This window comes from Pieris rapae, chromosome 6 (genome assembly GCF_905147795.1).
Source record: "Pieris rapae chromosome 6, ilPieRapa1.1, whole genome shotgun sequence".
NCBI lineage: Eukaryota > Metazoa > Arthropoda > Insecta > Lepidoptera > Pieridae > Pieris > Pieris rapae.
In genome coordinates, this window is record NC_059514.1 from 2,146,258 (window position 1) to 2,270,463 (window position 124,206).

Consider the following 124,206-nt stretch of genomic DNA (forward strand, 5'->3'; position numbering starts at 1 on the left):
ATTCAATAGCTAGAATGATCGATATGACACAGTGGCCTACAGGTTTGATTTTAATAACAAAATACATTACAAAGAGTTGTAGGCATAATAATCGAGTGGCGCTAGGGTCTGTGCAGAAAGAGATTCGAAGTGGCAGTAATTCAAACTAGGGTCGGGACAGAATATTATTTCTTCCAAGCGTTTTTACTTCAGAAAAAAACACAGTACCTGCCCTGTGGTTCAACGCCAGATGTCAAAACAGTATACTAAATACTATTCGTATTACTTCGACATCCGTCGTTCGACGGCGGTATCAGTTAACATCAAATAAGCCTCATACTCGTTAGCCTCTTATTACAAAAATAAATAGAAGGATCTCATATATGGAAGGAATAAATAAGAAGCTAAATTACCTTTAACATAAACTTCATAGTATATTTTGACATCGTCATTGCTGTTCTGCGCTGTGCAAATGTAATGACCCGATTGGTTGACTAATATGTGATCCATTGCATATGTATTATTATCAAAGGTTGCGCTAAAATCATAAATAAATTTATTTATTTATTTATTAACACTTCGTTGCATTACATAAAAGGAAAACATTAAACATAATTTAATGACAAGCAACTGGCGGCCTTATCGCTTTAGAGCGATTTCTTCCAGACAACCCCTTTATCTTTTTTCCAATTTATCTTTAATATCCGATTATTTCTTACTTATAAATAGCTCATACTCTATTAGAGTAATAAAAGTGGCGCCGTTTATGTCTGGGCTTAAGATTTCTGTATCTGTTTCATTCTGATCATTAGATTTTTTCTAATAGGCAAGCTATAGAAAGCATTTTGGATCAAAGGTATAAAGGGTGCAATTATAAGTTTCCGCACGATATTTTCCTTCACTTTAATGTGCATAGCAAACTTCCTGTTTATTCTATCAGAAGCGGGGTTAAAGCCCACAATCTCGGGGACGAAATTCACCCGTTAGAGACAATTAGCCAACACTTCCAATGGAGTAATAACTCTTATTCTTTGTTGATTATTATATGAAGACTGCAACGACATGGTGTAATGTAGTTAACCATGTTTTAACTAACGATAGTTACTTAAAACATATAGTTTAAATAGTTAGTTAGTTGTGACGGCGGGTTGACTGAAATGTTTCTCGATTTCTCAATAAGATGCACTTTATAAATCAGAATCTTTTACATGCTCTAACAAAAGTGAATATAAATATTATTCGCGTTTATACGAGTACCGTATCTGTATAAAAGTTTATTTTCAGTACCTTATTATTTTCTCACAGCAACCAAGGAAAGGCTTATACAACCATTTGACTGTTGGTTTTGGTGTTCCTTCGGCGACACAGTCCAAACGAACGCTACTGCCGACACCCAATTCATACACGCGTCTAAGTGGTGGCTTTATTGATGCTGGAACTGCGGAAAGTCAGATGTTAACTCATTCATTAGTAAAATACCACTGTTAATTAACTTTATAATAATATGTATATAAATAACGGGTAAATAGAAAACTAAAGAATTTAGAATGTTTGATACATTTAGTATCAGCATTTTCTCGTTAGACTAAGTATTTTTGTTTCTCTTATGTATGAACATAAGAGAAACAAAAATACTTCACTATGAATCGTTAAATTAATTTAATTGTTTCGGTAATACAAGACAATTCAATAGAAATATAAGATTGTTAAGTAATAACTAATTACTCTTTTAAAATGTGGAACTTTTAAGTTTAAAGTATTTAAGGAGACGCAATAATTATTTTATTCTTGAACGGTTTAATAGCAATCGATTTTTTATCACTTCTCCTCATGCCACATATTGTCATAACGTAAAATTTGTGAAGAGATAACATACTCAATTAGTAATAATCTGCGACTTTCGTTGCTTTAAAGTAAGTTGAACACGCTTAAATTCGGTGAGGGCCTTAAAACTATACGTAACAGAAACTATTAAAATACTTACTAAAAACATTGACATCTACATGAACCTCTTTAATGGCGTCGCCAAGGCGATTAGATGCTTCACACTTGTACACACCCGTGTCGCTAACAGTTGCAATGAAACTAGAACAATAAGATTGTGCAAAATATATATTCACACCTAAAATTAATAACAATTTATGTACATCTTATATATCGTTACTTCTGGAGATGTACAAATTTTTGTAAGCTGTAATTATTTTGTAAAAATACTACAAAAGTTTTAGATTCGATCACAAAATCGTAGATGAGAATTTAATTCTTGTCTGTTTGTAAATATTTTGTTACGATAATGCTGTTACGATTGGTGATAGATGCGCACGAGATCTCTCCATCTAAATGGGCCTTTAGCGTCCTTCGTAGAGCGTACCACAACGCACTCACGAGCCCTCAGGCAAGAGTGTACATGAGCGGCGGTATCACTCACAACACTCTCCGAAAAAGAAATAGATAAATAATGCAAATTAAGTTCACCTTAACGTATAATTTCTGTAAATGTTGTATCGCCCACCGCTAGTGATTTCCCTCCCTTCGTGAAACCATCGCACACTTGGTAAAGGTAAGCCACTGACGTCACAGTCTATACTAACAAGTTCTCCGACTATGACAGAAACTTTTTCTGAACCCGTACCTATGTATGGAGGATCTGAAAGGTAATCGAAACATTATAAAAAAAACATAAAACTGTGGCGATACAACCTTTTTAGGTGTGGTGCTCAGAGTGCTGTATCGGTTTACATGCTCATTTGTCAATCTAATGGGCAACTGGGTGATTAGCCTCCCGTGCCTGACATAAGCCGTCGACTTTTTGGTTCTAAGGCAAGCCGGCTTTCCTTTTTACGATGTTTTCCTTAATCCTTCTAGCGAATGTTAAATGATCACATATAAAGAAAGTCAGTTATATATATATTATTTTAGTTAGAAATATACGAATAAAATGTTATATAACCATATCAACAATACAATTAGTAATACGTAGACATCAATCACTTGGAGGTGTCCCAAGTGCATTGATAGCGATCAATTATATAAATTAGCCACATAAACATAGGCATGCAAATGTTATATTAATTTTCATTAAGTCATATAACAAGCACATCAGCGCTATGCCATAATAATAAAATAAGGTTTTTATAATTGTTGCCAAACGTACGGTCCAAATACTCGCCCCTACTATAAAGGCACCTTGACTTTGGAAATTAAACCAAATTCCCCTTGAAAGCATTATACACGGCAGTGATCTATAACTTATGCTTAATGCTAAACCTATGTTTTTGCTTGGTTGACCGTTTCGAGTCTGTTGTGTCTACCTGCATTTTTGTTACTGTATTTGTTTTGTGAATTTTTGTATAAGTACCTTCTGTGCGTTCTAGTAATAATTATTTAGTCTTGTAATGTTTTTCTCAGTAAGCGAATTTTTTAATTCATATGAGAAATAAAGTTATTCTAACCGTAACTTTTGGGAAGGTAGGCAATTCATTTAGGATTTCCGCCATTAGGCTGTGGAATAAGCTGCCTGAGTCTATACGATTGGCTTCCTCCCTATCGTCTTTTAAAACTCTTCTTTATAAATATTTCCTAACCTTATCATATCCTGATCAATCGTGACCTGTGTAATTCTTGTATCTCCTGTTCGTTTTGTAAATGTAATTCTCCATTTGCTATTCTTGAATTTGTAAGATTAGCTTTTTAGTTTTAGTTAGTTATTATAATATATATAGTTATTAATAGATTAAGGTTCTATATATTAAAAAAAAGTATTTTGTTTTTTATATAACTTCTGGTTATGCACTTCTTGCACCATTCATTTTTTATTTATTTCTTTTCTTACTAGGGTTGCCTGGAAGAGATCGCTTGTTAGCGATAAGGCCGCCCGTTGCATCCCTTGTAATTTATATATATTGTGTTATTTGTGTTTCTTTAGCAACGAAGTGTAAATAAATAAGGTTATTAAATAGTTTTAGGCGTATATGATATGAAGCTGCCAAACCCTGCGAACGACCGCAAATAAAAGTCTGCCACCATCGTAGCGCTGCGTTTTTATTCAGAGCAATTCATAAGGTGATAACCGAAATGAAATAAAATAAAACTTACATAAAACGTCAACGTCAAATGTCTCACTTGCATTTCCAAACTTGTTTGTCGCTTTGCAGATCAGACTACCCGCATCACCAATATCTATGTCTCTTATTATTAATGTTCCATTTTCGACGAAATACTTTGTACCTGTATTTAAAAACAATATGTCATTTTTCGAACTGTTGAAAGCTAGAACTACTAGAACCTGTCAGAATTTCTTGTTATCATTGTTTCAGTATTTTTATCGTATTCTAAATTAGCATAGTATGTACGAATATAAAATACTAACATAAAGGTTTTAAAATTGTTTGGATTTATTTAATATATATGTATATAATATATATCCACGCATACTTTAAGCTTTATTCATTTATTTCAGGTTTTGATAAAATTCATTAATCGCTGAACCCTGTGTTATGAGTGTATATAAAGATTATACCGTGGTCAATGTTACATATGTAAACAGATTTTTTTTGAGAAAAAATTGTTTAAGTGTTACAACTAATCGAACACAACGTAAATGATATTAATTATGGGTGAATGTGTGAGTATTTGAATGGGTGTGTGTGTATGTACTCTATATAATATATTATATAGTATAAAGTTGTGTCGAGTTATAGGCTGTTTATTTACTTTCATACAATTTTTAACAAATTAATATTACCTAGAGTAAGAGGTAATCCATCTTTCATCCATAAAATGTCTGGTTTCGGATTTCCGGTGGCGTGACAGTGTATTTCCAAAGATCTATCTCCAACAACAGCCGTTAATTTTCTCGAAGTTAAATCATTCACAATCGATGGAGCATCTGTGGTATTATAAAAATTGTTGATGGTATTTAACCATATCAACAATATATAATATATTGTAATACGTAGACATCCTTTACTTAATTGTAATATTTTAAAATCGTAATTCAAACTTACATAATACAAATACTTGAAAATCCGCTGAGTCGAAGCCTTTCGTATTATTAGCCTCACATTTGTATGCACCAGCATCGCCTACACCCAACTTGTCTATATGTAACGTTTTCCCGTTAATAGGCAATTTCGAAAATTCATTCGATGATGGATGTTTGTAGAACCATTTAATTGAGGGCTTTGGTTTTCCTTTTGTAACCCTGTAATGTAAAAAAAGGTTATATCTTAACTAAAATTTGAATTACGAACGTAAAACTATTCTACATGTACTATAATGTACACAGATAAAAAATAAAGAAAAAGGTTGAATCACCAAAATGTTTCCGTTTCTGATTCAACCTTTTTACCCAATTTATTTGTTCACCATTATATACCATTTATAGTTGTCATGTCACTCGAAACACTCATAATTAGGTGGAGGCAAAAGGATGTGGAAACCGCTGGTGCGGTGGCAAGTCACGATTCTCACGCGTCTGCCGACCGTTATACCGACCGAATGAAGTGGAGAGATTTAGTAGGGCAGCCACCTTACAGAGAACGAGACAGTGAAAGGGAAGAATACTACTGATAAGAGAAGAAACACTGGTGTTAAAGGGAAAAGTTTTCAGTTTTTAGAAACGAACTTATACTACCCTCATGCAGCAGGAACTCTGCTATCATCAAACTAACTATATGCATCTATATATGATGTTTATACCTATATATAATTCTACTGTACGTGCGTATGTTCACAATAAATCGCATATTTTAATATTCATTTTCGAGTGGCGAAATGTCAATAACATTTACAATGGGGTTATGATGAAATAAGATACGAAAAGTGTGAATTCTATTTTCGCAAAGTTTAACGCAAAAGTGGTATTATACACCCTCTATGGTAGAGTTAAACGTTTAACGCAACCTTGGAAGTCGCAATACAAGTTTCACTTCAAAAATAAATTAAATCAAAATAGAAGACACATAAAAGACATCTAAACCAAAACTGTCATTGTCAAGTGTCCTTTTTTTCTTTTTCTGCGTGTGTACAGCTTGCTAGTCAGTGGACTGTGAAATATGTGTTTAAACTTTATATGTATCGAATTTAAGGAGTAACTGTATAGTATATGTAATGTATGTTTGAGCAAGCTGAAGGAGTCTTCGCCACTTTGAGAGGAACCGAGAAATGAATAAGACAAATCTGAACAGCGTGTTTTACTGAAAATTAAAATACCTGCAAAATATGTGAAGGCTTTGCCCCATCTCTTTGAAATACTCATTTACAGATGCATCGATCTTCGGAGCTTCTGCCAAAGATTTGAAATCAATCGATTTTTCATCAAATCCCATCGAATTATTGGTTTTACAAATGAAAATATTGTCTAGATCATCCGTTGTTTCAAATATACTGACGTATGATGATACATCGATTGATATTTTCTGTAACAATAAGTACTTAAATTATATCGCCGGGAGTCGCAAACTCGCCATGGAGTATAGACATAAAAATATGTTTAAAATTACATATTTGGATTATACAGATATTGTTAAAGTAAGTCTAAATACTTGTATTTAATTAAGTTTTTAAAAATCTGATTTTACAATATACCAAAATCAGTAAACTTGCCTTGCCAATATAAAATATGCCCGCAGCATCAGTCAAATGAATATCGGGTTCAGGAAAACCTTTAACATTGCAGGTTATTTGAATTTTTGAGGTTTTCTCATCGTTTTTGATTTTCAGTTCATCTATTATTGGCTTCACAGCATTTTCACGGTCAGGTTCTAAAAGCCATTAAATAAAACTTTTTAAAATTTCTTTCTTTCTTCAAGTTAATGTCATTGTCATCTGCGAAAGTGACTAACTTTGTGAATATTGTGACTGTTCTTTGTCTACTAATCATTTTTTATTTTATTGTTCGGACACTTCAGGTGCACCGTATTATATTTAAAAAAATCTGTGTATAATGTCCCGCCCATCTGCTCATTATCAATTTAAAATACCTAAATGCGTAAAGATACCTTAAAACCATTAAAATATCTAATCAATGTTAACTAACAAAAAATTCATTTATAGTTTATGTAAACGAACCAGATTTTTTATTCCAAGGGTCAACAGCTGATGTCGCATCTCTTCTTATGTTTTCTTTTGTCGATGTGACGATGCCATTAACCTTTAAAATTAGTTACAGTTATTATATAACAATTATACGACGTGACGCAACGCACGCTAAAATTTCAATAAGATTGCGATTTTCAGATAATACGAGTACCTTGTACACTTGCGCATCATGTTGCAGCGTTCTTTTTCGATACGTCTATTTGTAGCAAATAACTCTTGCGCAATAACGAATCAAGAGCGAACGGCAACGTGTAAAGTGTACTAGCACTATCCGAACAGCTCTTTTTTACAAATTAATGTTTTATTCAAAGGGTATTGTGAAAATAATTCCTATTGAATATATAAATGCCTCAGAATATTTAATACATTTACTCACTCAGTACTCACTATTAGATACTAACAAGAATAATAAATACGTATCAATAAATTAATCAGATTTACCGGGGTTTAACTATAATTTGCCTATAAAAGGCATCAAACACACTTACAGAGATTTTAAATATGTCACTTGGTGAAATAAACTCGTCTGTCACATAAAAGTTGTCTCCCTTTTTAATTATGCGAAGTGGATATTTTTCTAATAAATTTCCTTTCAAGTCCAGTATTTCGGCAGATTGTAGTTCCACATCATGTCCATTGTAAGATAACTCTATAGTTAGATGTGTTTTTTCACCTAAAAAATATTATAATTAATTTAATAAATCTAAAGTATTGCACCCTAGATCTAGATTAAGGCTTTTAATCGTCTAAGTATAGGTGCAAAATCCAAGGAACACAATTTAAAACAAAAGACTATACGATGGCATGTCATCGTGTCGTATAGCTGAATTTTGATTTGACATTCTTACCCAGGCTTTTTAATAATAATAATAATATCAATTAAGTATTCATATTGAGCAGAAAACAAAACTATAGGTGTATCATTGATTGAAAGAACGATATATGATACGAAACCAACAACATATAAAATAAAGAATGTATCATTATGAAGAACCTTCTTTCTTCGTATGTAGCAGATGTCACAATAAAAATAAATAAACTTAAGGAACGGAGAAGTGGAACAAGAAAATATTAAACCGGTGCATATGGTACAAAAAAACGCCAAAACGGAAGTCGGTTTAGTGGGATAGACCATATTGAGGAAACAGCAGGTGGTGAATCGCATTAGATTATCGAGTGGCACGTTTCGGACAGAAATGGTGTAATTTGTTGCAAAACCTTTGCCAAAGGATGATAGAAATATGATTATTTTATATAAATGTAAAGTACTTTAAATAAAAGGTACGTATGTGGGAGTGTGAAGTCATCAAATTACCTGCTACGGGCCTTGGAACAGCCTTCTTGCAATCTTCAACAGTTGTCGGCGGTATTACTAAAAATCCATATTGAAATGATACGTCAGTAGATGCCTTAATATCTAGATTTGATTCGCCGTAGCTTTTTATTGCAGCTTTAAAATCACCGGCCACTGCTGGATCTATTTTAATTATCTAAAATTTGATTATACTTTAAACTTTTGATAGCTATCAATCGACGTATAGGTTTTATTCAACGGCCTGACCTCAAGTCTTGCTAGTCAAAGAAAATTTGGTTCTTTAAGGAAACTAATTCATAGCGAAAATTGCTATCAGTGATCAGACATTCCCTCTGAATCCTTTTTTTTTGTGCTTTTGACAAATGTTCTTTATTTGTTTCCAATTAATCACAGTTAATCTTTTCCGTCATTTCCGCAGGTATTATTCGTAACTAATTTTCAAATGTTTGAAGTTACATTAAAAATAATAATATTTATGATTTCTTCATATAGATAACATCCTAAACACATACTCCTACTGCCTTTATACTAATATTATATAACGGGGATATTTTATTACCATTATTTTTTTGTTTTTAAACTGTTGCATTAAGTTTATCAATGGAAAATTTAAATTGGAAAACAACTAGCAATTACAGAATCTTGAGCAGAGTTGGCCTAGTGGCTTCAGCCTCCTTGGGTAGAATGCCTAGCGAACCCCGAGGGCCCATCTTAAGGACGTGCGATGGGCTGAGGTGTTTTTAGTGGGTGGGGTCTCGCTACCGCTCAGAGGGATTTGAGTGTAGATACAGCCCCAAAGTCCCCGCGTCAAGTTCGATATTCTTGATGCGGGCCTGCATTAGTGCATTTCCACCTCATTAAAAAAAATGTGGCTTCAACCTTTGATTCTCATCCCTGAGGTCGTAGGTTCGATCCTCGGCTGTGCACCAATGGACTTTCTTTCTATGTGCGCTTTACTCATTCGCTCGAACGGTGAATGAGAACATAACGAAGAAACCAGCTTGCTCCAGACCAAAAAAGTCGACAGCGTGGTCAGGCTGATCTCATACTTGCCTTTTAGATTAACAAACGATCATTAAACAGATACATCAATCTGAAGCCCAGAACAAAAAAAGGCAGCGCCACTAATCTTGAATCTTGAAATGTCAATTTATCTATTTTTGTTTAACTTACGTAACTTTCCTTTGACTTCAGAATTGTTTCGGTTTTTATTTTATTACCTTTGGAATCTTTCACAACAATATGAGGTTTTTTACCCACAAGAGACAGCATAAGAGACTGCACTTTGGTATCAACTGAAAACTAAATAAAATATTATTTTATTAAAAAAATACCGTGTTTTTGTTAACAACTTATAATGAAAGATAAATTTTAATAGTAAGATGATATAAGTGGTATATAAAGGACTGATCACCTACTTGTAAATAGTTAAGTTTATATTTATATATTATTATATAATTTGATTCATTCATGATTTATAATACGCAAAAAGCGTATAATAAATCATGAATAAATCAAATTATATACGTTACAATGATCTTTTATTTATTAATAAAACATGTAAAAATTCGTCTTATCCATACCCCTTTAACGGGATCTTATAAATAGGACATTGACCCATAAATTAAATTGTTTTACTAAATTTGTTTTGGGGGGTAGAGAGCATACGGAACGCCCAAATTTTGTGTGTTACCGGCCCTTGAGGGAGAAATATACTCTTTCTCTTTGCCTCTGAAGTTGAGCGATATAATGTCTCCCCCAGAATTAACGGGACATTTCAAATATAGTGTTTTTACTTACAGGAATTTCTTTTGTTATTTTTTCATTGATATGAGCTGGAAAGTGTCGATTGTAAATTTTCTCACTCTTATATTTAATTGTATGAATTATATAATCCATTATCTGAAACCCAATTCATTTCCAATTTTAAATCAAATGGTTTTAAGACTAACTCATAAAAGACTTTTTAGAATATTATTGCTCATGGCGGATCAGTAGAACATTTTACATATCCATTGCACTTCTTCTATCCCGCAAAACCAATACTTGGACCGCTCTTTCGCAACACCGTTATAAAAGGAAATGGACAACAGATACCAACGTTGATCGGATACCTAACATCGGACCGGTCAATTCTCAATTAGGAATAAGTCTATAATATTGATCATTGATCGTGTATCTCATATCGGGCCGATCAGTTTTCTTATTTAGTTAAGTATTCATTACTGTAGTAATTTAAATACATTTTGTTTTTTTTGGAGATACCGCTGACCCTAACTTAATTTATTACGTTATTGTTAATATTATTTTCGACTTTCTGATACTTTACACCAAAAAATGGCAACTTTTATGTTTAATCCTCAAAAATTGTGTGACTTATTAGTTGACCGCTCCTTAAGCAGAAGGAATATGAAATACTCGAAAAACATGGCTGGTATTGTCATGGAAACAAGGTGAATAGACTTCATGACACGTGGGTAACACTGAAATACTTAGAACTGGCCAGTTAGAAACATTGCTAATGAAAACTTTGGTCGAATTTCAATTTTAGAACTCATTGGTAATTTAATGTAGTATATTACATTCATTTTTCATATATTTTTGTAAAATACTTTAAGGGCAATTTTAAGCAGAAGCAATCTCAATGATGATCCGCGTGACGTTCGTCATTACACAGCGACTACTGAAGATAACATCAATGCTGGGCCACGCATAATAGGAGAAGATAAGTGAGTGACCTATCAGCAGATACGGGCAAGCCTAAGCCTATTAGTATAAGTCAACTTCAAAAAATAACACACGAACATTTAGCCGTCAGGAAGTTCTGTACCGACATATTTAAACCGACGACGACTGGTGTCAGGTTTAGATAAGTTCAACGGCGTTGACTCAAATGCTTTTGTTCATATCGTCACAGGTTATGAAAGCTGCATATATTGCTACGAACCCAAAACCAAAAGACAATCAGCTCAGTGGGTGTTTCCTGTCGAGGATCGGCCAACTAAGGTAAAGAAAGGTCCGGGAAAAAAGATGATTGCCTCATTCTTTGGTCTAAAAGGTCATTTCGCGACAGTTGTGCTGGAAGATGGAAGGACAGTTACTGTAGACCGATATGTCAATCGCTCTTTGCATCGAAGTAGCCTCCTCGAAGCAGGATCCTTCTTCACCACGACAATGCTTCAGCGCACTCCACAAAACGGATTGTTAAATATTTGACTATGGTAGGTGTCAAGACAATGAGTCATTCGCCATATAGTCCTGACCTGGCGCCTTGCGAATTTCATTTAATCCCAAGAACTAAGGATAAAATTCGAGATATTCACTTTACGGTCCCTGAAGATAAAGTGAAAGCGTTTGAAAATGCCATAGGAGACTCCTAAGGAAGAATGGGCCCACTACTTTTCTCAGTGGTTCCATCGATTTTGACGATGTGTAGAGAGGAACGGAGATTACTTTGAAAAGTCATAAAAGTATTTGTATAAGTATTGGCGACTGTACTTCATACCAACTTTTCGATTTCGAAATACATGAAATGTTTTTAGTTGTTGTTCTTATAGTAAAAATCAATATTATTTCTCTATTTCTATTCCTAAATAATTAACAAAAACATTCATATACATATAAACTTCCTAGTGATACTTCAAAGTCCTACTTTAGAGCCACATGTATAGATCATAATTATTATAACATAATAAATAGAAAACCAAGTCGTATAAGTTACACCACATATAACTCATGATCGGCTGGACCGATGTTAGTTTAACTCATTTTTGGTGGATTCTTCTCCGCTTTGAATAGCAGAATCAGCAATAAAATGTCGCATTACAATACATCGATTTCGTGTTAGTTCAAGAAATTCCTATCTGGAGGTGGATGAGACGATACATAACTAGGCTTTGATCTGTTGCTTGCAGTATAGCAACATTGGCACCAGAGAGTAGAGGAGAACATAAGAATGTTAAAATTTTCTTTCGCAATGCCAAGCAATTAAACATTTCTTTTTTTGCAAAAATGTTGCAATCATTATTACCACAATGAAATCCTAAATCAAGTTTAACTAAAGTTACACCATAATACTACTCATGTTAGACTGTTAGGCGGAACGAAGTTAGCCGGGTCAGCTAGTAATAATACTGAGTCAAACAGTCTCTAATTACCGAACGACTTCCTTATTAGTTTGTAATTAGTAAGGTATATACATACCGTTTTTACTTCGTCCGTTTCGATATTAAACACCTCACCCCCTGTAACTTTAGCGAGTTTCTTGTATACTTTGTAATTAGGACTATCCCTTTGACCACAATCATTCGTCAGTAGGAATGTTACCTATTGATTAAATAAGAACGTTAGGAGGTAAGAAAAATACTAGTATCAAGGCAGAAAAAGAAACTTAAGTAGTAAATAGACAACATTTTATGTTTAGGTTTATGCCATCCACATGTTTTATAAAGTTGTATTCATTCAACAAATTACTACATAATTACTTAATACATATTTAATAATCTAAAACTGAATTTCCATAACTTGTCCAATCATGACGTCGGAAAAATCCCGTTAGAATAGAAAATGAACTGAGAAAGCCAAAAAATTGGATATTACGTGGGGGGCGGCTAGAAAAGCTTAAGTTCAAATTTTCGACCAAAATAACCTTGTGCAATTTCCACCATCCTGAAAAAAGGGTTAAATTCAGGTTTTTCATAATAACTTGGTTCCCCGTTGAGATACGAAATTTTTTGAAGAATACTTTTTTGTTGCTCTTTGCCCGTTCTACATCTATACGCCACGTAATATGCAAAATTTGGCTTTCTCGGTTCATTTTCTCTTCTAAATGTATATAATGACTGGAGTAAACTGAAACTAATGACTATGAAAGTTAAACTTATGGTTATTACTGTCACCTTGCTTTTATATGAGGATAATTGATTTGAGATAAATAGAGAATTCTTAAAGCGGCATGATTGAGGGAAGAGAGGCTTTAAATATGAACAACGTGTATTACTTAAAATATTGTTATACTGTACCTGTATGAATTTATTTAGGGCGTTTCTTTTAACCTCTTCATACAAATATGTGTCTTCCGCGGTAGCATCAGTGAAAACGTAAAACAATGAGTATGGCCTGCTCTCTTTAATTCCTAAGTTTATTCCTGTCAATGACATCTCAGGGCAAAATCCGCCCCCATGAACAGAAATATCATTTAGACTTTCTAAGAATTCTTTTTCCTTTTTTGTATTTATTCGTAGTTTAACATCTATGGAGTAATAAAAGTAATGAGTAATCAAACACGGACGAAAGCACTGGGGACATACTTAACTCTGGCCGAGTAGGTATTCTTACAGTGACGAAACTCTAATACGTATAGGATTGGGGTCGACTTAATGTAGTCCAATTGAATTATAATTTAAGACACAAATTTGCACGTCTTCCGTTAAAAGAAACATTCTTTGTTCGCGACTTCTACCTTTGACGACACGCTCCTTAAACCCTCAGCCAGCATCTGAATACCAGCCAGAAATGAAATGATTTTCATTTTCGCGGTCATTTGAAAGGGAAGGCTTAATAAGCTACTAATGAGCTTGGTGTTCTCAGAAACGCAAGACAGTACTTAATTTAGGGCCACCGTTTGCAACTCTGTAAAGCATAAATGCGGCCCCAGATGGAGTACAGTTCTCACGTTTGAGTGGAAGTACCCAGGACCGAATCATTCACTTGACCATATTCAAAGAAGAGCAATTCTAGTCGTCGACGACCACTCACTTTCCGATTGACGTGATTCCTTGACGCTGCTGAGAGATGTGGTGACTCTGCATATTCTTCCGCATTTACTTCAGAAAGTTCAGAAGAGTTGAGTTCCATCATCGGACGTCGAGGCAGAATACGAAATTCAACCCGTATCATTTCAACGTCCGATCTTCCACAACTGAGCGTTATTCAAGGCAGTTTTTGCCCCGCATCACTACTATATGGAATCACTTTGGGTCCTTTGGGTCAAGAAAAGACGGTACCAATTCTCAAAAAGCCGGCAATGCACTCGTGAGCCTTCTGGCAGTGTAAGTGTTCATGGGCGGCAGTATCACTTAACATCAGATGAGTCGTGAACGGGGATGAGCCGTTTGCCTGAAGCATATAATAAAAAGTATTTATTAATCTTATTTATTTTAATCACAAAGACTAACCTGGATCGTTGAAAGTGACCAAAACAAAGTCCTCAATTTCTGATGCGTTCGAATTCAGCACTGCATGAAAAACCTCAGTAGTTTTCAATTTAACTTGATTTATTTCATTATGCATGGAATCAGTATCGTCAATCACAAATGTTAAGCTTCTTTTCAAGTCCTCACTGAACACATTGTGGAATACAAAAAATAAGGTAAATTTTGCTAAGTAATTTTTAAATACCATTTTGGTGATTTCAGCTGAAAAGTGTTGATGGTACTGACTATATATTCCGGTTGCGACACACTTATATAATATGAGTATTTTTTGCACATATTATTTTATATGGTTTATCGGTGGGTAAAATTACGTTTGCGCCGTTATCTTTATTTGACGTTTTTTCCGTATGGGAATTTCCCTGTTACGATAATTTCTCGAAATACTATTTAAATACCTTCAATTTTTGTATGTTAAGCCAGAAAGTGACTGTGACAATAAACGTCAAAAAAAGAAATACACAATAAATGATTCTAATTTAAGATTTACTGTCAATTCTCAAATCAGGCGCCTAAACTCTCCGACACTCTTTTTAATATTCAAGTTTTTTATTTTACAAAGCGTTTCAAAGGAGTTGCAACCATCACAGCATGTTGCACATGACATTCTAATATTTAATTAATAATAAAAAATAAAAGAAACAAAAATTTGTCCATTACCTATAATAGGCAGTAGGAATTGTAAAATAGGAATTAAATTAATATTGAGAAACTTTTGCTTTTTGTTGATACATAATAAGACGCAATATTATTTATCTTATTAGTTTTCTGATATAGTGAGATGCAATTTATATCGTTGAATTGATTTCCGTTCGTTGAAAGAATTGGAAAAATCGTTGCCAGCTCTGATTTGGCCGCAACGTTGGGGTTGGATTTTGTGTAAATAGGTATTTATTTGCATTGTATTTATTATTATTGAGTTATGTGCCAACCCTGCACCTAACGATATACGATTTCTGCTGACGAAGGAAGCCACCGGCGACGCTTCGATATCGTACTTACTTTTAAGAATTGCATTCTTGTAAGCATCGCGCTTCAGAACACTATGTTAATTTATAATTTTATAATAAATTAGTTTGTATTAATTGGTTTATTTTCGGAATGCACTGGCGGGTAAAATATAATTAATGATTACTAAGATCTGTTTTTTTTAATTGTAGCAGACAGTTAAAGATTTACATTTCCTGTATACGACAATCCATGGTTGCCAATTAAAATTGGCTGCAAGAAAATAAACTATTTTTTTTTAAATGTAAAATCAGAATCATTTCAATAAAAGGTTCAATTTAAAATGTTGCATAATATATTTTAAATAAGCCAAATAAAGATTTATTTATTTATAAGCTCAATAGTAAACAGTACACATACCACCTTTAACAACATTAAATTGGCGTGATATCTCTCCGCAATGTGACGTCATATTCTGGGCAGTCAGTCAGTCAGGCATATTCTGTGTATTAAAAACTATCAGTCAAATAAATTTCATTTGGTTATCAAAAGGATGAAGGTGATGAAAAAAAATCGATAAAAGTTAATTTAATTAAAAATAGCCAGTACCACTTTTCGATAGGCATATTTGTTTATAAAAAATATTTAATAAAAAATACGTCTCATCTGTTTATCAGATCGGTGAAGGACGACCTCCCACGGGCTCTCCTACTACCAGTGCATAACCCGGGTTGCTTGGCAAACAACATCGGTTCACTTACTTTATTGAAAATATACATTACTTTGTGAAACATTATATAACACTAATAACGATTTCAATTATAATGTACGAAACCTAACCCTCCGGGCGGCCTAGTTCCTACGTTTTTTTGAAATTTCAATACTGTAATTGTAAGCATGCCGTCTGAGTGGAGCTCACAAAGTGTCCTCTACTAGCAGTGACTAAATAATGTTATCGCTATTTAATAAGTTCTGCATCAGGTTTGAACAGACTGAAAGATACTTTTTTGAAATAGTAATAATATATATATTTTTTTGCACATATTATTCTTTATCACTGGGTAAAATTACGTTAGCACCGTTATCTTTATTGGGCGTATTTTCCTTACGGGATTATCCCTTTTATTAAAATATCTCGGATTGAAATACTGTTTAAAAACCTTTAACTCCTGATATTTACATGTAAAGCTAGAAAGCGATTGTGACTATGAACGTCAAAAAAAGAAATATACATTAAATGCTTCCAATTTTACATTTACTGCCAGTTCTCAAATCAGGGGCCTTACACTTTAGATGCCTTGTGTCAGCCAGCCAGCCATATAATATATTTTAAATAAGCCAAATAAAGATTTATTTATTTATAAGGCATAAGAACACTAACATTAACATAAAAACACATATTTCTATACTACGTCGTCTATGTGCGATGCATGCAACTGCAACAGACAGTTTCTAGAAGTCTCTATCTCTACATGCTGCCAGTTTAGTTTAATGCTATTAACGTAATAGGAAAGCAAAAGTTAGGCGTAACAGTAAAAAGTACACATACCACCTTTAACAAAATTAAATTGGCGTGATATCTTTCCGCTGTGACGTCACTTCACAAGTGCATAACCCGGGCTACTTGGCAAACAACATCGGTTCACTTACTTTATTGAAAAAAAAACATTACTTTGTATATAACACTTATAACGATTTCAATTATAATGTACGAAACCTCACCGTCCTGGCGGCCTAGTTCCTACGTTTTTTTTTTAAATTGCACAACCCTAACCAATCAACTTATGATTTCGTTATTTAATCAATTCTGCATCAGGTGACTGGAGACTGAGACATTTTTTTTAAATAATTAGAATAGTTTTTACTTTCGCTGTATTAGACGTTTTTTTCATACAACAGGAGCAACACAGGCTGGAGAAGGCCACTATAACTAAGTGATACTATCGCCCATGGACGCTCACATTGCCAGAATGCAATATATTGGCAATAGCTAGATAGCAATATTTAAAATAGGCTCGTAAGCTGAGTTTTATTGCGAATTTTTTTTTACATCATGTCCAGTTTTAGAAACATTAATTATATATTCTAATTACAAAAGCACACACATTTTGGTCCAACTAGTGAGGTCAATAATGTTTTTTAGATTCCTCACTTGGGGACGTTCGAAAAAACCCCAAGTATGTTCCGCAATTTTTTGTAGTTTTCGAGTTATAATATTTTTTGTGTTTTTTGAATGGTTTCCCATGAACTGCCAGCGAGGTTTCAAAAATTCACATATTTTTTTATTGCAGGTATTTTGCAGTTTTTTTCTGTGGAATTATTGTCTTAAATGTTGTACAAATAAAAAAATAATCTCAGCTTCCTAAAATTAGTTAAACCAACTACATACGCCCAGCCCTAGGTGTGAGGAATCTATAAATAATTTATTGACGTCAATAGTTGGACCATCCTGTATATATATCTCAACATTCTCACGATCCGTAATAGTTAGGTGACAAGGAGACGTGCCAAAAATTAAGTAACACTTTGTATTCACAGTAGAACGTGATAATCTATCGATTGTAATGACGATCTACGAAGGCTGACTTATGACCCGAGTTTTTGGTAACCTGCAAAGACGAAATCGTAATTGTTGTTGTAATGTTAGACATGTCTGGAAAATAATTATAATGATCACTAAGGCTACGTCCGCACGGACAGGCGATTTGCTTAGCGCCAAGAGCTTAGCGAGTCACCAAGCGAGTAGCTTAGTAAAACGAACGTTCTAGAATATTCGCGACCGGCCGCACTGCGCGCTTGGCGCCTATTTAGTCGCTTAGCGTGTATCCAAGTTAATAAACGTGTTGGTTTTTTGTCACTAGGCGCGAGGCATTTGAACAGAATAAAATGAATGAATTATTAATTTAATTATCCAAATGAGTTAATTTTCCTTTAACTTTACTGAGAAGTAGATCAAATGTTTCTATTGCCATACGCAAATATTCGTAAAATTTATCGTCAAAATTACGCAACTGTTTATACAGAACATTAAACTCCCCATGACTTGACCGTGACTTATTTATGTAATGAAACCAACATGGATAAAGCCATGAAATTGTATATTTCAAATGTGAATTTTCTGTAAGTAGCAGTTTTAGAGCTGACCTGAAATTACCAAGGCACAGCGACGCACCTAGCAAACCATCGGTAGTGCGGCCACCGTGTATCTTAGTAAGTAGCCAGAGCGCAAGCTACTAGGTTCTAGTCGCTAAGCAAGGCGCCGCGGTACGTAGCCTAATGGTGCATGTGAAAACTTGTATCTCCGTGACTTTGAATTTTTTTGTTAATGTACGCTATTTATTTGCATGTACATAACTTATACACTTGGAGCAATATTGGCCTAGAGGCTTCAGGCTTTATGTCCAGATGTGTACAAATGGATTGTCTATTTGCACATTTACCAGTCTCTCGAACGGTAAAGGAAAACATCTTCCGGAAAGCATGTCTTAGACCAAAAACTTCAACTTCAACGGCGTATATCAGGTCCAGGAAGTGGCGGTAACCACCGACTCGCTAGAAATCTGAGGTCCAGACCGAAAAAGGTAGTAGTGTCTCTAATTTGTTTTTTTATAACTTGTATCCAGGTAATCCAGTACTAAAATAGGTGGTTAAACGCATGTAATAAGATGACAAAGCGTCAACGTGTGTTAGACTAGACATGCTGTTAAACAGAACGTACACCATTATCTTTTGTTTTAAATTATCACCCTTATGGACGTTTACGGCTTGGCAAAGTACCAAAAGTCTCAAATGTTTGTAAGACTAATTATGTATTGTCTTGTATTATACTAATAATGTAAAACAACATCTTCACAACCTTATGCTGAAACAGAAAATACTGTTATTGCGCAACAATAGCTAAATGTAAGAATGTGTTATCTAGAAATATTTATCGAATCACATCGAATACAAGGAATCTCAGGTTCTACGTCCCTAGTAATTTCCCTACGTAATTTGAGAACTGGCAGTAAATGTAAAATTAGAAGCATTTTATGTATATTTCTTTTGTTGGCGTTCATAGTCCCAGTCGCTTTCTAGCTTTACATGCAAATATCAGGACTTAAAGGTTTTTAAACAGTATTTCAATCCGAGTTATTTATTTATTTATTTATTTATTCACCCTTCGTTGCTAGAAAGAAACACAAATAACACAATATATATAAATTACAAGGGATGCAACGGGCGGCCTTATCGCTAACAAGCGATCTCTTCCAGGCAACCCTAGTAAGAAAAGAAAACAATAAATAAAAAATGATGAGTGCAAGAAGTGCATAACCAGAAGTTATATAAAAAACATAATATATTTATATTAATCTATAGAACCTGAATGTATAGAAAATAAAAAAAAAACAATATTAATAACTAACTAAAACTAAAAAGCTAATCTTACAGATTCAAGAATAGCAAATAGTGAATTACACAGGTCACGATTAATCAGGATATGATAAGGTTAGGAAATATTTATAAAGAAGAGTTTTAAAAGACGATAGGGAGGAAGCCAAACGTATATTATATATTTATTAGCTATTTTAATAAAAGGGATAATCCCATAAGGAAAATACGCCCAATAAAGATAACGGTGCTAACGTAATTTTACCCAGTGATAAAGAATAATATGTGCAAAAAAAAAATATATATTATTACTATTTCAAAAAAGTATCTTTCAGTCTCCTCAAACCTGATGCAGAACTTATTAAATAGCGATATCATTATTTAGTCACTGCTAGTAGAGGACACTTTGTGAGCTCCACTCAGACGGCATGCTTACAATTACAGTATTGAAATCAAAAAAACGTAGGAACTAGGCCGCCCGGAGGGTTAGGTTTCGTACATTATAATTGAAATCGTTATTAGTGTTATATAATGTTTCACAAAGTAATGTATATTTTCAATAAAGTAAGTGAACCGATGTTGTTTGCCAAGGAGCCCGGGTTATGTGACGTCACTTGTGAAGTGACGTCACATTGCGGAGAGCTATCACGCCAATTTAATGTTGTTAAAGGTGGTATGTGTACTGTTTACTGTTGAGCTTATAAATAAATAAATCTTTATTTGGCTTATTTAAAATATATTATATAGCATTTTAAATTGAACCTTTTAATGCATTGATTCTGATTTTACATTAAAAAAAAAACAGTTTATTTTCTTGCAGCCAATTTTAATTGGCAACCATGGATTGTCGTATACAGGAAATGTAAATCATTAACTGTCTGCTACAATTAAAAAAAACAGATCTTAGTAATCATTAATTATATTTTACCCGCCAGTGCATTCCGAAAAAAAACAATTAATACAAACTAATTTATTATAAAATATAAATTAACATAGTGTTCTGAAGCGCGATGCTTACAAGAATGCAGTTATTAAAACTAAGTACGATATCGAAGCGTCGCCGGTGGCTTCCTTCGTCAGCAGAAATTGTATAACGTTAGGTGCAGGGTTGGCACATAACTCAATTATAAGAAATACAATGCAAATAAATACCTATTTACACAAAAACCAACCCCAGGGTTGCGGCCACATCAGAGCTGGCCACGATTTTTCCAATTCTTTACATCATTTAAGGAAATCAATTCAACGATATAAATTGTATCTCACCATATCAGAAAACTAATTAGAAAAAATAATAATGCGTCTTAATATGTATCAATAAAAAGCAATAGCTATAAAAAAGGCATTGCATACACCCTCAATATTAATTTAATTCCGACTGCCTCCTTTAGGTAGAGGATAAATTATTGATTTCTTTTACTATTAATTAAATATTAGAATGTCATGTGCAACATGCTGTGATGGTTGCAACTCCTTTCAAACGCTTTGTAAAATAAAAAACTTGACGAATACAAAGTGTGTCGGAGAGTTTATTGCCAGGTCTTTCCAGATTTGAGAACTGGCAGTAATTGTTAAATAAGAAGCATTTAATGTATATTTCTCAGTCACATGCAAATATGAGGAGTTGAATGTATTTAGACAGTATTTTTATCCGAGAAGTTTTAAAAACAGGAAAAATCCCTTAAGGAAAATACGCCCAATATAGCGTTCTTAACGGAATTTTATCCACTGATAAAGCACATAAAATAATATGTACAAAAATTATTATTTTGAGTGTTTCGCACGCGGATTACGACAGTATCATAGACACTTTTGAGCTGAAATCACCAAAATGGTATTTAAAAATTACTTAGCAAAATTTACCTTATTTTTTGTATTCCACAATGTGTTGAGTGAGAACTTGAAAAGAAGCTTAACATTTGTGATTGACAATACTCATTCTATGTTTGATGACATAGATCAATTTATATTGGAAACTGAGATTTATAATGCAGTTCTGAATTCGAACGCGTCAGAAATAATTGAGGACTTTGTTTTGGTCACTTTCAACGATCCAGGTTAGTCTTTGCGATTAAAACAAATAAGATTTATAAATACTCTTTATTATATGCTTCAGGCAAACGGCTCATCTCCGTTTACGACTCATCTGATGTTAAGTGATACTGCCGCCCATGAACACTTACACTGCCAGAAGGCTCACAAGTGCATTGCCGGCCTTTCGAGAATTGGTACGGTCTTTTCTTGACCCAAAGGACCCTAAGTGATTCCATATAGTAGCGATGCGGGGCAAAAACTGCCTTGAATAACGCTCAGTTGTGGAACATCGGACGTTGAAATGATACGGGTTGAATTTCGTATTCTGCCTCGATGTCCGATGATGGAACTCAACTCATCTGAACTTTCTGAGGTAAGTGCGGAATAAGATGCGGAGTCACCTCATCTCTCAGCAGCTTCAAGGAATCACGTCAATCGGAAAGTGAGTGGTCGTCGACGACTAGAATTGCTCTTCTTTGAATATGGTCAAGTGACTGATTCGGTTCTGGGTACTTCCGCCTAGACGTGAGAACTGTACTCCATCTGGGGCCGCATTTATGCTTTATAGAGTTGCAAGCGGTGGCCATAAATTAAGTACTGTCTTGCGTTACTGCGCCACCAAGCTCATTAGTGGCTAAAGCCTACCCTTCCAAATGACCGCGAAAATGAAAATCATTTCACGTCTGGCTAGTATTCTGCTGCTGGCTGAGGGTTTAAGAAGCGTGTCGTCGAAGGTAGAAGTCGCTAACAAAGAGTGTTCCTTTTAACTGAAGACATGCAAACTAGTGTCTTTAAATTGTAATTAAATAAGACTAGATTACATCGACCCCAATCCTAGACGTATTAGAGTTTCAACTTCTGACACAAGTTTGTCACGGTAAGAATACCTGCTCGGTCAGAGTTAATAATGTTCTCAATGCTTTCGTCCACATTTATTACTCATTACTATTATTACTCCATAGATGTTGGACGAACAAATGCAACAGAAGAAGCAGTATTCTTAGCAAGACCAAATGAAATTGAACTTCGTGGGAACTATGATTGCCCTGAGATGTTATTGACAGGAATAAACTTAGAAATTGAAAAGAGCAGACCATACTCATTGTTTTACGTTTTAACTGATGCTACCGCGAAAGACACATATTTGTATGAAGAGGTTCAAAGAAAGGCCCTAAGTAAATTTATACAGGTACAGTATTACAATATTATTTGGTTTATAACTACAAATTCAAACTCTCTATTCTTTCAATCATGACGCTTTAAAAATTCTTTATTTATCAAATCATTTATCACATATTATAGTTACCAGTATTGTTCTTACCTCCTAACGTTGTTATTTAATGAATAGGTAACATTCTTACTGACGGGAGATTGTAATCAAAGGGATAGTCTTAATTACAATGTATACAAGAAACTCGCTAAGGTTACAGGGGGTGAGGTGCTTAATATCGAAAAGGACGAAGTAAAAAAGGTACGTATACACCTTACTAATTATAAACTATTAAGGAAGTCATTCGGTAATTAGAGACTGTTTGACTGAGTATTATAGCTGACCCTGCTAACTTCGTTCCGCCTAACAGTGTTCCGCCTAACTATCTAGTACGAGTAATATAATATTAGGTCCTTACATATGAAATTGGCGTTTTGTATGGGAGGAACAAAAAGTCGAATATTTTTAAATATAATACATTTAATTAATCAAAGTATGAACCATTGTTTTCTATACACTTTTGCCATCTCATAGGTAGTTCATTGATCCCTTTACTAAAAAAAAAACAGTCGGACGGGAATCAATAAAATCTGTGAAGGCGATTTGGACTGCCCCATCAGAGTTAAAATTTTTTCCCTTGCAAGAAGTTGTCCAAATTTCGAAAAAAAATGGTAATCTGTTGGAGCAAGGTTCGGGGAGTACGAAGGATGTCTTAGACATTTCAATTGAAGCTCTTCTAATTTGGTAGCCGTTTGTTGTGCAGTGTGTGGTCTAGCGTTGTCGTGAAGTAGCAGTAGCTTGGAGCGATTGACCAGCCTAGGTTGTTTAGCCTCTAGCTTTTCCATCATGGTTTGCAATTGCTGACAATAGACATCAGCAGTAATAGGCTGGCCAGATTTGAGAAAACTGCAATGAACAATTCTTTCTTCATTATGGTAATTATTACAACATTTTTGCAAATACATAAATCTTTTATTGCTTGCCATTGCGAGCATTATTATTATATTGCATATTGCTTAACATTAGGCCTCTTTTCTCTGGCGCCAAAATTGCGATACTGCATTTTTTCATGTCTTCGATTTAGATCAAAGCCTAGTTATGCATCGCCTCATTCACCTCCAGATATGAATTTCTGGAACTGACACGAAATCGTTGTAAAATGTTTTGTCAACAGATGGTATTCGTAAAATTAATGTATTTATGTATAATTGTTATCCGACATTTTATTGCTGATTCTGCTATTCGGAACCGAGTAGAATGCAACAAAAATCAGTTTAACATCGATTTATCGCTTGAGGTTCATTTTCACGTGTAACAAAAATCTAGATTTGCCGCCAATTCGCAAAAACAAATGAAAAATGAATGTAATATAAAACATTAGATAACCAATGAATTCTATTTTCTATTAAACATTTTCAGTGATACACGTGTCATGAAGTCTATTCACCTTACATCCATGACAATACTAACCAAGGTTTTCGAGTATTTTATATTCCTTCTGCTTAAGGACCGGTCAATTATTACGTCACACCATATTTGGAGATACTTGGACCCCCAAGTAACGTGACCATTAAACGACCATAAAACGGTGTAAAGTAACGGAAAGTCGAAAATAATATTAAAAATAACGTAATAAATAAAATGAGTGCAATGGATATGTAACTATCTATATATATATATATATATAACAATCTACTGATCCGCCTTGAGCAATAATATTCTAAAAAGTCTGACTGTTTTTTATGAGTTAGTCTTAAAACCATGTGATTTAAAATTGGAAATGAATTTGGTTTCAGATAATGGATTATATAATTCATACAATTAAATATAAGAGTGAGAAAATTTACAATCGACACTTTCCAGCTCATTTCAATGAAAAAATAACAAAAGAAATTCCTGTAAGTAAAAACACTATATTTGAAATGTAAAAAATGCGACTGTCCCGTTAATTCTGACATACCGCTCAACTTCAGAGGCAAAGATAAACAGTATATTTCTTCCTCAAGGGCCGGTAACACACAAAATTTGAGTGTTCCGTATGCTCTCTACCCCCCAAAACAAATTCAGTAAAACCATTTAATTTATGGGTCAATGTCCCATTTATATAATCCCGTTAAAGGGGTATGGATAAGACGTATTATAAATCATGAATGAATCAAATTATATAATAATATATAAATATAAACTTAACTATTTACAAGTAGGTGATCAGTCCTTTATATACCACTTATATCATCTTACTATTAAAACTAACATTATCTAAAGAAAAACACTTTTTTAACGGATTATAGATATGTATTATTATATTATAATTAAAATTATGTACAAATAATTATAAGTTTAAATATAATAATACATATCTATAATCCGTTAAAAAAGTGTTTTTCTTTAAATGTGTAAAAGTTATGTAAATAAAAGACAATACTACTAACATTATCTTTCAATATAAGTTATTAACTATGAACATAAACACGTTATTTTGTTAACAAAATAATATTTTATTTAGTTTTCAGTTGATACCAAAGTGCAGTCTCTTATGCTGTCTCTTGTGGGTAAAAAACCTCATATTGTTGTGAAAGATTCCAAAGGTAATAAAATAAAAACCGAAACAATTCTGAAGTCAAAGGAAAGTTACGTAAGTTAAACAAAAATAGATAAATTGACATTTCAAGATTCAAGATTAGTGGCGCTGCCTTTTTTTGGTCTGGGCTTCAGATTGATGTATCTGTTTAATGATCGTTTGTTAATCTAAAAGGCAAGTATGAGATCAGCCTGACCACGCTGTCGAATTTTTCGGTCTGGAGCAAGCTGGTTTCTTCGTTATGTTCTCATTCACCGTTCGAGCGAATGAGTAAAGCGCACATAGAAAGAAAGTCCATTGGTGCACGAGGATCGAACCTGCGACCTCAGGGATGAGAATCAAAGGCTGAAGCCACTAGGCCAACTCTGCTCAAATTTCTTTAATTGCTAGTTGTTTTCCAATTCAAATTTTCCATTGATAAACTTAATGCAACAGTTTAAAAACAAAAAAAATAATGGTAATAAAATATCCCCGTTGCACCAAGGTCAAAATATTTCCGCGAAAAGAGCCGCGTCACAATATCCGATTACTGTACCGTCCGTAATAATGTTTAAACAGTGAAATAATCGTAAACGATTTTGCTCTTCAGTCTGATTAGATGAATTACTGTAAGGTATAATTCGTTTTTTTTTATTTGATCGAAATTTGTTTATTTTTTTGGGGTTTTGGAGAAGTTGAGTGGCGCCATTGCATTGATTGCTGTTTTGTTTCTGGATTGACGTAAGATATCCACGTCTCATCACCGGTAATAATGTGTCCTTTCGCACACAAAAATCTTATTACAGCGCGAACTTCACAGCTGGCGGGAGAAACGATTATCGCGGACATCTCGTAGTCTACTTTACGCAAACTACTAGCAAAATTACTACTGAATCAAAACAACGCCTGAAATAACTGCACGAGTAGTGCACGTACAGATATGTGCAAGTTTAAACGTGTTATGACTTGTCGATTCCGAAATATAAGCGAACTGCCCTTATTTTTTGAATATGCCTCGAAATTACGAACCAATTTGACCGAATTAAAAATTCTGGCTATATATAATATAATATCATTATAAAACCAATAGGAGTATTTGTTTAGGATATATATGAAGAAATTATAAATACTATTATTTTTAATGTAATTTTAAACACTTGATGGTTATTTACGAATAATATCTGCGAAAATGATGGAAAAGATTAACTGTGATTAATTGGAAACGGATAACATCAATTTTTAAATACCACGTTTTTGTTCAAAAAGCTAATAATTGAGGTTTGTCAAAAGCACAAAAAAAGAGGGAATGTCTGTCACTGACAGCAATTTTCGCTATGAATTAGTTTCCTTAAAGAACCAAATTTCCTTTGACTAGCAAGACTTGAGGTCAGGTCGTTGAATAAAACCTATACGTCGATTGATAGCTACCAAAAGTTTAAAGTATAATCAAATTTTAGATAATTAAAATAGATCCAGCAGTGGCCGGTGATTTTACAGCTGCAATAGAAAGCTACGGCGAATCAAATCTAGATATTAAGGCATCTACTGACGTATCATTTCAATATGGATTTTTAGTTATAGCACCGACAACTGTTGAGGATTGCAAGAAGGCTGTTTCAAGGCCCGTAGCAGGTAATTTGATGACTTCACACTCCCACATACCTTCTATTTTAAATACTTTACATTTTAATACATTAGGTTATAATATTTCCATCATCTTTTGGTAAAGATTTCCAACAAATCCCAACAGTCCGCAACGTGCCACTCTCTGCGATATACCACTTGCTGTTTCCTCAATCTCGTTATCCCACTACAGCAACTTCCGTTTTGGCGTTTTTTGTACCTTAGGCACCAGTTTAATATTTTCTTTTTCCACTTCTCTAATCCTCGTATGAGATCCGTCCATTTCCACTTAAGTTTATTTATTTTTATTGTGACATCTACTACTTACTAAGGAAGAAGGTTCTTTATAATGATGCATTCTTTATTTCATATGTGATTGGTTTCAAATAATTTTATCAGAAGAATTTTGTTTGAAATAAAATATTATTAAAATATAATAATAAAGCCCATTTATTTACAACAATCTTAAATAACATTTTTATCTTAATCTTATCTTAACTATTCATCTAAATTTATGGTATTGGAACCCCATGTAAAGGCCTCCTCTAGTTCAAAATTATCATGTTCTTCAATATTGCATCCCATTTTCCTTACTTCCGCTATACCAAGTTTATCTATGTATCTCTGACCCTAATGATCTGTTATTAAATGCACCAATTTTTAGAGTTTCATTTTTTTGTTTTTATATTGCCTAGAGGGTTACGGTCTCTTTCCCCCACGGAGACGAGCCGGTTTGGGGGAGTTTCTATTCGGTTTAGTTTGTACGTTGTTTGTGCAGTGGTTATCGTTTTTTCGGTTGTTGGGAGGTTTAAGTTGCTAATTACTAGACTTTTCTTTTAGTGAGTTGCTTCTAGGACGGGGCATAAACTAAAATGCGTTCTTTGCAGCTATTTTCTTATAGCCTGATAAGGATGGAAGTTCGCTCATTGATCTGGACTCCTGCTTGGTGAGAAGATTCTCTGTTCCTCTTTTCACTCTCCGCGCAGGTGGACTATATTACCCTTGTTCCTTTCTTCTTCAAGTTTCAAATAAATTTTCTTACTTCCAACGTTTCCTTCGATTCGAAGAAGATTCTTTCTTCTTTAATGTATGTTCCTTGGGGAAGTTTATTTTATTTTTAAGGATTATATTTCGCCTTCAGTTGGAAGTGAAGGAAATAAGTAAAGGACGAAGTCCGTTGCCTTTTTTGTGACCGATTCAATAAGCTTTACATGATCCTGAATTTCCTGTGACATGTGAGTGTTTATTAAATCTTTTATGAACTTTATGATATTACATACTATTTCACTGCTTTCTTTTACACAAAAAAATAGTAGATTTTTCTTTTTCTTTTGGGTCTCTAAGCTTTTAATTTTATCTCTTAATTCCAGGGCTTGCAGATGCTGATTTAGTTCTTCTATCATTTTGAATTTTTCATCCAATTGTTGTGTCATATTTCGAGTAACAGCCTTTTCAGTAATAATTCCACCTAGCCTCCATAAACTTAATTTGAAATTTAAAATTTAACAATAGAATTTCAAAAATTGGTGCGCTTTTATTTTTGGCGTTCTTTAAATGGAAACACTATCTGTCAAATTTGTTTGGTAAAGTTGTGTTTTGTATTTGCTCACGATAGTATTTGGAGGTTATATTAAATTTTGGAATGTATTTACAGCAACTTTTAACTTCCTGGGAGATACTTCGTGCTTGATTTATTCAGTTGGTGCACTTTTCTCTACAAAATGTTTTTTTGTAACTATTTCAGACACTGTTTTAACTAATTGTTTATGCACTGTTTTATGATTTTTTTACTAAGAGTAATTTTCCAGAACCGGAAAAAAATATTATTAAAGTATAAATACTAAATTTAAATTATTATTATTATTAAAATTCCTGATTAAGAATGTCAAATCAAACTTTAGCTATACGACACGATGACATGCCATCGCATAGTCCGTTGTTTTAAATAATCTTCCTTGGATTATGCACCTTTACGTAGACCATTAAATGCTTTAATCTAAATCTAGGGTGCAATATCTTAGATTTATTAAATTAATTATAATATTTTTAGGTGAAAAAACACATCTAACTATAGAGTTATCTTATAATGGAAATGATGTGGAACTACAATCTGCCGAAATACTGGACTTGAAAGGAAATTTATTAGAAACATATCCACTTCGCATAATTAAAAAGGGAGACAACTTTTATGTGACAGACGAGTTTATTTCACCAAGTGACATGTTTAAAACCTCTGTAAGTGTATGTTTGATGCATTATATAGAGAAATTATAGTATAGCCCTGGTAAATCTGCTTAATTTATTGATACGTATTTATTATTTTTGTATTTATCTAATAGTAAGTACTGACTGAGTAAATGTATTAAATATTCTGAGGCATTTATATATTCAATAGGAATTATTTTCACAATACCCTTTGAATATAATATTAATTTGTAAAAAAGAGCTGTTCGGATAGTGCTAGTACACTTTACACGTTGCTGTTCGCTCTTGATTCGTTATTGCGCAAGAGTTGTTTGCTACAAATAGACGTATCGAAAAAGAACGCTGCAACATGATGCGCAAGTGTACAGGGTACTCGTATTATCTGAAAATCGCGCGTGCGTTGAGTCGCACATAAAATTGTTATATAATAACTGTAACTAATTTTAAAGGTTAATGGCATCGTCACATCGACAAAAGAAAACATAAGAAGAGATGCTACATCAGCTGTTGACCCTTGGAATAAAAAATCTGGTTCGTTTACATAAAGTATAAATGAATTTGTTAGGTAACATTAGAATCTCTCTGTTAGCCTTAAGGGCCTTTACAGCTCAGCACGTGCTGTTTTGGCGAGCTTAGCTCGGGACTTGCGTACCAAAGTACAGGTGTTTTAGTCTTGCATAATGCCTGTGCTTTGTTACAGCGGGTGGGGGCCGCTCTTCCTCCGCGCTTCCGATTTTTTATTTACACTGGATTATTATGCCTACAACTTTTTGTAATGTATATAATTTTTTTTTTAAATCAAACCTGTAGGCCACTGTTCTTTGATCATCTAGGTATTTAATGGTTCATGTTATGTATTACTAGCAATGATCAAACATAATAGTCCGTTTTTTTAATCATTTTCAGCATCACCAGAGTTTGACGTCGTGACGAGCGAACTGTGTATACATAAAGACAAAATAAGTGACATCGAGTGTAAATTGCCACACAGTAAATTGGACTTAGTGCGATGGTATAAGGTACGTAATTAATATGATAAATTGGGGTGTGGCCCTAAACCCCTAGCTAACTAAAACAATAATATCCTTGACTTGTGATTAAGGAACTCTGGTTTAGTAAACCAATTATTATTATTTTTACTTTTACAGGGTAAAAGTTTACTACCTGACACCACTTTGACTTTGTTTGGAAGACCAACCGATTCAGACGTATACACATGCAGAGTTAGCAATATTTCGGAGTCTAAGAATTATCAAATTAAGATCTCTATTTGCTTAGCTCCAGAGTTTGTTGCGAACGAGCTTACAATGATCGATTATGTGGAAGACAATGATCTTCTTAGTTGTGAGACGTCAGGCTACCCTACCCCACAGGTAAATTTAAAAGGCCCGTAAGGCACTCGTGAGCCTTTTTGATTGAGAGTGTTCGTGGGCGGTATCACTTAACATCACGTGAGACCACCTCTTAGGTGCAAAATATGACCATATTATGTCAAATTATTGAATCTAACTGTCATTTGATAAAAGCCTTAGTTATATTTTGTATTAATTTCTTAAATCAGAGTATATAGACCAAAAAACTCATTGCGAAAGTTATAATAAATAATTGACTGAAATTTTGCTAGCTATAGGTTTATTTTAACGTGTTACAAGAGTTTTAGATATGCCGCCAATTTACAAAAATAAATCTAATATTCGGGTACCGAAGAGTTTAAAATATGAATTCAAAAAAGTTTTCACTTACACTGATTCTAACTGGCCAGTTCGAAACATTTTCAAAAATGAAGCATTTAAAATAAAATTAATTAAATTTTGAACCAATTCGTGTATAATCTACAGTAAAAAATGTTAACCTATGCGTCGATTGACGGCTACAAAAAGTTTAAAGTATAATGAAATTTTAGATAATTAAAAAATATCCAGCAGTGGCCGGTGATTTCACAGAAACAGCAGAAAGCAACAGCGAATCAAATCAAGATATTAAGGCATCTACTGACATATCATTTCAATATGGATTTTTACTAATACCGCCGACATTATATAGAGAAATTATAGTAAAGTCCAGCCCAGCCCAAATTATAGTAAATCTGATTAATTTATTCAAGAATTTATTAATTTATAAAAAAGAGCTATTCAGATAGCGCTAGTACACTTTACACAAGTGGACATATAAAAAAAAAAATTCTTCAGGATTATAATATTTACGATGTTTTTATCAAGGAGGTGTAATAAGAATTGCGTAAAAAAACTACTGAACTGTCCAACGTTGCGACATGATGCGTGAGTGTACAGGGTACTCGAATTATCTGAAAATCGCCTATCTTATTGAAATTTCAGCGTGCATTGCGTCACGTGGTATAATTGTTATATAATAACTGTAACTAATTTTAAAGGTTAATGGCATCGTCACATCGACAAAAGAAAATATAAGAAGAGATGCGACATCAGCTGTTGACCCTTGGAATAAAAAATCTGGTTCGTTTACATAAACTATAAATGAATTTTTTGTTAGTAATTGATTAGATATTTTAATGGTTTTAAGGTATCTTTACGCATTTAGGTATTTTAAATTGATAGTGAGCAGATGAGCGGGACATTATACACAGTTTTTTTAAATATACCTAATACGGTACACTTGATGTGTCCGAACGTTAAATTAAAAATTGATTAGTAGACAAAGTACAGTCACAATATCCACAAAGTTAGTCACTTTCGCAGATCACAATGACATCAACTTAAAGAAATTTTAAAAATGGCTTTTAGGAACCTACAGTGAAAAAGAAGTGAAGCCAATAATAGAGGAACTGAAAATCAAAAACGATAAGAAAAACTCAAAAATTCAAATAACCTGCAATGTTAAAGGTTTTCCTGAACCGGAGATTACTTTGTTTGACGCTGCTGGGGTATTTTATACTGGCCATGTAAGTTGAATGATTTTGGTATACAATACAAATATTTAGACTTACTTTACTCATATATGTATAATCCAAATAATATTAAACATATTTTTATGTCTATACTCCATGGCGAGTCTTCGACTCCCAGCGATATAATTTAAGTACTTATTGTTACAGAAAATATCAAACAACGTATCATCGTACGTCAGTATATTTGAAACAATGAACGATCTAGACAATATTTTTATTTGTAAAGCAACTAATTTGATGGGATTTGATGAAAAATCGATTGCTTTCAAACCTTTGTCAGAAGCTCCGGAGATCGATGCATCTGTAAATGAGTATTTCAAAGAGATGGGGCAAAGTCTAGACATATTTTGCAGGTATTTTAATGTTTAGTAAAACACGCAGGAAAAGACAAAAGGACACTTGACATTGACAGTTTTGGTTACATGTTTCGATGCCTTTATGTATCTAATTTATTTTTGAAATGAAATTTCTTTTCCGATTTCCAATAAGGTTGCGTTAAACGTTTAACGCTACCATGGAGGGGTTTGAAAGCACTCGTGCGTTAAACGCTAAAAAAAAGAAATTCAAACTTTTCGTAACTCACTTTAGCTATCATAATCCCATTGTAAATGTTATACTAGAGTAGGATATTTCTCCACTCGAAAATGATTATTAAAATTAACGATAAATTCAGAATTTGAAGCAATTTTGATAAAGTTCTTCTTAAAACAATAGGATTTCACTAAAAATAAATTTCTACCGCTTCCTATTTTCATTTCTAAATAACGAAGTTTCACTCCTTCCGCGTGTTTTCTTTTTAAGATTATAGCAACGGTATGCTGTAACAAATTGAAAGTAAATTTGTAAATAGATTTTTTTTTAAATATATATGGACACTAGCGGATCCGACAGATGTTTTCATGTACATACTTCTTACATACAGACTACACTCGAACACACTAAAAAATTTCATCAAAACCTGCCCAGCCGTATAGCTGTATAGCCGTAGTAGGAGTTTAGAGATCACATGCACAGAAGATTTACATAAAAACCAACTGTTTGTTTGCTGTACAGAAATAAAAAAAGACGAGCTGATAAGAGGAGTTCAGTTAGCTTCTTAAAACTGAACCTATTCCCTTTAACACCAGTGTTTCTTCTCTTATCAGTCGTATTCTTCATTTCTCGGGTCTGTTAAGGCTGCCCTACTACTGATATCTCTCCACTTTATTCGGTCGGTAGCTACCTACAGCGCAGCTGCAGATGCGTGAGAATCGTGACTTGACACCGCACCAGCGGGTTGGAGATCTGTTCCACGTTCTTTTGCTTCCACCTATTTTTGAGTGTTCAATTTATTATAAATAAAAGTCATTCAAGCTTTTTCTTTATAATTTTACAAAGTCTGTTTACATCAACGTTCTTGTATAGTGTAAAATGGTTTTACGTTCGTTATTCAAATATAGAGTTTAGATATAACCGTTTTGTATATTACAGGGTTACAAAAGGAAAACCAAAGCCTTCAATCAAATGGTTCTACAAACATCCATCATCGAATGAATTTTCAAAATTGCCTATTAACGGGAAAACGTTACGTATAGACAAGTTGGGTGTAGGCGATGCTGGTGCATACAAATGTGAGGCTAATAATACGAAAGGCTTCGACTCAGCGGATTTTCAAGTATTTGTCTTATGTAAGTTTGAATTACGATTTTAAAATATTACAAACTGTAAATAATGTCTACGTATTACTAATAGTATATATCAGTGGCGAAGGGTGAAATTTTGGCAAAGGGAAGCCGGTCCAAAAAAATGTTGAACAGCACTCTATATGAATTAAAGCCATAATAACAAACAAAATCCACAGTATTTAACCAAATCTGCGATTAAATTACCTTACAGAATCAGTCACAGTTTAAATAACACAAATATTAAAATATAACAAACGAAATTATCACGCACCAGTGGTATAGGAACACAATATGTCACATACTAAAAATAATCTATTTTCAACCAAACGAAATGGAACGCGAAAATATGCCAAAATAAAAAGAATATGACTTGCGAAGGATTTCATTATAACGCTAATTCTTTTTAATTTTGTCGTGTTTTCTTTCTACCGTGCCGTGGTTCAATAACAATAATTACTTTGTCTCTTTCTAATAGAGGAGAGGAGAGAACTGCAAGCCGGTCGCGATCAGCCTTATCTTTCTTTAAATTTTACGTACAGTTAGCGAGCATTAGAAAGAGATGGTTTGACACGCTCTGTCTCTTTTCGCCTCATAGTAAAACGTTGGCCGAGATAAGCTGTAATTCGTCGAGTTACCTTTAATGTAATTTAGGTACGAAAAATTGACGCGCTGATTAATTTACGACTATAAAATGAAATGTGATACTTAGGGTATTGCTAAGAATTACTATTGCTATTGTAAATCGCGCAGGCATTTAATTAATAATACTTTGTTAATGAAATAGAATGTAAATACTTTTGTATGAATATGGAACTGATTTTTGAAAGGTAACCCGGTGGGAATCGGCTTGTATGGACTCTTCGCCACTGGTATATATATATAATACATCATGTCAACATACTAAAATACCTAATATAACGCGACTTTCTTAATATGTGCTCATTTAACATTCGCTAGAAGGATTAAGTAAAACATCGGCTAATGTCAGGCACGAGAGGCTGATCACCAAGTTGCCTATTAGATTGACAAATTAGCATGAAACCGATACAGAATTTTGAGCCCCACACCTAAAAGATTGTATCGCCACAGATGTATGTTTTTTATAAAGTTTCAATACCTTTTAGATCCTCCATACATAAGTACGGGTTTAGAAAAAGCTTCTGTCATAGTCGGGAACCCTGTTACTATAGACTGTGACGTCAGCGGCTTACCTTCACCAAGTGTGCGATGGTTTCACGAAGGGCGGGAAATCACAAGCGGTGGGCGATACAAAATTTACAGAAATCATAAGTTAAGGTGAACTTAAATTGCATTATTAATCGATTTCATTATCCTATAATGAGTGGGCAAACGCTAAAGCTAATATGTTGTTAAGTGATACCGCCGCTCATACACACTGAGTGCGTTGTGGTACGCTCTACGAAGGACGCTGAAAGCCTACTTAGATGGAGAGAAATCGCACGCGACTATCACAAATAATCGCAATAGCATTATCGTAACAAAACGATTACATACAGATAAGAACTAAATTCACCTACGATTATGTCATACGAGATTTGCCAGTGATTAATAGTTAGTCGATAAATACCTGCATCTATACATAAAAATTATAGTAAGAAGATTCTTACTTAAGCTTTGGTCTGGTGATCAGGACACACAACGCTGCGGTATGCACCGCAACGCAGCGTCACGACGCCGCATTTAGCGTCCCTGCGGAGAGGTGGTCAGTTGATTTTGCCGCAGCTACCAAGGTAGACGTGAACATGAACAATTTCACCCGTGACGCACACCGCACACCGCAGTTTTCATATGACTGAGTGTCCGACAACGCATACAGCATACCGTAGCGTTGTGCGTCATGATCACCAGACCAAAGCTTTACGAGAATCTCGACTAGTATAAACACGATCACATATGACATTTTTTTATGTTGATACGAGTATCGTACTAATGGACCGGTTTTAACGGTTTTTAGTGCGAGATTTTTTATTCGAATTTTGTGATCACTAGGGTATTGTTCTAAATAATAACACAAACATCCTTTGAATTTGGTAATGCCGATAATATTAAGTTCATCTAACTTTATCGAAGTTACGAGTGTTTGTGGAACATGAAAATTATAAAAACCGTGATGCGAGAAAAGCAGCTCTTAATGCATTTATGAGAGAATTGTGTGTTGAGGGATTGGGATAGAAATTAGTACAAAAATTCAAAATATGACATACTGACTGTATTTACAAGAAAGAAAGAAAATAAAATCATCTTTGGAAATTTGAGATGGGGCTAAAAATATTTACATACCTGACATACATTCTTTGGACTAAATTTAAGGAAGTCCTCAGAATTTTGTGCAACGATCTAAAATCTTATTTATGGTATATTATACATATATGTGTTTGCTAAAGACTGCGTACGGAAACCTATATAATGTATCAAAGCGCACAAATACATATTTATCAAAAGTATAATTAATTAATTAATAAAAATTATACATCTCCAAAAGTAAAGATAATATATTTACATAAATTGTTATTAATTTTAGGTGTGAATATATATTTTGCACAATCTTATTGTTCTAGTTTCATTGCAACTGTTAGCGACACGGGTGTGTACAAATGTGTAGCATCTAATCGCCTTGGCGACGCCATTAAAGAGGTTCATGTAGATGTTACTGTTTTTAGTAAGTATTTTAATAGTTTCGGTTACGTATAGTTTTAAGGCCCTCACCTAATTTAAGCGTGTTCAACTTACTCTAGAGCAACGAAAGTCGCAGATTATTACTAATTGAGTATCTCATCTCTTCACAAATTTTACGTTATGACAATATGTGGCATGAGGAGAAGTGATAAAAAATCGATTGCTATTAAAACCGTTCAAGAAGAAAATAATTATTATTGTGTCTCCTTAAATACTTTAAAAGTTTCACTTTTTAAAAGAGTAATTAATTATCACTTAACAATCTAATATTTCTATTGATTTGTCTTGTATTACCAAAACATTTAAATTAATTAAACGATTCATAGTAAAGCCATGGTTGAACATAAGAGAAACGAAAATATGTAATTATTCTAGCGAGAAAATGCTGCTACTTAATGTATCAAACATTCTAAATTCTTTAGTTTTCTATTTACCCGTTATTTATATACATATTATGATAAAGTTAATTAACCGTGGTATTTTACTACTGAATAAGTTAACATCTGACTTTCCGCAGTTCCAGCATCAATAAAGCCACCACTTAGACGCGTGTATGAATTGGGTGTCGGCAGTAGCGTTCGTTTGGACTGTGTCGCCGAAGGAACACCAAAACCAACAGTGGAATGGTTGTATAAGCCTTTCCTTGGCTGCTGTGAGAAAATAATAAGGTACTGAAAATAAACTTTTTTAGAGAAACGGTACTCGAAAGCGCTTAAAATACCCTGACTGATTAACCTGTCCATTTTATAATTTTTATTTCAAAAATTACTCACTTTCGATAGGATGCATGTGAACGCTTCTGTTTGATAAAGCGCATGTTATGTAGGAACAATTTAACTTAGCGAAAGTCATATTGGATATTGTTACGCTGGGGATCGGATAGAAAATGGCGCAAATCTCTTTAATGGTTTAGTTTATCAACAAGCATTTTATTTGCACAAAAGTTCACAAATAATAAAAATCATACTTATTACTTTAAGTACGTGCACTTTCACATCACTTCAGTTGTTGTTTTCATTTCGGTTAGAATGAATCGTTGACCTAATATTTTTTTTATTTTATTTTTATTGGACCACAAAATTAGGATAAACACACACACAACTTACATACGAAAATATAAAAAAAGCGGTGCCATCCCTAGAACATGTGGACACGACCAGCGAAATTAGGTAAATACAATAAGGTGTCAAAACAAAAATCTAAAAATAATAGCTATAAAGAATTAAAACACTAACACTAATATTTGTTAGTGTGTTATGAATTAGGCGAGGTTTTTATAATTTTAATTACTCGTGGTTCTCATACGAAAACAAGCAGAGCAAGCCAGTAAGAGTAATGGCAAAAAATCTGCATGCTCCTTGCAAGTCTGATAGGATAGTTGAGAACTTCATCCTCCAATGATTTAAAATTTTAGACGCAGCCATATAATATAGCTGGAAAAACGAGGAACAGCTGAGATGAGGAAAATATAAAAAAAAATATCAAATCAAATCGATACTTGGCTGCAAAATTTATGTACAGCCACTGAAATCACCAAAATTGATTCCGCAATGCTAGAGGTGTCAGGCTTATGGGCAGGCTTTCACACAGAAATACAGCTGCAAGTTCAAAACCCTGCTAGAAAGTCTTGCACATAGATTTGTGTTGGGAGGCGACTTCAATGCAAAAAATACCTACTGGAGATCAAGATTAATATTTACTAAAGGAAAATAACTGTTCAATGCTATGAAAGATTTGAGATGTGATACAATTTCGACAGGAAAGCCTACCTACTGGCCAACAGACAAAAATAAAATACCAGATCTCATAGATTTCTTCATATTTAGTATATAGTAGAAGTATCACCAAATGTTCTCCAAATAGAGGATGCCAATGATATGAACCCAAAACGCTCACCAATCTTACTCATAATTGGCGAAGACCCTATAAAGCGAAAACTTAATCCATCTCTCGTGAACGTGCTTACGGAATGGGACAGCTTCAAAATTTAACCTGAGAATGTGGTAGACCTAAGAGTACAATTAAAGACTGAAGAACAATTACAATTAGAAGTAAATAAAACTTAAATTTACAAAAAACATCCAACAAGCTGCTTAGAGCAATAATCCAAAATTTAAGAAAAATGTACAAAACAACTGCTTTTTAGAAGAGGTTAAAAGTTTGATAAAGATAAAACGAGTTCAAAGAACAAGGTGGCATTGCAAGATGTCCTGAAAACAAAAAATCATCTAAATAACCTTACTAAACAACTAAGGAGAGAGATTAAAATATATAAAGATACTTCAATAAAGAGATACCCAAACCAATGAACTTCTGAAGGTTCCACCACCTACTCCATCTGTAAAGTGATAAGAAATATCAAAAAACCATATTCCTCCCTTACGAGAGTCTAATGGGAATTGGGATGCAAGTAAGATTCAAAAAGTTAGGAGATTTGCTGATCATGATGTCCAATGACGTCTTAGTGCAGACACATGTATATAAAAAAAAAACTTGATCACTTGTCTTCACAATTCGCATTTTGTAAGTCTCACAGAAAGCTCCCTTTAGAATATTTCTATATCGAAAGGGTATATTATTCAGCTTGCTAAAAATTTCTCAAACTTGTAGAAAAATCGAAAAATATTTCAGTCAACACGTTTTCATAACTATACATTAATTACCATTAGTTAAAACATGTACTCAACTCCAAGTCGTTACAGACTTCATATAATAACCAACAAGAAGAAAAAGAGTTATTACTCCATTGGAAGTGTTGGCTAAGTATCTCCAACGGGTGAATTTCGTCCCCGAGGCCGGGTGCTTTAACCCCGCTTGTGAATGAATAGATTTACCGTTAATGTTTACATTAAACTCACGATCGGTGAAGGAAAACTGCATTAGAAACTGGCATTTCTTTGATCCAAAATGGCTACTACAGCTTGTCTATTAGAAAAAAATAAAATAATCAGAATGAAACAGATACAGAAATCTAAGGCCCAGACTTTTATTACTCTAATAGAGTATTAGGTTTTTTATAATTAAGTAACCATGGGATATCAAAAATGGTTTTTTTAATGATTTTAGCGCAACCTTTGATAATAATACATATGCATTGGACCACATAATAGTCGAACAAGCGGGTTATTACATTTGCACAGCCCAGAACAGCAATGACGATGTCAAAATATACTATGAAGTTTATGTTGAAGGTAACTTAGCTTCCTAACTGACTATTTATTTCTTCCATATTTGAGATCCTTGCATTTATTTATGTAATAAGAAGCTAACGAGTATGAGGCTTATTTGATGTTAACTGATACCGCCACCCATGGACACACACAAGCCAGAAGCTCGCAAGTGCGTTGCCGGCCTTTTAATATATATGCTTATAATACATACGCTCCTTTCTTGAGGGACCCTCAGTCAAGTCAGTGGGCAGCTGATTTCATATATTGATTGATTGGGCGGCAAAAACTAACTTTCGGAACGCTTGCTGTGGAACGACGGACGTCGAGCTGATACGGATGGTATTTTGTATTCTGCCTTGACGCCCGTTGATGAACCTCAGGGCTGGTATAAGAACGAACATTTTTCTGAAGTAAACAAATCTTGGAAGAACAGTATAGGTTACTTCCTTCATAAGCACCAAGCTGCCATTTTTTTGTAACAGAAATAAACAAAAGCAGTATTAAATATAAGTTAAGTTTGTGTTTGACTAGTTGTAATACTTATAGGAATGGCGATAAATGAATTTTCTCACAACATGAAACAAATGATTACAGTGACAATTACATAATTTTTATTATAAAACAGCTCCTCCATCGATTGTGAATAATTTTATTTCGAGAAAATTTACGGCTGTTGTTGGAGATATATCTTTGAAAATACCTTGTTACACCACCGGACATCCGAAGCCGGATATTTTATGGATGAAAGATGGATTACCTCTTGCTTTAGGTAATATTAATTTATTGAAATTATATCAAAGTAAAACAGCCTATAACTCGACATAAGACTACATACATATACACACACACCCATAACCTACTCACACATTCACCCATACATCTCTTTCACGGTTTGTGTTTGATTAGTTGTAACACTTAAACTGGGACTGGCGATAAATTTTCTCACAACATGAACAAATGAAACTAGTTTTTAGTATACATAATACATGGATATATATATATTATAACATAAACCCAAACAATAAAAACAGTTTATGTAAGAATTTTATATTCATGCATAATAATTTAGAATACGAAAGATATATTGGAAAAAATATAACAATGAATTTTAAAAGCAAGATAATATTTACCGTCTTGCCTGAAAGGATACGCTAAAAGCTTTTAAAAGATCGAAAAATGATTTTTTTTCTTAATTCAGGTACAAAGTATTTTGTCGATAGTGGAACATTAATATTAAGAGACATAGATATTGCTTTTGCGGGTAGTCTGATCTGCAAAGCGACAAACAAGTTTGGAAATGCAAGTGAGATATTTGAAGTTGACATTTTATGTAAGTTTTTTTTATTTCTTTTGGGTTATATGGTCTAATTGATTTATTATTATTTTATATTAAAGCGTATGTGTCCTTATGTACATGCATTAGAAGTAATACTTCTTTGGTGTAACAAGATATTTTTTTTCAAAATCTCTTTTTTTATTGTTTGTAGAAAAAACGACACTAAAAATAGAAAAACGGCATACAACATAGAAAATTTATTTTATCGCATTGTCTAGTTAAATAAAGATTATTTAAATTTCAAAAAAAACTATAAAAAAATACTACAGTATCTCTCTAGTAAATGGTGTTTTTGTGACGGTGTGCGTGCGCATCGTAAAAATTTATTCCCAATATTTTTTCCTAACGCGCCAAAAGAAGTAGTACTTCAAAAACTTAAAAACTCACAGTCCTACTGCCTTTTTGATTTGTTCAGTTTTGAAAAATTTTCTAATCATCAGCTAGACACGAGAGAGTGATATAGTATACCTCTGTTTATTTTTTATTTTTAAGGGGATGTCAATTGACAACGCAGCCATGGAGGATGTCATCCTTAATATTTATTTTTGTATAATTATGGCTATTAAAAACGTCTACCACTCGAGCAAATCATATACTTTTCGTCAGCTCCCTAGCGATATTACATATAAATATATTATATACATATATATTACATATACATACAGAGCAGTGATTGCAACAGCAGCTGACCATCATTAAGGTCGTTCATTCAAATACTGACTCTGTAGATTTGCTCGTACGGTAAAATATCTGGAAATGTATATAATATTATAACCTGTCAAAGAAGACTGGTTATATTATTTATAAAAAAGTGTGCCTGTAATAGAATGTACCTATATACACGTAGCAGATAGTCCGCGCTAAATGTTTCGTTGAACTTCACTTCAACAATAAAATATATTGTTAAGTATGTAAGGAAAGGGAACTATATGGAGTATGAGACTCCACGACACTCCTTCCCTTTCCTTTCGCAGCACTGCTAAATTATTTGTAATTATGATAAAATATATATTTATACATATTGTTGTTTTGTATGTATTAATTAATACTGTCCAATTCCTAAATTATACAGTCCAACTCCTAGTTTGAATTATTGCCCCATCAATTCTCTTTCCGCACTTACTCTAGCGCTATTCGATTATTATGCCTACAACTCTTTGTTGATTGATCATTCTAGCTGTTATTGTATTACCAGCAATGATCAAACATAATAGTCCGTTTTTTTAATTATTTTTAGCATCACCAGAGCTTGATGTTGTGACGAACGAACTGTGTATACATAAAGACAAAATAAGTGACATCGAGTGTAAATATCCACACAGTAAATTGGACTTAGTGCGATGGTATAAGGTACGTAATTAATATGATAAATTGGTGTGGCTTTATAACCCCTAGCTAACTAACACAATAATATCCTTGACAACTAATAAATTATTTTTACTTTTACAGGGTAAAAATTTACTACCTGACACTACTTTGACTTTGTTAGGAAGACCGACCGAATCAGACATATACACATGCAGAGTCAGCAATCTTTTGGAGTCTAACAATTATCAAATTAAGATCTCTGTTTGCTTAGCTCCAGAGTTTGTTACGAACGAGCTTACAACAATCGATTATATGGAAGACTATGATGTCTTGCTAAGTTGTGAGGCGACAGGCTACCCTACACCTCAGGTAAATTTACATTACGTGAACTCCTGCCCGGTTGCCCCCTTTTCAATAAAAAGGGCTTGTTATCTTTGATTTCATTTTATTTTTATAAAGATCACCATTATTAAAACAGCGACAGTCAAAGACTCATAAATATGTTAGAAAAAGGATAAACACCTGTGAAAATAACATCAGAACTCAAAAAATCCAGTGCAGCACTCACCAGATCCATGCAAGTTCCTCGCGTTCAAAGAAAAGGCTAACCCCTAGAGGTTTTTTGTATCAAAGAAGTAGCATCCGCCAAGCGTCCGCGAATGTAGAAAAACAATATAAATTCATAAATATAACAAAAAATATATGTTGTGTGGTTTTATGAAACCATGGTAAAAGTGAAACTTTTTTTCACATAATATTTTTTTTTTGAAATAATATTTCATTAAGGGTAAAATCGCTTTATCAATCTTAATTGTATACTTGGAAAATTGGAATGATAATGGGACTAATAAAAGTAGATTAGGTCTCCAACTAATATTTTTATTTAATTCTGTGTCTTAATGAGTACGACATACATAATACTTAACAATTATTTAGGTTATATACACATATTAAAATAGAATGGAGCACTGGCACAAATCTAGTCTATACACTACACGGTCAGCTGCTGCGAACTATGTGCACCGCCATATTGGCCTTTGCTGCTATGACGATCGCCTTTCACTTTATCCCTACTCCGCGGCCGACCGTCACGCGACATACACCACACAGACCAAAAAGTTTGAGACGATGTAATAAAAGTTTCACTTTAACAAAAGAAAGTAAAGTATATAATTAACAATTCAACGTTGCGATACTACTCAGCGAAATATCTCTATGGAGTAGCTGAAAATATCCACCTAGCAATTTTTCACCACATTTTTATTATTGTTTCTTAATAAGCAAGAAGGAATTACCAGATCACGAAATCACCTCTGGTGTCGAACCATGCCGGTATAAATGTCGCAGCCAGCAGCTTAATCAGCCATTCAATTAACTGCCTAGCCGTTTAACTAACGGCCTGAAAGATATTAGAGCTGTAGCGTTTGTTACACCTAGTTGATAAAACAGCTAGGCAAATGAAAAAATCGATGACGTTTCATTACTTGCCTAGCCAGTTAATTAAAATTTAGTTCCCATTTTTTGCCATCTAGCAGCTAGAGTCAAAACTTCAAACTGTTAATATGGCGTCCAAAGATAACTTTAATGGTGTTTTCATGAAACACAAGTACAATGGACGAGTATTGTGAATCGTATCATCAATTTCGGGCGACGTAATTCTAAATCCCTATCGTTTGAATGGCCTGAGTAAATGTCGTAACAAACGCTATGGCTGAACATCTCTCAGGACGTTACTTTAACGTGTAGGCATTTAATTTGATTAAGCTAGTTTGATGTGACATAAATATTACGCCGTGATTCGACCCTTACAGTCTAGAAAAGCACTCTCAAACTTTAAAGCCCACACTGCTGTGAGTCTAGGAACATAGAGATTTAATAATTTGTGCTATGCATGTTCATTTGTAAATTCAAATAATGTACAAATGAAATCTATAAACACTTTTTTTTTATTTTGAATAAATATTTATAAATCAAAAATTTAACGCAACAAAATTATTTTAGGTGGTGTGGTATCACAATGACCAAAAACTACGCAAAACGGATACATACCTATTTACAAACGATCTCGGGACATTCATCTGTGAAGTGAGTAATGCGTTTGGAGAAATCACGCGTACTTTTAGCATAGTAGCTCCTAGTAAGTATTATTAATTTATAAAAAGAATATTTAATGCCTAAGAATTTCTTCACTTATTACCTCATCTTATGGAGCATCGAATGAGGTGCCATGAGTTTTGAAGGGGGTCTTTCACAATATACTGTATTGTATTGGTGTCGCCAGAACTTGGGTTTATTTTGCCTATTACAACGAGGAATTATTACCGGGATTATTATTAAATACTGATTTAATTATTATTATGAAGAACTTCGATCCATTTCTGCTGCATAAATTCTAGAATAGGTTAGATAAGTTAGGACACCAATATCGTTCTAATACAACTTGCAATATTTTTATTAATACAAAAAAAATTTCAGATTGCACACTAGATGTCAGGAGTCATTTTGCGAAACCAGAACCCTTATTATTAACCGGAACCATCAATAAAGCAAAATATATACCAAGATTTGATGTGGTCGATTATAAAGTTAACATACCCAAAAGAGAAACTATTTTCTTGCACTGCCGAAACAGCTACGTCGAATATCACGGAATTAACTTGGGTGAATCCATCAACGCTGTATGCGATAAAGATTCCATTTTTAAAACCAATATACAAGACATAGACTACAGAGATGTAAAGTGTCACGAACCCGTTAAAGCCTCTTTTAGAAACTCGCGTATCAAATGCAGCTCTGCATCAAGAAGAAATACAATAATCATGGTTGGTTATGAAGTTAACTCTCAGTTTTTGGCCGTCTATGAAGTGTGCTTTAACATAGATACAAGATTACCGATATATATTCGAAATGTCATACACAAATCTTGCGCTAATTTGATGCCATCTATAGACTTTGAAGGCGATAGTTTTATGCAATTTCATTTTGATTCCTTGTATGACTGTGATAAGCAAAACAACCATATTTCAAAATCTACTTGGACAGACTTTTATAGACATGGTGGATGTTTTGAAAAACAACAGATGGTCAATCCCAAAGATCTATTTCCCGGAATGCAAGCAATTGCTTTCAAATATATGAACGTTGCACCTCAATGGAGTCACTATAAAGTGGTAAGATATTGAATATTTCAACAATAGGGAATAACAATTAAAACTTTATTAATTGCAGAAATAGGTTATTTGAAAATTCATATATCGCTACTTCCTACAGTAGGGAGACCCTGTATTATAATAAACTAGATAAAAGTTTTTGGATTGATTATACATTTATTAGATTTAAAACAGTGTTTTTATTACGGATAGAAGATTGTGTTGGGAACAAAATACATTATATTATGAATTTTACATTGAACATTTTTGCGTTACTATATTACATAATTATTTATAAACATTGCTTTAACAATTGCACAATTGTCGAGGAAAGGCATAACGTAAATCCAAAGGGAGGTTCCTTCAACAGTCAAATGGAAGGAGCTGATAATGGGGGGCTCATAGAGGTGAGAAGAATTTCGTATGAGCAGCCGAATTTGCGCTTTATAGAGTTGAAAGCGGTTGCCCGGACTGAACTACCGTCTGGCCTTGCTCAGCATACCAACAAAGTCTAATTTAGCCTTCCCTTCTCAATGTTTGCGATACTGAATGTCATTCGATATGTCAACGCACAGTATTTGAATGCGGCATAAAATGTCGGAGTTTCCTGAAATTTAGTTTTCACAACATAAGGAGCCTGGAATCATTATACTTTAATGTTAAATTATATTATCACTAGCTGACCCGGCGAGCTCGTTCCGCCTAACAGTCGTATAATATCGTGTTAAATTTAGTTAAACTTAATTTAGGATATCACAAAGGTAGAATTAAAACAACTATTTTTGCAAATACAGATATGTTTTATGAAGAGATGGCACCAAGTGCTTAATTTATTTTTTATTTATTCGCTAACTTATACTTCGCTAAACTTTTATATATTTAATAACTTATTCTGCTATTGAGAGCGGAGAAGAATTCACCAACAAAGATATAACTAACATCGGTTCAGCCGATCTTGAGTTATAAATGGTGTAACTAAAACGACTTTGTTTTTTTAATTTGGATTAAATACCCTGAAGCCACTAGGCTAACATAAATCTCTATCCATTTGAATGCATATTTATTTTAATTTCCTCAGAATTGGGCGGAAATTGAGCGTCGTGTAGTGGCATTGGAAAGGACAATGGAACGCGGACTTAATGTATGGAGTGGAGTTTCAGAACAGCTGTCCATGTCTACTCCGTCTAAAAATAATATTTATATTACTATATCTGATAGATATGGGCGGTCAATAGCAGTGCCTAAGTATTTTTGGAAGGTACGTAAGTTTATTGTTCTATTTTGCAAAATTAAAGTGATATTTAACAGTTTAAAAGAGGCTAAACAAGGCTAAATATGTTTAAAGAACTTTATTTAAGAGAACGCTGCCTCAACTTTGAAACAAAACATATGGTCCTACGTTAATAACTTAAAACATATTAGTTGTTCTGTACCAAACCATTGGGGTTCTAAACAGGCGAATGGTGGCCAAGAAATATGCGATTTATTCTCAGAATACTTTCAATCAGTATACCAGCTACAACCCTTATCAACATCTTCAGATAGATCCTTCTTCTCCAATAACTGAAGGTCTGGTCCCTGGGTGTTCTTAGTCGTTGCATAATGTGACTTAGTAAGTATCTGAAGTTCGCGCCGCCATTAAGAAGTTAGATGTAAACAAAGGTATAAGGTTGGATAATATACCTAATGTTGTGCTAAAGAAACGCCGAAAATATATCGATTCCCTTATGCTTAGGGAGCGCGTAGACAGTATTATAAAAAGATCCTCAAAGCTTTCTAGTTTTTTCTCCAGAATTACGGGAAGTCTTACCGATCCTAGCGTCACTGTAACCGTCTTTACCAGCCTCGTCAGAAGCATATTGGAGTTTAATAGTTGCGTGTGGTCTCCAATGTATTTAACCCATTCGTCGAGGCTGGAGAGGGTGCAAAGAAAGTTTTTGTACCATTTATCTTTTAAAAATTATAAATGTGCAATTTTACATAAATATGAGGATCGGTTAGACTTTTATGATATGGAATCTCTGAGTGTTCGTAGGGTATACAACGAATTAATATACCTTTTAAGGTTGTTAACGGATTTGTGGATTGCCCAGAAATTGTAAAACGTGTATCCATAGAAGTTCCTCGGGAGTCGTTTAAAAAATCGTAAATGTTTTCACATCCCACACTGTCGAACAAACGTTGGCAGAAATTCTCCAATTAATACATAGGTTATGTCGCCACCATAATGATATTGCACAGAGTTTTGACATTTTTCATGGTTCGCTGGCCTCAGCTAAGAGTAGAATTAGGACACAATACCAATAATTTAATTCTTTATAGCTTTTATTTTTAAATTTATGGTTGTTTTTTGTTTTAACACTTTATTGTATTTATCTGATTTCGCTGGTCGTGTCCACATGTTTTAGGGACGATACCGCTTTTTATAATTTCGTATGTAAGTTGATGTTGACATGTGTTTGTCGTAATTTTGTGGTCCAAATAAAAAAAATCTCATTACAAAAATGTATTTTAATTACACGAGAAACTTAATAATATGTCCCAATTTAGTCTACTATGTTCACTCTAACATGCATCTTTAATGCCTTTTTGAATTTGTTAAACGCGCTGATATTGCGAATTTTTTACGGTAATTCATTTAATAATTGTACACCCTCATACCTAAAAGACTTCTTCAAATAATTTGTACGCGACTTCGGCAAGATATTATGCAAACACGCTCGAAGAGCTTTGCCTGTTGTGTATTTGTTTTTTTTAAAATAAAATGTAGTAAATTATTGCCAGTGTCGGTTTTAGGTCCTGATTTATAGCTAGAAGTATTTTTGCTTCCTTAAGAGAATCCGATATTCAGAAATAATATCATTGATAATTCATTTTATGATTTTAGTTTATTTCATATATTCCAGTACTACAATTTATCTAGTCTAGTTTTTATTATATCTGTGATTTTAAGTGTTGCTCATGAACTTAAGTTATAATTATTATATATAATTCAGGGTTAAGACTTTGAGGAAGTGCTAGTAAAATTAGTGTGAAATCCTGTTGGTATTTCATTAGCTAGTTTTAACCCTATGGTAGAAAAGTTTGTTTTAAAATCTGCATAAATATCTGTTGTTTTAGTTACCTTTTTAGCTCTTTGGTGTCTATTATAGGTTTTGACGATGTGCAATCTTTGTTTAAGTGACTCGGCAATTTTTTTATTAGACTCCAATTTCTTTTGGATTTTGAGCGTGTTAAACAAATTCATTGAAGTAATTATCTTTAGTATCTTCTAAATTCTAAATGAAAAATTCTTATCACCAATAGTTTTAAACATCTTTAAAATTATGTTTATATTATTGCACGGAATTTTCGTGATGAGGTAAGAAAAAATGCTTTCATTTTAGAAGCGGAAGCTTTTTTCAAGAATATTTAATAAAAAATAAAACTGAAATCTTACGGCTATATTTAAAATCCTTGTGGTATTAGAGGAAAATATATTTTACTTTTAAGGAACAACCGTATATATAACGTATAGGAGCAGAGTCCTTTTGAATATCTGACAATTTTCTTCATAACAAAACCAATAATTTATATCTTCAAAGTAATTTAAGGTCTTTTAACTTTTTCGTTATGTATGGGTGCTGAAAAGACGATTTTGAATTTTTATTGTTAATTAATAAAGATTGCCTTATGACCTATAGTCCACAAGTTTTAATCCCTTTTAAACTACTCAATGCTAACTGATGTAAATTATATTGTTAAGTGAATAAAAATTTAAATACAGTTTTTTTACATATTTGACCTGAATATACATGAAAATATACGAGATACCTATCAAAGTCAATAATTATTACAGATTGTTTGCGATTTGGAAAAGCAGGCATGCGTCGTTATAGTTCAAGTGAATAGTCCAGAAATCTCTTCACGAGAAGATGCTGAGAAATTCGTGCTATGCAATGACATTTGTGACAGTATCGGTTGGCTGAAAAACCCTGATTGGAAAGACTACACGAAGGGCTACACATATTGCTGTAATTACAAAGAATTCTATAAAAAATTCAACGGTATTTGCTATATTAAAGACGTTAAGAGAGTTTTAGTTTAATATATTTACAACATTATAACGATTGTATATTTAACTGTCTATTAAATTATATTTTTCATAAATATCGAATTAAATTATTCCTTATTGAGGATGCTTGAACTCAGGATTCCTCAGTTTCTTATAATTAATTAAGTTCTATATGATACCTACTAATGGTTTCCACGAGAATGTAAGTGCGTACTAATGCGCATGTCTCATTCCGTCATATTTTGTTAATTAACATCATAATAATATATAAATAACGGGTAAATGGAAAACTAAAGAATTTAAAATGTTTGGTACCAGTGGCAGTGTCACAGCAGCATTTTCTCGTTAGATTAAGTATTTTTGTTTCTCTTATGTTCATGGCTTTACTATGAATCGTTAAATTAATTTAACTGTTTTGGAAATAAGATATTGTTAAGTAATAATTAAACTTGTGTCTTCTTGACTTAGACTAGGTTCAGTCTGTCCACGTCAGATATGAATGCATGTCAATGAATGTTGCTAAGTTGCAATATTTCATTGCTATGCAGAAGAAACAGAGTCGGGGATAAAACACAGCCTTGTGGGACCCCAGCGTTCACGGGTTTAAGGTTGGACATGCTCCGTCGATGACGACCTTGATGCTTCGATGATCGGCTAGAAAGCTGGAGATCCAATGACATAATTTCTCGGGAAGACCATACACTGACAGCTTCGAGAGCACTTTATTTGGCTGATTTAAAAAAATATTATATAACATTTTAAATTGAACCTTTTATTGAAATGATTCTGATTTTACATATTAAAAAACACAGTTTATTTTCTTGCAGCCAAGTTTAACCGGCAACCATGGATTATCGTATTCAGAAAATGTAATTCTTTAATTGTCTTCTACATTTAAAACTAACAGATCTTAGTATCACTTAATAATTATAAATAAAATGCAAATAAATACCTATTTACACAAAAACCACAACGTAAAGGCTAAGTAAGAGTTGGCAACGATTTTTCCAATTCTTTACATCATTTAAGGAAATCAATTCAAAGATACAAATTATAGTATCTAACTATATCAGAAAATTAATAAGATAAATATTATTGCAGCTTATTATGTATCAACAAAATACAAAAGCTATACAAAAGGCATTTCATACATGCTCAACATTAATTTAAAATTAATTTAATTCCTATTTTACAATTCCTACTGCCTCCTATAGGTAGAGAATAATATTTTTGTTTTTTATTTTATTTTTTATTAGTTATTAAATATTAATTACTTAAAATGTCATGTGCAACATGCTGTGATGGTTGCAACTCCTTTCAAACGCTTTGTAAAAGAAAAAACTTGACGAATAAAAAGAGTGTCGGAGAGTTTATTGCCAGGTCTTCACGTCCATTCTACGCCCCTAATTTGAGAACTGGCAGTAATTGTTAAATTAGAAGCATTTCATGTATATTTCTTTTGTTGACGTTCAGTCACATGCAAATATCAGGAGTTGAATGTATTTAAACAGTATCGAGAAATTTTTAAAACAGGGAAATACCATAAGGAAAATACGCCCAATATCCGCTATATTGGGCATATCCGCTATATTGGGCTAACGGAATTTTATCCACTGATAAAGCACATAAAATAATATGTACGAAAATTACGATTTTGAGTGTGTCGAACCCGGAATACGATAGTCAGTACCATCGACACTTTTGAGCTGAAATCATCAAAATGGTATTAAAAAATTACGTAGCAAAATTAACGTTATTTTTTCTATTCCACAATGTGTTGAGTGAGGACTTGAAAAGAAGCTTAACATTTGTGATTGACGATACTGATTCCATGCGTAATGACATAGATCAAGTTATATTGAAAACTACTGACGTTTTTCATGCAGTGCTGAATTCGAACGCATCAGAAATTGAGGACTTTGTTTTGGTCACTTTCAACGATCCAGGTTAGTCTTTGTGATTAAAACAAATAAGATTAATAAATACTCTTTATTATATGCTTCAGGCAAACGGCTCATCCCCGTTTACGACTCATCTGATGTTAAGTGATACTGCCGCCCATGAACACTTACACTGCCAGAAGGCTCACAAGTGCATTGCCGGCCTTTCGAGAATTGCTACGGCCTTTTCTTGACCCTAAGTGATTTCATATAGTAGCGATGCGGGGCAAAAACTGCCTTGAATAACGCTCAGTTGTGGAACATCGGACGTTGAAATGTTACGGGTTGAATTTCGTATTCTGCCTCGATGTCCGATGATGGAACTCAACTCATCTGAAGTTTCTGAGGTAAATGTGGAATAAGATGCGGAGTCACCTCATCTCTCAGCAGCGTCAAGGAATCACGTCAATCGGAAAGTGAGTGGTCGTCGACGACTAGAATTGCTCTTCTTTGAATATGGTCAAGTGAATGATTCGGTCCTGGGTACTTCCACTCAAACGTGAGAACTGTACTCCATCTGGGGCCGCATTTATGCTTTACAGAGTTGCAAGCGGTGGCCCTAAATTAAGTACTGTCTTGCGTTTCTGAGAACACCAAGCTCATTAGTAGCTTATTAAGCCTTCCCTTTCAAATGACCGCGAAAATGAAAATAATTTCATTTCTGGCTGGTATTCAGCGTGTCGTCAAAGGTAGAAGTCGCGAACAAAGAATGTTTCTTTTAACGGAAGACGTGCAAATTTGTGTCTTAAATTATAATTCAATTGGACTACATTAAGTCGACCCCAATCCTATACGTATTAGAGTTTCGTCACTGTAAGAATACCTACTCGGCCAGAGTTAAGTATGTCCCCAGTGCTTTCGTCCGTATTTGATTACTCATTACTTTTATTACTCCATAGATGTTGAACTACGAATAAATACAAAAAAGGAAAAAGAATTCTTAGAAAGTCTAAATGAAATTTATGTTTATGGGGGCGGACTTTGCCCTGAGATGTCATTGGCAGGAATAAATTTAGGAATTAAAGAGAGCAGGCCATACTCATTGTTTTACGTTTTCACTGATGCTACCGCGGAAGACACATATTTGTATGAAGAGGTTAAAAGAAACGCCCTAAATAAATTCATACAGGTACAGTATAACAATATTTTAAGTAATACACGTTGTTCATATTTAAAGCCTCTCTTCCCTCAATCATGACGCTTTAAGAATTCTCTATTTATCAAATCATTTATCCTCATATAAAAGCAAGGTGACAGTAATAACCATAAGTTTAACTTTCATAGTCATTAGTTTCAGTTTACTGCAGTCATTATATACATTTAGAAGAGAAAATGAACCGAGAAAGCCAAATTTTGGATATTACGTGGCGTATAGATGTAGAACGGGCAAAGAGCAACAAAAAAGTATTCTTCAAAAAATTTCGTATCTCAACGGGGAACCAAGTTATTATGAAAAAACTGAATTTAACCCTTTTTTCAGGATGGTGGAAATTGCACAAGGTTATTTTGGTCGACAATTTGAACTTAAGCTTTTCTAGCCGCCCCCCACGTAATATCCAAAATATGGCTTTCTCGGTATATTTTCTTTTCTAACCGGATTTTTCCGACGTCATGATTGGACTAGTTATGGAAATTCAGTTTTAGATTATTAAATAGGTATTAAGTAATTATGTAGTAATTTGTTGAATGAATACAACTTTATAAAACATGTGGATGGCATAAACCTAAACATAAAATGTTGTCTATTTACTACTAAAGTTTCTTTTTCTGCCTAGATACTAGTATTTTTCTTACCTCCTAACGTTCTTATTTAATCAATAGGTAACATTCCTACTGACGGATGATTGTGGTCAAAGAGATAGTCTTAATTACAAAGTATACAAGAAACTCGCTAAAGTTACAGGGGGTGAGGTGTTTAATATCGAAAGGGACGAAGTACAAACGGTATGTATATACCTTACTAATTACAAACTTATAAGGAAGTCGTTCGGTAATTAGAGACTGTTTGACTCAGTATTATTACTAGCTGACCCGGCTAACTTCGTTCCGCCTAACAGTCTAACATGAGTAGTATTATGGTGTAACTTTAGTTAAACTTGATTTAGGATTTCATTGTGGTAATAATGATTGCAACATTTTTGCAATAAAAGAAATGTTTATTTTTTTTGTTTGTTTCGCAATGCCAAGCAATTTGGCATTTTGGCATAGAAAATTTTAACATCCTAATGTTCTCCTCTACTCTCTGGTGCCAATGTTGCTATACTGCATTTTTCATGTCTTCGATTTAGATCAAAGCCTAGTTATGTGTCGCCTCATCCACCTCCAGATAGGAATTTCTTGAACGGACACGAAATCGATGTATTGTAATGCGACATTTTATTGCTGATTCTGCTATTCAGAGCGGAGAAGAATCCACCAAAAATGAGTTTAACTAACATCGGTCCAGCTGATCATGAGTTATATGTGGTATAACTAATACGACTTGGTTTTCTATTTATCTTAATATATATATTTCTTGTGTGCGTGTGTATGTGACTGAACTCCTCCTAAACGACTGGACCAATTTTGATGAAATTTTTTGTGTGTGTTCGTGGAGATTCGAGAATGGTTTAGATTCACAATTATGTCCGCTGGACAATGTTTTTTTAAATTAATTAGTAGTTGTTGATTTTGGAATGTTTTACATTGGATCCGACAGACGGCGCTACCATCGCACTGTCAAATTTTAAATAATATTCGAATTTTAATTTTAGTCTGTCCCGACAGTTAGCGCTGCGATCAAATTAAAAAAAAGTTTTGTGATCATTGTGTTATTGTAGACCATGTGCTGGATCGTTAGATATTGTCATAACATTTGAATAATAATTTTCATCAAAATGGTCCAGGATGTTTTAGCTTATTAAAAAAAGTTTGAAATTTTCAAATTAAAGACGTATAGACAAGACAACGTCTGTCGGATCCGCTAGTTATGTTATAATAATTATGATCTATACACGTGGCTCTAAAGTAGGACTTTGAAGTATCACTAGGAAGTTTATATGTATATTAAAGTTTTTGTTTAATTATTTAGGAATAGAAATAGATAAATAGAGTAATAATATTGATTTTTACTATAAGAACAACAACTAAAAACATTTCATGTATTTCGAAATCGAAAAGTTGGTATGAAGTACAGTCGCCAATACTTATACAAATACTTTTATGACTTTTCAAAGTAATCTCCGTTCCTCTCTACACATCGTCAAAATCGATGGAACCACTGAGAAAAGTAGTGGGCCCATTCTTCCTTAGGAGTCTCTTCTATGGCATTTTCAAACGCTTTCACCGCATCTTCAGGGACCGTAAAGTGAATATCTCGAATTTTATCCTTAGTTCTTGGGATTAAATGAAATTCGTAAGGCACCAGGTCAGGACTATATGGCGAATGACTCATTATCTTGACACCTACCATAGTCAAATATTCAACAATCCGTTTTGTGGAGTGCGCTGAAGCATTGTCGTGGTGAAGAAGGATCCTGCTTCGAGGAGGCTACTTCGATGCAAAGAGCGATTGACATATCGGTCTACAGTAACTGTCCTTCCATCTTCCAGCACAACTGTCGCGAAATGACCTTTTCGACCAAAGAATGAGGCAATCATCTTTTTTCCCGGACCTTTCTTTACCTTAGTTGGCCGATCCTCGACAGGAAACACCCACTGAGCTGATTGTCTTTTGGTTTTGGGTTCGTAGCAATATATGCAGCTTTCATAACCTGTGACGATATGAACAAAAGCATTTGAGTCAACGCCGTTGAACTTATCTAAACCTGACACCAGTCGTCGTCGGTTTAAATATGTCGGTACAGAACTTCCAGACGGCTAAATGTTCGTGTGTTATTTTTTGAAGTTGACTTATACTAATAGGCTTAGGCTTGCCCGTATCTGCTGATAGGTCACTCACTTATCTTCTCCTATTATGCGTGGCCCAGCATTGATGTTATCTTCAGTAGTCGCTGTGTAATGACGAACGTCACGCGGATCATCATTGAGATTGCTTCTGCTTAAAATCGCCCTTAAAATATTTTACAAAAATATATAAAAAATGAATGTAATATACTACATTAAATTACCAATGAGTTCTAAAATTGAAATTCGACCAAAGTTTTCATTAGCAATGTTTCTAACTGGCCAGTTCTAAATATTTCAGTGTTACCATCGTGCCATGAAGTCTATTCACCTTGTATCCATGACAATACCAGCCATGTTTTTCGAGTATTTCATATTCCTTCTGCTTAAGGAGCGGTCAACTAATAAGTCACACAATTTTTGGGGATTAAACATAAAAGTTGCCATTTTTTGGTGTAAAGTATCAGAAAGTCGAAAATAATATCAGCGGTCAGCGGTATCTCCAAAAAAAAAAGAAAATGAATTTAAATTACTGTACCTAATTAAATTACTTCAATAATTAAAACTTAAATAAATAAGAAAACTGAATCGGCCCGATATGAGATACACGATCAATGATCAATATTATAGACTTATTCCTAATTGAGAATTGACCGGTCCGATGTTAGGTATCCGGTCAACGTTGGTTTCTGTCGTCCATTTCCTTTTATAACGGTGTTATGCGGTATAAAAAGATTGCAATGGATATGTAAAATGTTCTACTTATCCGCCTTGAGCAATAATATTATAAAAAGTCTGTCTTTTATGAGTTAGTCTTAAAACCATGTGATTTAAAATTGGAAATGAATTTGGTTTCAGATAATGGATTATATAATTCATACAATTAAATATAAGTTTCAAAAAATATACAATCGAAACTTTCCAGCTGATGTCAATGAAAAAATAACAACAGAAATTCCTGTAAGTAAAAACAGTATACTTATATATACCGCTCATTTCAGAGGCAAAGAGTAAGAATATACTTCTCTCTCAAGGGCCGGTAACACAAAATTTGGGCGTCCCGTATGCTCTCTACCCCCCAATACAAATTTAGTAAAACCGTTTAATTTATGGGTCAATGTCCCATTTATAAGATCCCGTTAAAGGGGTATGGATTAGAATTTTTTTTACATGTTTTATTAATAAATAAAAGGTAGTCCATGCTTAATAAATCTCATATGATTGTTACGTTATACGGTTTTTGCGTATCATAAATCATGAATGAAATTTTAATTGGCTGTTAACAGTTATATACTTAACTATTACAAGTAGGTGATCAGTCCTTTTATATATGTACTGCTTATATCATTTTACTATTGAAACTAATATTATCATGATAAGTTATTAAATAGCAAATAACAACAACATAAACACGTTATTTTGTAATTAAAATAATATTTTATTTAGTTTTCAGTTGATACCAAAGTACAGTCTCTTATGCTGTCTTTTGTGGGTAATGATCCTTATATTGTTGTGAAAGATTCCAAAGGTAATGAAGTAAAAACCGAAACAATTCTGGAGTCAAAGGAAACTTATGTAAGTTAAACAGTAAATATATAAATTTAATATTCTGTTTTTTTTTATAGAACAGGGGGCAAACGAGCAGGAGGCTCGCCTGATGTTAAGTGATACCGCCGCCCATGGACACTCTCAATGCCAGACGGCTCGCGAGTGCGTTGCCGGCCTTTTAAGAATTGGTACGCTCTTTTCTGTAATTGATATTGGTGTTGTGAAAGTGGTGCTGCCTTTTTTCTTTGATCTGGGCCCCAGATTCATGTAACTGTTCTCTGTAATGTAATGATCGTTTGTTAATCTAATACATGCCATTTGATACCGTGCCCCAGCCGAGGATCGAACCTACGACCTCAGCGATGAGACTCACGCTAAAGCCACTAGGCCAACACTGCTCAAGATTCTGTAATTACTACGCTATAGAAATAGCTATAGAAGCAATATAAGTATGTGTTTAGGATGAATTATCTATATGAAGAAATCATAAATATTATAAATTTTATTTTTTATTTAACTTCCAACATTTGAAGGTTACTTTGAAATAATATCTGCGGAAATGACGGAAAAGATTAACTGTGATTAATTGGAAACGGATAACATCAGCTTTTAAATACCACGTTTTAAATAAATTGCTATTTAACTAGGTTTGTCAAAAACAAAAAAAAAGGATTCAGAGGGAATGTTTGTCACTGACAGCACTTTTCGCTATGAATTAGTTTCCTTAAAGAACCAAATTTCCTTTGACTAGCAAGACTTGAGGTCAGATCGTTGAATAAAACCTATGCGTTGATTGATACCTACCAAAAGTTTAAAGTATAATGAAATTTTAGATAATTAAAATAGATCCAGCAGTGGCCGGTGATTTTACAGCTGCAATAAAAAGCTACGGCGAATCAAATCTTGATATTACGGCATCTACTGACGTATCATTTCAATATGGATTTTTAGTTCTACCGCCGACAACTGTTGAGGATTGCAAGAAGGCTGTTCCAAGGCCCGTAGCAGGTTTGTTTGATCATTTCACTCTCCCACATACCTTCTATTTTAAATACTTTACATTTTAATACATTAGGTTATATTTCTATCATCTTTTGGTAAAGGTTTCCAATAAATCCCACCATTACTGTTCGCAACGTGCCACTTGATAATCTAATGCGATATACCACCTGCTGTTTCCTCTATCTGGTCTATCCCACTAATCCGACTTCCTCTTTCCACTAAACCGCGTGTTTTGTACCTTAGGCACTAGTTTAATATATTATTTTCCCACTTCTCTGTGCCTCTTATGAGACACGCCCATTTCCACATAAGTTTATTTATTTTTATTGTGACATCTGCTACTTACTAAGAAAGAAGGATCTTCATAATGATGCATTCTTTATTTCACCCGTTATTGGTTTCGTATCATATATCGTTCTATCGATCAATACACCCATAGTTCAAAACTTTTCTGCATTCTGCATTTTATTCTTGAATAGTGATTGTAACCATGAACCACGGAAGAGACGTACTCGCTCACAACATAGCGTGCGGAATAGCGTAACAAATAATTTTATCAGAAGAATTTTGTTTGAAATAAAGTATTAATACTTATTTTATTTATTATTATCCTGACTATGAATGTCAAATCAAATTTCAGCTACATAACACGATGACATGCCATCGTATAGTCTTTTGTTTTAAATAATGTTCCTTGGATTATGCACCTTTACCTAGACGATTAAATGCTTTAATCTAGATATGGGGTGATAAGATAATGATCTTAGATTTATTAAATTACGTATATTTTTTTAGGTGAAAAGACACACCTAACTATTGAGTTATCATATAATGGAAATGATGTGGAACTGCAATCTGCCGAAATACTGGACTTGGAAGGAAATTTATTAGAAAAATATCCACTTCGCGTAATTAAAAAGGGAGACAATTTTTATGTGACAGACGAGTTTATTTCACCAAGTGACATGTTTAGAATCACTGTAAGTGTATGTTTGATGCTTAATTTAGAGAAATTATATTAAAGCCCTGGTAAATCTGATTAATTTATTCAAGAATTTATTAATTTATAAAAAAGAGCTATTCAGATAGCGCTAGTACACTTTACACAAGTGGACATATAGAAAAAGAAATTCTTCAGGATTATAATATTTACGATGTTTTTATCAAGGAGGAGTAATAAGAATTGCGTAAAAAACTACTGAACAGTCCAACGTTGCGACATGATGCGCGAGTGGTCGGGTACTCGAGTTAGGGTACTCGAATTATCTGAAAATCAAATCTTAAAATAAGTTTAAATACAATAAAACATAACTATAATCCGTAAAAAAGTGTTTTTCTTTAAATAGAATCTTATTGAAATTTCAGCGTGCGTTGCGTCGCGCCGTATAATTGTCAGTTAATAACTATTACTACTACTTTTAAATTTAAAGGTTAATGGCATCATCACATCGACAAAAGAAAACATAAGAAGATATTCCACATCAGCTGTTGACCCTTGGAATAAAAAATCTGGTTCGTTTACATAAATTAATTTGTTAGTTAACATTGATCAGATATTTTAATGCCTTTAAGGTTTCTCTACGCATTTAGTATTTTAAAGTGATAATGAGCAGATGAGAGTGACATAATACAGAGTTTTTTTAAATATACCTAATACGGTACACCTGATGTGTCCGAACAATAAAATAAAAAATGATTAGTAGACAAAGAACAGTCACAATATTCACAAAGTTAGTCACTTTCGCAGATGACAATGACATCAACTTAAAGAACGAAACAAATTTTATTTTTTTTTACTCAATGGCTTTTAGGAACTGACAGTGAAAAAGAAGTGAAGCCAATAATAGATGAACTAAAAATCACAAACGATGAGAAAACCTCAAAAATTCAAATAACCTGCAATGTTAAAGGTTTTCCTGAACCCGATATTCTTTTGACTGATGCTGCTGGCGTGTTTTATATTGGCAAGGTATTAAAGTTAAATGATTTTGGTATATTGTAAAATCAGATTTTAAAAAACTTAATTAAATACAAGTATTTAGACGTACTTTAAAAATATCTGTACAATCCAAATAATATAAAAACATTTTTTTGTGTCTATACTCCTTGGCGAGTCTTCGACTCCCGGCGATATAATTTAAGTACTTAATGTTACAGAAAATATCAATTGACGTATCATCATACGTCAGTATATTTGAAACAACGGACGATATAGATAATATTTTCATTTGTAAAACCAATAATTCGATGGGATTTGATGAAAAATCGATTGATTTCAAATCTTTGTCAGAAGCTCCGAAGATCGATGCATCTGTAAATGAGTATTTCAAAGAGATGGGTCAAAGCCTTCACATATTTTGCAGGTATTTTAATTTTCAGTAAAACACGCTGTTCAGATTTGTCTTAATCATTTCTCGGTTCCTCTCAAAGTGGCGAAGACTCCTTCAAGCCCTTAATTATCGTGGTGACCCTGCTTTGAGATAATCCCACCACCTCCGTCCTTTGATCCTACCCGTAGGGCTCCGTCTGTTACCTTAGGTCTCTTGGTGGCATCCCGTACTTATCTATATATTCACTATTTATGTGTTAGGGTACGTCTGTAGGGTTGTGAGGTTATTTCGTCTCAACCTCTCATATTATATTTAGTCATCTAGTGCAGCTTGCTCAAACATACATTAAATATACTATACAGTTACTCCTGACATTCAATACATATAAATTTTAAACACACATTTCACAGTCCACTGACTAGCAAGCTGTACACACGCAGAAAAAGAAAAAAACAAAGACACTTGATAATGACAGTTTTGGTTTAGATGTCTTTAAGTATCTACTATTTTGATTTCATTTATTTTTAAGTGAAACTTTTATTGCGACTTCCAACAAGGTTGCGTCAAACGTTTAACTCTACCATAGAGGGTGTATAATAAAACTTTTCCTAAAAAAGTGTGTGCGCGTAACCTTTACACGCGATTGAAGTAAAACTTCTTTAGCGTTAACGGCATATATCACTGAAATGAATTAATATCAACTTAAATAATAAATATCATATTATAATTTAATTGTATTTTGTTCGCGCTAAATGGGTGTCGGTCAAAGAAGGATGACACTTCGATTTGACTTTGACACACGAACCGGAGACGATAACGGTGGCGTCCCGTCATAATAGTTGCAATAAAACCGCTGTCGCGTGCGCATTGAATACCGCATAACCGTACCGCATTTCCGTTTATATAATAGATTTAAGGATCCCGGATTTGGAGTGAGGCACAACACCGTTGATGGTAAGTGTTAGTCATAGTCTTATCGTTTGTGGATTCCTTTTTAATTATACTGACACGCGATAGCCGAACCAGCGCAAATTTATTTCACCGTGGGAAGGGATCATCCTGGATATAGTTTCCGGATACCCAGGCCCACACATCTCTTTTGAAAAAATATTTCATGTTCTTCACAAAGATTATTCAAATACAAATGTTATATCAGCACATGTCGATATATATATTTGTTATTAAATATTATAGAATGTCGCCATCGTCAGAAAATTTATTATTAATTTACTTATTTTAAAAGTAATATTAATAAGTATATTTAGAGATTTTCAAAAACTCCAATTTATTTATTATTTAAAACTGTTGTTTTGATGTGAAACATCTATAGCCGCACGTAAAACCGATTTCTGGCGTGGCGACGCATGCCGTGGCGACGCATCGCCACGCTATATGATATACAGTCTAAATACAGTTGTAAATTTCACATTAAAAATATTTAATGAAAATAATGTTTATTCAACAAATAGTCATCGTTATCTGGAAAAAAATCGTAATATTTGATTTTATCATTATGACATATTTAGTTTCTATCACAATCTGTTCTTTTCTGCATATTACTTTTACAAAAGAATGTCGATGTTTTACATCTGCCAGGCGTCCCGTGACAGCTATAATTTTTTTTTATGAATTATAAAAAAAAATTATAGCTTTTATTCACTTTACTATACTCTTATACAACTTTGTTTATTTTTATATAGAATATACCAGATTTTTAAGATAATAATTTGGTATTAATTTACGTCTTCCAAAATGGTAAAATACGAAACTAAGCGAAAAAATCAGGCCGTATATATAACAAAAGAAAAGCAAGCTAGGATGTATTTTCATTTTAAATATAAATATACTAATAATAACTTATTTACACGAATCAGTATCAAATTAAACGAGTGAATGCTATCCAAAATAATCACTACCAAGAAATTGACTTAAATCAGTTCAAATAATGCACCACTAGATGGCGCTGACATAATTATAAAACGCGCTATCGTTATTATTTTTAAATAGCGGAAACTACACAGACAGCGTTACTTCCGTCAGAAAAAATACTGAGCTACAGCCTAGTCGCGCTCAAAGAAGTTTTACTTCAAAGAACTTTTCCCTTTAACACCAGTGTTTCTTCTCTTATATCAGTCGTATTCTTCCCTTTCACTGTCTCCTTCTCTGTAAGGTGGCTGTCCTACTGAAACTCTCCACTTTATTCGGTCGGCAGACGCCTGAGAATCGTGACTTGCCACCCTTTCCACATCCTTTTGCCTCCACCTAATTATAGTGTTTCGAGTGACATGACAACTATAAATGGTGAACAAATAAATTGGGTAAAAAGGTTGAATCAGAAACGGAAACTTTTTGGTGATTCAACCTTTTTCTTTATTTTTTGTCTGTGTACATTATAGTACGTGTAGAATAGATTTACGTTCGTAATTCAAATTTTAGTTTAGATATAACCTTTTTTTTACATTACAGGGTTACAAAAGGAAAACCAAAGCCCTCAATTAAATGGTTCTACAAACATCCATCATCGAATGAATTTTTGAAATTGCCTATTAACGGGAAAACGTTACATATAGACAAGTTGGGTGTAGGCGATGACCTACAACGATACAAATGTGAGGCTAATAATACGAAAGGCTTCGACTCAGCGGATTTTCAAGTATTTGTATTATGTAAGTTTGAATAACGATTTTAAAATATTACAATTAAGTAAAGGATGTCTACGTATTACAATATATATATTGTTGATATGGTTAAATAACATCAACAATTTTTATAATACCACAGATGCTCCATCGATTGTGAATGATTTAATTTCGAAAAAATTAACGGCTGTTGTTGGAGATAGATCTTTGAAAATACCTTGTAACGCCACCGGAAATCCGAAACCAGACATTATATGGATGAAAGATGGATTACCTCTTAATCTAGGTAATATTAATTTGTTAAAAATTGTATGAAAGTAAATAAACATCCTACAACTCGAAACAACTTTATACGATATTATATACTAGTATATACACACACACCCATTCACATACTCACACATTCACCCATAATTAATATCTTTTACGTTGTGTTTGATTAGTTGTAACACTTTAACAATTTTTTCTCAAAAAAAATCTGTTTACATATGTAACATTGACCACGGTATAATCTTTATATACACTCATAACACAGCGACTAGCGATAAATGAATTTTATCACAACCTTCAATAAATGAATTAAGTTTTAAGCGTGCATGGATATATTTATAAACATACATATTTAATAAACCCAAACAATTTTAAACCCGTATATTAGTATTTGATATTCGTACTTACTATGCTAATTTAGAATACGAAAAAATACTGAATCAAAGATAACAAGTAATTCTGAAAGGTTCTAGTAAAAAGCTTTCAACTGACCGAAAAATGACACATTGTTTTTAAATACAGGTACAAATTATTTCGTCGAAAATGGAACATTAATAATAAGAGACATAGATATTGGTGTTGCGGGTAGTCTGATCTGCAACGCGACAAACAAGTTTGGAAATGCAAGTGAGACATTTGACGTTGACGTTTTATGTAAGTTTTATTTTATTTCATTTCGGTTATCACCTTATGAATCGCTCTGAATAAAAACGCAGCGCTACGATGGTGGCAGACTTTTTTTGCGGTCGTTCGCAGGGTTTGGCAGCTGCATATAGTATACGCCTAGAACTATTTAATAACCTTCCCAAAAGTTATAGATCACTGCCGTGTAATGCTTTCAAGGGGAATTTGGTTTAATTTCCAATGCCAAGGTGCCTTTATAGCGTGGGCGAGTATTTGGACCGTTCGTTTGGCAACAATTAAAAAAAAACCTTATTTTATTTTTATGACATAGTGCTGATGTTCTTGTTATGTGACTGAATGAAAATTAATATAACATTTGCATGCCTATGTCTAGGTGGCTAATTTATATAATTGATCGATGTCAATGCACCATTTTCTTGCAAATAAATGATTTATTATTATTACTTTTTGCAAAAAAACGTGTGTGTAGTTATGTTCACGCGTTAAAAGTTACGGTAACGACTAAAAAATTACATACACGAATTTGATGTTACTGATAGTTATGTAGAGGTCTCGCAGGACTAATACTCGGAACACCTCCAGGTGATTTTCACTGTAACAGTGGCGTCTAAGTATTTAAAAAAAAATCGTGCAACGTATTGAAATTCGTAAACAAACCGTTAATTTTCTACTTTTCTATTAGTTATTAGAAATGTGACATTTTGCATTAAAAATCGATGTTTATTTAACCCGTTATTTTAGCATTCAAATTATATGTAAAATTACAGTAATAATAACATAATTTTTACTATACTACAGATGCTCCATCGATTGTGAATGATTTAACTTCGAGAAAATTAACGGCTGTTGTTGGAGATAGATCTTTGGAAATACACTGTAACGCCACCGGAAATCCGAAACCAGACATTTTATGGATGAAAGATGGATTACCTCTTACTCTAGGTAACATTAATTTGTTAAAAATTGTATGAAAGTAAATAAACATCCTACAACTCGAAACAACTTTATACGATATTATATACTAGTACATACACACACACCCATTCACATACTCACACATTCAACCATAATTAATATCCTTTACGTTGTGTTTGATTAGTTATAACACTTAAACAATTTTTTCAAAAAGAAAAATCCGTTTACATAATATGTACCTAATATTGACCACGGTATAATCTTTATATACACTCATAACACAGCGACTAGCGATAAATGAATTTTATCACAACCTTCAATAAATGAATTAAGTTTTAAGCGTGCATGGATATATTTATAAACATACATATTTAATAAACCCAAACAATTTTAAACCCGTATATTAGTATTTGATATTCGTACTTACTATGCTAATTTAGAATACGAAAAAATACTGAATCAAAGATAACAAGTAATTCTGAAAGGTTCTAGTAAAAAGCTTTCAACTGACCGAAAAATGACACATTGTTTTTAAATACAGGTACAAATTATTTCGTCGAAAATGGAACATTAATAATAAGAGACATAGATATTGGTGTTGCGGGTAGTCTGATCTGCAACGCGACAAACAAGTTTGGAAATGCAAGTGAGACATTTGACGTTGACGTTTTATGTAAGTTTTATTTTATTTCATTTCGGTTATCACCTTATGAATCGCTCTGAATAAAAACGCAGCGCTACGATGGTGGCAGACTTTTTTTGCGGTCGTTCGCAGGGTTTGGCAGCTGCATATAGTATACGCCTAGAACTATTTAATAACCTTCCCAAAAGTTATATATAGATCACTGCCGTGTAATGCTTTCAAGGGGAATTTGGTTTAATTTCCAAAATCAAGGTGCCTTTATAGCGTGGGCGAGTATTTGGACCGTTCGTTTGGCAACAATTAAAAAAAACCTTATTTTATTTTTATGAAATAGTGCTGATGTTCTTGTTATGTGACTGAATGAAAATTAATATAACATTTGCATGCCTATGTCTAGGTGGCTAATTTATATAATTGATCGATGTCAATGCACCATTTTCTTGCAAATAAATGATTTATTATTATTACTTTTTGCAAAAAAACGTGTGTGTAGTTATGTTCACGCGTTAAAAGTTACGGTAACGACTAAAAAATTACATACACGAATTTGATGTTACTGATAGTTATGTAGAGGTCTCGCAGGACTAATACTCGGAACACCTCCAGGTGATTTTCACTGTAACAGTGGCGTCTAAGTATTTAAAAAAAAATCGTGCAACGTATTGAAATTCGTAAACAAACCGTTAATTTTCTACTTTTCTATTAGTTATTAGAAATGTGACATTTTGCATTAAAAATCGATGTTTATTTAACCCGTTATTTTAGCATTCAAATTATATGTAAAATTACAGTAATAATAACATAATTTTTACTATACTACAGATGCTCCATCGATTGTGAATGATTTAACTTCGAGAAGATTAACGGCTGTTGTTGGAGATAGATCTTTGGAAATACACTGTAACGCCACCGGAAATCCGAAACCAGACATTTTATGGATGAAAGATGGATTACCTCTTACTCTAGGTAACATTAATTTGTTAAAAATTGTATGAAAGTAAATAAACATCCTACAACTCGAAACAACTTTATACGATATTATATACTAGTACATACACACACACCCATTCACATACTCACACATTCACCCATAATTAATATCCTTTACGTTGTGTTTGATTAGTTATAACACTTAAACAATGTTTTCAAAAAGAAAAATCCGTTTACATAATATGTACCTAATATTGACCACGGTATAATCTTTATATACACTCATAACACAGCGACTAGCGATAAATGAATTTTATCACAACCTTCAATAAATGAATTAAGTTTTAAGCGTGCATGGATATATTTATAAACATACATATTTAATAAACCCAAACAATTTTAAACCCGTATATTAGTATTTGATATTCGTACTTACTATGCTAATTTAGAATACGAAAAAATACTGAATCAAAGATAACAAGTAATTCTGAAAGGTTCTAGTAAAAAGCTTTCAACTGACCGAAAAATGACACATTGTTTTTAAATACAGGTACAAATTATTTCGTCGAAAATGGAACATTAATAATAAGAGACATAGATATTGGTGTTGCGGGTAGTCTGATCTGCAACGCGACAAACAAGTTTGGAAATGCAAGTGAGACATTTGACGTTGACGTTTTATGTAAGTTTTATTTTATTTCATTTCGGTTATCACCTTATGAATCGCTCTGAATAAAAACGCAGCGCTACGATGGTGGCAGACTTTTTTTGCGGTCGTTCGCAGGGTTTGGCAGCTGCATATAGTATACGCCTAGAACTATTTAATAACCTTCCCAAAAGTTATAGATCACTGCCGTGTAATGCTTTCAAGGGGAATTTGGTTTAATTTCCAATGCCAAGGTGCCTTTATAGCGTGGGCGAGTATTTGGACCGTTCGTTTGGCAACAATTAAAAAAAAACCTTATTTTATTTTTATGACATAGTGCTGATGTTCTTGTTATGTGACTGAATGAAAATTAATATAACATTTGCATGCCTATGTCTAGGTGGCTAATTTATATAATTGATCGATGTCAATGCACCATTTTCTTGCAAATAAATGATTTATTATTATTACTTTTTGCAAAAAAACGTGTGTGTAGTTATGTTCACGCGTTAAAAGTTACGGTAACGACTAAAAAATTACATACACGAATTTGATGTTACTGATAGTTATGTAGAGGTCTCGCAGGACTAATACTCGGAACACCTCCAGGTGATTTTCACTGTAACAGTGGCGTCTAAGTATTTAAAAAAAAATCGTGCAACGTATTGAAATTCGTAAACAAACCGTTAATTTTCTACTTTTCTATTAGTTATTAGAAATGTGACATTTTGCATTAAAAATCGATGTTTATTTAACCCGTTATTTTAGCATTCAAATTATATGTAAAATTACAGTAATAATAACATAATTTTTACTATACTACAGATGCTCCATCGATTGTGAATGATTTAACTTCGAGAAAATTAACGGCTGTTGTTGGAGATAGATCTTTGGAAATACACTGTAACGCCACCGGAAATCCGAAACCAGACATTTTATGGATGAAAGATGGATTACCTCTTACTCTAGGTAACATTAATTTGTTAAAAATTGTATGAAAGTAAATAAACATCCTACAACTCGAAACAACTTTATACGATATTATATACTAGTACATACACACACACCCATTCACATACTCACACATTCAACCATAATTAATATCCTTTACGTTGTGTTTGATTAGTTATAACACTTAAACAATTTTTTCAAAAAGAAAAATCCGTTTACATAATATGTACCTAATATTGACCACGGTATAATCTTTATATACACTCATAACACAGCGACTAGCGATAAATGAATTTTATCACAACCTTCAATAAATGAATGAAGTTTTAAGCGTGCATGGATATATTTATAAACATACATATTTAATAAACCCAAACAATTTTAAACCCGTATATTAGTATTTGATATTCGTACTTACTATGCTAATTTAGAATACGAAAAAATACTGAATCAAAGATAACAAGTAATTCTGAAAGGTTCTAGTAAAAAGCTTTCAACTGACCGAAAAATGACACATTGTTTTTAAATACAGGTACAAATTATTTCGTCGAAAATGGAACATTAATAATAAGAGACATAGATATTGGTGTTGCGGGTAGTCTGATCTGCAACGCGACAAACAAGTTTGGAAATGCAAGTGAGACATTTGACGTTGACGTTTTATGTAAGTTTTATTTTATTTCATTTCGGTTATCACCTTATGAATCGCTCTGAATAAAAACGCAGCGCTACGATGGTGGCAGACTTTTTTTGCGGTCGTTCGCAGGGTTTGGCAGCTGCATATAGTATACGCCTAGAACTATTTAATAACCTTCCCAAAAGTTATAGATCACTGCCGTGTAATGCTTTCAAGGGGAATTTGGTTTAATTTCCAATGCCAAGGTGCCTTTATAGCGTGGGCGAGTATTTGGACCGTTCGTTTGGCAACAATTAAAAAAAACCTTATTTTATTTTTATGAAATAGTGCTGATGTTCTTGTTATGTGACAGAATGAAAATTAATATAACATTTGCATGCCTATGTCTAGGTGGCTAATTTATATAATTGATCGATGTCAATGCACCATTTTCTTGCAAATAAATGATTTATTATTATTACTTTTTGCAAAAAAACGTGTGTGTAGTTATGTTCACGCGTTAAAAGTTACGGTAACGACTAAAAAATTATATACACGAATTTGATGTTACTGATAGTTATGTAGAGGTCTCGCAGGACTAATACTCGGAACACCTCCAGGTGATTTTCACTGTAACAGTGGCGTCTAAGTATTTAAAAAAAAATCGTGCAACGTATTGAAATTCGTAAACAAACCGTTAATTTTCTACTTTTCTATTAGTTATTAGAAATGTGACATTTTGCATTAAAAATCGATGTTTATTTAACCCGTTATTTTAGCATTCAAATTATATGTAAAATTACAGTAATAATAACATAATTTTTACTATACTACAGATGCTCCATCGATTGTGAATGATTTAACTTCGAGAAGATTAACGGCTGTTGTTGGAGATAGATCTTTGGAAATACACTGTAACGCCACCGGAAATCCGAAACCAGACATTTTATGGATGAAAGATGGATTACCTCTTACTCTAGGTAACATTAATTTGTTAAAAATTGTATGAAAGTAAATAAACATCCTACAACTCGAAACAACTTTATACGATATTATATACTAGTACATACACACACACCCATTCACATACTCACACATTCACCCATAATTAATATCCTTTACGTTGTGTTTGATTAGTTATAACACTTAAACAATTTTTTCAAAAAGAAAAATCCGTTTACATAATATGTACCTAATATTGACCACGGTATAATCTTTATATACACTCATAACACAGCGACTAGCGATAAATGAATTTTATCACAACCTTCAATAAATGAATTAAGTTTTAAGCGTGCATGGATATATTTATAAACATACATATTTAATAAACCCAAACAATTTTAAACCCGTATATTAGTATTTGATATTCGTACTTACTATGCTAATTTAGAATACGAAAAAATACTGAATCAAAGATAACAAGTAATTCTGAAAGGTTCTAGTAAAAAGCTTTCAACTGACCGAAAAATGACACATTGTTTTTAAATACAGGTACAAATTATTTCGTCGAAAATGGAACATTAATAATAAGAGACATAGATATTGGTGTTGCGGGTAGTCTGATCTGCAACGCGACAAACAAGTTTGGAAATGCAAGTGAGACATTTGACGTTGACGTTTTATGTAAGTTTTATTTTATTTCATTTCGGTTATCACCTTATGAATCGCTCTGAATAAAAACGCAGCGCTACGATGGTGGCAGACTTTTTTTGCGGTCGTTCGCAGGGTTTGGCAGCTGCATATAGTATACGCCTAGAACTATTTAATAACCTTCCCAAAAGTTATATATAGATCACTGCCGTGTAATGCTTTCAAGGGGAATTTGGTTTAATTTCCAAAATCAAGGTGCCTTTATAGCGTGGGCGAGTATTTGGACCGTTCGTTTGGCAACAATTAAAAAAAACCTTATTTTATTTTTATGAAATAGTGCTGATGTTCTTGTTATGTGACTGAATGAAAATTAATATAACATTTGCATGCCTATGTCTAGGTGGCTAATTTATATAATTGATCGATGTCAATGCACCATTTTCTTGCAAATAAATGATTTATTATTATTACTTTTTGCAAAAAAACGTGTGTGTAGTTATGTTCACGCGTTAAAAGTTACGGTAACGACTAAAAAATTATATACACGAATTTGATGTTACTGATAGTTATGTAGAGGTCTCGCAGGACTAATACTCGGAACACCTCCAGGTGATTTTCACTGTAACAGTGGCGTCTAAGTATTTAAAAAAAAATCGTGCAACGTATTGAAATTCGTAAACAAACCGTTAATTTTCTACTTTTCTATTAGTTATTAGAAATGTGACATTTTGCATTAAAAATCGATGTTTATTTAACCCGTTATTTTAGCATTCAAATTATATGTAAAATTACAGTAATAATAACATAATTTTTACTATACTACAGATGCTCCATCGATTGTGAATGATTTAACTTCGAGAAGATTAACGGCTGTTGTTGGAGATAGATCTTTGGAAATACACTGTAACGCCACCGGAAATCCGAAACCAGACATTTTATGGATGAAAGATGGATTACCTCTTACTCTAGGTAACATTAATTTGTTAAAAATTGTATGAAAGTAAATAAACATCCTACAACTCGAAACAACTTTATACGATATTATATACTAGTACATACACACACACCCATTCACATACTCACACATTCAACCATAATTAATATCCTTTACGTTGTGTTTGATTAGTTATAACACTTAAACAATTTTTTCAAAAAGAAAAATCCGTTTACATAATATGTACCTAATATTGACCACGGTATAATCTTTATATACACTCATAACACAGCGACTAGCGATAAATGAATTTTATCACAACCTTCAATAAATGAATGAAGTTTTAAGCGTGCATGGATATATTTATAAACATACATATTTAATAAACCCAAACAATTTTAAACCCGTATATTAGTATTTGATATTCGTACTTACTATGCTAATTTAGAATACGAAAAAATACTGAATCAAAGATAACAAGTAATTCTGAAAGGTTCTAGTAAAAAGCTTTCAACTGACCGAAAAATGACACATTGTTTTTAAATACAGGTACAAATTATTTCGTCGAAAATGGAACATTAATAATAAGAGACATAGATATTGGTGTTGCGGGTAGTCTGATCTGCAACGCGACAAACAAGTTTGGAAATGCAAGTGAGACATTTGACGTTGACGTTTTATGTAAGTTTTATTTTATTTCATTTCGGTTATCACCTTATGAATCGCTCTGAATAAAAACGCAGCGCTACGATGGTGGCAGACTTTTTTTGCGGTCGTTCGCAGGGTTTGGCAGCTGCATATAGTATACGCCTAGAACTATTTAATAACCTTCCCAAAAGTTATATATAGATCACTGCCGTGTAATGCTTTCAAGGGGAATTTGGTTTAATTTCCACTGTCAAGGTGCCTTTATAGCGTGGGCGAGTATTTGGACCGTTCGTTTGGCAACAATTAAAAAAAACCTTATTTTATTTTTATGAAATAGTGCTGATGTTCTTGTTATGTGACAGAATGAAAATTAATATAACATTTGCATGCCTATGTCTAGGTGGCTAATTTATATAATTGATCGATGTCAATGCACCATTTTCTTGCAAATAAATGATTTATTATTATTACTTTTTGCAAAAAAACGTGTGTGTAGTTATGTTCACGCGTTAAAAGTTACGGTAACGACTAAAAAATTACATACACGAATTTGATGTTACTGATAGTTATGTAGAGGTCTCGCAGGACTAATACTCGGAACACCTCCAGGTGATTTTCACTGTAACAGTGGCGTCTAAGTATTTAAAAAAAAATCGTGCAACGTATTGAAATTCGTAAACAAACCGTTAATTTTCTACTTTTCTATTAGTTATTAGAAATGTGACATTTTGCATTAAAAATCGATGTTTATTTAACCCGTTATTTTAGCATTCAAATTATATGTAAAATTACAGTAATAATAACATAATTTTTACTATACTACAGATGCTCCATCGATTGTGAATGATTTAACTTCGAGAAGATTAACGGCTGTTGTTGGAGATAGATCTTTGGAAATACACTGTAACGCCACCGGAAATCCGAAACCAGACATTTTATGGATGAAAGATGGATTACCTCTTACTCTAGGTAACATTAATTTGTTAAAAATTGTATGAAAGTAAATAAACATCCTACAACTCGAAACAACTTTATACGATATTATATACTAGTACATACACACACACCCATTCACATACTCACACATTCACCCATAATTAATATCCTTTACGTTGTGTTTGATTAGTTATAACACTTAAACAATGTTTTCAAAAAGAAAAATCCGTTTACATAATATGTACCTAATATTGACCACGGTATAATCTTTATATACACTCATAACACAGCGACTAGCGATAAATGAATTTTATCACAACCTTCAATAAATGAATTAAGTTTTAAGCGTGCATGGATATATTTATAAACATACATATTTAATAAACCCAAACAATTTTAAACCCGTATATTAGTATTTGATATTCGTACTTACTATGCTAATTTAGAATACGAAAAAATACTGAATCAAAGATAACAAGTAATTCTGAAAGGTTCTAGTAAAAAGCTTTCAACTGACCGAAAAATGACACATTGTTTTTAAATACAGGTACAAATTATTTCGTCGAAAATGGAACATTAATAATAAGAGACATAGATATTGGTGTTGCGGGTAGTCTGATCTGCAACGCGACAAACAAGTTTGGAAATGCAAGTGAGACATTTGACGTTGACGTTTTATGTAAGTTTTATTTTATTTCATTTCGGTTATCACCTTATGAATCGCTCTGAATAAAAACGCAGCGCTACGATGGTGGCAGACTTTTTTTGCGGTCGTTCGCAGGGTTTGGCAGCTGCATATAGTATACGCCTAGAACTATTTAATAACCTTCCCAAAAGTTATAGATCACTGCCGTGTAATGCTTTCAAGGGGAATTTGGTTTAATTTCCAATGCCAAGGTGCCTTTATAGCGTGGGCGAGTATTTGGACCGTTCGTTTGGCAACAATTAAAAAAAACCTTATTTTATTTTTATGAAATAGTGCTGATGTTCTTGTTATGTGACAGAATGAAAATTAATATAACATTTGCATGCCTATGTCTAGGTGGCTAATTTATATAATTGATCGATGTCAATGCACCATTTTCTTGCAAATAAATGATTTATTATTATTACTTTTTGCAAAAAAACGTGTGTGTAGTTATGTTCACGCGTTAAAAGTTACGGTAACGACTAAAAAATTATATACACGAATTTGATGTTACTGATAGTTATGTAGAGGTCTCGCAGGACTAATACTCGGAACACCTCCAGGTGATTTTCACTGTAACAGTGGCGTCTAAGTATTTAAAAAAAAATCGTGCAACGTATTGAAATTCGTAAACAAACCGTTAATTTTCTACTTTTCTATTAGTTATTAGAAATGTGACATTTTGCATTAAAAATCGATGTTTATTTAACCCGTTATTTTAGCATTCAAATTATATGTAAAATTACAGTAATAATAACATAATTTTTACTATACTACAGATGCTCCATCGATTGTGAATGATTTAACTTCGAGAAGATTAACGGCTGTTGTTGGAGATAGATCTTTGGAAATACACTGTAACGCCACCGGAAATCCGAAACCAGACATTTTATGGATGAAAGATGGATTACCTCTTACTCTAGGTAACATTAATTTGTTAAAAATTGTATGAAAGTAAATAAACATCCTACAACTCGAAACAACTTTATACGATATTATATACTAGTACATACACACACACCCATTCACATACTCACACATTCACCCATAATTAATATCCTTTACGTTGTGTTTGATTAGTTATAACACTTAAACAATTTTTTCAAAAAGAAAAATCCGTTTACATAATATGTACCTAATATTGACCACGGTATAATCTTTATATACACTCATAACACAGCGACTAGCGATAAATGAATTTTATCACAACCTTCAATAAATGAATTAAGTTTTAAGCGTGCATGGATATATTTATAAACATACATATTTAATAAACCCAAACAATTTTAAACCCGTATATTAGTATTTGATATTCGTACTTACTATGCTAATTTAGAATACGAAAAAATACTGAATCAAAGATAACAAGTAATTCTGAAAGGTTCTAGTAAAAAGCTTTCAACTGACCGAAAAATGACACATTGTTTTTAAATACAGGTACAAATTATTTCGTCGAAAATGGAACATTAATAATAAGAGACATAGATATTGGTGTTGCGGGTAGTCTGATCTGCAACGCGACAAACAAGTTTGGAAATGCAAGTGAGACATTTGACGTTGACGTTTTATGTAAGTTTTATTTTATTTCATTTCGGTTATCACCTTATGAATCGCTCTGAATAAAAACGCAGCGCTACGATGGTGGCAGACTTTTTTTGCGGTCGTTCGCAGGGTTTGGCAGCTGCATATAGTATACGCCTAGAACTATTTAATAACCTTCCCAAAAGTTATATATAGATCACTGCCGTGTAATGCTTTCAAGGGGAATTTGGTTTAATTTCCACTGTCAAGGTGCCTTTATAGCGTGGGCGAGTATTTGGACCGTTCGTTTGGCAACAATTAAAAAAAACCTTATTTTATTTTTATGAAATAGTGCTGATGTTCTTGTTATGTGACAGAATGAAAATTAATATAACATTTGCATGCCTATGTCTAGGTGGCTAATTTATATAATTGATCGATGTCAATGCACCATTTTCTTGCAAATAAATGATTTATTATTATTACTTTTTGCAAAAAAACGTGTGTGTAGTTATGTTCACGCGTTAAAAGTTACGGTAACGACTAAAAAATTACATACACGAATTTGATGTTACTGATAGTTATGTAGAGGTCTCGCAGGACTAATACTCGGAACACCTCCAGGTGATTTTCACTGTAACAGTGGCGTCTAAGTATTTAAAAAAAAATCGTGCAACGTATTGAAATTCGTAAACAAACCGTTAATTTTCTACTTTTCTATTAGTTATTAGAAATGTGACATTTTGCATTAAAAATCGATGTTTATTTAACCCGTTATTTTAGCATTCAAATTATATGTAAAATTACAGTAATAATAACATAATTTTTACTATACTACAGATGCTCCATCGATTGTGAATGATTTAACTTCGAGAAGATTAACGGCTGTTGTTGGAGATAGATCTTTGGAAATACACTGTAACGCCACCGGAAATCCGAAACCAGACATTTTATGGATGAAAGATGGATTACCTCTTACTCTAGGTAACATTAATTTGTTAAAAATTGTATGAAAGTAAATAAACATCCTACAACTCGAAACAACTTTATACGATATTATATACTAGTACATACACACACACCCATTCACATACTCACACATTCACCCATAATTAATATCCTTTACGTTGTGTTTGATTAGTTATAACACTTAAACAATGTTTTCAAAAAGAAAAATCCGTTTACATAATATGTACCTAATATTGACCACGGTATAATCTTTATATACACTCATAACACAGCGACTAGCGATAAATGAATTTTATCACAACCTTCAATAAATGAATTAAGTTTTAAGCGTGCATGGATATATTTATAAACATACATATTTAATAAACCCAAACAATTTTAAACCCGTATATTAGTATTTGATATTCGTACTTACTATGCTAATTTAGAATACGAAAAAATACTGAATCAAAGATAACAAGTAATTCTGAAAGGTTCTAGTAAAAAGCTTTCAACTGACCGAAAAATGACACATTGTTTTTAAATACAGGTACAAATTATTTCGTCGAAAATGGAACATTAATAATAAGAGACATAGATATTGGTGTTGCGGGTAGTCTGATCTGCAACGCGACAAACAAGTTTGGAAATGCAAGTGAGACATTTGACGTTGACGTTTTATGTAAGTTTTATTTTATTTCATTTCGGTTATCACCTTATGAATCGCTCTGAATAAAAACGCAGCGCTACGATGGTGGCAGACTTTTTTTGCGGTCGTTCGCAGGGTTTGGCAGCTGCATATAGTATACGCCTAGAACTATTTAATAACCTTCCCAAAAGTTATATATAGATCACTGCCGTGTAATGCTTTCAAGGGGAATTTGGTTTAATTTCCACTGTCAAGGTGCCTTTATAGCGTGGGCGAGTATTTGGACCGTTCGTTTGGCAACAATTAAAAAAAACCTTATTTTATTTTTATGAAATAGTGCTGATGTTCTTGTTATGTGACAGAATGAAAATTAATATAACATTTGCATGCCTATGTCTAGGTGGCTAATTTATATAATTGATCGATGTCAATGCACCATTTTCTTGCAAATAAATGATTTATTATTATTACTTTTTGCAAAAAAACGTGTGTGTAGTTATGTTCACGCGTTAAAAGTTACGGTAACGACTAAAAAATTACATACACGAATTTGATGTTACTGATAGTTATGTAGAGGTCTCGCAGGACTAATACTCGGAACACCTCCAGGTGATTTTCACTGTAACAGTGGCGTCTAAGTATTTAAAAAAAAATCGTGCAACGTATTGAAATTCGTAAACAAACCGTTAATTTTCTACTTTTCTATTAGTTATTAGAAATGTGACATTTTGCATTAAAAATCGATGTTTATTTAACCCGTTATTTTAGCATTCAAATTATATGTAAAATTACAGTAATAATAACATAATTTTTACTATACTACAGATGCTCCATCGATTGTGAATGATTTAACTTCGAGAAAATTAACGGCTGTTGTTGGAGATAGATCTTTGGAAATACACTGTAACGCCACCGGAAATCCGAAACCAGACATTTTATGGATGAAAGATGGATTACCTCTTACTCTAGGTAACATTAATTTGTTAAAAATTGTATGAAAGTAAATAAACATCCTACAACTCGAAACAACTTTATACGATATTATATACTAGTACATACACACACACCCATTCACATACTCACACATTCAACCATAATTAATATCCTTTACGTTGTGTTTGATTAGTTATAACACTTAAACAATTTTTTCAAAAAGAAAAATCCGTTTACATAATATGTACCTAATATTGACCACGGTATAATCTTTATATACACTCATAACACAGCGACTAGCGATAAATGAATTTTATCACAACCTTCAATAAATGAATGAAGTTTTAAGCGTGCATGGATATATTTATAAACATACATATTTAATAAACCCAAACAATTTTAAACCCGTATATTAGTATTTGATATTCGTACTTTCTATGCTAATTTAGAATACGAAAAAATACTGAATCAAAGATAACAAGTAATTCTGAAAGGTTCTAGTAAAAAGCTTTCAACTGACCGAAAAATGACACATTGTTTTTAAATACAGGTACAAATTATTTCGTCGAAAATGGAACATTAATAATAAGAGACATAGATATTGGTGTTGCGGGTAGTCTGATCTGCAACGCGACAAACAAGTTTGGAAATGCAAGTGAGACATTTGACGTTGACGTTTTATGTAAGTTTTATTTTATTTCATTTCGGTTATCACCTTATGAATCGCTCTGAATAAAAACGCAGCGCTACGATGGTGGCAGACTTTTTTTGCGGTCGTTCGCAGGGTTTGGCAGCTGCATATAGTATACGCCTAGAACTATTTAATAACCTTCCCAAAAGTTATATATAGATCACTGCCGTGTAATGCTTTCAAGGGGAATTTGGTTTAATTTCCACTGTCAAGGTGCCTTTATAGCGTGGGCGAGTATTTGGACCGTTCGTTTGGCAACAATTAAAAAAAACCTTATTTTATTTTTATGAAATAGTGCTGATGTTCTTGTTATGTGACAGAATGAAAATTAATATAACATTTGCATGCCTATGTCTAGGTGGCTAATTTATATAATTGATCGATGTCAATGCACCATTTTCTTGCAAATAAATGATTTATTATTATTACTTTTTGCAAAAAAACGTGTGTGTAGTTATGTTCACGCGTTAAAAGTTACGGTAACGACTAAAAAATTACATACACGAATTTGATGTTACTGATAGTTATGTAGAGGTCTCGCAGGACTAATACTCGGAACACCTCCAGGTGATTTTCACTGTAACAGTGGCGTCTAAGTATTTAAAAAAAAATCGTGCAACGTATTGAAATTCGTAAACAAACCGTTAATTTTCTACTTTTCTATTAGTTATTAGAAATGTGACATTTTGCATTAAAAATCGATGTTTATTTAACCCGTTATTTTAGCATTCAAATTATATGTAAAATTACAGTAATAATAACATAATTTTTACTATACTACAGATGCTCCATCGATTGTGAATGATTTAACTTCGAGAAAATTAACGGCTGTTGTTGGAGATAGATCTTTGGAAATACACTGTAACGCCACCGGAAATCCGAAACCAGACATTTTATGGATGAAAGATGGATTACCTCTTACTCTAGGTAACATTAATTTGTTAAAAATTGTATGAAAGTAAATAAACATCCTACAACTCGAAACAACTTTATACGATATTATATACTAGTACATACACACACACCCATTCACATACTCACACATTCACCCATAATTAATATCCTTTACGTTGTGTTTGATTAGTTATAACACTTAAACAATTTTTTCAAAAAGAAAAATCCGTTTACATAATATGTACCTAATATTGACCACGGTATAATCTTTATATACACTCATAACACAGCGACTAGCGATAAATGAATTTTATCACAACCTTCAATAAATGAATTAAGTTTTAAGCGTGCATGGATATATTTATAAACATACATATTTAATAAACCCAAACAATTTTAAACCCGTATATTAGTATTTGATATTCGTACTTACTATGCTAATTTAAAATACGAAAAAATACTGAATCAAAGATAACAAGTAATTCTGAAAGGTTCTAGTAAAAAGCTTTCAACTGACCGAAAAATGACACATTGTTTTTAAATACAGGTACAAATTATTTCGTCGAAAATGGAACATTAATAATAAGAGACATAGATATTGGTGTTGCGGGTAGTCTGATCTGCAACGCGACAAACAAGTTTGGAAATGCAAGTGAGACATTTGACGTTGACGTTTTATGTAAGTTTTATTTTATTTCATTTCGGTTATCACCTTATGAATCGCTCTGAATAAAAACGCAGCGCTACGATGGTGGCAGACTTTTTTTGCGGTCGTTCGCAGGGTTTGGCAGCTGCATATAGTATACGCCTAGAACTATTTAATAACCTTCCCAAAAGTTATATATAGATCACTGCCGTGTAATGCTTTCAAGGGGAATTTGGTTTAATTTCCAAAATCAAGGTGCCTTTATAGCGTGGGCGAGTATTTGGACCGTTCGTTTGGCAACAATTAAAAAAAACCTTATTTTATTTTTATGAAATAGTGCTGATGTTCTTGTTATGTGACTGAATGAAAATTAATATAACATTTGCATGCCTATGTCTAGGTGGCTAATTTATATAATTGATCGATGTCAATGCACCATTTTCTTGCAAATAAATGATTTATTATTATTACTTTTTGCAAAAAAACGTGTGTGTACTTATGTAACGACTAAAAAATTATATAGGTACACGAATTTGATGTTACTAATAGTTATGTAGAGGTCTCGCAGGATTTATACTCGGAACACCTCCAGGTGATTTTCACTGTAACAGTGGCGTCTAAGTATTTAAAAAGAAATCGTGCAACGTATTGAAATTCGTAAACAAACCGTTAATTTTCTACTTTTCTATTAGTTATTAGAAATGTGACATTTTGCATTAAAAATCGATGTTTATTTAACCCGTTATTTTAGCATTCAAATTATATGTAAAATTACAGTAATAATAACATAATTTTTACTATACTACAGATGCTCCATCGATTGTGAATGATTTAACTTCGAGAAGATTAACGGCTGTTGTTGGAGATAGATCTTTGGAAATACACTGTAACGCCACCGGAAATCCGAAACCAGACATTTTATGGATGAAAGATGGATTACCTCTTACTCTAGGTAACATTAATTTGTTAAAAATTGTATGAAAGTAAATAAACATCCTACAACTCGAAACAACTTTATACGATATTATATACTAGTACATACACACACACCCATTCACATACTCACACATTCACCCATAATTAATATCCTTTACGTTGTGTTTGATTAGTTATAACACTTAAACAATGTTTTCAAAAAGAAAAATCCGTTTACATAATATGTACCTAATATTGACCACGGTATAATCTTTATATACACTCATAACACAGCGACTAGCGATAAATGAATTTTATCACAACCTTCAATAAATGAATTAAGTTTTAAGCGTGCATGGATATATTTATAAACATACATATTTAATAAACCCAAACAATTTTAAACCCGTATATTAGTATTTGATATTCGTACTTACTATGCTAATTTAGAATACGAAAAAATACTGAATCAAAGATAACAAGTAATTCTGAAAGGTTCTAGTAAAAAGCTTTCAACTGACCGAAAAATGACACATTGTTTTTAAATACAGGTACAAATTATTTCGTCGAAAATGGAACATTAATAATAAGAGATATAGATATTGGTGTTGCGGGTAGTCTGATCTGCAACGCGACAAACAAGTTTGGAAATGCAAGTGAGACATTTGACGTTGACGTTTTATGTAAGTTTTATTTTATTTCATTTCGGTTATCACCTTATGAATCGCTCTGAATAAAAACGCAGCGCTACGATGGTGGCAGACTTTTTTTTGCGGTCGTTCGCAGGGTTTGGCACCTGCATATAGTATACGCCTAGAACTATTTAATAACCTTCCCAAAAGTTATATATAGATCACTGCCGTGTAATGCTTTCAAGGGGAATTTGGTTTAATTTCCAAAGTCAAGGTGCCTTTATAGCGTGGGCGAGTATTTGGACCGTTCGTTTGGCAACAATTAAAAAAAACCTTATTTTATTTTTATGACATAGTGCTGATGTTCTTGTTATGTGACTGAATGAAAATTAATATAACATTTGCATGCCTATGTCTAGGTGGCTAATTTATATAATTGATCGATGTCAATGCACCATTTTCTTGCAAATAAATGATTTATTATTATTACTTTTTGCAAAAAAACGTGTGTGTACTTATGTAACGACTAAAAAATTATATAGGTACACGAATTTGATGTTACTAATAGTTATGTAGAGGTCTCGCAGGACTTATACTCGGAACACCTCCAGGTGATTTTCACTGTAACAGAGGCGTCTAAGTATTTAAAAAAAAATCGTGCAACGTATTGAAATTCGTAAACAAACCGTTAATTTTCTACTTTTCTATTAGTTATTAGAAATGTGACATTTTGCATTAAAAATCGATGTTTATTTAACCCGTTATTTTAGCATTCAAATTATATGTAAAATTACAGTAATAATAACATAATTTTTACTATACTACAGATGCTCCATCGATTGTGAATGATTTAACTTCGAGAAGATTAACGGCTGTTGTTGGAGATAGATCTTTGGAAATACACTGTAACGCCACCGGAAATCCGAAACCAGACATTTTATGGATGAAAGATGGATTACCTCTTACTCTAGGTAACATTAATTTGTTAAAAATTGTATGAAAGTAAATAAACATCCTACAACTCGAAACAACTTTATACGATATTATATATTAGTACATACACACACACCCATTCACATACTCACACATTCACCCATAATTAATATCCTTTACGTTGTGTTTGATTAGTCATAACACTTAAACAATTTTTTCAAAAAGAAAAATCCGTTTACATAATATGTACCTAATATTGACCACGGTATAATCTTTATATACACTCATAACACAGCGACTAGCGATAAATGAATTTTATCACAACCTTCAATAAATGAATTAAGTTTTAAGCGTGCATGGATATATTTATAAACATACATATTTAATAAACCCAAACAATTTTAAACCCGTATATTAGTATTTGATATTCGTACTTACTATGCTAATTTAGAATACGAAAAAATACTGAATCAAAGATAACAAGAAAGTCTGAAAGGTTCTAGTAAAAAGCTTTCAACTGACCGAAAAATGACACATTGTTTTTAAATACAGGTACAAATTATTTCGTCGAAAATGGAACATTAATAATAAGAGACATAGATATTGGTGTTGCGGGTAGTCTGATCTGCAACGCGACAAACAAGTTTGGAAATGCAAGTGAGACATTTGACGTTGACGTTTTATGTAAGTTTTATTTTATTTCATTTCGGTTATCACCTTATGAATCGCTCTGAATAAAAACGCAGCGCTACGATGGTGGCAGACTTTTTTTGCGGTCGTTCGCAGGGTTTGGCAGCTGCATATAGTATACGCCTAGAACTATTTAATAACCTTCCCAAAAGTTATATATAGATCACTGCCGTGTAATGCTTTCAAGGGGAATTTGGTTTAATTTCCAAAATCAAGGTGCCTTTATAGCGTGGGCGAGTATTTGGACCGTTCGTTTGGCAACAATTAAAAAAAACCTTATTTTATTTTTATGAAATAGTGCTGATGTTCTTGTTATGTGACTGAATGAAAATTAATATAACATTTGCATGCCTATGTCTAGGTGGCTAATTTATATAATTGATCGATGTCAATGCACCATTTTCTTGCAAATAAATGATTTATTATTATTACTTTTTGCAAAAAAACGTGTGTGTAGTTATGTTCACGCGTTAAAAGTTACGGTAACGACTAAAAAATTATATACACGAATTTGATGTTACTGATAGTTATGTAGAGGTCTCGCAGGACTAATACTCGGAACACCTCCAGGTGATTTTCACTGTAACAGTGGCGTCTAAGTATTTAAAAAAAAATCGTGCAACGTATTGAAATTCGTAAACAAACCGTTAATTTTCTACTTTTCTATTAGTTATTAGAAATGTGACATTTTGCATTAAAAATCGATGTTTATTTAACCCGTTATTTTAGCATTCAAATTATATGTAAAATTACAGTAATAATAACATAATTTTTACTATACTACAGATGCTCCATCGATTGTGAATGATTTAACTTCGAGAAGATTAACGGCTGTTGTTGGAGATAGATCTTTGGAAATACACTGTAACGCCACCGGAAATCCGAAACCAGACATTTTATGGATGAAAGATGGATTACCTCTTACTCTAGGTAACATTAATTTGTTAAAAATTGTATGAAAGTAAATAAACATCCTACAACTCGAAACAACTTTATACGATATTATATACTAGTACATACACACACACCCATTCACATACTCACACATTCACCCATAATTAATATCCTTTACGTTGTGTTTGATTAGTTATAACACTTAAACAATTTTTTCAAAAAGAAAAATCCGTTTACATAATATGTACCTAATATTGACCACGGTATAATCTTTATATACACTCATAACACAGCGACTAGCGATAAATGAATTTTATCACAACCTTCAATAAATGAATTAAGTTTTAAGCGTGCATGGATATATTTATAAACATACATATTTAATAAACCCAAACAATTTTAAACCCGTATATTAGTATTTGATATTCGTACTTACTATGCTAATTTAGAATACGAAAAAATACTGAATCAAAGATAACAAGTAATTCTGAAAGGTTCTAGTAAAAAGCTTTCAACTGACCGAAAAATGACACATTGTTTTTAAATACAGGTACAAATTATTTCGTCGAAAATGGAACATTAATAATAAGAGACATAGATATTGGTGTTGCGGGTAGTCTGATCTGCAACGCGACAAACAAGTTTGGAAATGCAAGTGAGACATTTGACGTTGACGTTTTATGTAAGTTTTATTTTATTTCATTTCGGTTATCACCTTATGAATCGCTCTGAATAAAAACGCAGCGCTACGATGGTGGCAGACTTTTTTTGCGGTCGTTCGCAGGGTTTGGCAGCTGCATATAGTATACGCCTAGAACTATTTAATAACCTTCCCAAAAGTTATATATAGATCACTGCCGTGTAATGCTTTCAAGGGGAATTTGGTTTAATTTCCAAAATCAAGGTGCCTTTATAGCGTGGGCGAGTATTTGGACCGTTCGTTTGGCAACAATTAAAAAAAACCTTATTTTATTTTTATGAAATAGTGCTGATGTTCTTGTTATGTGACTGAATGAAAATTAATATAACATTTGCATGCCTATGTCTAGGTGGCTAATTTATATAATTGATCGATGTCAATGCACCATTTTCTTGCAAATAAATGATTTATTATTATTACTTTTTGCAAAAAAACGTGTGTGTAGTTATGTTCACGCGTTAAAAGTTACGGTAACGACTAAAAAATTATATACACGAATTTGATGTTACTGATAGTTATGTAGAGGTCTCGCAGGACTAATACTCGGAACACCTCCAGGTGATTTTCACTGTAACAGTGGCGTCTAAGTATTTAAAAAAAAATCGTGCAACGTATTGAAATTCGTAAACAAACCGTTAATTTTCTACTTTTCTATTAGTTATTAGAAATGTGACATTTTGCATTAAAAATCGATGTTTATTTAACCCGTTATTTTAGCATTCAAATTATATGTAAAATTACAGTAATAATAACATAATTTTTACTATACTACAGATGCTCCATCGATTGTGAATGATTTAACTTCGAGAAGATTAACGGCTGTTGTTGGAGATAGATCTTTGGAAATACACTGTAACGCCACCGGAAATCCGAAACCAGACATTTTATGGATGAAAGATGGATTACCTCTTACTCTAGGTAACATTAATTTGTTAAAAATTGTATGAAAGTAAATAAACATCCTACAACTCGAAACAACTTTATACGATATTATATACTAGTACATACACACACACCCATTCACATACTCACACATTCACCCATAATTAATATCCTTTACGTTGTGTTTGATTAGTTATAACACTTAAACAATGTTTTCAAAAAGAAAAATCCGTTTACATAATATGTACCTAATATTGACCACGGTATAATCTTTATATACACTCATAACACAGCGACTAGCGATAAATGAATTTTATCACAACCTTCAATAAATGAATTAAGTTTTAAGCGTGCATGGATATATTTATAAACATACATATTTAATAAACCCAAACAATTTTAAACCCGTATATTAGTATTTGATATTCGTACTTACTATGCTAATTTAGAATACGAAAAAATACTGAATCAAAGATAACAAGTAATTCTGAAAGGTTCTAGTAAAAAGCTTTCAACTGACCGAAAAATGACACATTGTTTTTAAATACAGGTACAAATTATTTCGTCGAAAATGGAACATTAATAATAAGAGACATAGATATTGGTGTTGCGGGTAGTCTGATCTGCAACGCGACAAACAAGTTTGGAAATGCAAGTGAGACATTTGACGTTGACGTTTTATGTAAGTTTTATTTTATTTCATTTCGGTTATCACCTTATGAATCGCTCTGAATAAAAACGCAGCGCTACGATGGTGGCAGACTTTTTTTGCGGTCGTTCGCAGGGTTTGGCAGCTGCATATAGTATACGCCTAGAACTATTTAATAACCTTCCCAAAAGTTATATATAGATCACTGCCGTGTAATGCTTTCAAGGGGAATTTGGTTTAATTTCCAAAATCAAGGTGCCTTTATAGCGTGGGCGAGTATTTGGACCGTTCGTTTGGCAACAATTAAAAAAAACCTTATTTTATTTTTATGAAATAGTGCTGATGTTCTTGTTATGTGACTGAATGAAAATTAATATAACATTTGCATGCCTATGTCTAGGTGGCTAATTTATATAATTGATCGATGTCAATGCACCATTTTCTTGCAAATAAATGATTTATTATTATTACTTTTTGCAAAAAAACGTGTGTGTAGTTATGTTCACGCGTTAAAAGTTACGGTAACGACTAAAAAATTACATACACGAATTTGATGTTACTGATAGTTATGTAGAGGTCTCGCAGGACTAATACTCGGAACACCTCCAGGTGATTTTCACTGTAACAGTGGCGTCTAAGTATTTAAAAAAAAATCGTGCAACGTATTGAAATTCGTAAACAAACCGTTAATTTTCTACTTTTCTATTAGTTATTAGAAATGTGACATTTTGCATTAAAAATCGATGTTTATTTAACCCGTTATTTTAGCATTCAAATTATATGTAAAATTACAGTAATAATAACATAATTTTTACTATACTACAGATGCTCCATCGATTGTGAATGATTTAACTTCGAGAAAATTAACGGCTGTTGTTGGAGATAGATCTTTGGAAATACACTGTAACGCCACCGGAAATCCGAAACCAGACATTTTATGGATGAAAGATGGATTACCTCTTACTCTAGGTAACATTAATTTGTTAAAAATTGTATGAAAGTAAATAAACATCCTACAACTCGAAACAACTTTATACGATATTATATACTAGTACATACACACACACCCATTCACATACTCACACATTCAACCATAATTAATATCCTTTACGTTGTGTTTGATTAGTTATAACACTTAAACAATTTTTTCAAAAAGAAAAATCCGTTTACATAATATGTACCTAATATTGACCACGGTATAATCTTTATATACACTCATAACACAGCGACTAGCGATAAATGAATTTTATCACAACCTTCAATAAATGAATGAAGTTTTAAGCGTGCATGGATATATTTATAAACATACATATTTAATAAACCCAAACAATTTTAAACCCGTATATTAGTATTTGATATTCGTACTTACTATGCTAATTTAGAATACGAAAAAATACTGAATCAAAGATAACAAGTAATTCTGAAAGGTTCTAGTAAAAAGCTTTCAACTGACCGAAAAATGACACATTGTTTTTAAATACAGGTACAAATTATTTCGTCGAAAATGGAACATTAATAATAAGAGACATAGATATTGGTGTTGCGGGTAGTCTGATCTGCAACGCGACAAACAAGTTTGGAAATGCAAGTGAGACATTTGACGTTGACGTTTTATGTAAGTTTTATTTTATTTCATTTCGGTTATCACCTTATGAATCGCTCTGAATAAAAACGCAGCGCTACGATGGTGGCAGACTTTTTTTGCGGTCGTTCGCAGGGTTTGGCAGCTGCATATAGTATACGCCTAGAACTATTTAATAACCTTCCCAAAAGTTATATATAGATCACTGCCGTGTAATGCTTTCAAGGGGAATTTGGTTTAATTTCCACTGTCAAGGTGCCTTTATAGCGTGGGCGAGTATTTGGACCGTTCGTTTGGCAACAATTAAAAAAAACCTTATTTTATTTTTATGAAATAGTGCTGATGTTCTTGTTATGTGACTGAATGAAAATTAATATAACATTTGCATGCCTATGTCTAGGTGGCTAATTTATATAATTGATCGATGTCAATGCACCATTTTCTTGCAAATAAATGATTTATTATTATTACTTTTTGCAAAAAAACGTGTGTGTAGTTATGTTCACGCGTTAAAAGTTACGGTAACGACTAAAAAATTACATACACGAATTTGATGTTACTGATAGTTATGTAGAGGTCTCGCAGGACTAATACTCGGAACACCTCCAGGTGATTTTCACTGTAACAGTGGCGTCTAAGTATTTAAAAAAAAATCGTGCAACGTATTGAAATTCGTAAACAAACCGTTAATTTTCTACTTTTCTATTAGTTATTAGAAATGTGACATTTTGCATTAAAAATCGATGTTTATTTAACCCGTTATTTTAGCATTCAAATTATATGTAAAATTACAGTAATAATAACATAATTTTTACTATACTACAGATGCTCCATCGATTGTGAATGATTTAACTTCGAGAAAATTAACGGCTGTTGTTGGAGATAGATCTTTGGAAATACACTGTAACGCCACCGGAAATCCGAAACCAGACATTTTATGGATGAAAGATGGATTACCTCTTACTCTAGGTAACATTAATTTGTTAAAAATTGTATGAAAGTAAATAAACATCCTACAACTCGAAACAACTTTATACGATATTATATACTAGTACATACACACACACCCATTCACATACTCACACATTCACCCATAATTAATATCCTTTACGTTGTGTTTGATTAGTTATAACACTTAAACAATTTTTTCAAAAAGAAAAATCCGTTTACATAATATGTACCTAATATTGACCACGGTATAATCTTTATATACACTCATAACACAGCGACTAGCGATAAATGAATTTTATCACAACCTTCAATAAATGAATTAAGTTTTAAGCGTGCATGGATATATTTATAAACATACATATTTAATAAACCCAAACAATTTTAAACCCGTATATTAGTATTTTATATTCGTACTTACTATGCTAATTTAGAATACGAAAAAATACTGAATCAAAGATAACAAGAAAGTCTGAAAGGTTCTAGTAAAAAGCTTTCAACTGACCGAAAAATGACACATTGTTTTTAAATACAGGTACAAATTATTTCGTCGAAAATGGAACATTAATAATAAGAGACATAGATATTGGTGTTGCGGGTAGTCTGATCTGCAACGCGACAAACAAGTTTGGAAATGCAAGTGAGACATTTGACGTTGACGTTTTATGTAAGTTTTATTTTATTTCATTTCGGTTATCACCTTATGAATCGCTCTGAATAAAAACGCAGCGCTACGATGGTGGCAGACTTTTTTTGCGGTCGTTCGCAGGGTTTGGCAGCTGCATATAGTATACGCCTAGAACTATTTAATAACCTTCCCAAAAGTTATATATAGATCACTGCCGTGTAATGCTTTCAAGGGGAATTTGGTTTAATTTCCAAAATCAAGGTGCCTTTATAGCGTGGGCGAGTATTTGGACCGTTCGTTTGGCAACAATTAAAAAAAACCTTATTTTATTTTTATGAAATAGTGCTGATGTTCTTGTTATGTGACTGAATGAAAATTAATATAACATTTGCATGCCTATGTCTAGGTGGCTAATTTATATAATTGATCGATGTCAATGCACCATTTTCTTGCAAATAAATGATTTATTATTATTACTTTTTGCAAAAAAACGTGTGTGTACTTATGTAACGACTAAAAAATTATATAGGTACACGAATTTGATGTTACTAATAGTTATGTAGAGGTCTCGCAGGATTTATACTCGGAACACCTCCAGGTGATTTTCACTGTAACAGTGGCGTCTAAGTATTTAAAAAGAAATCGTGCAACGTATTGAAATTCGTAAACAAACCGTTAATTTTCTACTTTTCTATTAGTTATTAGAAATGTGACATTTTGCATTAAAAATCGATGTTTATTTAACCCGTTATTTTAGCATTCAAATTATATGTAAAATTACAGTAATAATAACATAATTTTTACTATACTACAGATGCTCCATCGATTGTGAATGATTTAACTTCGAGAAGATTAACGGCTGTTGTTGGAGATAGATCTTTGGAAATACACTGTAACGCCACCGGAAATCCGAAACCAGACATTTTATGGATGAAAGATGGATTACCTCTTACTCTAGGTAACATTAATTTGTTAAAAATTGTATGAAAGTAAATAAACATCCTACAACTCGAAACAACTTTATACGATATTATATACTAGTACATACACACACACCCATTCACATACTCACACATTCACCCATAATTAATATCCTTTACGTTGTGTTTGATTAGTTATAACACTTAAACAATGTTTTCAAAAAGAAAAATCCGTTTACATAATATGTACCTAATATTGACCACGGTATAATCTTTATATACACTCATAACACAGCGACTAGCGATAAATGAATTTTATCACAACCTTCAATAAATGAATTAAGTTTTAAGCGTGCATGGATATATTTATAAACATACATATTTAATAAACCCAAACAATTTTAAACCCGTATATTAGTATTTGATATTCGTACTTACTATGCTAATTTAGAATACGAAAAAATACTGAATCAAAGATAACAAGTAATTCTGAAAGGTTCTAGTAAAAAGCTTTCAACTGACCGAAAAATGACACATTGTTTTTAAATACAGGTACAAATTATTTCGTCGAAAATGGAACATTAATAATAAGAGATATAGATATTGGTGTTGCGGGTAGTCTGATCTGCAACGCGACAAACAAGTTTGGAAATGCAAGTGAGACATTTGACGTTGACGTTTTATGTAAGTTTTATTTTATTTCATTTCGGTTATCACCTTATGAATCGCTCTGAATAAAAACGCAGCGCTACGATGGTGGCAGACTTTTTTTTGCGGTCGTTCGCAGGGTTTGGCACCTGCATATAGTATACGCCTAGAACTATTTAATAACCTTCCCAAAAGTTATATATAGATCACTGCCGTGTAATGCTTTCAAGGGGAATTTGGTTTAATTTCCAAAGTCAAGGTGCCTTTATAGCGTGGGCGAGTATTTGGACCGTTCGTTTGGCAACAATTAAAAAAAACCTTATTTTATTTTTATGACATAGTGCTGATGTTCTTGTTATGTGACTGAATGAAAATTAATATAACATTTGCATGCCTATGTCTAGGTGGCTAATTTATATAATTGATCGATGTCAATGCACCATTTTCTTGCAAATAAATGATTTATTATTATTACTTTTTGCAAAAAAACGTGTGTGTACTTATGTAACGACTAAAAAATTATATAGGTACACGAATTTGATGTTACTAATAGTTATGTAGAGGTCTCGCAGGACTTATACTCGGAACACCTCCAGGTGATTTTCACTGTAACAGAGGCGTCTAAGTATTTAAAAAAAAATCGTGCAACGTATTGAAATTCGTAAACAAACCGTTAATTTTCTACTTTTCTATTAGTTATTAGAAATGTGACATTTTGCATTAAAAATCGATGTTTATTTAACCCGTTATTTTAGCATTCAAATTATATGTAAAATTACAGTAATAATAACATAATTTTTACTATACTACAGATGCTCCATCGATTGTGAATGATTTAACTTCGAGAAAATTAACGGCTGTTGTTGGAGATAGATCTTTGGAAATACACTGTAACGCCACCGGAAATCCGAAACCAGACATTTTATGGATGAAAGATGGATTACCTCTTACTCTAGGTAACATTAATTTGTTAAAAATTGTATGAAAGTAAATAAACATCCTACAACTCGAAACAACTTTATACGATATTATATATTAGTACATACACACACACCCATTCACATACTCACACATTCACCCATAATTAATATCCTTTACGTTGTGTTTGATTAGTCATAACACTTAAACAATTTTTTCAAAAAGAAAAATCCGTTTACATAATATGTACCTAATATTGACCACGGTATAATCTTTATATACACTCATAACACAGCGACTAGCGATAAATGAATTTTATCACAACCTTCAATAAATGAATTAAGTTTTAAGCGTGCATGGATATATTTATAAACATACATATTTAATAAACCCAAACAATTTTAAACCCGTATATTAGTATTTTATATTCGTACTTACTATGCTAATTTAGAATACGAAAAAATACTGAATCAAAGATAACAAGAAAGTCTGAAAGGTTCTAGTAAAAAGCTTTCAACTGACCGAAAAATGACACATTGTTTTTAAATACAGGTACAAATTATTTCGTCGAAAATGGAACATTAATAATAAGAGACATAGATATTGGTGTTGCGGGTAGTCTGATCTGCAACGCGACAAACAAGTTTGGAAATGCAAGTGAGACATTTGACGTTGACGTTTTATGTAAGTTTTATTTTATTTCATTTCGGTTATCACCTTATGAATCGCTCTGAATAAAAACGCAGCGCCACAATGGTGGCAGACTTTTTCTTGTGGTCGTTCGCAGGGTTTGGCAGCTGCTTATAGTATACGCCTAGAACTATTTAATAACCTTCCCAAAAGTTATAGATCACTGCCGTGTAATGCTTTCAAGGGGAATTTGGTTTAATTTCCAAAGTCAAGGTGACTTTATAGCGTGGGCGAGTATTTGGACCGTACGTTTGGCAACAATTAAAAAAAACCTTATTTTATTATTAATTATTATAATTGAAATTCGTAAACAAACCGTCCATTTTATACTTTTACTATTAGTTATTAAAAATGTGACATTGGCATTAAACTAATGTTATTTGAGCATTAAAAATCGATAAATAAAAAATAATAGTTTTTTTTTATTTTTTTCGAGTATTTCCTCATTTTTGAACTTTACTGTTTTACAATAATAACTCCCATCCACTTTCACGCGCCAGTAACAGTTATTTAAAAAGTGTTAAAATACTAATCCAACCTAACCGCAATAGATAATTATTGTTAAACGGTTTTATTTAGCTCACCCCGTTTGTTTTATTCTTTTTTCTTAGGTCAAATTTAGTAATTCTAATTTCACCCTCTTCCTGTCAACCGATTAATCTGAAATTTTGTATTAGCCCAGTCATATTAGGGCTTTCACCTCGGAATGAAAGATAATAAGCTGCAAATTGGTATGAACCTTTGTTTTGTCATTCTAAATGTTGTCTCAAAAGTCACAATCGTTATCGTGTCCGCGTCTCAAGATATTCAAGGTCAAAGGTCACAAAAATCGGTTTTTCGCGAATATCTGGCTTCCTATCGGTTAAATGAGATTTGCATTTATTATAAAAGTTGTAGGCTATAAAATTCCCTACAACTTTTATTTAAACTTTTTTTTCATACGACCAACCGTTTTGAAGGTAGAGCGCGAAGTGCACATCGTACAGTCATATACGGCCTAATGCAAGGTCAAGCGTGAGTTATGGTTATCAGTACGTTATAAAGTCAATTATTTACTTGGAAAAATAAAATGTGATAATGTTTTTGGTATTTCTTCATTAATACAATCTAGCATTTTATTCGGAGGTGGATACGTTTTTGTTTCAACTACAGATGATCTGATGTCTTCCTTAATAATAGCCGCAGCAGCTTCTACAATCCGTAGACGTTCTTCTACAGGAGTACTTTTTTTATTTTCGTACCAAGCTTTTGATAATACATTAAGCTGTGTATCACGGAAAGATATAATTGTAAATGATCCAATTTTTTTTGTGATTATTATATCAGTTAAATACTTTTGTTGTAATTTTGTAATAATTGTCTTATCGTCAGGTATGTATTGCGTAGGGGCATCTTTAAGTTCTTTCAAAGTAAATTGAGAATCTTCATTATTTTCTATATAATAAAAAATCTCCTTCATTGCTTGAGTGACTTGATCATCTTGGCGAGGCTTTTTATCTGCAGATGGTACTCGGGTTAAAAAGTTGGTATAGCAAATAGTATGATACTTTGCTTCAGCAGCGATCAAATCATACTCGTAATATATACGTTTCTTTACTAATTCTCCTAAGGAATCGTTTCGTTCTTCTGCTCTCTTATAATTACGTTGTCTTTGAATGCAAGAGTACTTACATTACTTATTGTCCGTCTATACTTTATTTTTTTTTCTTTTCTGCTATTTCATCAGCTTCTTGGCCACAAAATAAGCATAACTTTCCAAAATCAAAGACTTCATTTCGTTTTTTACGAGGTGCACTTGACGTTGAAGGTTTACTCTCATCTGTGCGTCGTTTTGATGCAATAATAACATTTTTACTCGTGTACACTTTTCGACACTCGGAATGCATATTTACAGAACTTAAAGTATTTAAATAGTCTATATGTCCATCATTTCTTTCAATACTTGCAGTTTTTAAAGTTTGTAAACCACGTACGACATTCACAGAAACACCATCTGAAAGTTTCTTATCACATATAAAACACAAATCAGCCATAGCTCTTAAAACCGTACGTCCGTAGTTGCAACGGTACAATTTCAAACTAACGAATAATCTTGACTCATACAAAGTGGAGAGAGTGGCCTTGAATACTATAGAACATCTGTCCCGGCAATGAATAGAAAAGGGCATAGGGTAGGGACAAGTATTTCCAGGTATATAAGTATTGAGAAATTTACGCGTTTTAAAGAAAAGATATATAATGTCGTGTTAACTTAAAATAAAACTAAAATATATAATCCAGAATTAATAATATTTTATACTTAAATAGTTAAATATGAATAATTATATATAAATAATCAAGTTACTTACTTTAATTAAATATAAATAATTAATAGTTAGTACATACAATAATAGGCATTGTTTAATAATTATAATTTCCAAGTAAATAATTGACTTTATAACGTACTGATAACCATAACTCACGCTTGACCTTGCATTAGGCCGTATATGACTGTACGATGTGCACTTCGCGCTCTACCTTCAAAACGGTTGGTCGTATGAAAAAAAAGTTTAAACAAAAGTTGTAGGGAATTTTATAGCCTACAACTTTTATAATAAATGCAAATCTCATTCAACCGATAGGAAGCCAGATATTCGCGAAAAACCGATTTTTGTGACCTTTGACCTTGAATATCTTAAGACGCGGACACGATAACGATTGTGACTTTTGAGACAACATTTAGAATGACAAAACAAAGGTTCATACCAATTTGCAGCTTATTATCTTTCATTCCGAGGTTGACCCCTTTTCTTACCTAATATGACTGGGCTATATACACTTTGGATTTTGGTGACAATACAATTATATTTCTTCATTATCATTATAAATTCAAGATGGCCGCCGCTACAATAATGGCGAATAATTTATGTTTTATTAATCCTATCAATATGGGTATCAAATGAAAGGACTCAACAAGCAGAATACAATATAGTATAAAAAATGAAATCCAAGATGGCAGCCGCTACAAAATGGCGGATAATGTAGGTTTTATCAATCCCATCAATATGGGTATGAAATGAAAGGGCTCAACAAGCAGAATACAATATACTATAAATAACGGGCAAGAAACCTTGCAATAATGAAGCACTAAATGAATTAAACAATGCGAAATAAAAATAGTTAAAAAATCTTTTTAAGTTAAACGGTTTTATGTTAAACATACATTGCAATGTTTAAGATAAACATACAGTCGTGGGAATTATAAACATATGCATAGACTAGACTAAAATAAAACCGTGGGGCACGTCAATTGTCTACAAATTATCGACTTAATTTTTTATATACACTGGATTATTATGCCTACAACTCTTTGTAATGTATTACAAAAGTTTAAAATCAAACCTGTAGGCCACTGGGTTACATAGATAATTCTAGGTATTGAATGGTTTATGTTATGATGTAATTATTTTCAGCATCACCAGAGCTTGACATCGTGACGAACGAACTTTGTATACATAAAGACAAAATAAGCGACATCGAGTGTACATTGCCGCACAGTACAGTGGACTCAGTCCGATGGTATAAGGTACGTAATTAATATGATAAATTGGCGTGTGGTCCTACAACCCCTAGCTAACTAACACAATAATATCCTTGACTTATGATTAAGGAACTCTGGTTAAGTAAACCAATTATTATTATTTTTACTTTTGCAGGGTAAAAGTTTACTACCTGACACCACTTTGACTTTGTTTGGAAAACCAACCGAATCAGACGTATACACATGCAGAGTCAGCAATGTTTCGGAGTATAACAATTATCAAATTAAGATCTCTATTTGCTTAGCTCCAGAGTTTGTTGCGAACGAGCTTACAATGATCGATTCTGTGGAAAACAATGATGTTCTTAGTTGTGAGACGGCAGGCTACCCTACACCACAGGTAAATTTAAAAGGCCCGTAACGCACTCGCGAGCCCTCTGGATTGAGAGTGTCCATGGGATACAGCCCACGGTCTACTTAGCATCACGTCAGACCACCTCTTAGGTGCAAAATATGACCATATTATGTCAAATTATTGAATCTAAATATCATTCGATAAAAGCCTTAGTTATATTTTGTATTAATTTCTTATATTAGAGTATATAGACCAAAAAAGTCATAGCGAAAGTTATAATATACATTTGTGTATTTTCACGTGTTACCGAAGAGTTTTAAAATAGAAATTCAAAAAAAGTTTTCACTAGCAATGATTCTAACTGGCCAGTTTTAAACATTTTCAGTGTTACCCACGAACATGCAAAAAGCAAGAAACAGACATTTAAAGGCATTTTTTATACCTTTTGTAACATTAGTTGTAGTTTTAACAGGGACGCTATATTAATCAGTGATAATGAAGCATTTAAAATTAAATTAATTAAATTTTGAACCAATTCGTGTATAATCTACAGTAAATAATGTTAACCTATACGTCGATTGACGGCTACAAAAAGTTTAAAGTATAATGAAATTTTAGATAATTGAAAAAGATCCAGCAGTGGCCGGTGATTTTACAGAAACAGCAGAAAGCAACAGCGAATCAAATCTAGATATTAAGGCATCTACTGACGTATCATTTCAATATGGATTTTTAGTTATATCCCCGTCAACTGTAGAGGATTGCAAGAAGGCTGTTCCAAGGCCCGTAGCAGGTTAGTTTGATCATTTTACACTCACATACACAAAGTTACCTTTTATTTTAAATACTTTACCTTTATATATCTATCATCTCATACTTTCTACATATCTGTTTGCCCTTTGTTGGCAAAGGTTTCCAACAAATCCCACCATTTCGGTCCGCACGGTGCCACTCTATGCGATATACCTGCTGTTTTTTGTTAACCTGCTGTTTCCTCAATCTGGTCTATCCCACTAAACCGACTTCCGTTTTAAAGTTTTTTGTACCTTAGACACCAGTTTAATATATTATTTTTCCACTTGAATAGTCGTACTCGCTCACAACATAGCGTACGGAATAGCGTTATATATAATGTTATCAGAAGTTTTTTTTTTTTGAAATAAAGTATTAATACTTAATTTTAATTATTATTATTAAACAGCCTGGTTATGAATGTCAAATCAAATTTCAGCTACATGACGCGATGACATGCCATCATAATATAGTCTTTTGTTTTAATGCCATGAATAAACCTTTGATTTATTAAATTATTTATAATATTTTTAAAGGTGAAAAAACACATCTAACTATTGAGTTATCTTATAATAGAAATGATGTGGAACTACAATCTGCCGAAATACTGGACTTGAAAGGAAATTTATTAGAAAAATATCCACTTCGCATAATTAAAAAGGGAGACAATTTTTATGTGACAGACGAGTTTATTTCACCAAGTGACATGTTTAGAATCACTGTAAGTGTATGTTTGATGCTTTATTTAGAGAAATTATATTAAAGCCCTGGTAAATCTGATTAATTTATTCAAGAATTTATTAATTTATAACAAAGAGCTATTCAGATAGCGCTAGTACACTTTACACAAGTGGACATATAGAAAAAGAAATTCTTCAGGATTATAATATTTACGATTATTTTATCAAGGAGGTGTAATAAGAATTGCGTAAAAAAACTACTGACCTGTCCAACGTTGCGACATGATGCGTGAGTGTACAGGGTACTCGAATTATCTAAAAATCGCAATCTTATTGAAATTTCAGCGTGCGTTGCGTTGCACCGTACAATTGTCAGATAGTAACTATCTTTAATTTTAAAGGTTAATGGCATCGTCACATCGACAAAAGAAAACATAAGAAGAGATGCCACAACAGCTGTTGACCCTTGGAATAAAAAATCTGGTTCGTTTACATAAACTATAAATGAATTTGTTAATTAAAATTGATTACATATTTTAATGGGTTTAAGGTTTCATTACGAGTTTTCGTATATTAAAGTGTATATTAAAGTGATAATGAGTATATTAGAGTGATAGGCTCACCTGATCTTAGGTGATACGTCGCCTAGGGACTGTCTTAATGCCAGAAGCTCACAAGCGCGTTACCGGCCACTTTAGACGTGGTACGCTCCTTCCTTGGGGGAGTTAAGTCGATTCTGTTCGGAAATACGTCAGTGGGCAGCTGGTTTCACATGGTGATGGTGCGCGGCAAAAACTGCCCATAGGAACGCTTAGTTGTGGAACGACGATTTCGTGGTGATACGAGTGGAATACGCACGAATCATACAGTTTCAGCGTATTTTTTATAAAGCCCAAACAATAAAATAAAGAACATGCTTTGGGGGTGCCAAATAATTTTAACTAGTAGACAAAGTACAGTAATAATATCCACAAAATAAGACACTTTTGCAAATGACAATGACATAAACTTAAATGAAGATAGAAATTTTAAAAAGTTTTATTCAATGGCTTTTAGGAAGTGACAGTGAAAAAGAAGTGATGCCAATAATAGAGGTATTGAAAATCACAAACGATGAGAAAACCTCAAGAATTCAAATAACCTGCAATGTTAAAGGTTTTCCTGAACCGGAGATTCTTTTGTTTGATGCTGCTGGCGTATTTTATACTGGCCATGTAAGTTTAATGATTTTGTTTGAACAGATATTTTTGTATATTGTAAAATAAGTTTATAAGCAGTTATGGGATGCAACTCTGCCATGATTCCTCAGTCATCATAGTAGTGAAAGGCAGGATTCAGATGGTGTCAGAAAACAATGGATTTTTCTTTCTATGCGTACTTAAAAAAATCCTGGTATGCCTATAAACATTTTTTTGTTCAATAAAGTGATAATGAGTAGGACGCAATTATGTTATATTAAATGTTATTTTATTTTGCGACGTAGTCTTGTCGTTTATATTTTTTTAAAGATAGAATTAATTTAATTTATATGGAGTGGGTTACATCACTTGATGATGATGGGGATAAAGTTTACTTCTGGACTATTGAAACAAAACAAGTTTAGCAAGATTTCCACACGTTACCTGTCTTGTTATCAAATATTTGTTATTTATCCTGCGTTAAATTCCTCGTATCATATAATTACTATCCGTTTTAAAAAAAATATTTAAAGCAGGTATACTATATTATCGCGTAAATACCAATTTAATCTACATTTAAGAAGACATTCCCGAAACAAACATATAAGATCTTTTTTTAATAAGTCAAGAGAATTCATTGCTTCTGTATATCTGATGTATGCTATTGTTATTTTTTCTTTTCAAGGAGAATTTATAGCATTAACTCATTTTTAATTGAACTGTCTTCGTACTAGAAAAAGCATTCCCGCCTATATAAATATTTGTGAAATAAGATTTCCTTATTTTAGATTACTGTTATTTTGTTATTTCCATAAAACTAAATTAAAATATAGCTTAAAAACTTAATCAAATACAAGTATTTAGAGTTAATTTACCCATAACTGTATAATTCAAATATTATTAAACATATTTTTGTTTCTATACTCCATGGCGAGTCTTCGACTCGCGGCGATATAATTTAAGCACTTATTGTTACAGAAAATATCAATCAACGTATCATCATACGTCAGTATATTTGAAGCAACGGACGATCTAGACAATATTTTCAGTTGTAAAGCAACTAATTTGGTGGGATTTGATGAAAAATCGATTGATTTCAAACCTTTGTCAGAAGCTCCGAAGATCGATGCATATGTAAATGAGTATTTCAAAGAGAGGGGGCAAAGTCTAGAATTATTTTGCAGGTATTTTAATGTTCAGTAAAACACGCAGGGAAAGACAAAAGAATACTTGACATTGACAGTTTTGGTTACATGTTTAGATGTCTTTATATATCTAATTTATTTTTGAAGTGAAATTTCTATTGTGATTTCCAACAAGGTTGCGTTAAACGTTTAACGCTACCATGGAAGGGGTATGAAAGCACTCGTGCGTTAAACGTTGAAAAATTAGAACTCAAACTTTTTGTAACTCACTATATATTTATCAGTGTTTAATTATTTATAAATAAAAGTCATTCAAGCTTTTTCTTTATTATTTTAGAAAGTCTGTTTACATCAAAGTACGTGTATACTGTAAAATGGTTTTACGTTCGTAATTCAAATATGAGAGAGTTTAGATATAACCTTTTTGTCTATTACAGGGTTACAAAAGGAAAACCAAAGCCTTCAATCCAATGGTTCTACAAACATCGATTATCGAATAAATTTACGAAATTGCCCATTACCGGAAAAACGTTACATATAAACAAGTTGGGTATAGACGATAGTGGTATATACAAATGTAAAGCGTATAATCTGAAAGGCTTCGATTCAGCCGACATACAAGTATATGTCCAACGTAAGTTTTAATTACAATTTTAAAATATTACAGTAAGCCTTCGATCGGGTGTGGCACAGAGCACTGCTCTCGAAGCTTCCAGCCTATGGGCTTCCCGAGAAATTATGCGATTGGATCTCCAGCTTTCTGGCCGATCGGAGCATCAAGGTCGTCATCGACGGAGCATGTTCCGACCTTAAACCCGTGAACGCTGGGATCCCACAAGGCTGTGTTTTATCCCCAACCCTGTTTCTTCTGCATATCAATGATATGTTGCAACTTAGCAACATTCACTGCTATGCGGATGACAGCACTGGGGACACTCTTTACACTGGCCGGGCAAGTATTTCTCGGGCAGATGTCGATGAGTACCGGAACAAACTTGTGTCTGAAGTAGAAACCCTACTACGTGGAGTCTCTGACTGGGGCAGACTAAACCTAGTCCAATTTAACCCCAAAAAGACACAAGTTTGCGCGTTTTCCGCTAAAAAAACACCCTTTGTCGCTACTCCTCTTTTCGAAAACACTCTCCTTAAAGCCACAGCCAGCATTGGAATACTTGGCGTTGACATATCGAACGACGTTCAGTTTCGCGGTCACTTGGAGGGAAAGGCAAAATTAGCCTCCAAAAAGCTCGGTGTGCTCAGCAGGGCGAGACGGTACTTCACTCCGGGCCACCGCTTGCAACTATATAAAGCGCAAATTCGGCCCCACATGGAGTACTGTTCCCACCTTTGGGCGGGTGCTCCCCAGTACCAGCTTCTTCCACTTGACCGTATTCAACGAAGAGCGGTTCGAATCGTTGACGACCAAAATCTCTCCAAGCGGCTTGATCCTTTGGCGTTGCGTAGAGATGTAGGGTCTCTCTGCATCTTCTACCGCATTTACCATGGAAAGTGTTCAGAGGAGTTGTTCGGATTAATACCTGCAGCTGAGTTTCATCATCGGACGTCGAGGCAGAATACGAAATTCCACCCGTATCACCTCGACGTCCGCCGTTTCACAACTACGCGTTTTTCCAGGCAGTTTTTGCCGCGCACCACCACTCTGTGGAACCAGCTGCCAACTGAAGTATTTCCGAACCAATTCGACTTAGGGTCCTTCAAGAAAAGAGCGTACCAATTCTTAAAAGGCCGGCAACGCACTCGCGAGCCCTCTGGCATTGAGGGTGTCCATGGGCGGCGGTATCACTTAACATCAGGTGAGCCTCCTGCCCGTTTGCCCCCTGTTCTATAAAAAAAAAAAAAAAAAAAAGTAAAATATCTTATATTACTAAACAATCATCTGATTACTTCAACACTAAAATAAACGTTTCTATAAAGTTAAGTTTAGAGCACTGTTGATCTATATGCTTCAGCGTGCGACTCTCATCCCTGAGATTATAAGTTCGGTCCCCGGCTGTGCCCCAATGGACACACAATGGTGCACAGCAGCAACACATCACCAAAATCAGGGGTTCCAAGTGGGAGTGGGGGAGTAGGCGGGGTAGGGTTTTTCACGCCCAACTCCTTCCAAGTTACAACAGTTATTTGAAAAAACAATTTAAAAAACCTAAATGATTCTGACCTAACCTAACAATAGACGATTATAGGTTTTTTGAACAGCTGCGGCGATACGGGAAATTTAATTTCTGTCAATATCTTCATTCTTAAAAGCGTTGCGTTTCGTTTAACATCTTTTGAAATACAATAAAATTGCTTTTCTGCTTGAAATATTATAATAACTGAGGAAAAGTATAAAATGTACGTTTCGTTTATTGAATTTCAGTACAAAACACATAATCAAATATGTTTTTTTTATACTTCGACGGAACTCCGGCAGCCAAAATTAATTTCCAATTAAGGTCCCGCAAAATACCTACATAAAAAGTATCATCAAATTCAGGCGATGTATTTCGTAATCCAACCCTTTATATGTGCGTATTTAACATTCGGTCGAAGTTTGAAGGAAAACATCGTAAAAGGAAAGTCGGCTTGCTATAAAGCCAAGAAGTCGACGGCTTTTGTCAAAATCCAGAGGCTGATCACCCAGTTGCCAATAAGATTGACAAGTGAGCATGAAACCGATACGGAATTCTGAGACCCTAACCTAAAAAGGTTGTAGCGCCACTGATTGCTGTTTCTTATAAAGTTTTGGTTATTTTTTAGATCCTCCATACATAAGCACGGGTTTAGAAAAAGCTTCTGTCACAGTCGGAAAACCTGTTAGTATAGACTGTGACGTCAGTGGCTTACCTTTACCAAGTGTGCGATGGTTTCACGAAGGGAGGGAAATCACTAGCGGTGGGCGATACAACATTTACAGAAATCATACCTTAAGGTAAACTTAAATTACATTATTAATCGCTTTCCTAATAGGATTGTGGGCAAACGCTAAAGCTAATTGGTTGTTAAGTGATACCGCCGCTCATACACACTGAGTGCGTTGTGGTTCGCTCTACGAAGGACGCTAAAAGCCTACTTAGATGGAGAGAAATCGCACGCGACTATCACAAATAATCGCAATAGCATTATCGTAACAAAACGATTACATACAGATAAGAACTAAATTCTCAGCTACGATTATGTCATACGAGATTTGCCAGTGATTAATAGCTAGGCGATATATTCTTGCATTTTCATTTTTCATTACAGTTTAGTGATTACTAGGGTATTGTTCTAAAAAATAACACAAACATCCTTTAAATTTGGTGCTGCTGATAATATTAAGTTCATTGAACTTTATCGAAGCTACGAGTGTTTGTGAAACACGGAAAATGAACATTATAAAAACAACATGATGGGAGAAATGCAGCTCTTAATGCGTTTACAAGAGAATTGTATGTTGAGGGATTTGGTCCCATAGAAATTAGTGCAAAAATTCAAAATATGAGTTGTCAGTACTGACTGTATTTACAAGAAAGAAATAAAGTAAAATCATATTTGAATTTTAGCTGGGGCTATAAATATTTACATGCCTTAATTGCCTTGATACAACTCTTTAGACTCATTTTTAAGAAAGTCATTAGAATTTTGTGCAACGATTAAAAAATTTTATTTATTTAAAATACCCTCACCCACTGCACTCATAGTAGCAACTGGTACAACTCCTCAAAATTCGAATATGATTATTTTGATTTACAAAATTACTAATAAATTAATTCATATAAAAATATCGTTTACAGAAAAATCTGATACAAAATATTCATAAAACAATATTGATCATTTTTGTTTGCCAAAGACTGCGTACGGAAAACCTATATAATGTATCAAGGCGCACAAATATTTATCAAATTACAAGTTATTAAGTGTAAAAGAAATAATACCTTTTTTTCAAATATAAAATAACTTTTCAAGAAAAATATGTGTAATAACATACATTGTTATTAATTAGTCACAGAATTCGAGTAACAACGATGCCTATCTGCACTTTGGTAAATAATATTGTTCATATTGTTAGCAACAAATATTTTTAATTAATATAGCTTATTTACAAATAATTTCATAACAAGAAGTACATAACTAACCTACTCTAAATTTTCTCATTAAGTGAATATAATTCTTTGAAAAATAAAGTATCATTGAACCATGTCTAAAAGTTGTATAGCATTTCTTTTTAAAAAAATAATTACAATTTACATAAATTTATACAACTCCAGAAGTAGATATACATCGCACACCCAGATCAATACTGCACTAAGTCAAAAAATCCCCGAATCGACTTATTTATATAGTTAAATAGGCATTTTTTTCCCGCACATACCACAAAGACAGCCATATCTTTATTTGCTAAAACAGCCAACAGATGTCGTGCTAAGTCTCTTTTGGTGAATGAATAACTGCCTAGTCGTACCACGAATAAGAATCTAATTCGAGTTGCAACTTGTTCCTTTATAGAAGCAGCATATAGTGACGTTACGTAACAGTGAATTATTTTGTAATGGTTAAGTATTGTTGAATGAAGTAGAAAATTACTCCGAATTATTTAGATTTAATGCAGTGTTGGTGAATTTCCTGCTTCTGCTGTTTTGATAGTATTTCTAAATAATACTGTATTGGTGATGAGGGTATGTTATATTTTTTTAATTATTCAAAAATAGTACAGTGTTGTTTGATAAAGCTGAAAATTAGTTAAATAATGCACTATTGATGGTAAACGTGAATAATGTTATAATTTCTGGAAATAGAGCAATATATTATTTTTTAATACTCAGAATTACTACTTATTATCTAAACTAAAAGAATACTTTTGAAAATTGGTTTTAGAATTTATTTTTAAGAAGATTTAACATATTTTTTGAGATAATGCAGTATTAGTGAATGAAATTGAATATTTTATGTTATTTGGCAGATGATGAAGGGTCGGGGTCTATTGTTGCTTGAAAAGGCATTGGAAGCAACGGCAATCGAGGCTGCGTCAACCACTTCACAAAGAAAAATAGAAATTTGTGTTGAAAATGAAGCAAAAATTTAGATGCATCACCATCATCAATCGTGGTATCACCAGTTACCTGATTAACTATCACGGTATCACCTGTTGCAGCATCAGCTCTCGAGGTATCATCTATTGTAGCTTCAAATAAGTCTTTGACACCCGAAAAGAGTAATGAAAGAGATTTTATAGATGATTCGGATCGGAACGGATCCTACTTTTTCTATCCGAAAAATACAAAAATTCCGGCCACCTGTAATACCTAGACGGGTATCTTCGTCTTCCTGCTCAAGTACCTCTTCAGACTCAGGCTCATCGTCATCAAGCTCTAGCAGCTCAAAGTGCTCATCTGACAATGAATCCAATAGACCATGCCCATCGGCAGAAGATACCCGAAACCGAAGCGGAGCGCGGTGCAAGTGAGATCGGGAGTTGTGTCCTTGCATACATTGAGTTGATACTTGCAAAAAAGGATCCTAATAATGATGTGATGTCATATTCTATAGCGACAATTGCTTTCGGCAACAAAAAAACAAATACTGACTATCTTTCTATGCTTACGCAGTTAACAACATGCTTACAGTTAATTCCATAAGACATAATTTCTTCCGCGGGCATTCTCGAAACGAAGGGGTCAATGTCCACAGTGTAATAGAAAAATAGATTAAAAGATACTTAAAATCTGTTCCTATTTATTGCCCACAGCAATATGCTACTTTAATTCGTACTGCGAAGAAAACAGGAGAGCCGTATCATGTAAAAGAACTTTTACACAATAACTTTTATGACCTGAAAGCCCTTCAGGAATCTTGGGGCAATAATTTTAATGTGGATGAGGACAATAACCAAGTCAAGTGGATTGACATCAAGCAACTTCGCGTTGAAAAGCAATATCCTTTGAGTTTCTTCTATAAAACATCGTACAGTGAGACTAATTTTAAGAAAGTTTGTGTTAGAAGGCGCTACAAAGATCAAAACTTTTCTCCGCAATTTCTTAAAGCATATACAGAAAAACAACCTGTGGCTGAAAACAAAAAGAGCGATATAATGGAATTAATTAAAAAATATATTTTTCCTACTAATTATGTCAACTCAGTTACAAGACAGCATTGAATTTAAAGTAGCACAGCACTTACAGGAAAATTAATTTCCTTCATTGAATTGAAAATGTCATATCTAAGTATCCTGTGATTATTTTATTTTTTATAGAAAGTTTAAGGTAGTCAATAGATAATTATGAAAGTAAACTTGTGATGTTACATTAATTTTTGGTTTAAGATTGCTTTTTTTTAGACCCCAAACATGTAAGACTGTTTTTCTTCATAACATAATATAGCTGATCACACTGTCACAGTATATAATAAAAGTGCATGCTGATTTTCATAGATTCTATTGTTTTATTTACTGTTTTATGAATACATTCTTGAAATTGAAACAGATAATTCTTTGTTGAATATTTACGACCAAATATATTATGATAGGATTACACTGCATTATTTCAGAATCAATCAGTAAGAACGGAGTAAATAGAAATAATTTTTATTTTATTGGTTCAATAGTTTTACAACAGTGAATTAACTCGAAAAGTAAGGATTAAACACTTTATGTGAGTTTTTTTACAGTAATTAACTAATGTTTATTGATAAGCATTTGGTTATTTACACAATATTTAAAAAATCTTAGTAATAACTTTACATCTTATATGATAAAACAGTTTTTAGTCGATACTCAAAAAAGTTATATTTTGACTTAGTGCAGTATTGATCTGGGTGTGCGACATGTACATTTATTTTTACTACATTGAATGTTAACAAAAAAAGTTATTGTTCTAGTTTCATTGCAACTGTTAGCGATACGGGTGTGTACAAATGTGAAGCATCTAATCGCCTTGGCGACGCCAATAAAGAGGTTCATGTAGATGTCAAACTTTTTAGTAAGTATTTTAATAGTTTCGGTTACGTATATAATATGACGCAATCACATCTTTTTGTAAGCGAGTTCAACTTACTCTCGAACAACTGTAGTAGCAGATTATTACTAATTGAGTATGTCATCTATGATAAATAAAAAATAAAATACATTTATTTTGGAACATAAGATCATCAAAGTATCAATTACCACGTCATTAAATTGAACCTGTAGGCATCCCTACTCATCGGCAAAGAAGAGAGAGGGTGTAGGCCGAGAGAAGAAGCCGACTTAAAATTCTCTCGATACTCTTTTAAAAAAGCAAATCATCAAAATATACTTAATTTAAAACAAATATAGCAAATAAATTAGAAGTAGCCTGACCAACACTAGTCCCAGGCTGTATTATCAACTAGATAGGCGCTAACTTTATAGTAATTCTTTTTACACGGCGTTTTTATGTAATAAATTTCTTAAATTTATTAAAATGCTCAAAATAGATAAAAAGCCTCTGGGATTTTATTAAAGAAGATCAATTATTTGATTTTATTAAAGAAACCTGGTTTCACATAGTGATGGTGCGCGGCAAAAACTGCCCATAGGAACGCTAAGTTGTGGAACGACGATGTCCTGGTCAGCCGCGAAGTGGAATACGCACGAATCAAAAAGTTTCAGCATAATTTTTATAAATCCCAAACAATAAAATAAAGAACATGCTTTGGGGGTAAATCAACTTTGACTAGTAGAGAAAGTACAGTAACAATACCCACAAAATTGGACACTTTTGCAAATGACAATGACATCAACTTAAATAAAGAAAATTTTAAAAGTTTTATTCAATGGCTTTTAGGAACTGACAGTGAAAAAGAAGTGATGCCAATAATAGCGGTATTGAAAATCACAAACAATGAGAAAACCTCAAAAATTCAAATAACCTGCAATGTTAAAGGTTTTCCTGAACCGGAGATTACTTTGTTTGACGCTGCTGGCGTATTTTATACTGGCCATGTAAGTTGAATGATTTTGGTATATTGTAAAAAAAATTAAAAACTTAATAAAATACAAGTATTTAGACTTACTTTACTCATATCTGTATAATCCAAATAATATTAAACATATTTTTGTCTGGATACTCCACGGCGAGTTTTCGACTCCCGGCGATATAATTTAAGTACTTATTGTTACAGAAAATATCAAACAACGTATCATCGTACGTCAGTATATTTGAAACAATGAACGATCTAGACAATATTTTTATTTGTAAAGCAACTAATTTGATGGGATTGGATGAAAAATCGATTGCTTTCAAACCTTTGTCAGAAGCTCCGAAGATCGATGCATATGTAAATGAGTATTTCAAAGAGTGGGGGCAAAGTCTAAACATATTTTGCAGGTATTTTAATGTTCAGTAAAACACGCAGGAAAAGACATGAGGACATTTGACATTGACAGTTTTGGTTACATGTTTAGATGTCTTTATATATCTAATTTATTTTTGAAGTGAAATTTCTATTGTGATTTCCAACAAGGTTGCGTTAAACGTTTAACGCTACCATGGAGGGGGTATGAAAGCACTCGTGCGTTAAACGTTGAAAAATTAGAACTCAAACTTTTTGTAACTCACTATATATTTATCAGTGTTTAATTATTTATAAATAAAAGTCATTCAAGCTTTTTCTTTATTATTTTAGAAAGTCTGTTTACATCAACGTACGTGTATACTGTAAAATGTTTTTACGTTCGTAATTCAAATATGTTTAGAGAGAGTTTAGATATAACCTTTTTGTCTATTACAGGGTTACAAAAGGAAAACCAAAGCCTTCCATCCAATGGTTCTACAAACATCGATTATCGAATAAATTTACGAAATTGCCGATTACCGGAAAAACGTTACATATAAACAAGTTGGGTATAGGGGATACTGGTATATACAAATGTAAAGCTTATAATCCGAAAGGCTTCGATTCAGCCGACATACAAGTGTATGTCCTACGTAAGTTTTAATTATAATTTTAAAATATTACAGTAAAATAACTTATATTACTAAACAATTATCTAATTACTTTAACACTAAAACAAACGTTTCCATAAAGTTAAGTTTAGAGAACTGTTGATCTATTTGCTTCAGCGTGCGACTGTCATCCCTGAGATCATAAGTTCGGTCCTCGGCTGTGCCCCAATGGACACACAATGGTGTACACAGCAACACTTCGCCCGAATTGGGGGTCCCAAGTGGGAATGGGGGAGTAAGAGGGGTAAGGTTTTACATGCCCTTCCAAGTGCCGGAAACAGCTATTTTAAAAGATAATTTAAAAAAAAAACGTGTGGCACTCGGGGACTGCCACGATTGTTTATTTATTTTTCATTTATGCAGTATTTTTTTTTCTTTGACATTAATTCAATCTACCAGACACAGACTAATAAGCCTTTATAGTCTGTCTCCTGTCTAACGCGTACCGGCCGCGCTTACTAACGTAAGCGTTAACGTTACCGATCTCGTCAGAGAGATGTGACACGCAGTATGCGTTCTGTCCTGCTCCAATGTATATTGGGCGCACCTTTATTACGTCATAGTGTGTTAGGTTATTTTCGTTGCGAAATTTCTTGATTCGGTCGCCGCGCTCAATGCCTAGGATAAAATATATGCAATAGCTTAACAAAATGATTCTAACCTGACCTAACAATAGATAATTATAGGTTTTTTGAACAGCTGCGGCGATACGGGAAATGTCACCAACCTTACGAACCAAAGCCCTCCGCCCGGGACCCTACGCATTTGAAATAACTCTCTGTAGTAACTATTATTTAATAGTGCTATAATTGAATCACCTCGATTATATTAGTTGCCAAGATAAAAAAAATTCAAATGACATAAACGCAGAAGCATCTTCACGTACACTTGAGAGTATCAGATTGAATCTGTCAGTTTAATTTCTGTCAATATCTTCATTCATATTCATAAAAGCGATTTGCGTTTCGTTTAACATCTTTTGAAATACAATAAAATTGCTTTTCTGCTTGAAATATTATAATAACTGAGGAAAAGTATAAAATGTACGTTTCGTTTATTGAATTTCAGTACAATACACATAATCAAATATGTTTTTTTTATACTTCGACGGAACTCCGGCAGCCAAAATTAATTTCCAATTAAGGTCCCGCAAAATACCTACATAATAAGTATCATCAAATTCAGGCGATGTATTTCGTAATCCAACCCTTTATATGTGCGTATTTAACATTCGGTCGAAGTTTGAAGGAAAACATCGTAAAAGGAAAGTCGGCTTGCTATAAAGCCAAGAAGTCGACGGCTTTTGTCAGACTCCGGAGGCTGATCACCCAGTTGCCTATAAGATTGACAAATGAGCATGAAACCGATACGGAATTCTGAGACTCAGACCTAAAAAGGTTGTAGCGCCACTGATTTTTGTTTCTTATAAAGTTTTGCTTATCTTTTAGATCCTCCATACATACTTACGGGTTTGGACAAAGCTTCTGTCATAGTCGGAGAACTTGTTAGTATAGACTGTGACGTCATTGGCTTACCTTTACCAAGTGTGAGATGGTTTTACGAAGGGTGGGAAATCACTAGCGGTGGGCGATACAACATTTACAGAAATCATACCTTAAGGTAAACTTAAATTACATTATTAATCGCTTTCCTAATAGGATTGTGGGCAAACGCTAAAGCTAATTGGTTGTTAAGTGATACCGCCGCTCATGTACACTCTCGCTTGAGGGCTCGTGAGTGCGTTGTGGTTCGCTCTACGAAGGATGCTAAAGGCCCATTTAGATGGAGAGAAATTGTACGCGACTATCACAAATAATCGCAATAGCATTATCGTAACAAACGATTACATACAGATAAGAACAAAATTCTGACCTACGATTATGTCATACAAGATTTGTCAGTGATTAATAGCTAGGCGATAAATTTCTGACGAGAATCTTGACTAGTAGGTTTTCGGTATTAGGTAGGTGGACTCAATTTCCCCAACTAGACTCAAATTTGGTTCGTTTTGCGTAAAGCCCTGGCTACTTTAGCCAGCCTAGCTCCTTCCAGAAGCACAGAAGTCTCCTGAGCACTTCTCAAGCTTCAGGATTAAGTGTAAAATAAATAATAACTTTTTTTCAAATAATAACTTTTAAAGAAAAATATATTTAACAACATACATTATTCTTAATTAGTCACAAAATGCGAGTTAACATCGATGTCTATCTGCACTTTTGTAAATAATATTGTTCATATTGTTAGAAACAAATATTATTATTTAATATAGATTATTTACAAATAATTTCATAACACGAAGTACAAAGTACTCTAAATTTTTGTAATGTAAATGTAATTCTTTGAAAATAAAGTATCATTGTACCATGTCTAGAAGTTGCATAGCATTTCTTTTTAAAAAAAAATATTACAATTTACACAAATTTATACTTCTCCATAGGTATAGAAGTAAAAATACATGTAAATAAATTTTTACTAATTTTGTACAAATTCATTGTTTTAGTTTCATTGCAACTATTAGCGATACGGGTGTGTACAAATGTGAAGCATCTAATCGCCTCGGCGACGCCAATAAAGAGGTTCATGTAGATGTTACTGTTTTTAGTAAGTATTTAATAGTTTCTGTTACGTATAGTTTTCAGGCCCTCACCGAATAACTCATGTGGTCTTTTAGCTACAACATTAACCGATCACTTCTTTTTTTAAGCGTGTTCAACTTACTCTCGAACAACGATAGTCGCAGATTATTTGGAATTGAGTATGTCATCTCTTGACAAACTTCACTTTATGACAAATTAGATTAAGGCATGAGGAGAAGTGATAAAAAAATTGCTATAAAAACCGTTCAAGAATAAAATAATTTCTGCGTCTCCTTAAATACTTTAAACTTAAAAGTTTCACATCATAAAAGAGTAATTAATTATTACTTAACAATCTCTTATTTCTATTGAATTTTATTGTATGACCAAAACAATTTAATTAATTAAACGATTCATAGAGAAACAATGGTTGAACATAAGTGAAACAAAAATACTTAGTCTAGCGAGAAAATGTTGCTACTAAATATACCAAACATTCTAAATTCTTTAGTTTTCTATTTACCTGTTATTTATATATTATTATAACGTTAATTAACAAAATACCACTGAATGAGTTAACATCTGACTTTCCACAGTTCCAGCATCAATAAAGCCACCACATAGACGCGTATATGAATTGGGTGTCGGCAGTAGCGTTCGTTTGGACTGTGTCGCCGAAGGAACACCAAAACCAACAGTCAAATGGTTGTATAAGCCTTTCCTGGGTTGCTGTGAGAAAATAATAAGGTACTAAAAAGTAACTTCTTTACAGATACAGATTACGGTAGTCTTATAAACTCGAGAAACAAATACATTGCCTATAGGTATGGCTAAACTGTCAATCTCTCCATTTTATAATTTGTATTAAAATAGTTACTCACTTTTGTTAGGATGCAAGTAAATATTCTAATTAATAAAGTGCATCCATACAGAGACAATTTAATCTAGCGAAGTCATATATACGATAGGAAACCGGATAGAAAATGGCGCAAATCTCTTCAAAGTTTTAATTTATGAACGAGTATTTTAATTGCGCAAAAGTACATTGAATTGAAAAAGGAAAGAGCCAGTCCGTTCTCTCGTGAACGCGCTAACGGACTGGGACAGCTTCTAAATTTATCTTGAGAATGTGGTAGACATAATAGACTGAGGAACAATTAGAATTAGAAGTAAATAAATTTACAAAAAACATCCAAGAAGCTGCTTAGTGCAAATTATCCAAAATTTAAGAAAAATGTACAAAACAACTACTTCCCAAAAGAGATTATAAATCTAATAAAGATAAATCGAGCTAAAAGAAAAAGGTGGCATTGCAAGATGTACTGAAAACATCTGAATAACCTTACTAAACAACTAAGGATTAAATATATAAGGAAGAAATATTAAGGAAGGAAAGATTAAATATATAAAGATACTTCAATAAAAAGATACATCAACCAATTAACTTCTGATGGTTTCACCAACTACTCCATCTGGAAAGCGATAAGAAATATTAAAAAAACATATTTCTCCCTAACGAGAGTCTAATGGGAATTGGGATGCAAGTAAAAAGTAAGGGTAAAAAGCAAAAAGTTAGGAGGTTTGTTGATCACCTATTTCAAATGGATGAAGAAGATTCACTTGACTTTGAAGAAACATCGTTAGAAGAGCTAAATATCCGTTTAGTCACACCAAAAGAAGTTTTAAGGGAAATTAAATTTTTAATTAAAAAAGGCGCCCGGTTATGATTTCATTACGGGTGAGGTACTACAACATCTTTCCCGTAAAGCCGTAGTTAAAATGACCACCTGTATTAATGCCTCATTTCGACTTGAATATGCTCCCAGTATGTGGAAAATTGCGGAAGTTATAATTATTCCAAGCCAGGAAAACAACAACATGAAGTAACAAATCTTACTATCACTATAGCAAAATTATTTGGGAAACTTTTTCTCAAACGTCTCAACCCCCTTATTGCCAAAAAGCAGCTCATACCGGATTACCAATTCGATTTCAGAGAAAAACATTCTCATAGAGAAGGTTAATAGAATTACAAATAATATTGAAATAGCACTAGAAGACCAAAAAGTCTGCTCCACGGTTTTTCTGGATGTAGCTCAGCCATTTGACAAAGTGTGGAACCGAAGACTTGTTTATAAATTAAAGAAACTACTGCCTCGTCAATTTTAAAATATCCTTGAACCATATTTAACACAATGAATGTTTAGGGTAAGACAAGAAGATGATTATTCAGAAACAAATAAAAGCTGGGGTGCCGTAAGGGAGTGTATTAGGTCCGATCCTGTACCTCTTATACAAATGCGATATTCCTGAACTAGAAATAACATAATCCTGACCTTTGCCGATGATACTGCTAAAATAACTACACTACACTAGTTAAACATGTACTCAACTCCAAGTCGTTACAGACTTCATATAATATTCAACAAAGAATAAGAGTTATTACTCCATTGGAAGTGTTGGCTAAGTGGCTCCAACGCGTGAATTTCGTCCCGGAGGCCGTGTGCTTTAACCCCGCTTGTGAATGAATCGACTTTCTGTTTATGTTCACATTAAATTCACGATCAGTGAAGGAAAACATCGTTAGGAAACCGGCATTTATTTGATCCTTCTACAGCTTGCCTATTAGAAAAAAAATCAAATAATCAGAATGAAACAGATACAGAAATCTTAAGCCCAGACTTAAACGGCGCTACTTTTATTACTCTAAGGGCCTGTTTCACAATGTCCGGATAAGTTCCAAATAAGCTATTTGTTACTTATTGGTATGATAAATAGTATTTTTGCGTTTCACGACTGTCAGATAGCGCTAAACGTCATGAAATTCGAAGTATCTTATTTGGAACTTTTATCTTTCGAATAATTTATGTGTTGCATAGCTATTTGGCACTTTATCCATACATTGTGAAACAGGCCCTAATTATATTTAAGAAACCGTCGGATATTTAAGATAAATTTATTTATTATTTTAGCTCAACCTTTGATAATAATACATATGCATTGGACAACATATTACTCAAACAAGCGGGTTATTACATTTGCACAGCACAGAACAGCAATGACGATGTCAAAATATACTATGAAGTTTATGTTGATGGTAATTTAGCTTCCAAACTGACTGTTTATTCCTTCCATATATGAGATCCTTCTATTTTGTAATAAGAGGCTAATGAGTATGAGGCTTATTTGACGATAACTGATACCGCCGCCCATGGAAACTCACATTGCCTCGCTCGAAGCTCGCAAGTGCCATGCCGGCCTTTTAAGACTTGGTACACTCCTTTCTTGAGGGACCCTTTATTGTGGAACGACGGACGTCGAGGTGATACGGATGGTATTTTGTATTCTGCCCTGACGCCCGTTGATGAACCTCAGGGCTGGTATAAGAACGAAAATTTTTCTGAAGTAAACAAATCTTGGAAGAACAGTATAGGTTCCTTCCTTCATAAGCACCAATTTGCCACTTTTGTTTGAACAGAAATAAAGAAAAGCAGAATAAAATATATGCAAGATTACATATATGTAAGTGATAATTACATAATTTTTATTATAAAACAGCTCCCCCATCGATTGTGAATAATTTTATTTCGAGAAAATTTACGGCTGTTGTTGGAGATATATCTTTGAAAATACCTTGTTACGCCACCGGACATCCGAAGCCGGATATTTTATGGATGAAAGATGGATTACCTCTTGCTTTGGGTAATATTAATTTACTTAAATTATATCAAAATAAAACAGCCTACAACTCGACACAGGATTACATACATACACACACACCCGTTCACATACATTCACCCATACATGTATTTCACGGTTTGAGTTTGATTTGTTGTAACACCTAAACTGGGACTGGCGATAAATGAATTTTCTCATAACCTGAAACAAATGACTTAAGTTTTTAGCATGCATGGATATTTATATACATACATATTCAATAAACCCAAACAATTTTAAACCCTTTATGTTAGAATTTTATATTCGTGCATACTATGCTAATTTAGAATACGAAAAAAAATTGAATCAATGATAACAAGAAATTCTGAAAGGTTCTAGTAAAAAGCTTTCAACTGATCGAAAAATGACATATTATTTTTAAATACAGGTACAAATTATTTCGTCGAAAATAGAACATTAATAATAAGAGACATAGATAGTGGTGTTGCGGGTAGTCTGATCTGCAAAGCGACAAACAAGTTTGGAGTTGCAAGTGAGATATTTGAAGTTGACATTTTATGTAAGTTTTTTTTATTTCTTTTAGGTACCATAGTAATAAATCGCATAGACCACATAGGTCTATAATATGTCTGTATGTATCATCATATTATGATTGATAACTATGGTGTAAGGTAATTTTCTTTATCTCTTTTTTTATTCTGTTTGCAGAAAAAACCACACTAAAAATAGAAAAAAGGTATACAACATAGAAAATTTTATTATAACAATCAAACCTGTAGGCCACTTGGTCATATTGAATAGTTCATGTTATATATTACTGGCAATTATTAAACATAATAGTCCGTTTTTTTTTTAATTATTTTCAGCATCACCAGAGCTTGATGTCGTGACGAACGAACTGTGTATACATAAAGATAAAATAAGTGACATCAAGTGTAAATTGCCACACAGTAAATTGGACTCAGTGCGATGGTATAAGGTACGTAATTAATATGATAAATTGGCGTGTGGCTCTATAACCCCTAGCTAACTAACACAGTAATATCTTTGACAAATAATTAACATCTTTTTTTTTATTTTTATAGGGTAAAAGTTTACTACCTGACACTACTTTGACTTTGTTTGGAAGACCGACCGAATCAGACGTATACACATGCAGAGTCAGCAATCTTTTGGAGTCTAACAATTATCAAATTAAGATCTCTGTATGCTTAGCTCCAGAGTTTGTTACGAACGAGCTTACAACAATCGATTACGTGGAAGACTATGATGTGTTGCTAAGTTGTGAGGCGACAGGCTACCCTACACCTCAGGTAAATTTAAAAGGCCGGCAATGCACTCGGGAGCCCTCCAGCATTTAGAATGCCGATGGGCGATGGTATCAATTGACATCACGTGAACTCCTGCCCGGTTGCCCCCTTTTCAATAAAAAGGTCATGTTATTTTAGATTCCATTTGATTTCATTTTATTTGTTATAAAGATCAAAAATATTAAAACAGCGACCTTGAAAGACTCATAAACATGTTAGAAAAAGGATAAACACCTGTGAAAATAACATCAGAAGTTAAGAAATCCGGTGCAGTACCAAAATAACATGAATTCATAAATATAATAATTTTTCACCACAACTTTATTATTATTTCTTAATAGGCAAGTAGAAAACAACCAAATCTCCAAATAATTTTTGCCATCTAGCAGCTAGTGTCAAAACTTCTTTTACAAATTTTCATGAAACACAAGTAAAATGGAAGAGTATTGTGACAATAAGAATGTAAATTTGGGTAACGATTTAGTAATACCCACAATTTGATTCAAACAATTTAAAAAGAAATTTCTTATGTTATATGCTTATCTTTATTATTTCTGCCTCTATCGTACGAATGACCTGAGCATTATCCAGCCAGTTTATTAAATGTTTTAACCAACGCTACGGCTGAAAATCTCTCAGGCCGTTACTTACTTACATTAACTTAACCAGCCTGCAGTTAATTTAACGGCTGGTTAAGCTAGTTGGCTGCGATATGAATATTAAATGCGCCGTGATTCGAACCTTAGTGTCCAGAGTCCCACTGCTGTAACTCTAGGAATGTAGAAATTTAATAATTTGTGCTATGCATAGTCATTTGTAATTTAAAATATTGTACGAATGGAATCTATGAACACTTTTTTTTGTATTTTGACAATTATTTTAGATGGTGTGGTATCACAATGAACGAAAATTACGCAACACGGAGATATATCTACGTACAAAAGATTTCGGGACATTCATCTGTGAAGTGAGTAATGCGTTTGGAGAAATCACGCGTACTTATAGCATTGTGGCTCCTAGTAAGTATTATTAATTAAAAAAAAGAATTAAAATATTTAATACCTAAGAACATTTTCGAAGTGTTATGAACGTTTCTTCGCTTTTAACCTTAGAGTATTAAGCCAGAAAGGAGACGCCATCACTCGAACGATGCTAATTAATTTTTCTGCCAAAACATCGGCGGGGGACGAGGCACTCACACAGACAAAATTTTACTACAGAAACAAATTGCACAATGTTTGTACACACGCACACAAACCTAATTTGCTTACACAAGAGTAACCGCAACGCACACATTTAAAGAAATCGTATCTTTACACGTTACATGTACAGCACACATACGCAACAATCCCGAGATAATTAGAGCTACCACCATGTCGATAAGGAAGTTCGATAAAATTTATTCATTCAATCATTCAGTTGTTACGTTTTAAATATTTTAACGTTTTACGTTACGTACTTAAATATTTATTACAAAGAGGTTAAAAAGTACAACAGGGGGTTTCTAAACACATTGTCAATCAAAGTATTTATTAATATGAAAACATCATGTAACTGTATAATCATTTGACATTAAAACAATTTATTTTTATTGCTACTATACTATAATAAAAATAAAACTGTTTTATTTCAAACTAAAAAAATGTATCCATAATTACAGTATATTGTTCATTCGTTCAATAATTTATCGATAAAAAATAGAATGTGTCCCCTCTCTAAAATGACGTAAACCGGCGTTGGTGTGGCTAACTACCAACTTAGGAAAATAACCATTATTAGGATAAATTCATGTGATAAATTTTTATAATTTTTCACGCCCTTTCTTCATTAATTAAAGACATTAGTATAATAAGAAAATTTGAAGTGTCGGGTAAACCTTCAAAGTACTTGTGAGCGAATCCACGAACAGGACAACTAATAATCAATAGTAAAGCATATTTACTTAAGTCATTGAACAATATGATCCCTATGTAAGTACCATCTGTTAGTAAAAAAATTATGCAAATAAAAAATTAAGCCACAAAAAACGTCATAGTGCGGAACTTTGCAATAAACTGGCAACATTGACTCGGCATTACTCGGCAATGAATATTTATTTGATTTTCACGTATTCTTATAATATTCGATAATATTACTTAAGAAAATACTTACAGATGAAATGTCACGTTGTCTTTTTGTACACTCGATGTGTCAGACCTTTTTTTACAGCCGAATACACTGCATCCAGTCATTTTTGTCGGAGCTCTTTACACTAACAAGCGTCGTACCGGAATGGCGCGGAAGGGTCGAGAAACAGTTTTATATAACGGGTATGTCCAGCGGGTTCGTACTTTGACAGAGGGGGACGCGCGTAAAGGCGACTCCTTTCTGGCTTAATACTCTAAGCTTTTAACTCATCTATTGGAGCATTGAATGAGGTGCCATGAGAAGTTTTGAAGGAATCTTTTAAAATATACTGTATTGTATTAGTGAAGCCAGAGCTGGCGCCTTTTTCCGTTTGGGTATAATTTGCTAATTACAACGAGAAATTATTACCGGGATTATTATTTATTACTGGTTTAATTATTTTTATGAAGAACTTAGATCCATCTCTGCTGCAAAAATTCTAAATTTGGGTAGATAAGTTAGGACACCAATATCGTTCTAATACAACTTGCAATATTTTAATTTATATAAAAATTATTTTTAGATTGCACACTAGATGTCAGGAGTCATTTTGCGAAACCAGAACCCTTATTGTTAACCGGAACAATCAATAAATCAAAATATATACCAAGATTTGACGTGGTCGATTATAAAGTTAACATACCCAAAAGAGAAACTATTTTCTTGCACTGCCGAAACAGCTACGTCGAATATCACGGAATTAACTTGGGTGAATCCATCAACGCTGTATGCGATAAAGATTCCATTTTTAAAACCAACATACAAGACATAGACTACAGAGATGTAAAGTGTCACGAACCCGTTAAAGCCTCTTTTAGAAACTCGCGTATCAAATGCAGCTTTGCATCAAGAAGAAATACAATAATCATGGTTGGTTATGAAGTTAACTCTCAGTTTTTGGCCATCTATGAAGTGTGCTTTAACATAGATACAAGATTACCGATATATATTCGAAATGTCATACACAAATCTTGCGCTAATTTGATGCCATCTATAGACTTTGAAGGCGATAGTTTTATGCAATTTCATTTTGATTCCTTGTATGACTGTGATAAGCAAAACAACCATATTTCAAAATCTACTTGGACAGACTTTTATAGACATGGTGGATGTTTTGAAAAACAACAGATGGTCAATCCCAAAGATCTATTTCCCGGAATGCAAGCAATTGCTTTCAAATATATGAACGTTGCACCTCAATGGAGTCACTACAAAGTGGTAAGATATTGAATGTTTCTACAATAATAATAATTAAAACTTTATTAATTGCAGTAATTGCGGTAAGGTGTCCCTGTATACTCTATATACTAGATCACAGTTATTGCATTGATTATACATTTATTAGATTTAAAACATTATTATTGATTGCGGGTAAGAAGATTTTGATTCGTTCCTTCGTTAAATTTTAAATTGAACATTTTTGCGTAACTATATTACGTTTATAATTTTATATAAACATTGCTTTCACTATTGCACAATTGTTGAAGAAAGGCATAATGTAAATCCAAAGGGACGTTCCTTCAACAGTCAAATGGAAGGAGCTGGTAATGGGGAGCTCATAGAGGTGAGAAGAATTTTGTATGAGCAGCCGAATTTGCGCCTTATAGAGTTGAAAGCGGTAGCCCGAACTGAACTACATACATTTACATAAAACACTGACAGTAAGAAACAAAATAGTGTGGAGCACTGGCACAAATGAATAACAGTCTATACACTACACGGTCAGCTGCTGCGAACTATAGGCGCCGCAATATTGGCTTTGGCTGCTATGACGAGCACCTTTCACATTATCCCTTCTCCGCGGCCAACCGTCACGCGACATGCAACACAAAACTTTTTTGCAAATAAATAAATGTTTTGTAAAGTGATGGCACTTACAAACTATTCGCTAACTTATACTTCGCTGCACTATTATATAATTTATTACTTATTCTGCTATTCAGAGTGGAGAAGAATCCACCAATAAAGAGATAAATAACATCGGCCTAGCCGATCTTTAGTTATAAGTGGTGTAACTAAAACGACTTTGTTTTATTTATTTAGATTAAATCCCCTGAAGCCACTAGGCTAACATAAATCTCTATCCATTTGAATAGATATTTATTTTAATTTCCTCAGAATTGGGCGGAAATTGAGCGTCGTGTAGTTGCATTGGAAAGGACAATGGATCACGGACTTAATGTATGGAGTGGAGTTTCAGAACAACTGTCGATGCCTACACCGTTTAAAATTAATACTTATATTACTATATCTGATAGATATGGGCGGTTAATAGCAGTGCCTAAGTATTTCTGGAAGGTACGTAAATTTATTGTCCTATTTTGTAACATTAAAGTGATATTTAACAGTATAAACAAGTCTAAATAGGTTTCAAGAACTTTATTTCGCATTACAAAAATGTATTTTATTTACATGCGAAACGTAATATTATGTAAGTATATACGAGCGAGTTAAAGTCGCCATTAGCCGTCCCAATCAAGTCTACTTTATTCACTTTTTTAAATATTTGACCTGAATATACCTATCAAATTCAATAATAATTCTTACAGATTGTTTGCGATATGGAAAAGAAGGCATGCGTCGTTATAGTACAAGTGAATAGTCCAGAAATCTCTTCACGAGAAGATGCTGAGAAATTCGTGCTATGCAATGACATTTGTGACAGTATCGGTTGGCTGAAAAACCCTGATTGGAAAGACTACACAAAGGGCTACACATATTGCTGTAATTACAAAGAATTCAATAAAAAATTCAACAGTATTTGCTATATTAAAGACGTAAATAGAGTTTTAGTTTAAAATATTTACAACATTATAACGATTGTATATTAATTGTCTATTAAATTATATTTTTCATAAATATCGAAGTAAATTATTTCTTATTCAGGATGCTTGAACTCAGAATTCTTATTATTTATTAAGTTCTATATGATACCTACTAATGATTCACTATTACCTAAGCCTTGGAGCGGAACAGGATGCCCATAGACAGAAGGCTCAATTGATGTTAAGGAATACCACCGCCCATGGCCACTCATATATCCAGAATGCTATATATTGCTAATAGCTAGCTAACAATATTTTTACTAAGCTCTGTTGATGACGAAGCGAATAAATAAAAGACTATTCTCGTATAAGTGTGCAGTTGCGGAAGTAGTGACGTGCGGCGTGTGGCATGGTCAGTGACCTCCGGCGAATGAACGAGACGATAGCACATCACACGCTCGTCCAGCCCCCGCCCCCCGCAATTGCATCACACTATTTATTATTAAACGAAACTAATAACGATTTCATCCTGCACGTTCTCCCCGCAGTGCGTCTTGCGCACTGTCCGTCAACAGCACGATGATCCTCTTGATGGGTCTTCTTAAAATGCCAGCCTTAGTTTGCACCTCGACTACGCAGGTGATGCCATCTTTGCCCGGAAAAGTCGCCACAACCCTTTCCCTAGACCACGAATTTCTGGGCAGGGTTCCCTCCACCAAATCTCCCAGCTCTGGCATCTTCCCTCGACCTGTGGGATTTCGACGAATCTGCAAAACGTTAAATAAATATTCTTTAGTGCAGCGTGACCAAAACATATCTGCCAGCCGATGTGCCACTTTCGCCCATGATTCAATCCAACGTCAGCAAAACTCCCGGGTTGTGGAACTCTTGCTTCACCACCAAGAATGAAATGTAACGGTGTTAAAGCTTCGGTGTTCTCCCGTAAAACTGATACAGAAGTTAGTGGTCGGTTATTAACCACGTCATATTCAGCTTCCAAAAGCAAAGTAAGCAATATCTCTGACGGGTGTTGTTCTTTTAGTGACGCTGCCAGTCTCCTCTTCACCGACTGTACCATTTGCTCCCAAGCTCCCCCTATAAAAGTAGCACCTAGAGGTATAAAGCGCCATCGTATTGCCCTTACCTCTGCCTCACCATTTGTTATTTAATGCGCTGCCCTCCTTAGTTCTGCATCAGCTCCGTGGAAATTCGTCGCATCATCGCTGTGTATTTCTGAAGGGAAACCCTGTCTTGCTATCATACGTCACAGCACCATAATTGCACTATCTTTCTCAACGACGATGCAATCTCCAAATGGATTGCTCGAGTAGTAAGGCAAGTAACAAAGGCAACATACCTATTCTCATGATGATGGCCTATCGTAACGCTTTGAGGACCAAAACAGTCTAACCCCACGAAAGAAAATGGACGTTGATGATGGGCCAACCTCGTGCCGGGGTGATCACTAGTGGCAGGTTGCGGTGATTTTGCTCGTAGTATTCTGCACTGGACACAACTCTTCACAAAACTTCGAGTAACCGTTCTGTCGTATCACCCAAAGACGAGAAAGAACTTCATTCATTACCATATCTATTTAGTAGTTTGTAGTTTGTACTGTCCTGCTTCTTCAAATTTTTCCTTATGCCACGTCTCTTCTTGAGAATATATGAAAATGGGTCCGCTTGAAATTACGAGTTGCATCATCGGCCACATTTTCTCCACTAGGAATCCAGCGCCATTTACTGACTCTTGTTTCTTCCTCTATCACTGTCAATCTTCTTGAACCATTCTATCTATTTTCTGACAACTCCAGTTTTTCATTGCTCCACAAAAGCCCCGATTCAAAACGTCCATCAGGTAGGCGGTGGCTGTCACTCTTTATTAATGACAACGTTGTTCTGGATCATTTTTTTGACGTTTTGGTTCGGTTCCTAGTGAATTTATACTTAAAAACTGCTTCAACAAATCTTCTAATTTCATTTCATTATTTCCATATTCTTTTTCATTGTGATTTACGAGCTTTAATAAACTTACTTTTCCAGAACCCTTAGTAGACCCATGTATTTACGAGCTTCAATAAACTTACTTTTCCAGAACCCTTAGTAGACCCATGTAATACCCAACCTACCTCCGTTATTGATGCAATTGGATCTCTGCACCTACCACTTCTAACCTTTCTCTTCAAATGCAAGCCCTGGCCAATTAGAAGAGTAGGTGTACCTCGTTCATATGTCAGATCCTTCCTACCTTCTATCATATCTGCATCAACCGATTGGTAATTAAGATTCAAATTATCTATTGTTTGTGCTTCTATTTTATAATCCTTATCCGAGTGAACGCCATAAAGACCCACTTGTCTTGAACTAGAAACCTCGGTACGTGCTCCGGCCATCCCTTCAATAATAAAAAACTATTTTTTTATTGATAAAGCTTGTCAACGCTCGGCTCAATGGTACATTGGTAAAAACAAACACAAATGAATTTTTTTAGTGTGACATACACTTAAAGGTAAGCATGACATACATTTAGAGATCATAGAAATATCACTCGCAACAATTATTAAATAA

The 124,206-nt window shown here is 33.3% G+C and overlaps 3 protein-coding genes and 1 long non-coding RNA gene across 4 annotated transcripts in view; 3 read left to right on the forward strand and 1 right to left on the reverse strand.

Annotated features, from left to right (window-relative positions):
* Window positions 1-14,770, reverse strand: part of LOC111001254 (hemicentin-2-like) — a gene marked incomplete at its 5' end in the record, with an annotated part of 17,457 nt that extends 2,687 nt beyond the window's left edge. The window contains 17 exons of the mRNA XM_045628677.1: window positions 393-517; window positions 1,267-1,417; window positions 1,964-2,064; window positions 2,455-2,626; window positions 4,075-4,206; window positions 4,724-4,867; window positions 4,986-5,182; window positions 6,193-6,398; window positions 6,568-6,743; window positions 7,051-7,132; window positions 7,569-7,753; window positions 8,396-8,570; window positions 9,569-9,697; window positions 10,196-10,297; window positions 12,599-12,721; window positions 13,417-13,646; window positions 14,572-14,770. Coding sequence (XP_045484633.1) covers window positions 393-517; window positions 1,267-1,417; window positions 1,964-2,064; window positions 2,455-2,626; window positions 4,075-4,206; window positions 4,724-4,867; window positions 4,986-5,182; window positions 6,193-6,398; window positions 6,568-6,743; window positions 7,051-7,132; window positions 7,569-7,753; window positions 8,396-8,570; window positions 9,569-9,697; window positions 10,196-10,297; window positions 12,599-12,721; window positions 13,417-13,646; window positions 14,572-14,770 — 2,629 coding nt within the window. The remainder of the gene's footprint in view (window positions 1-392; window positions 518-1,266; window positions 1,418-1,963; window positions 2,065-2,454; window positions 2,627-4,074; window positions 4,207-4,723; window positions 4,868-4,985; window positions 5,183-6,192; window positions 6,399-6,567; window positions 6,744-7,050; window positions 7,133-7,568; window positions 7,754-8,395; window positions 8,571-9,568; window positions 9,698-10,195; window positions 10,298-12,598; window positions 12,722-13,416; window positions 13,647-14,571) is intronic.
* An 8,161-nt stretch (window positions 14,771-22,931) lies between these two features.
* LOC123689261 lies at window positions 22,932-25,052 on the forward strand. The gene is made up of 3 exons (XR_006750281.1): window positions 22,932-23,149; window positions 23,309-23,431; window positions 24,967-25,052. It is a non-coding gene; the product is annotated as an uncharacterized LOC123689261 (long non-coding RNA).
* A 2,137-nt stretch (window positions 25,053-27,189) lies between these two features.
* Window positions 27,190-33,164, forward strand: LOC123689281. Its single transcript, XM_045628679.1, has 6 exons — window positions 27,190-27,362; window positions 29,404-29,588; window positions 30,008-30,089; window positions 32,321-32,478; window positions 32,632-32,837; window positions 33,158-33,164. Exons 2-6 carry the CDS (start codon window positions 29,574-29,576, stop codon window positions 33,162-33,164), a joined length of 468 nt encoding a protein of 155 aa, XP_045484635.1. The 5' UTR covers window positions 27,190-27,362; window positions 29,404-29,573.
* An 826-nt stretch (window positions 33,165-33,990) lies between these two features.
* LOC110994325 (hemicentin-1-like) lies at window positions 33,991-121,682 on the forward strand. The gene is made up of 63 exons (XM_045628680.1): window positions 33,991-34,151; window positions 35,273-35,444; window positions 36,728-36,828; window positions 37,363-37,513; window positions 39,912-40,036; window positions 40,641-40,784; window positions 63,999-64,130; window positions 64,920-65,063; window positions 65,578-65,709; window positions 66,502-66,645; window positions 67,160-67,291; window positions 68,081-68,224; window positions 68,739-68,870; window positions 69,659-69,802; window positions 70,317-70,448; window positions 71,241-71,384; window positions 71,899-72,030; window positions 72,823-72,966; window positions 73,481-73,612; window positions 74,401-74,544; window positions 75,059-75,190; window positions 75,983-76,126; window positions 76,641-76,772; window positions 77,565-77,708; window positions 78,223-78,354; window positions 79,147-79,290; window positions 79,805-79,936; window positions 80,712-80,855; window positions 81,370-81,501; window positions 82,278-82,421; window positions 82,936-83,067; window positions 83,860-84,003; window positions 84,518-84,649; window positions 85,442-85,585; window positions 86,100-86,231; window positions 87,024-87,167; window positions 87,682-87,813; window positions 88,606-88,749; window positions 89,264-89,395; window positions 90,171-90,314; window positions 90,829-90,960; window positions 91,737-91,880; window positions 92,395-92,526; window positions 95,985-96,097; window positions 96,228-96,452; window positions 97,026-97,200; window positions 97,736-97,920; window positions 98,281-98,362; window positions 107,984-108,141; window positions 108,321-108,526; window positions 108,930-109,126; window positions 110,593-110,764; window positions 111,645-111,745; window positions 112,317-112,467; window positions 114,693-114,817; window positions 115,279-115,422; window positions 115,826-115,957; window positions 116,265-116,377; window positions 116,484-116,711; window positions 117,592-117,727; window positions 119,398-120,092; window positions 120,993-121,172; window positions 121,424-121,682. Exons 6-63 carry the CDS (start codon window positions 40,757-40,759, stop codon window positions 121,670-121,672), a joined length of 8,895 nt encoding a protein of 2,964 aa, XP_045484636.1. The 5' UTR covers window positions 33,991-34,151; window positions 35,273-35,444; window positions 36,728-36,828; window positions 37,363-37,513; window positions 39,912-40,036; window positions 40,641-40,756; the 3' UTR covers window positions 121,673-121,682.
* Window positions 121,683-124,206: the final 2,524 nt, after the last annotated feature.

What these genes read in the sequence shown, in the direction of transcription:
- LOC110994325 (XM_045628680.1), top strand. Translation starts at nt 40,757, where the DNA reads ATGAAAGATGGATTACCTCTTGCTTTAG. An exon ending in ATTTGACGTTGACGTTTTAT is followed by an intron (nt 64,131 to 64,919) that starts GTAAGTTTTATT and finishes ACTATACTACAG; the next exon opens with ATGCTCCATCGATTGTGAAT. An exon ending in ATTTGACGTTGACGTTTTAT is followed by an intron (nt 89,396 to 90,170) that starts GTAAGTTTTATT and finishes ACTATACTACAG; the next exon opens with ATGCTCCATCGATTGTGAAT.
- LOC123689281 (XM_045628679.1), top strand. An exon ending in CCCTTGGAATAAAAAATCTG is followed by an intron (nt 30,090 to 32,320) that starts GTTCGTTTACAT and finishes AATGGCTTTTAG; the next exon opens with GAACCTACAGTGAAAAAGAA. An exon ending in GGGTATTTTATACTGGCCAT is followed by an intron (nt 32,479 to 32,631) that starts GTAAGTTGAATG and finishes TTATTGTTACAG; the next exon opens with AAAATATCAAACAACGTATC.